This window comes from Carcharhinus amblyrhynchos, chromosome 14 (genome assembly GCF_965287045.1).
Source record: "Carcharhinus amblyrhynchos chromosome 14, sCarAmb.v2.hapA, whole genome shotgun sequence".
Lineage (NCBI taxonomy): Eukaryota > Metazoa > Chordata > Chondrichthyes > Carcharhiniformes > Carcharhinidae > Carcharhinus > Carcharhinus amblyrhynchos.
Genome location: NC_137337.1, coordinates 31,381,956 through 31,510,140, shown reverse-complemented (window position 1 = coordinate 31,510,140; position 128,185 = coordinate 31,381,956). Strand labels below are relative to the sequence as shown.

The 128,185-nt window shown below is 43.4% G+C and overlaps 2 protein-coding genes and 1 long non-coding RNA gene across 3 annotated transcripts; 2 read left to right on the top strand and 1 right to left on the bottom strand.

Moving 5' to 3' along the window:
* Positions 1-6,178: 6,178 nt before the first annotated feature.
* On the bottom strand, positions 6,179-16,741 carry eif5 (eukaryotic translation initiation factor 5). The gene is made up of 12 exons (XM_080202558.1): positions 16,642-16,741; positions 16,344-16,498; positions 15,039-15,318; positions 14,879-14,960; positions 13,489-13,661; positions 12,707-12,818; positions 12,498-12,628; positions 10,264-10,425; positions 9,186-9,347; positions 8,947-9,111; positions 8,273-8,416; positions 6,179-8,038 (listed from the first exon to the last, which is right to left on the bottom strand). Exons 3-12 carry the CDS (start codon positions 15,108-15,110, stop codon positions 7,943-7,945), a joined length of 1,299 nt encoding a protein of 432 aa, XP_080058684.1. The 5' UTR covers positions 15,111-15,318; positions 16,344-16,498; positions 16,642-16,741; the 3' UTR covers positions 6,179-7,942.
* Positions 16,742-40,078: 23,337 nt separating this feature from the next.
* LOC145352237 (uncharacterized) lies at positions 40,079-44,864 on the top strand. Its single transcript, XR_013888516.1, has 3 exons — positions 40,079-40,202; positions 41,494-41,640; positions 44,064-44,864. It is a non-coding gene; the product is annotated as an uncharacterized LOC145352237 (long non-coding RNA).
* A 30,443-nt stretch (positions 44,865-75,307) lies between these two features.
* LOC145352236 (tumor necrosis factor alpha-induced protein 2-like) lies at positions 75,308-106,023 on the top strand. Its single transcript, XM_080201977.1, has 11 exons — positions 75,308-75,364; positions 79,003-79,148; positions 81,663-82,215; positions 84,018-84,138; positions 86,222-86,302; positions 88,645-88,745; positions 94,521-94,725; positions 100,160-100,282; positions 100,381-100,533; positions 102,692-102,813; positions 104,687-106,023. Coding segments are annotated over exons 1-11 (1,809 nt in total). The 5' UTR covers positions 75,308-75,362; the 3' UTR covers positions 104,889-106,023.
* The last annotated feature ends 22,162 nt before the right edge of the window (positions 106,024-128,185 follow it).

The window sequence follows — 128,185 nt, the reverse complement described above, 5'->3', positions numbered from 1 at the left end:
GAACAAAGAATCTACTAATAACCATGAAACCATTGTCAATTGTTGGAAAAACCTATCTGGTTCACTGATGTCCTATAGGGAAAGGAACTTACCATCCTTACTTGGTCTGGCCTACGCGATTCCAGAGCCACCACAATGTGGTTGATTCTGAACCGCCCTTGGGCAACTAGGGAAGGGCAATAAATGCTGACCAGCCAGCAACGCCCATGTCCCACAAATGAATTTAAAAAAATGGAATGGTCAACTTACAAACACAGCTGTTAATGCTATACTGTTTTTTCCAGCTGTCATGATAAATTATGAGTGATACAAAAACAGACATCGGACAGTGTACATGAATACATCTTTGAGAGTATCAAGATATGTTAATAATGCAATTGATGAAGAATTTGGCATCCTAGGCTTTATAAATGAAGGCCTAAAAGCCAAAAGGTTATGCTTAACCTGTGTAGAATGTTAGTTCAGCCCCAACTGGAATATTGCACCCAATTCTGGCCACTGCCCTTCAGAAAGGATTTGAAGGTTTTGGAGGGGGTACCAATGACATTTACTAGAACATTTCTAGAAATAAGGGACAGGAGAAGTAGGGAATGTTCTCCTTAGATCAGATAGATACCTCTTGATAGAGGTAGAGCTGTTTAAAATCATGAAAAGTTTAAATAGAGTAAATAAATAGAATCTGTTTCTTATGGTGGAAGGATCAAAAACTCCCTATATTTAAGGACTTTAGCAAATGAAGCAGAGGCGACATGAAGAAAATCATTGTCAAAATGTTTCAAAATCTCACTCCACAGATGCTTTCAGACCTGCTGACATTTTCCAGCATTTGCTGTTTTTGTTGTTGAATCAGGAGAACTAGCTGGAAGTAAAGATAAAGATATTGGCAGAGGTGAATTAGAGGGGAAAGAAAATGCCCTTTGGAAATGCATAGACATTGGAATGATTCCATAAGAGCTACAAAATTGTCCCTCAAGAGGCTATTTAGCTAGATGGATTAAGGTAAACCAGAAGTCAAATTAATCTAATAAAATCAAATTATTGCAGATGCTGGAATCTGAAACCAAAAGAGAAAATGCTGGGAAATCTCAGCGGGTCTGTTAGCCTCTGTAAGGAGAGAAAAGGGCTGACATTGAGAGCGGATGACCCTTTCAAAGCTGATTTTGAGGTCAAATTGCTATGTAACAGTAGGGCTAGGTTAGATATTGGACAGTTCTTTCCCAGATTAGATTACTGATGTTGAATAGCTGGGTGGGTGTTCTGGTGGGTATATATATGACATTCCAGCCCTGGCTCAATGGACGAGCTGGTCTTTTCCTGGTAATTCATTTTATGTTGTATAAAATTTAGAGTCTCCATAATCATCATCACTTGCTGACACATCACACTGAAGAAAAACTTTCTGGTTCCTACAGCTAATGGGAGATGATGATTTGATTTGTCATATGTATTAGTATACAGTGAAAAGTATGGTCTCTTGCACACTATACAAAGCATACCGTTCGTAAAGAAGGAAACGAGAGAGTGCAGAATGTAGTGTTACAGCCATAGCTAGGTTATAAAGAAAGATAACTTAATGCAAGGTAGGTCCACACAAAAGGGTGAAGATGGAACAGGGCAAAGTGTGAGGCTTGCTCTCCCTCAGCCCAAGGGTTTACAGGAAGGGAATATAGATCAGGGCAGTCAGCTGCCAGAGAAAGCAATACACAACTTCTACAAATAAGCTGAGTTCTGGATGAAGGGTCGGCAGTCTGAAACATTCTCTTTCTCTACAGATGCTGCCAGACCTGCTGAGTATTTCCAGAGTTTTGTTGTGATTATACAAAAAGTTGACATGGTAAATAAAATCTCTTATCAGTCTGTCCTCACCCAAAGTCACTCCCTGTCCAACATTTCTGTCAATTTCTTCCAAGAGCTATATGTCTAAAGGTCCTCCATCATCATTCTACTTTTCAAAGTTGCAAGTACATATGGAAATAATCAAAGCCATATTAGACTATCAACATTCACTCAAAGATGCTAGAAAATCAATTCAGCTTACCTACAAGTACAGAATTAGAGCAAGCAAGAAAGTGCTTCAAAGAACTAGTAAAGGGATGCAACAGTGGTTCAGTTGGAAAGTTTCAATTAATAAGTTGTTCCAGAGGGATCACTTTTAAACAGCCTCTCAAGGTGACGAGGGGTTTCCTCATGCATTAAGTGGAGAAGTTGACATTAGTGTATTTAGAGAAATTGAGAGACCTGGAATCCCACCTTGCAGTTCAGTCATACTGGACATTCTCAAGATACCATAGATTGGTGTGATCACAGATGAAATAGTCCCTCTAGGGTGTGGAAGTGTCCTCTTCAAAACATATATTGCAGCACTGTTGGCTTCTGCTTGAGTCACAAAAATCTCCAGGACTATTAATTATGTGTAATTTCATGCAATGTTTATTCATCACCGCAACCATAAACCTGAAAACCACCTGTATGTGTCTCTACCTGAAATTATTGCTCTAACTAGCAATCATTTAAAGACTGGGGAGTTACTAGCTATCCAAGGCAAAGCAGTCAATTCTCATTTTACTAGTGACCATTAAGCACCTAGTGAAAAATAACTCCTTCCTCAAATGGATTTCTGTTGACTGGAACTCTTAATCATATTTGTGTGAGTGCTTGTTCGTCCATTGAGGAAAGATGACCAAAGTTTACTCATTGATTATTTACAGGTAGGCTTACATTAACACTGCAATGAAGTTAGAACATAGAAAAACTAAGCACAAACAGGCCCTTCCGCCTACAAGTTGCACCTATCATACCTCTACATACAAGGCTTACCTATAATCCTCAATCCTATACAGTCCCATGTACTCATCCAGAAGTATCTTAAAAGACCCTATCGAATTTGTCTCCACCACCACCGGTGGCAGCTGATTCCACTCACCCACTGAGTGAAAAACTTACCCCTGATGTTTCCTCTGTACCTACTCCCCAGCATCTTCAACCTGTGTCCTCTTGTGGCAGCTGTTTCAGCCCTGGGAAAAAGCCTCTGAGAATCCACCCAATCAATTCCTCTCAACATCTTATACACCTCTATCAGATCACCTCTCATCCTTCGTCTCTCCAAGGAGAAAAGACCGAGCTCTCTCAGCCTATCCTCATAACGCATGCCACCCAATCCAGGCAACATCTGTGTAAATCTCCTCTGCACCCTTTCAACGGCTTTCACATCCTTCCTGTGCTGAGGCAACCAGAACTGAGCACAGTACTCCAACTGGGGTCTGACCAGGATCTTATAAAGCTGCAACATTATCTCGACTCCTAAACTCAATTCCTCGATTGATGAAGGCCAGTACACCATACGGCTTAACCACATCCTCTACCTGCAAAGCCGATTTGAGAGTCCTATGGATCTGGACCCCAAGATCCTTCTGCTCTTCCACACTAAGAGTCTTACCCTTAATATAATATTCCTTCATCCCATCTGCCAAAATGTACCACTACACATTTATCTGTGTTGAAGTCTACCTGCCACTTCTCCACCCAGTCTTGCATCCCATGTCACGCTGCAACTTCTGACATCCCTCCAAAATATCCACAATGCCTCCAACTTTCATGTCATTGATAAACTTACCAACCCACTTTCTTATCCAGGTCATTTATAAGAATCACAAACAGCAAGGGTCCCAGAACAGCTCCCTAGGGGACTCCACTGGTGGCTGATCTCCATACAGAAAAAGACACATTTGCAACCACACTCTGCCTTCTGTAGGCAAGCCAGTTCTGGATCAAGGCAACATCCCCTTGGATCCCATTCCCCCTCACTTCCTCAATAAGTCTTGCATGGGGGAACCTTATCAAACACCTTGCTGAAGTCTATATAAACCACACCTACTGCTCTTCCTTTGTCAGTGTTTAGTCACAGCTTCGGAGACCGCAACCAGGCTCACAAGGCAATGATCTGCCTTTGAGAAAGCTGTGCTGACTACTTTTGATCATACTATACTGCTCTAAATGTTCATAAATCCTATCTCTCAGGATCTTCTCCATCAATTTATCAACCAGAGGTCAGACTCACTTTCTGGGCTTTTCTTTATTTCCTTAGTGTGGGAACCAGGGAATTTTCACCCTGAGGGGGAAATTTGGTGTGGCCAATATACTTAATCAGCATGTCTTTTGGACTGTGTGGAAAACCAGAGCACCCTGAGGAAGTCCACAGATAAAGGAGCAGACTCTGCAAAGTGACCCAAACCAGGAATTAAACCCAGGCCCCTGCTAACCACGTTTGGTAACATTCCAATAGATATAGGTAGCGGCTAAAGACTGATCTGCATATAGAATGTTTAACTGCAACTAGAAGATACTGTACACAATGATTTGTATGAATCAATTGGGATTTTCCCTCCAATTTTAGGCAGTTGCTTTTGAAAGAAGCTGTGTTAGTTTTTTTCCCCCCCAATATGGCAGTATAGTGGTTAGCACTTGCCTCAGTGCTAGGTACTCAGATCTGATACTGAGTTAGGTCAGTGTGTGGAGTCAGCACATTTCTTCCAGCCTGAAGTTAATACTCGTTAGATGCACCAACCATACTAACTTTTCCCCTCAGTGTACCCAAACAGGCACTGGAGTTTGGCAACCAGTGGATTTTGACAATAACTTCATTGCAGTGTTACTGTGCCTCCTTGTGACACCAATAAACTCAAAACATTAACTACCTCCACCACTCATGAACACTGGCAGCACAAGATGCATTGCAGCAATTCACCAAGGCTCCTTTGATAGCCAGTAGTGGTCACTATTTGGAATGTGCTAGGACTACCATCTGCAACTTGTGCTCAAAACACACTATCCTAACTTGGAACTATATTCTTGTTTCATGTTGCTAGGTCAAACCCACCCCCCCCCCCCCCCCGCCTATTATGTACCATAACTGCAGTGGTTCAAGACAAGACTCTAGGGCAATTAATGCTGCCAGGCAATAGTCAGAATAGACTGATTACAGATGCATATGGCAAAAGTGGTTGCAGCAGGAAGCTCCAAGAAAGACAGTAAAATTTCTTTAAAATATTCTGGAACAATGTTAAAACCAGCAAGGGACAAAGCCACACTAAAGTTAAACCAAAATTAGATGACAAATTTGTCAGCAAGGGAATAACTTGCAACATGAACATGACTGAATGAGAGCAGACCAGATGTTTGTCCAGAGCTCTGACAAGAGGGTCATCCAGACCCAAAATGCAGCTGGGTCTATTCTGTCTTCATAGATGCTGGTCAGATCTGCTGAGACTTTTTAGTATTGTTTTTGGGTTGGATGGTTAATGGGAAAGTCCACAGTGGAAAGTAAGCATAACCACAATTCAAAACCAGTGTATCACACTGTCTTTGCTGTATCTGCTTAAGCAATGTTTAACAAAATGGATAAAAGCAAAAAATTGTGAAAATGCTGGAAAATCTCAAACCTGACATCTGCTGGAAAAAAAATAGCCTACATTTCACATCCAGGGGAGTCTGTCAAGAGCTTAAATAGTTGCTATAGTACCATTCTCAGCTTTTACCATATACATCCCTGTCATTTTATCTATACCAGCTTGGTTAATTCTTCAAAGCCCACTGTGCACCCATCCAGTACAAAAAAAATCACATTGTATTTTCTTTGTCTCCACCTTGAAAGATCTTGTAATTCTCTAATTTAGAGTAGACATCTAATAAGAAGATCCAGGCTTGGGTAGCAAATTAACATTTTCCACACAAATCTTTAAAATCCACTGCAACAATCCAAGCTCCTTCCACAGGGTGGTCAACACAAGGGAACTTTCAACTACCCCTCCCAAACCAAACACCTTCCTCACTTGGCACTACTGTCTTAGTCACTAGGTCAAAATCCTGAAACTCCCTAGAAACAGCACTGTATTCCACCCATACACTGCCATGGCCCACCAACACTGTCTTGAGTAAATTAGGAATGGGCAAATCACAACATGCACAAAAGGTTTAAAATTTGAGTGGAGGCAACCAAAATGCCATGTACCTCAGCTATCATCTCCAAATCTGGGAGAGATACATTTGCTTAAGGGCATGACTTAATTGTTGGAAAGCACAACCACACAGGAGATCCCTTTTACCTTGTCACTAATTTGACAAAATACACTGGTGTCAAAAGTACAACCATGGAAGATTTCAAAATAAGCAAAAACATAAGTCACAAAACCAAAAGCTAACTTTATTTACATAATGTTTTTCTACATGAATATTAGAATACAAATTTCAGATTTTGGCTGGTTCAGCACTCAAATGCTCTATGATTCATCTGAATTCTGATGACAAAGTGAAGAATGGTCTGACATGTGTCAAGGCAGGCTGCAGATATTCAACAAGATGCATATCTTAATTTAAAGCCATTAGACCTTGGTTGTGTCAGGCCTCACTATAAAAAACATACTTCAATTTCCTTAACATGTCAAGATTAATTCAGTGTTATGGATAATTGTCTTAGCCAAGGATGTGACCTTGTTTTGGTGCATACATTGGCTGAAAATCAGATATTCATAAAGTCCTTATAGCTGAATTTCCAATTTAGCAAATATATTGGATGAGCAGGACAAGCAAAGAAATCAAATTATGGTAACTCATGGTACACAAGTTCTCAGTAACTGAAGACATTTTCCAGAGCCTGGATATCAGCTGCTTTTTCAAAAAAAGACTTTCAGATAGAGGATTTGGTACCTTTTGAAAAGGCAAAAAGGCAATTTAGACAACTACAGTATGATTTGCAGTTTAACTTGCTGCAAAAACTGACCTCTTAACTCAATAGGATAAAGTTCCTACTTGTATCAAAGATTTGACAGTGGTGACTGGAGAGATCAGTTGTGGCACCATGACTGGCAAATGACTGCCATGCCTCAAAAATCAAGTCAGGTTTCATTTCAAACAAAAAATTCAGATTAGTTCCTTGCATTATTTTAGTTATTGAAGGCTATGCAAGCAATGTGACAGCTCCATGAAGCGTTCCAAGATGTTCAGGGTTGAAACTGAGGACTTACTCCAAAATACAATTCTAATCCAAAATGCAAAAGTTTGTTGCACAGGGCATTGGAACAATAAGCTGATTTAACTATGTCCAACCTTAAAGGTCAAGAAAAAGCCAATTGGAAGTGAAAGGACCACAATACCAAGATGCATTTAGAATCAAAGTGCAAGGAAATGCCAGAAATTTATTTTCTCTGCCACAGAAGTATTCCCACCTAAAGTTTTAATCTTCCACCCACAAAAAATGAATTCTTACTGCATGTATTACATGAGCTACTCAATTCATTTTTAAAATTTTCAACTTGCTTGATGTTTGGGTGATCATGACTAGTTGCACAAGTGGCAATGGTCCAAACAGACTTTCATGCTGTAATAGACATATGGCCTGTTGTTAAACAGTTCACCCATCAGCCAAGGCTATCAATAATTAGTCCCCCTCCACCAGTCTTATTTTACTGCCTGATCTTTATCATTGGGCAATAGCTCAGTTGTGATGCCCATTAGAAGCAGACAGCTTTATCCAATACGAATCAGTTGTATTGCAGGTACAGAAGTTAAAAATCCTGAAGTTAATTGTTGGCAAGTTACAATTGTGCACTAAATGAAACCTCAGGTGCTAGAATACAGAACACAAACCCCTTTAATTTGTAATTTACATCCCTGTATAAGTGAGCAGTAAATGCAGAAATGTTACTCAGTAGCAATGAGAAAAGTGAAACAGACAACTGTCAGATTAGCAGGACCGTTCTACCACTTAGACTTGGGACATATTGTCTTAAGAGTTCATAATTGGTAGGTGGTGGCAAAGTGTCACTAGCAGAGACTGATTTCAGCAGTTGCAGTTTAAATACAGAAATATTTCTTCATTACTGACTTCTCCACTGCAAGATATTTAAAAAAAAGGAGAATATTCCCCACCCCCCCTGTAAGCAATACATCAAATAGCATCAATATCTATATCTTCTTCCTCTCTTGTCTTAATGGGTTTCACAGTTTCCACTTTCAGTTCCCTTGCAGAGCTGTCGTAGACCACCTGTAAGCAACATCATGATGATCAGTGAGTATATCAAATTCAATACATCCCGCACAGAAGTAATGGGACAGTTGCTAAAGTCAACTGGTGAAGTGGTTGCAAGTTATGGCAATCATTCACACTACTGATGCATGTACTGGGCTAGAAGGCTAGATTTGCCACACCACTCCCAACTTAATTAGCCTTTAATGTTCATTACTCTGCTTGATAACCAGTATGGTAAACAATAATTACCTCCACATCCTTATCTGCATCATCATCTTCATCTTCCTCCTCCTCTTCAGATTCCTCTTCAGCTTCTTTTAACCACTTGATAAATGGATCTGCTTTTGCATGTATTTCTTTGGCAAGTTCCTTTGGGACATACTTCTTAGATACCTGTACATGATCAATACAAATTAATTTCTGATCTGCACAGAATATACTGAAAAACAAATTTGTGAACAGCAAACTCAAAACATTTAGCACTTTAATGACACTGAATGTACTATTTTACAAAAGCAAGAACTTTTTTTTTGCACAACTCCTGCTTGCACAGAATGTTACTGTTCCCAATTGCTGATAATGCAAAAATCTGGAAGAACAAAGGAGCCATATTTCATATAATCTCCAGCATGCAGAAGGCCATTTAGTCCATCACGCCTACAACAAATCCCATTCAGGCTCTATTCCTGGAACTCTACATATTTACCTTGTTAATTCCCCTGACACCAGTTAATTTAGCATGGCCAATTAACCAAACCCACATATCTTGGTGGGGGAGGAAACTTGAGCATATCCATGCAGTCACCCAAGATTGATTAAACCCGAGTCCCTAGTGCTGTAAGTAGATTTGGAACTAGATTAGGCAGAAATTTAAAATTCCAAAAACAAGATACAAATTAAGATGGTCTCATTGTACAGCTCACCTTTTCAGCCCAAGCAAGGATGACCTCTTCTTCTAGGAGATCAGCATCATACAGCTCCTTCAGGACATGTGGAACTCTGGGAAGCAGTTGATCCCGATGTATTTTCACCAGGCATTCAAAGCCACCAAGTAAATACTTTTGGGCCTTTTTATTACCATGGCAGAACTATCAAAGAGAAAACAATTAGTCAAGCACTAAGCTTGAAAGCAACATTGTTCAGGTAGAGGAATAGTACTCACACGCAGAAAGTGTCGTTTATATTTCTTGATCTGCTCCCTTATGTTCTCATCAAAAAGCAGTTCACTTAATATGAGAGGGCCCATAGCTATTACATCTAGTCTTTCAGCTTCTGATCGAATGTCTTTATCAGCAGCATCAATAATGCCCTCTTCTTTCTTTTTCTGCAAAGACATGATTAGGTACAACACAAATCAGATGCATTTCCCAAACATTTGAGTTTGGCTGTTACACTTGAATTGTTCAACATTTCAAATGCTTTCCTTCTGCTTTGGTGTTAACATTTGTTAGTTATAGACAATGCACCACAGCAAGGTGACTTTCATCACTAGTTGAAACTGGGTAGGTGTAGAAGTACATCCCACAAATCCCTAACTATCCTACTAGTCCAGATAGTATAGTTGTGACAATTTCTGGAGTCTGTGCGTACACTAAGTGTGGAAACCAGCTAAGACCTTGTTTCTTCTAATTACCCACATGATGCACTGTGGGAAGCCCTAGACAAGAATGTCCACTTATGTGTCAGTTAAAATTCCCTCAAAACCACATTTTATCAAAAAAGGTCAGCAAGTTGTAACTACCACTGAAGAACCTTAATCTGGAAAGCCAAATTGAGAGTTTTCTCAATATGGTATTAATGCCATAGAATCTTCAATATCAAAAACTGTCTTTTTGTTCTAGAGTAATAGTTTCATTTTACTTCCTGTTTCAGTCTGATCATGCTTCAATGGAAATGGCCACTTGATACACAACTAGAAAGTGAAATCCATGCAACAGATTGCATACCAAAAGTGGCAAAGCCAGCACTTATTCTCCATCTACAAACTGTGCACAGTTGGTAGCATTTTGCATTGCTACTACAATCCATGTAGTTAACTTTGCTGGGGGCAGCGTTCCAGGAAGTTGACCTTGCATTGAAGGAACTGCAATAAAATCTTCAAATCAAATGGTGACTTGGAGGGAAACTTAGTGGTGCCCACATTCACTGCTGCTCCAGTCCTTCTAGATCATAGACACACTGCTAAAGGTAAGTGGCTAAGAAAACACAGCACCCAAATAAAAATATCCACGTCATAATACCTTGACAAAGTTGTAGAATAAGTTGACTCTTTCCTCCAAAGTTTTCCCCAGGTCATCACTGAGTGTCAAATTTTTGGCATGCTCGCTAATTTCACCCATTCGACGCCGCTGGGCTTCTTCTGTGGTTTCTTCACACCAGTCATCATCATCGTCTTCACCATCCTGGTGAGAAGGTTAACTGTAAATTCCCATTCTACAGCTTCACCCTAATTATCAAGCAGTCAGATATACTTAAAACTAGGTAGTTTAAATAGTAACTAGAATGAATGAAACAATTTGCTCAGGGAGCATGCCACAGGCATTGATTGCCATATTTTTTTCTCCCCCACCCTTCCCCAAAGTCCCAAAATTGAAAGAATAGTGAACTGTTATGGCAAATGCTGAGCTGCCCAAATCCCAAGTGAAACTATCTGCCAAAAGGCTTTTGCATTAGAATGAAGTATTAAAATCCAAAAATGTTGCCTGACACTTATGATTCTAAATAGAATCACACCCTTGAGAAAGGGGCTTTGCAGTATAAAACAGTCCCAAAGATCTCAACCATTATCCAAACATTTTTTGTTCAGCCAAACTTAAATTTTAAACTACCAACTGCCTTTGTCTCCTGGGATGGCCTGTGGCTGACAGCAGATTCTTTGTCAAGTCTGACTTTGTTCTCCCTGGGCTCCAGCAGTTCTAGCCAACTATTCTTGGTGTAGCCCCTCATGCTGGCTTCAGTCTTTATCAGACTGATGATCCAGATATCAATGCAATTCCTTGGGAATCTGGGTTCAAATCTCACGATGGCAGTTGGTGGAATTTGAATGCAATAAAAATTTGGAATGACCAAAATCTGTTACTGTAAAAATCCATCCGGTTCACTTTAATGTGGAGTTACTGGGGTAGGCAAAGTACTCTCATCAGATTAAAGTCCAACAGATTTATTTGGTAGCACAAGTTTGAGCATTGCTCCTTCATCAGTTGAGTGCAGGATTTGGTTCACAAACAGGACATAAAGACACTCAATTACAAGATAATGGTTGGAATGAGAGTCTTTACAGGTAAAGACAACGCAAGTGGAAAGCAGGTTAAGCACAGGTTAAAGAGATGTGCAATGTCTCCAGCCAAGTCAGAGATCTTGCAAGCCTAGGCAAGTCGTGGGGGATAGTGGCATGAGCCCAAGATCCCAGTTCAGGCTGTCCTCATGTGCACAGAATTTGGATATCAGTTTCTGCTCAGAGATTGTGTTGTGTAGGTCATCTTCCTGAAGGTCAGAGGCTGAATGTCCTTGTATGAAGTTAGTTCTGCATGAGGACTGCCTCAGAGACCTTGAGTTTGTCATATCTGCAACCCCAATGATTTGCAAAATCTCATTAACTGTCCTGGCTGGAGACAATTCACACCTCTTAAACCCAAGCTTAAATCTTCTCCACTCATTGTCTGCACCTGTAAAGGCTTGATTACCTGTCAAGTTATTCCAAACATTATCTTGTAATTAAGTTTGTCTTTATATCATTTGTGAACCTGAAAATTCATGCTACCAAATAAACCTGTTGGACTTTAACCTGGTGTTATGAGACTAGATATGGTTCACGTTAAGAAAATCTGTCATCTTTTCCTCGTCTGACCACATGACCTTAGACCCTTCAGAGTGGTTGCTTTAAATGCCCTCTGAAACTGTTCAAGGGGCAGTTAGGGATGGGCAAGTGTTGGTAATGTCCATATCTCATGGGAGAATGGAAAGTTTAGAAATGCTTTATTCCCAGAATTGATTATGTTTACTTTATTGTAGCCCTGCTTAAAATGCATTTAACCAAATTCTGATGCAAGGTCCTCATGATTATGATCAAAACCACTTCTTACTGTTGTTCAGATTCTCAGTCACCATCTTACTCAATTACCATACTTACAAACCCAATAGCTGGTCTCCTAGCACACAAGCAACTGCTAGCAGTATGGGAACATGCATAACAAATGAAATTTAATGCAGAGAACTGCACAACTCAAGGTGATGCAGGAACAAAGACCTTGGTGTGCACCTGCATAAATCTTCTGATGGTGACCTAGGATTTGTCTGGACTGAATTACTCAAGTGTGGGAGCCAGAGTCACAGCACAAACTGGAGAAGCATCTGGAAAGAAAGGGTTGCTGATCTGTAGGGAGGGGGCCACAGGGAGATTGAACATTAGTTTTGCAAAGCTAGCAGACTTGATAAGCAGGTGTTCCATAATTTACACTGAATAAAATCTAATTACCACTGCATCTGGAGCATCAAACTCATTGTGGGTGGATGATTCTGAATTAGATACTGATCCATTCTCCTTGTCTTTGCCCTTCTTGTTTCTCTTTTCCTTTTCTTTCTTGGCTGAACCACCATCTCCATTTTCTGAAAGGCAGAAATCCTTACATCAAATCATTTGAAATAAAAAAATCTGGATGTCTTGCAGAATTCAAACTTACTTACCTGGTGGATTTTTAAGAATGAATGTGCAGAGCTTGTGACGTGTGTCAAGCATGCCTCGGTATCCACAGGCTTTACAGGAAATACCAATGGTTTGTTTCTTTGGATTGACATGCTAAAAATGAGAATAATCTTGTTACAATTTATTCAAAAAAACTGACACCCAAGCCTACAGATTAAATACAAAATAGATGCAGCAGGTATCAATTTCTCCAACTGAGGAAAATGGCTCAAGCACAGAGTGCTGCTTACAATACTGGAAATCTAAATTAATGTTAAAGATATTAGGTCAATGTCTTCTTTAGAGAGAGTTTAAGCCACTAGATGTGGGTTGAACAGGAACAAGTCCCTATGGTGGACAAAATTTATGCTGACAAAAGGAATGGCAATGGATGAAGGAAGATGGACATTGTCCAGATGAGGTGTGAATGGCTATAGAATGAAGAATAGAGTAAAAAAGAATGATCTAATGGCTGTCAAATTCTGAGACAAGAGGTGATATAGCTAGAGTCAAGCTTCATGGGATACTAGGTGACTGGACAGAAAAAAGTCAAAGCAAGAATGACAAGCAACAGGAAGCTTTTTATGAAGAGGGGCAAGATAAAAGTGGAACAAAACAAAAGTGAATTAGTGTTAACCACACTGGGTGGGAATCCTCAGCTGAAGACCGAGTACTGGCTTGGAAGGTTGCACCAACAGAAGAATGATCTAACAATGAATCAGCATACCTAGGTTTTAAGAAACCTTGTTCTGTACTAACAGTATTTCATTTTTACTACACTCACCAGGTCAGTTTCAGGATTTTCACACTCATGACAAAGGACAAATTTCTTAATGAATCCATCAAGCATGTCTTGCAGCTTATTCGCCTCATGAGATCCATTCACAATATAACGGTCATTCTTTGAATCAAACTGAGTCTGAGCTCCCAGCTCACAACCAAAAAACTTGGTAGGATCTAAGGTTTGAATAGAGATTAAAAAGCCTTGAACAAACCAGCACAACAATTAGTAACAAAATTTAAGTTTTTAATCCTTAACAATCCAAGTGGACTCAACTCTCCAACTGAGCCATGGGAAACATGGCATACTCAACTCTTCCACCTCACCAGGTATCATAAAATTTAATGATCATTTGCAGGATCATAAGAGGTCTGATGAATTGGAAACAATTCGTTTTAATGTGTAGTTTCTTACCATTTGTGAAACCCAATGCAATCAACTGGACATACACCCTTATTCCTCAGCAACACAAGCTGTTTCATAGCTGCAGGTTTATTTGGTTTGATTTGTGGGCTGCAGATATACTAGAATAATGGGTTTTTGAAAAGCTTTAAAGCTAATGCTCCATACAGGTGAAGAACCTGGAAAAGTTTAAATGTATATAGCGGAGAGTCAAATATGATACAGCAAATGCATCACAAATAGAACTACCAAATGTCCAAATTTAAATTTTAGAGCTGGTGCAAAGAATAAAAAGCTGGTTTCACTAATAATGGTCACAAAAACTAATGTGGCTTACTAATGCCCCATCTGGTCTACATGATTCCAGATCCCAAAACATGGTCATTCAATTGCCCCTTGAAATGGCCTAGAAGGCTAGAAACCAAAAGAAACAGGTGGCTCAACACCAAGTACAGGAGCTACAGGCCTTGCCAGCAAGCCCCACAAAAATCAAGGAAAATCATGGTTTCACAGAGAAAAGCCTCCAAAAATACAATTTTTATCCAAGGACAAGTCAATGGTAAGCACTAGGAAAAAAAGGGCAAACTCCGTAACAGTTGTGTCGCAGTTTAACTGTTGCTATGCACAGGATAACCTTGACAATTTATGTCTGTTTATGCTCTGGCAAATTGCAGTCCTGCATTCCAGTTTCTGATTTCATTACTTAGAGTGACCAATAGATGGCATCCAAATAGACAAAAAGGGGAAAGCAGTGCACAATACACTTCTGATTTGAGATTACATTTGTAATGGCAATAATCTTAAATGAACTAGGTAACCAATGAAAAAAGCAACTAATGAGAAATCAAGATTTGAAATCCAAGGATTTAATGCAACTCTACATTATAGTCAATTTTCTATATCTGCAAAATCTCAGTTTAGAGAGTTACATAACTTTAGAACAGCAAGGTGGCATTCTAGATCAGATTGTTAAACTTCAAATGGTACTTACACGTTGGAGGCCGATTAAGCGCCTTGGCAACATCAACCATGTTGACTATTACTGTCTTTATTCCATTCCCTTTGCCCTCGACCTGAGGGAAAAAATATCACATTAGTTCACAATATAGTTCCAAGTTAAAACTAATTCAAACACTTCCAATTGCTCTTACCTTAGCAATCAGACGGGGCATTTTGTACCGATAGAATTGGTCAGAAACACTGCGGTTGACGTTGACAGCCATTCTGGTTTACTATTAGATTTATGAGTAAAGTGAAAAGATCTTTGAATGGAATTTTTTGGTATCTTCTGTCTGAAGAAGAATGGATGACATAAACAATTGCAAGTGTACTCGGTCTCTGACATGAAAAAGTTTGCGCCACTTAGGCTGCAAGTTCCCCGCTTGTTGGTTAGGTTTCCCCGACACAGGTACCAACGGCTGCGCAACAGCTCTGTAATGAGAAGGAAAAATAAAAAAGGATTAGGTAGACAGTAAAGTTACTTCCTCAAACACATTTGCCAAAGTTTGAATACACAAAAGATATGGCATGCAGAGACCAAATAACTCCAGCCATTTTCTAAATCTTGGTATTAAACTGAATTGATACCCCTAACCAACATGGTTCAGGTGTGATTTGGGGGGGAAGAAAGAAGAAAGAATGAGATATTGAGGGGGGGGGGGGGTGCGTGGAAGGAAGAGGGGGAAAAAGTGAGGAGATAAATTGTCCCTCACCACGCACTGCAAACCTGGATTTTTCAGAGTAATTCTAGTCAGGCAAAGCATCAACTAGGATTCAAACGGAGGAAAAAAATCGAATTGCCCCGCGCAAAAGCACAGGGTGTTAATTTCACGGTCAGATTCTAAACTTACAAAAACCCTTTAACACTTATAATTGACTGCGGATAAAGAATAACCCTTTAAACGCAGGCTTTAAAAAAAGGAACAGGAGAGCCGACGGCAGGAGCAGGCATTCAGCAGAATAAAACGTGGTCAGGTGGCATTTGCAGCTTGAGGGGAAGGAGGGGGTTAAAAAGGGAGGTGGCTGGCTGTTCAGTGAGCGCTGAGTCATTGCCTGCTGCAGTAACACGGCCTCCGCAACACGTGAGTCACCCATCCACCACCCGAGCGCCGCCATGCGCAACTCCTCACACTGCAGGGTAAAAAAAAACGTTCCGCTCTTCCCCTCCCCAACCACCCAAAGGCTGGCGTTTGCGTTGGGTAACTGAGGCTCGATTCAGAGCTAGAAATAAGGGAGGAGATGGCGCCGCGTCAGTAGTCATCCGCCGCCTTAGCCCCAGGAATGAGTCGGAGCTGGTCGTGGCCGAGTGGCGCAGAGTGCGTCACACAAACACAGGCAGGGAGCCGCCGCTCTGTCCCAGCCGGGCCGCCATTTTGAGAACATCGCGTTCCTAACCCGCATCTTGCGGCCGCTTCTAACCGTCTTCATTCCCCTCCCCCCCTATCACATATCCTTACCGTTTTCACAAAACAAAGACATAAACACAAGCCTAATCGCTCTCGGATATGGTGAACTACTGGACGGCACGTCACGGTGCCGAGACGCCCAACACCTTGTGCGCAACAAATAAAAAAGCCCGTCGGTGGAGCGAGCCGCCCTCGTTTGCGGGAATCTGCGGACGAAAGAGGAGAGAAAACAAAAATCACAAAGTCAACGTGAATCTCTTAATTGCCGCGTTAACTCTCAGTCATTTGGCCCGGGTAAATCGCTTAATGAGCCCAGCCCGGCCGCTCCGCTCCCATCCCCGCGCCTCACCTCCACGACGTTTAGCCCCACAAACCAAAAAAAACGCCTTTCTCTCCCGACGCCAGTCAAGCGGCGGCGCAGCCTAACCTGCTGGGACAGCAGAGGGGGGACCCCGCCCCGCCCCTGGGACACGCCGCGATTGGCCGTTGCGCGGCCACCGGCTTTCTCATTGGAGAAGCGCCGTTGGGGCCTTTGTTCTACGTGAGGGGCGGGGCTAGTCACTCACGATGACGTCACCACGCCGGGTTCTCAAGTTAGGTTGAGAGGACGCTGCTGGAGAAGGGGAGGGGGGCACCGGTGACGCTGAGCTGGGCCTGAGGGCCTGAATGGTGATTGCATCATATTTGTGTGGGAGAGGTTGCACAATTGAGGGTTAGCTATTTTGTCTTGTTAACGTTGGCTGAAATAGGTCATCTGAAGTTTTCAGAAGAATTGGCTGCAGTATGGAACGAGTTTCCAGCGCAGTCATATAAAATGTGTGAAATATATGTACATAGAATTCATAGAAACCTTACAGTGCAAAAAAAAAGACCATGTGGCCCATCAAGTCTGCACTAGTCACAATCCCACCCAGACCCTACCCTATATCCCTACCTATTCACCCACTAATCCCTCAAACCTACACATCTCAGGACTCTAAGCATAACCGATCAACATAACTTGCACATTTTTGACTGTGGGAGCATCCAGAGGAAACCCATGCAGACACAAGGAGAATGTGCCAACTTCACACAGACAGTGACCCAAACTGGGAATCAAATCCTGGGTCCCCTGGAGCTATGAAGCAGCAGCGCTGACCACTGCACTATCGTGCTGCCCACATCACATAGATCACGTTAATTTCTACTTCGTCATTTTGAGATTCCATATGGCGACGAATTGCATAAACTAAGGAAGGAAGATACTGACTGAACATCAAAGATAGAACTTGTATTTGCATAGCGCCTTTCACACTTTGAAGAACGTCATAAAACACTTCACAGCCTATCAAATCCTTCTGAAACAAATCCTTCTGCTGTTATGCAGGGCAACATAGCAGCCACTGCTTGTGTGCAGCAACATTGTGAGCAATGGTCTCTGTTAAATAATTAGCCAGGAGGTCGAAAGAACTCTGGTTGTCCAAACAGTATCATGTGATCTTTTGGAACCTTATGGTCTTACTTTAATATCTAATCAAAATTCCTGAACAGACAGTGTATCAATGTGGTCAGGTTTTTTTTTGATTATCTGAGTGAGGTTTTAAATCCAGCATGCCAACCTTATGTCATGATGGCCTAGGGATGCATTTTCAGAATATGGTCTGAGCAGAGCACTATAGAATTTAATCATAGATTCCACTGACTGATGTACTGTTCTGATATACATTTATAAATGATAGAATCCCTACTGTGCAGAAGGACGCCATTTGGCCCATTGAGTCTGCACCACAACAATCCCACTCAGGCCCTATCCCCTTAACTGCATGTATTTACCCTGCTAATCCCCTCTGACACTAAGGGGCAATTTACCATAGCCAATCCACCTAACCTGCACATCTTTGGGAATCTGGGAGAAACCTGGAGGAATATGCAAACTCCACACAGTTGCCCAAGATCGGAATTGAACCCGGGTCACTGATGCTGGGAGGCAGCAGTGCTAACTGCTGTGCCACGATATTTATGACTGATAAATGTTTTGCTGTATGGAGCATAACATTCCATTGGCTTTGTTGAATACTGCTCCATATTGTTTGCAGGGGTACGGGAGGTCTATTTTTAGGTCAAACCAAGTAAACAAACTCAAATTACGTTACAAGGACAAAGTAAAAGGGGCAGCTCCCCAAAAGGAAGGGGAACAGCCCAAACAAAAACAAAAAGTACAAAGGAAACTTAAAACACATCAAATCAAAGTGTGATTGTCAGGGTCTATAACGCACCTCAGCCCCTGCAGTGCCCAGCGGGCACGGAAGGCCAGGGGTACGGGGAGCATCTTTTGTTTATAGGGGTATGGGGATAGGCAGGGGAATTGCACTAAGCCATAATGCTTATTTGGAGTGTCAATGCAGAAACGCTGGGCCAAATGGTCTCTTTCTGCATGGAAATTAATTCTTTGAATCTGTGACCAGATAATCTACTAAGACAGTATTTGAAGAATATATTATGCATTATTGACAACAGATTTTGTTTATTATTTCAAGTCATAAAATATAAATGTCATCATGTGAAGAAAGGGCAATGCTTAGCAGTAATATTCTACACAGTCAAATAGCCTAGGGATAATCATTACCCAGGATCATGCGTGAAGAATGATCATAGTTGAGATACCAGAGGTCGATGAAGTATCGCTTCTGTAACAGTCACTCCATTTAGGAGCAAGATTTTTTAAAAACCAAATTAGAAGGAAAAGGTCATAGAATCCCTACTGTACAGAAGGAGACAATTTAGCTCATCAAACCTGCACCAACAATCTCTCTCAGGCCCTATCCTCATAACTCCATGTATTTGCCTTTCTAATCCCCCTGACACTAAGGGGTAGTTTCATATGGCCAATCAACCTAGCCTGCACATCTTTCGAGTGTGGGAGGAAACCAGAGCACCTGGAGGAAATCCACACAGACACGGGGAGAACATGCAAACTCCACAAAGACAGTCACCCAAGGCCAGAATTAAAACTGGGTTCCTGTGCCACCCATGTATGAATTAAAGCAATAGAACACATCATGAAAGTTGTGTAGGCAGATATTTTTCCTTTTTTATTGGAGCTAGTATTATAATTATTTGGTATAAAACAAACTAACAACATGGATGAATGTCTCACAATGTCAATGCGGGATATTGTTTATTCTTTTGTAGTGCGAAAGGAACAAAGGTCATGAAAAAGTTTCTGGAGCAATTATTGCACTAAATAGGTCAAAGCTAGATTCCAAATCAGTAAATTATTAATATCGATGCACATTGGCAGAATTGAAAGAATCTGCAGATCAAAATGAGAAACTTGAATGATTTATCTATTTCTAACAGAAAATGATCAGCTCTCACATCCACCATCCTTGATGTTTCAATACTCTTATAAAAGCTAGAATGTGGAATTGAAATAGACCATTCACATGGTCTAAGAGGATTTACAAGTCCATTTTTTTGTGAAAATAATGCAGTAATATTGTAGCCCCTTGTAGCAAGTAAACAAAATTATAGGTTATATCTGAATGAAAGAAATACCCATATTTATTTGTCACAAAAATATCCTCAAATATTTAACATATAATACATTACACTAATGCAATGACTTGAGTCGGCAGATTTGGTGGACATTATCATTCGGTAAACATAAGAAAAAGCAGGAGTAGGCCACATAGCCCTTTGGTGCTTCCTCCACCACTTGGTAAGATGAAGGCTAATGTGATCTTGGCTTCAAGTTCGCTTTCCTGCCTTATCCTATTAGTCTTGATGTCCCTATAGTTCAAAAATTTCTCTATCTCAGCTTTGAATGATTCAATGATTCAGCCTCCAAAGCTCTATGGGTTAGAGAATTCCAAAGATTAACAAGCTTCTGAGAAGAAAATTTTTGTCATCTCTTTCTTAAATGGGAAACCATTTATTTTGAACGGAGACTCTTTATTATGTGACTCTACCCTAGTTTTAGATAGCATCACAAGAGGAAGTATTCTCTCAGCATTTATTCAGTCAAGCTGCCTCAGCATCTTATATGTTTCAATAATATTACCTCTTATTTGTCTCAACTGTAATGCCCCCCCCACCTCCTCCCCCCGCCCCCCCCCCCCCCCCCCCCCCCACCCACTCCTCAGAGGTAATAGTCACTCAATGGGATTTTCATGCAGGTGCTTTTTACCTTTGAATTGGCATGAACAAAGCTTCAAGTTGAAGGGCCCATCACAGATCTTGCAGTCTGAAAGGTGCAACAGGCTCTGAAGGCAAGTAAGTAACAGAAAGAGTGCCCTCATCAACTTTAACTAAAGGATACTTCTTGCAGCCAGGCCACCTCTGGGGGCAGGGGGCACCTAAATTGTCCCCACCACTGATGGAAAATGCAGGCTAACTGGAACTTTCCAAGGGGCCCTCTTTAATAAAGCTTTTTGATTCTCCCATTTCACTTATGTTTGCCATGGTGCTGCTTGATTACCATTCTCCATCTTATCCTGTCAGTCACCCATCCATCTTCCAGTCCGGCTGCACTAAGTCTCTCGCAACTGCACCTTTTCATGTGGTCTTAGACCTCCCTCTTTTTGGCAGTCCCATCTCCATTACTCAACACATTTACTCTCTTGCAACAGATTTTTAAAGAAAAACCATTTAAGAGATCTGGGTGTTGCTGGCTAGACCAGCATTTATTGTCCATCCCTAGTTGGCATTGAGAAGGTGGTGGTGAACTGCCTACTTCAACCATGCTAGTCGCTGAGGTGTCTGTGGGGAGGAAGTTCCAAGATTTTGACCCAGTGACAGTGAAGGAATGGTGATAAATTTCCAAGTCAGGATGGTGAATGACTTGGAGGGGAACTTGCAGGTAGTGACGTTCCCAGCTTCAAGATGGTAGTGGGCATGGGTTTGGAAAGTGCTGCCTAAGGAGCCTTGGTGAGATCCCGCAGTGCTTATTGTAGATAGTACACACTGCTGCCACTGTTCACCGGTGGTGAAGGGAGTGAATATTTGTGGAAGGGATACCAATCAAACGGGCTGTTTTGCCCTGGATGGAGCCGAAATTCTTGAGTGTTGTTGGAACTGCAGTCATTCATGCAAGTGTAGAATATTCCATTATGCTCCTGACTTATGCCTTTGTTGATGGTGGACAGGCTTTGGGGAGTCAGGAGGTGAGTTACTTGCCGCAGGACTCCACACCTCTGACCTACTCTTGTAGCCAGATTTAAATGGCTAGTGCAGTTCAGTTTTTGATCAGTAGTAACTGCCAGGATGTTTATAATGGGGAATTTAGTGATGGTAATGCCCTTGAATGTCAAGGGACGATGGTTAGATTCTTTCATGTGGGAGATGGCTGTTGCTTGGCACTTTGATGGCCTGAATGATATTTGCCACTTGTCAGCCCAAATATGTCCATATTCTTGCTGAATATGGACATCGACTGAGGAGTCATGAATAGTACTGAACATTGTGCAATCATCAGCGAACATCTCCACTTCTGACCTTATGATAGAAGGAAGATCATTGATAAAGCAGCTGAAGATGTTTGGGCCTAGGACCCGACCCTGAGTAACTCCTGCAGTGATGTCCTGGAGCTGAGATGATTGACTTCCAACCACCACAACCACCTTCCTTTGTGCCAGGTTTGATTCCAATCAGTGAAGAGTTTTCCCTTTGACTCCTACTGACTTCAATTTTTCAAGGGCTCCTTGATGCCACACTCAATAAAATGCTTCCTTAATGTCAAGAACAGTCACTCTCACTTCAGGCATTCAGCTCTTTTGTCCATGTTTGACTCTAGGCTATAATGAGGTCAAGAGCTGAGTGAACCTGGCATAATCCAAACGGAGAGTCGGTGATCAGGTTATTGCTAAACAAATGCTGCTTGATAGCTCTGGATGACTCCTTCCATTACAGTATCTAGTGCCTTTAGCCATCTCTTGATACCATCTCTTGAAGATTGACATCTGTGATGCTGGGGACCTCCAGAGGAGGTTGAAATGGATCACCCACTTGGTAGGTTGTTGCAAATGCTTCAGCCTTATGCACTGATGTGCTCGACTCTTTCATCATTAAGGATGGGGATATTTGTGGAGCTGCCTCTTCCAGTGAGTTATTTAATTGTCCACGACCATTTGGCAGGACGAAAGAGCTTAGATCTGATATGTTGGTTGTGGAATTGCTTATCTCCATGTATATGACTTGCTGCTTATGCTGTTTGGCACTGGAATAGCCCTGTATGGTATCTTCACCAGGTTGACATCTGATTTTTAGTTATGCCTGGTGATGCTCCTGGCATGCCCTTTGACACAATTTATTGAACCAGGGTTGATTTCCTGCCTTGCTGGTAGAGTGGGGGGATATGCTAGGCTACAGGTTGTGGTTGAATAAAATTCTTGCTGCTGATGACCCACAACACCTCATGGATGCCACAGTGGAAATGTTAAGGCAAACCTTCGCTACCCATGGTTTGCCGTAGGTGTTGGTTTCGAACAATGGGACAGCATTTATCCACAAGTAGTTCCAACATTTTGTGTCATCAAACGGCATTAAACATAAATGTACAGCACCATACCACCCCTCCTCAAATGGATTGGCTGATGGATTTTAAAGCAGCCATATAAAAGCAACACCAGCACCCCACATGATCACCAGAGTAACTCCTGCCAAGTTGCTGATGGGTAGGCATATACGAACCAAGTTGGACCTGGTGTTTCCAAACTTGGCAGGCAAGGTGGAGGCAAACCAGAGTGTGCAAAGGAAACATCATGATTCAACAAAGCCTGAGAGAACATTGGAAGTGGATGCTAAAAGTTTGGGACTGGTGAGAGTTGGGTCCCAGGTATTGTTGTGGCCAGGATGGGCCTGGTATCGTATGAAGTAGAAGTTCAAGGTAAAATACTGAAGAAGGATCTAGATAGGTGTTTCTCAAAGTGGGGACCACAACCCGCAAGTGGGTTTCAGGATGTTGAAAAATGGTCGCAATAAAGGATTCCCAACGATCTTTTCTGTTTTCCCTCTGGGTAAATTCTCATTGTAGTACAGTATATGACCACATGAGGCAAGAATAAACAGATCCCGTGTGTGCATTTGACACCAATTCACTGGGCACCAATTTTCTTTTCCTTTCTAGTAGGCCAACATGGGTCATTTTGTTACACAAATGAAAATGCTAGAAACAAGTGGTAAGTAAATGTGACAAGGGTAACAAAGGACGGTCTATGGTAAAAGTGGGTCCCCGGAAACAAAATGTTCAAACAACACTGATCTAGATCACTTGAGAAGAAGGAAGTCGTATAGCGAACAAGTGGGAAAGTCCACTCCAAGTATGCCCACGAGTGATGTTGTTGTGGTTGAAAGCAATGTGGAAATAAGTCAGCCAGAGGAAGAGTCGAGTAGTGTTCCAGTAGTGAACTGGAGAAGTAATCTTCATTGATGCACTATTACAAGTTGGAAATCTGATTTCTGAAAATCAAACTGAATCTACCCCTGCTGTTGAGCACTTCCAGTTGAGCTGCATCATTCCCAGAGCAAGCGGAAATCCCTGACAGATTGAATTTATAATGGACTGTGTTAAATAATTCATTTATGGCATTATATTGTAAATAGCTTAACTTTTGTTGGTATGTGTAAATAAGGGATTTAAAGAGGGAGGGTTGTCTTACAGAGCTCCTTCAAGTAGTGAGGTTTTGGAAGGTCATGTGACCCATTCAGCCAATCAGGCTAAAGCATGGAAAAAGGGGAATGAGTGCGGGCTCTTCCATGCAGTCTGGAGACTGGAGTCAAAGTAATTGGTAGCATCTTTCTTACTCTCTGTATGTGGTTATTCCTGTTAATAAATAGTTCTTCAGTAACTCCATTTGGTGGCCACCACTCTTTCCAAGATATTACAATCTTGATCCCTGTGGGACCCCATTACTTACAGTTTATCAACCAGAAAAAGTCCAATTTATCCAGACCCTCTCCTTTCTGTTAGTTAGCTAAACCTCTATACATACTGATGTATTACGTCCAACACCATGAGCTTACATTTTGCAATAATCTTTTATGTGGCACGTTATCAGATGCCTTTTGGAAATGTAAATATGACATCTATGGTTCCTCTATCCACCTTCAAAAACTCCAATAAATTTGTTGCGTTAAACCACTCAACTTTGCTTGATTGTATTATGATTTTCTAAATGCTCTACGACTTCATCTTTAGAAATGTATTCCAGAAATTGATTCCAGTGTGAAGCTAACTGGCCTATTATTTCCTACATTATGTTTTCCCCTTTACTTTAATTGGGACATTATATTTACAGTTAAGCTCTTCAAAGACAGTAAAAAGAAAAATAAGGCTATGGTGTTTGGCCTCTAAGTTCAGTAAAAAGGAATCAGTTCAGTAAAAAGAAATACTACAGGGCTGAGAACACCAGAAAGGTGTTTCTGCAGTAGATTTTAGCTCTTCCTACCCCTAATCAAAGGCTCGTGTAGAGACAATGGGCAGGATTTTCTGGCCCTGCTCTTCCCAAAACCAGAAAACCCGCCCTAGGTCAATGATCCTTTGCATGATCCACTCCCTGCCTGCTAAGATTCCAGTGGTAGGCAGGATGAGAAAATTCTCCCCATATAACCTTACAATAAAGTTAAACTTCCTTCTTGGATTTTACACACAATCACAAGATGTCTAATTGAGACAATGCAACAAAACAAAATACTGTTCCATGTTAAAAATTCCACCAACAGGACAAAAATGGGAAATACATAAGGAAAATGTAGGGTGGGTTGATTTCAGATATGTAAAATGATTTATAAAATTCTGGAATTGACAATATATATGTGTATTGAAGACATAAATTGAAGAAATTTGCTACAACCTATTGCTAAATAAAAATGATGTACTGCTACAATGACCTTAATTTGGTTTTTACTGAGTTAACATATTCAACAATTTCTGAAGGGAGGAGGCTGGGAATCTAAGATTGAGGTTATTGAATATTACATCCTGGAATAATAATTAATGAAACTTCAGGGGAGGGGGAAATCATTTGACCTTGTTCTGATCTATTTTCTTGCAATCTCATGAACTATTTGAGAGTTAGCGAGATTGAGAGAGCATAAATCAGGATGTTTGACCCTGTTCTTGGGAGAAATAATTAGGAAATGCAAGGGTGGCTTTTATACTTTGGTATTTCTGGCAGCTGAGACAAGTATTTAAAGGTTTTTAAAGCTCAAGTTAAAGTTCTTTCATGTTTAGAGTTCAATGATAAAGCAGTTCTCTAGATATGGAACAGGATATGTTTCCAACAGAGTAACTAGTTTTTGAATTGCACTGAAGTCTATACACGAGGATCCGGTGGATAACTGCACGTTAAAGTCCATGTTTTGAAACATTTTATGCACTATATGTACTACAATGTCAAGAGCTGGAAATGTAACAAAGTTATCAGTTGTATATTCACAACTATAGTTTTCTCAAGGAGACTCATAATCCTGGAATTAGTATACCAGATTAGTAAACAATAAGTGGATAGTGACATTATTGGTGCCTTATCAACATCAAGAAATTATTGATTTTGTGATTTTTTTGAAAAAAATGTTCATTTAAAAAATGGCTTTCAATGCAAACACCATCACTATTTCTTGCTGCATTGGTTGTTTAATGGTATAACAGGATGCAGTTTGAAACAACAATAGAATCTTATTGAATACTGACTCTCATAAAAAACTTTCCTGATGGCCAATATAGCAACTATTGAAACAATTTTGGAACTGAGCCTGCACAAGCAGTTCCTGAAACAATGACAATACTCTCTTAACAATATTCTAATGCTACATGAAACTATTAATATTCCCTTTTTTTAAAAAAATGGGTCGCATAGCAACTGGATTATTAAGACCCTAAACAGGCCACTAAAATCATTTAACACCAGTAAAAATGTGAAATACAAGAAACTACAAAAGATCATGAATGTAGCCCAATCCGTCACGCAAAGCAGCCTCCCATCCATTGACTTCATCTATACTTCCTGCTGCCTTGGCAAAGCAGCCAGCATAATTAAGGACCCCATGCACCCCGGACATTCTCTCTTCCACCTTCTTCTGTTGAGAAAAAGATACAGAAGTCTGTGGTCACATAGTCAAGATCAGCTTCTTCCCTGCTGCTATCAGACTTTTAAATGGACCTACCTTGCATTGAGTTGATCTTTCTCTACACCCTAGCTATGACTGTAACACTACATTCTGCACTTTCTTGTTTCCTTCTCTGTGAATGGTATGCTTTGTCTGGATAGCGCACAAAAAACAATACTTTTTGCTGTATACTAATACATGTGACAATAATAAATCAAATCAAAGTGGGATCTTCAGGAGAAAATTAGGTCAGTGAAGGTGGGTTCTTGGACAAATAGCATCTAGTACAGCATACAAGTTGAAGCCATATATGCTGAAATGTCTGAAAGTGGAGAATAGAACCTGCCATTGGTATAGTTGAGTCTGGAGATAATAAAGGTTTTTATGAAGGTTTTACTGCTGGATAGGTTGGGGTAAAGGTAGACATTACTAATGTTTTTATTTTGTGGTAGTGGATGGCATGGTGGCACAGTGGCTAACGCTGCTGCCTTACAGTGCCAGGGACCTGGCTTTGGGTGACTGTGTGGAGTTTGCACGTTCTCCCCGTGTCTGCGTGTGTTTCCTTCCGGTGCTCTGGGTTCCTTCCACAGTCCAAAGATATGCAGGTTAGGTTGACTGGTCATGCTAAACTGCCCTTTAGTGTTCCTATATATATAGATTAGGGGGATTAGCGAGGTAAATATGTGGGGTTATGGGGTACACCAGAGTATGAGTCAGTGCAGACTTGATGGGCTGAATGACCTCCTTTTGCACTGCAGCAATTCTATGATTCTCAGTGGGTTGTCTTTGCAATTGAGATGATATGGGCTCAGAAACGCTGTTCAGGGTCTAACAGAACACTGAAATTTGAATCAGTGACTCAGCCTGAGACAGTCTCCAGGAATATGGATAGTGTCAGGGGTAAGGGAGAAAAGATAAAAAGAAGAAATGCTGCAGGAAGTCAGGCAGTAACTGTGAAGAGAGAAAAAGAGTTAACGTTTCACATCAGTGGCTTTTTATCAGAGCTGGTCAGAATTTGTGGCACAGGCTGAAGATGAAATTAAGATTTATCAAAAAAGATTAGCTTTGAAAATGGATTGCTTTGTTATGTGTGTAGCTACCAGTTTTCTTAACAATTCTTTAACTTCATTAACATTCATCAAGCTTCCAAAAATGCAGAAGTAGAGTTCTATATTTTACACTGAACTGATACAAAGTCTGCAATGAAAATTAACTCAAGAAAGCCAGTTCCTTTTAAATATAAATATATTGGGACCGGGAAAAGGTATCCACAAGAGAAGGGATCCTTTTTGAAGTAATCTTGTTGTGACACCAACCAAGGAGCTTGAATAAAGAAAGGGAGACAGTTCACCCTGTCTCGCCTTGGAGCATAAACAATTTGGGGATATCACATCTGGAATTTAACAAATTGGAGGCAGGATAGCAAATTTAGCGGGGAGGAGGCTCACCTGGGATTAGCTGTGACAATGGTGATGGTGGTGGCTGGGGGCCTTTTCTGTAAGGCATCATTCTGTGAGTATGATTATGTCAGGTTATTGCTTAACTAGCCTGTGAGACAGCACTCCCAATTTTGACACACGTCCCCTGACGTCAGTAAAGAAGACTTTGCAGGCCTGACAGGATTGGATTTATCGTTTTCCCTGCCTATAGGTCAATACCAGGTGGCCTGTTTGGTTTCATTCCATATTGACTTTTCAGCAGTTTGATACAATTGAGTGGCTCGCCAGGCCATTTCAGAGGGCATTTAAGAGTTTATTGCATTTCTGTGGATCTGGAGTCACATGTTGATCAGAAAAGGTAAGGAAGGCAGATTTCCTTCCCCACAGGGCATTATTAACCATACTCTGTGCATTTACTCACTTGCAGTTCAATCTTAACAATAGACCTTTTTGTATTTTTATGATCCCACCTCATTCTGCATTATTGCCTTCTGCCCACGGACAGCATGGTGGCACGGTGGTTAGCACTGCTGCCTCACAATGCCAAGGTTTGATCCCTGGCTTGAGTTACTATCTGTGTGGAGTTTGCACATTCTCCCTGTGACTGCATGCATTTCCTCTGGGTGCTCTGATTTCCTCCCACACTCCAAAGATGTGTGGGTTAGGTTGATTGGCCACGCTAAAATGCCCCTTAGTGTCAGAGGAATTAGTGGGTAAAATACTTGGGGTTATGGGGATAGGACCTGGGTGGGATTGTTGTTGGTGCAAGCACTGTCAGGATTCTATTCTATGATTTCTATCTCTCAATCCTCTATGTATCTTTTTTCTAGTTTTTAATATAAATCTTGGTACCCAACCTCCCTGTAGAATTAGTTTAAACCCTCTCAAGTTAGCCTGTCCAGAAGGCTATCAACTAATAAATAAAATGAGATTCTGAAATTTTTGCAGCAAGCAAAAATTTAACACGCCGCTGTCGCAACTGCTTACTTGATAAGTACACAGTTTGGTGTGAATTTGAGTCATACAAATTAAGAAGGTCTCAAGATCAATCTGTCATGTTGAGCTAGCTTATTTTAGCTGGGGCTATGATAGACATACAACATTACATTGGGTCTGAGAGGACAAACATCAATCAAGCTTTCCTTTCTTGATTATAGTTCATTGATTCTTGCTAGGAAATGAATGTGTACATTTTGAGTGAGAATAGAATCCAGTTTAAGCCAGTGTTTTCAGAAGTAGCAAAAATATATAAATATTAATATCCCGGGGATTATAATTCAAAGACTTTTCACTTCACATATCTGAAAGCTGAAATATTTCTATATGGATATTATTGTTATTCAGCTTCTTAACTGAGCTAATTATGAAATAATTCTGAACTGTGAACAGATGTAAATATATTTTGGACCATTGTGAATACCTACTTCAGTATTTCTCAATGTAATAATATACAGTTAAACTTACAACAGCTCTGTGTGGTTTTATTGTTTTTGCTTTGAAAATAATTACTGTTATTGAACTTCATGGATCTCTTGGTAACAGTTGTATTAAAATAAGATGCAGCAATGGGATTCCCCTGTTGTGCACTGACTAAGCAGGGTCACTTTCTCTATCTCTGAGTCACAGATGGTGTCAGCATGTGTTGATCAAAGGAATAAGGGTAGAAAACAACTTACAGAAAGAGGAGATCGTAGAATGTTGTAAAGTCCTTCCTTTTTTGATGTTGCAACTACCATTAACATTTATGTTGATTAAAATAAAATCTTTCGTTAGTGAATTTGATTGGAACAGCACCCTTGAATATTTGTTAGCACAAAGATCTTCAAAGTGGATGAATCAAACAGACTAGAGCCACCTACATCCTGACCCTATTTCACAGCCAGCCTGTGACACAATGATAGAAGCAGTAATTCCATTATAGTGTTTTTGTGCCTATATTGTCTCCTTCTTTGCCCCATCAAAGATAATTAACACTTGCTGAGAAACTGTTACATGACCGAGACATATTCCAATACCGTGCACCCATGCTGTTAGGCTGTTATTCTGATGATAGGTTACAGAGCTGGAATGTTAACTCTGTTTCCCTTTCCACAGATGCTACCAGACCTGCTGAGTGTTTCCAACATCTGCAATATTTTGCTTTTTGATGCTCTTATTCACATGTGAATCGTGTATGACAGATGGTACTATCATAATTGAACCCAGCGTTCCTCACTCAACATCTACACTTGTTTACTTCAAGCAGGCATTGCTTTATATATCAGGAGCAAGAACACAAACCAATTATATGGGGTCAACTATAGTGACCTTACCAATGCCTAAGTGGAGATTAGGGGTGAGATTTTCTATCCTTCCTGTTGTGTGTTTCCCATTGAAACCACTCCATGCTGCAAGGAAACCCACGATAGGGGTGTGCATCAGCAGGTCCAAAGATCCCGCTGGCGTGAAAGGTCAGAAAATTCCAGCCTAGGTCACCCCCAGGATGCCCCATTCGCTGGCGGTGAGATCTTCTCCTCACATCACTGTCAATGGGATTTCCCATTGGATCCACCCTACACCACCAGGAAGCTTGCAGCAGGGGTGTGCCATCAGGAGGATTGGAATATCCCACGGACATTAACAGCCCAAAGATTTTGGCCTTGGAAACTGAATGCCGACCAGAATTTGAAGTTGGAATTCTCCTAATGTGCTTAGCTCAAACTCACCAAATAAATGACCATACTGGGCTTTCATAAAAATAGTTATAATGTAAAAATGCTCAGTTTTTCCATAAACCAGTCAAAAAATTGTTTAGAAAATATAAATTTCAACTTGTTTCCAATGTCTCAGATATCCTACACTGCATTTTTTCAGACTTACGAAGAATCTTTTGTTTACTTTCATTTAACATGGTTATCATTCAAGGTTGTCTTATATGCTGTGGTTGCAAAGTATTTAAGAACATAAGAACATAAGAACATAAGAAATAGGAGCAGGAGTAGGCCATCTGGCCCTTCGAGCCTGCCCCGCCATTCAATAAGATCATGGCTGATCTGTCGTGGCTCAGTTCCACTTTCCCGCCCTCTCCCCATAACCCTTAATCCCCTCTCTTATCAAAAACCCATCAACCCGCTTCTTAAAAATATTTAGCGAGGCAGCCTCCACCACTTCAACGGGCAGAGAATTCCAGAGATTCACCACCCTTTGAGTGAAGAAGTTCCTCCTCAACTCCGTTCTGAACTGCCCCCCCTTTATCTTGAGGCTGTGCCCCCTAGTCCTACTGTCTTTTTTGAGCGGGAAGAGTCTTTCCACCTCTATCCTATCCATCCCATTCATCATCTTATACGTCTCAATGAGATCTCCCCTCATTCTTCTAAACTCCAACGAGTACAAGCCTAGTTTATTCAGCCTCTCCTCATAGCTCAACCCCCTGTGAACGGTTTCTTGTACCAGGGACACAACCTCAGAATAACTTTGCGAGGAGTGAATTGAGGAGTAATTTCTTCATTCAGAAGGTGGTAAATCTTTGACATTTTCTACCACACTCAGCTGTGGAGGCTCAGTAATTGAATATGTTCAGGACAGAGACACCATTTAACTCCCCCAAAGTATGTAATGTAGTTTTTCGTAGGTCAAATTCAGCTAAGTTGTGATTTTCTTGGTATTGATTCCAGTCACATGAAGCAATGGCATTTCTAGTACTGCAGCAATTTTTATTACTTTTTTTTGCTGACCATCACAAAAGAATGTGTTGCTGAAGGGATACAGTGATGCAAGACTGTGCTCTTCATGAATAAACTGCTGATTCCTGTTACTCTGCCTTCAATAGTGGAAAGAAGGAAACAGCGTTGGTACCGAAAAGTTTTACTGTTCAGATTGAACATTTTCATTTTAATACCGGCAGATATTGACTTCCAAATAAGATTCTATTTTTAAAATTTCACTTCACAGTGAAGAGAACAAGAATGAAAAATACCTTCTACCCACTATGCAACATCATCTAGTGACAACAAGCTGCCCTCTGAGAGCCACAAATGCCCTTTCCTATATTATCAATACCACTACTGTGGTCACTTGTCATGCAGAATAATGTTTAATGATTTTTGTGAGAAATCAGGTAGCTCTGACTTAAGTGTCCGTCTTCCAATGTAGTTCTTAAGCAGCCAAACTCCATATTTGCTTCAACTGTGGAATAAATTTTTGGAATGCTAATGTAAAACTAACATAATTAATGTGGAGACAGCAGAACTACTAACATTTCTGAACGTGACTGGCACTTCTAAAGTGTCTGTTTTTAAGGCTTTTAAATCTTGTTCAAATACCAAGTCCTAATATAAATCTCCAACAGTACACCGTTGAAATTAATACTTGTATTCAGTCCGATACAGAGGTGGTTTGTCCTGATTCTGCACACTAAACTAGTGACCATTGTTCATAATCCCACAGCGCATCCAAAGTGATATAGGGTAGCAGCTTTTGTATGACCACAGCATAATTCTCATGCCAGGCTGGAATTCAGGAATGTTATTTGACAAGGCTTTTTAGTAATGTGGACTGAAATTGAATATTCAGGCAGCAATTGACAAAACAACCTTTCTGCTGTTGTTACCTTCTTTGTAAAGTAATAGTGGAGTGGATCAAAAATACTGAAGAAAGATCCTATTGTAAATTAATGTTTCAAGTGTTTGGTAATGCTCAGATATTTCATTAGATGATTGACCCTGCCTGATATACATTGTTAAACAGAAAACTCTGAAATTACGTTATGCTACGTTAGTGTGTGAATATCTTTGTCTGAAATTACTCTCTCCAGTCTTTCACTGTCAGCCGTAACCCATTATTTTTTAAATAGGTTAACTCCCAAGCTAAAACAGCAGAAAGGAATTTGAAATTCATGCAGCATACTGGCACAGTGGTTAACACTGCTGCTTAACAGTGCCAGGAAACCAGGTTCAATTCCAGCCTTGGGTGACTGTCTGTGTGGAACTTACACGTTCTCCCAGCGTCTTTGTGGGTTTCCTCCAAGTGTTCCGGTTTCCTCCCACTGTCCAATGATGTGCAGGTTAGGTGGACTGGCCATGCTAAAGTTATCTCTTACTGTCCAAACATGTATATGTTAGATGGATTAGCCATGGTAAATATGTGATGCCTATGGAGATAGAGCAGAAGAGTGGGGGGGATGTTCTTTAAGAGAATCGGTGCAGACTCGACCGGCTGGATGACCTCTTTCTGTACTGTCGAGGTTCTATGGTTCTATTTCATGAGCTAGTAAGTGATTTCAGGGCCACTTTTTCCTTAAGATTTGACGGCATTACCAATAGAATCTGAATAACTGTGCAAATAAAATGTACTTTCTGCATTTGAGTTCAAGAAATAAGAGGAGGTATAAAACACACGGAGAACTAAAAGCTTATTTCTGTTTAAAGATTACATCCTGAAGCTGTGATCAACTGAGCAGCTTCTATCTAAACTCATATCCACGCCAATGCAATATCTTTGCACTTTCTGTAATCTTGAGTTTTTAAAATTAAAATGATGATACATACCTTATTATTCATGACAGGAACACAGGAAAATAGAATTAAATATGCTATTTTTATCAAATAATTATTTTTAACACTGTTTTTGTACTTATATCATTGGGGAATAGAATGTTTCCCATTCAACACATCTAGTGCTATGTAAAGCATCTCCACATTAGGTGTAACATATTTAAATACAGCATACAGCCCCCTGTTTGCTACTCCAATTATATGCCTAGGCATAAACTTGAAAGAACATCATTTCTATTATCAGCCGGCTGATGGAAGAAATGGTGAGGGGGAGGGGGCGCAATGTAGAGGGTACAGCTCACTCCCTTAAGTGTAAGGGATGTAGATTTGAATGGCTTCGATGGACAACTGATTAAGCCAGTCTCTGCCAAGCCTGATTAAAGACATGAAGCAATATCAGATCATGACTTCATCTGTGAAAATTCCCTCCTGTTCCAGCATCATCCTGGAATGCCAAGGGAAACTTCAATTTATTTTGGCTACTTGAAACCATCTTCTTAAAATCTTTCCCTTGTGTCCTGCACCCTGACTTTCAACAAAAAGTGTGAGAAGCTCATGAATTCCTTTGTTACCAAGACTGAGATTATCCACTCCACTGTCTCTGTAATTCTCTCCTCTATCAAAGCCTCCTGGGCCAAACCTCACATAAGGCACCCTGCTTTGCCCTAGCCTTGATTTTGCATCTTTCTTTAGTGTCTCTTCTATCTCGCCTCATATCCACTCTGAGCTCATTTGTTCATGACACCCATCTCCTGCTCTAAATCCTATTTTCATTAACTCACTCATCAGCCAACTTCTTTCCTTTCCTGGCTGTCATGTTAATTGACATTGTTGTGCTTTCTTCAGCTGTTTTCCTCAGGCGTTTTCCCTCTGTCCTTCTAGTCTGCTGTCATCACCCCATAGCTTTTCAAAACAACCTTTGCATTTTGGATCTTGCAAACTACCACCCCTAGTCCAACCTCCTTTCAAAGTCTTTGAGTGTGTTGTCACTTCTCAAAATATGCCCTTCTTTCCCAGAACTCCCTCCAATCTGTCCAAGTAAGAATACCAAAATACATTTATTTAAATTTGATTTGATTTATTATTGTCACCTGTATTAACATACAGTGAAAAGTATTGTTTCTTGCGCACTATACAGACAAGGCATACTGTTCATAGAGAAGGAAATGAGAGAGTGCAGAATATAGTGTTACAGTTATTGCTATGATGTAGAGAAAGATCAACCTTATGCAAGGAAAGTCCATTCAAAAGTCTGACAGCAGCAAGGAAGAAGCTGTTCTTCAGTGGTTGGTACGTGACCTCAGACTTTTGTATCATTTTCTCGAAGGAAGAAGATGGAAGAGAAAATGTCCGGAGTGCGTGGAGTCCTTAATTATGCTGGCTGCTTTGCCGAGGCAGCAGGAAGTATAGACAGAGTCAATGGATGGGAGGCTGGTCTCTGTGATGGATTGGGCTACATTTACAACCTTTTGAAGTTCCTTGCGGTCTTGGGCAGAGCAGGAGCTATACCATCAGAAAGAATGGTTTCTATTTTGCATCTTTAAAAATTGGTGACAGTCATAGCTGACATGCCAAATTTCCTTATTCTTCTGAGAAAGTAGAGGCATTGATGGGCTTTCTTAACTATAGTGTCGGCATGGGGGGGATCAGGATAGGTTGTTGGTGATCTGGACACCTGGACCTCAAGCTCTCGACTTTTTCTACTTTGTCCCCGTTGATGTAGATAGGTGCATGTTCTCCTTTACGCTTCCTAAAGTCGATGACAATCTTCTTTGTTTTGTTGACATTGACGGAGAGATTATTGTTGCCGCACCAGTTCACCAGATTCTCTGTCTCATTCCTGTACTCTGTCTCGACATTGTTTGAGATTCGACCCACTACAATGTTGTTGTCAGCAAACTTGAAAATCAAATTGGAGGGGAATTTGACGACACAGTCATAGGTGTATAAAGACTATAGTAGAGGGCTGAGAACACAGCCTTGCGGAGCACCAGTGTTGAGAATAATCGTGGAGGAGATGTTGTTGCCTATCCTTACTGATTGTGGTCTGTGAGTTAGGAAATTCAGGATCCAGTCGCAGAGGGAGATGCCGAGGCCCAGGCCATTGGATTTGGAGATGGGTTTTGTGGGAATAATAATTTTGAAGGCTGACCTGTAGTCAATAGATAGGAGCCTGACATAGGTGTCCTTGTTATCTAGCTTTCCAGGGTTGAATGCAAATGAAAATCACAAATAACAAGCTATGCGACTGACAAAGGTAAACTATATCTCTTCTTCATTCTTGACCCGTCAGCAGTCTTTGACACAGTTAATCCCATCATCCTCCTTCAACACCTCACCACTATCATTCTGCTGGGAGGAACTGCCCCACCTGGTTTTATTCATAGCTGGAGGATCACCATCTAGTACTTTTATCTCCCAGAGATCTATTGTTGGCCCCCTCCTATTTCTCATCTACAAACTGTCCCTCAGCGACATCATAAGATAACGTTAGTTTCTAGTATGCCGATGCTGCCCAGTTCTATCTCACTACCACCTCTCTAGACTCCTTTACTGTCTCTTCGAGATCCGACTGATTGTCTGACATCCTATACTAAACAACCAGAACTTTCTTCCAGTTAAATATTGCAAAGACTAAAGCTATTGTCCATGGGCCCTTCAAACTTTGCTCCTTAGATATCAACTCTATTCCTCTCTCTGGCAACCATAAGAGCAGAATTAGGCCACAGAGGTCCATCGAGTCTGCTCTGCCATTCAATCATGGATGATATTTTTCTCATCCCCATTCTCCTGCCTTTTCCCCATAACCCCTGATCCCCTTATTAATCAAGAAATTATCTATCTCTGTCTTAAAGACACTCAATGACCTGACCTCCACAGCCTTCTGCAGCAAAGAGTTCCACAGATTCATCACTCTCTGGCTGAAGAAACTCCTCCTCATGTCTGTTTTAAAGGATCATCTCTATAGCCTGAAGTTGTGCCCTCTGGTTCTAATTTTTCCTCCTAGTGGAAATATCCTCTCCATGTCAACTCTCTCCAGGCCTCGCAGTATCCTGTAAGTTTCAATAAGATCCCTCCTCATTCTTCAAAATTCCAATGAATACAGACCCAGAGTCCTCAACTATTCCTCAATAAGCCCTTTTGCTCAGTGATCTACAGTGGCTCCCACTTAAGCAACAATTCAATTTTAGAACAAATCATCTCTGACACAAAACTCTCCAAGATATCTGTGCACCTCTGACGCTGGCCCTTTTAGCATCCTGGATTTTATTTGCTTCATCCTTGGTGGCCCACACACCTAGCCTGTGAGCTTTTGAATTCCCTCCATAAGCTCCTTCACCTCTCTATCTCACTTTCCCCCTTAAAAAACTCTGCTGTGTTTTATTATGTTAAAGTGCTAATTGCTGTTGCTGTTGAGGAAGGAGTAGGTCATCCTCCGCAGTAGTGCTGTAAGGAAAGTAAACTGCTTCAACAAGCAGAGAGTAGCAAAAAAGAATAGGGTTGATCTGAACTAACTCAGTAGAACAGTGACACTGCCACTTATCTCAATATGAAGACAGGAGAGAGAATTGGTTGGAAAACTGACTTGTTATATTAAAAAAAACTGGGGATGTTAAAAGAAAACTGTTTTAGCTGCAGGGTATGCTGCAAATGGGTAGACTTTATTATAATGTAATCTACGAGTCTCATCATTTTTGGTTCTGTGCCTGAAAACAGGTCAGACCCATAGCACTGCAATCTCTGCCAATGCTAGGGCAAGGAAGTCAGTCCCAAATCCACTCCAGCCAGAACAGGGGTCAAACTGCATTCTGTTGGTACCATTCTGATCCACATTAGCCAACTGAGCCATGAATTAAAATTAATTAATGACATTAAAACGGTGGTCATGTTTGGTAATGAGTTTGGACATTTAATCCAATGTGCGTGTGTGAATATATTAAGGCAATAGTAGAAGTAATAAAATAGGCTTTCCTGGAAAACTATTAAGGTAACTGAACATGATTAGAATACAAGGAATAGATATAACATGATTGAAGCAAAATGTGTTAATGAACCAGAAGATGTGGATATTATTAGATTGAATAAGAAACTGGTGGGAGTGAACCAGGAATTGCATGTAACAAATATGAAGATGGGGATGAAACAAATGATGAGAGGGGGAAAATCAGTTTATGCTTTGGTGGAGAATGAGAGCTGAGAATTGGGGCTATTTTATTCCAGCGCAGAGCGCCACATGATTTTGCACAGCAGGATGGGCACCAGAGCAAAGAACTGGGTCTGAGGCCTAGGGATGTGCTGGGAATATATTTACTTTTCTGAAAAACTATAGGCGGGATTATAGCCAGGTAACTATTCTCATTCTTACCAAGGGGTATGGTGAGGTGAGAGCATTGATTTGAGTGGGCTGGCCCAGAATAAGGTGTTTATTTAGGGAACATGGTTCTCCAAGGACCAGCTGCATCAGCGGAATTCAAACACTGCAGCTTTCCACCTGATGTTTTATTAAATCTTTAAAAATGCATTTCTGCCCCTTGACTGAATAAAACTGTTGTGAACTACAATAATCGTACTAGAATAAAATTTAATATTCTCCAAAATTATGAGTTTCATCATTGAGTGTAGTTGAAACACTTCTGTTTTAAGTTTTCTGTCTAGCTCCTATCACTTTTGTTTGCTTATTTGCTACTCCCTTATTCTTCTGATTTCTCTGAGGCTCCAGAGCCTGCTGAGCCCGTCCTGCTGTGTTTTTAGCTCTCACCCATCCTCCTCCCCACATGCTGACAGTTCAAATCTGCAATATCCGCCTCCGCTCGCTTCACTCAGTGAAACCTGCCACCCCCATTGCTTCCTTTCTTTTCAAATCACAGTTGATTCTTTTTTGCCAACCAACATTTTCTTCAAACCCACCCAGGATCCTCAATCCTATCCTTCTGTTCATATTCTCCAAGAGTAGCCTGTGCTCGCCAATGTGCAAGCGCGTTCCTCCACACACCCCCCCTATCCCCCGCATGTACAAGTGTGTTTCTCCCCAGTGTACAAATGTGGCCCCATCCCATATGCAGATGTGTTACTCCCCCCATGTACAAGTGTGTTCTTGCCCCATGTATAAATGTGTTCCTCCCCACCCCACGTACAAGTGTATTCCTCCCCACCCCATGTGCTAGTATGTTCTTTCCCCATGTTCAAGTGTGTTCCTCCTCCCCCACCATGTACTCTGTGGACTCCCCATGTACAAGTGTGTTCCTTGACCCCTCTCCCCCGCCCCCCCCCCCCTCCTCCCCGAACTTGCTGACATTCCCCATCATCTCCCACCCCAGTCCCCAGCCTAATCGCTGGCCAGTTTGTAACATGCTCCTTACCTATTCGCTGCGGCGAGTGCACGCTCCGATAACACAGTTTGCTGCATTGAACCCCGGCTGCGGAGCGCCGGCTACTGCGATAGGAAGGGCGGATTAAACCCGCGGAGAAGGGGAGGCTGTGGAGGGAGGGAAAAGGGGCTGCGGGCAGCAGCAGGTTAAAGAAGCGGGAGTGGGACAATGGGATAAAACAGATCGGGGGAGAGGGGAAAGGGGCGGATTTGTGTTTAGATGGTGAAACCTCTGTTGAAATACCAATGCCAGAACGGGGGGGGGGGGGGGGGAAGTGAAACAGAAAGCGAGGTAGCAGCAGAGCTGGGAGCTGGGGTGGATTTCTGATCCCGGAGGGGGCCACCCCACAGAGCCAACAGCCCGTTCAAGAATCACCATCTTCTCAAGGGCAATTAGGGATATCTTTCAAGACCAACCAAATAAAGAACTCAAATTAACGCAGGGATAAAACAAAAGGGACAGCTCCCCAAAACGATGGGGAACAGCCCGAACTAAAAACAAGGTCGAAAGAAAACTTAAAACATTAACTCATAATGTGACTTCTCGGGGTTTATAATACACCCCAGCCCCTGCGGTGCTCAGCGGGCGCAGAAGGTGTCAGTTGTGCCCATGGACACCACATGTTCCCTCTCCAGGGACACCTGCCCACGAATATAGCCGCGGTAAGAGGGGCAGACAGTCAGGATGGACGATCCCGTTGATCGCCTGCTGCCTGGATCTGTTGATAGCGAAGGGCAATTAGGGATGAGCAATGAATATCAGCCACACCCATGTCCCTAAATCAATAAAAGAAGATTGTGGATCTGTCCAACCAACATAGAACCACAGGCTTATTTTCTGATAAAGGGGGCTTAGACATGAAACATTAACTCTTTCCCCTCTTCCAAGATGCTGCCTGACCTGCTGAATGTTTCCAGCATTTCCTGAGTTTATTTCAGATTTCTAGTATCTGCATTATTTTTCCCTTATCATGAGTTTATTTGACTGAAGAAGATGATAATGGGATTTTAAAAATTCATACTTGGGGTGTGAGTGTTGCCAGAAAGGCCAATGCTTATTACCTACTCCTAATTGTCTATGAGAAGGTGAGCCACCTTCCTGAACCACAGCTGTTTTGTTTAGGTACACCCACTGTGCTTTAAGGGAGGGTGTTTCAAGATTTTCACCCAATGACAGTGAAGGGATTGGGATATATTTCTAAGTCAGAATGGTGAATGACTTGGAATGGAATTTGCAGGTGGTGGTGTTCCCATCAGTTGTCCTTGCCCTTCTAAGTGGTAGAAATTGCACAATTACTAGGAGTTATCAAAGGAACCTTGGTAAGTTGCTGTAATGCATCCTGCAGTTGTAAACACAGTTGACACTGTTTGCCATTGGTGGAGGGAATGAATGCTGAAGTTGGTGGAAGGATGGCTGATTAAGTTAATGCTTTGTCCTGGATTGTTTTGAGATTCTTTGAGTATTGTTGGTGTTCCACTCATTCAGGTAATTGGAGAGAATTCCATCACATTCCTGAATTTTGTCTTGCAGATGATGGACAGGTGTTGGGTGGTGGGGACGGGAGGGGCTCAGGAGGTGAGTTACCTGCTGCATGGTTCCCAGCCTTTGAGCTGTTCATATAGCATAAGTATTTATCTCAGGAAGAGGCTGAGAGGTCTCTCAGTGGAAGTGATGGGTTTTTTTGAATAGGAAACCCTTATTAGAGTGGTGTCCATTTGCATTACTAGTGCAAGGCATGCAATGAGCACATAGATACAATTTATAAATTTGAAGGCTGCTGGCAGGTGACAACACTAACTGATTTCAGTGTTTTACCAGTCAGTCTCCCATGGCCTCACTCACAAGGAGACTGGAGGCAGGTTGACCAGTAGTTTCTCACTACCATTAATGAGCTATTTTGCCAGCATTTTCTTGCTTGAGTCCAGGCTGCTTTGGGAGTGGGACGGGGAAGGTAGGGGGTCAAGTCATGGATGGGGAAAGTGATGATTGCTACTCGCTCACAACCTGTGGGTAACCATGTAGGCCACAGTGACCAGAATTTTCCAGCTGGTATGTGGGCCGCAGAGAGGCCCACGAGTGGATGATGAATGGGGATGGCATCCAGGCAACAGGCTAGGTGGTGGTGGGGTGGGAGTCACAGGGTTCAGTGCTTCATCAACAAAGTTAATCCCCTTCTTACACTGATGCTTTGGCAGCTGTTGCCACTTTTTGTTTTAATGTTTTTGAAGATTCTTCACAGGAAATCTTCTAGAAATGTTCACTTACTTGGCTGATCCCTCAAATTGATTTCTGTTCCTACCATTTGTGGATTCTCACTCCTGCATTTCCTCCCAATTACAGGATTGGGAGCCAAGAACAAAATCTGAGTCTGCTGAGTCCCTCACTGACCCAATGTTTTTCTCATCCTTTTTATCTTATTTTCAGTTCTGTGTCTTTAGGAAAATATGTGTTCTGTTTAAATGATTTTCCCTGATATGTGTGTGTTCCTTAACACTTATATCTTGCTCTCTATTAGTGGGCCCAATTTTAACTCTGCAAGTGAATGGATTTTTCCTAAGTTAAAATGAGACCCTTTGTCTCACTTTATGTTTTCTCTTGTGGCTGGGTCTTTTCTGGGTCCCTGTAGATTTTCTTGTCATTATGCTTCATATCTCTGCATATTGTTATCCTGATGTATCTCTAGCCATATTTTGGCATGCGCATTTAATTTGATTTGATTTATTATTGTCATATGTATTAGCATACAATGAAAAGTATTATTTCTTGTGCTATGTAGACAACTGTTCATGGAGAAGGAAATGAGAGAGTGCAGAATGTAGTGTTACAGTCATAGCCAGGGTGAAGAGAAAGATCAACTTAATGCAAGGTGGGTCCATTCAAAAGTCTGACGGCAGCAGGGAAGAAGATGTTCTTGAGTCGGTTGGTATGTGATTTCAGACTTTTGTATTTTTTTCCTGACAGAAGAAGGTGGAAGAGTGAATGTCTGGGGTGTGTGGGTCCTTAATTATGCTATAATTTATGTATTCTCTGATTTTATCTTCTGTGCCTTGATTGTGGTATCTTGCTGGACTATTTTGTGTGTGTTTCCCCTGAAACCTTTATGTCTGTACGTTGACCTGCGACGGTTGATTTGTTTGCTTTTTGCTACAGCTCCTTTCTGTTTGTTTCATGAATACCTTTTTCCATCTTTTTGGGACTTTGCTGTTTGCAATATATGTAAATGATTTGGAGGAAAATGTAACTAGATTGATTAGTAAGTTTGCGGATGACACAAAGGTTGGTGGATTTGCAGATAGCGATGAGGACAATCAGAGGATACAGCAGGATATAGATCAGTTGGAGACTTGGGGTGGAGAGATGGCAGACGGAGTTTAATCCAGACAAATGTGAGGTAATGCATTTTGGAAGGTCGAATACAGATAGGAAATATTCAGAAAATAGCAGAATCCTTAAGAGTATTGATAGGCAGATGGATCTGGGTGTACAGGTACACAGGTCATTGAAAGTGGCAATGCAAGTGGAGAATGTAGTCAAGAAGACATATGGCATGCTTGTCTTCATCAGCTGGAGTATTGAGCTTAAAAATTGGCAAATCATGTTGCAGCTTTATAGAACCTTAGTTAGGCCGCACTTGGAATATAGTGTTCATTCCTGGTTGCCACACTATCAGGAGGATGTGGAAGCTTTGGCGGGGGTACAGAAAAGATTTACCAGGATGTTGCCTGGTATGGAGGGCATTAGCTATGAGGAGGGGTTGGAGAAACTTGGTTTGTTCTCTCTGGAGTGACGGAGGTTGAGGGGAGACCTTATAGAAGTCTACAAGACTATGAGAGGCATGGATAGCGTGGATAGTCAGAAGCTTTTTCCCAGATGGAAGAGTCAATTACTAGGGGGCACAGGTTTAAGGTGCGAGGGGCAAGGTTTAAAGGAGATGTATGAGGCAGATTTTTTATACAGAGGGTAGTGGGTGCCTGGAATTCATTGCCGGGGGAGGTAGTGGAAGTGGATATGATAGTGACTTTTAAGGGGCATCTTGACAAGTACATGAATAGGATAGGAACAGAGGGATATGGTCCGCAGAAGGGTAGGGGGTTTTAATTCAGTCAGGCAGCATGGTCAGTGCAGGCTTGGAGGGCCAAAGGGTCTGTTCCTGTGCTGTAATTTTCTTTGTTCTTTGTTCTAAGCAGTAATCTCTTTTTCTGCTTGGCTGTATGTGTCTCTGTTCACTGGGATTGCCAACACCTTCGTTGTTGTTACTTTTCTTGTTTTTAATTCAGTGCCTATGTGCTTTGCACCATATAAATAAATAAATATGGTACAACCTGCTTGCACTGTGTGCAGTGGTGGAAGAAGTGTACCTTTACTGTGGTGGATAAGGTGCTGGTCATCTGTGTTGCTTTGTCTTGGAAGGTGTCAAGCTACACTCACCCAGCAGAGTGGAGAGTGGTCCCCAAAATATTGCAAAATTCTCTAAAAAGATACAAGAAACTGAAACAGATTTGTAAAAGATCTTTTACAGCTTTTGCAAATGGAGGGCAGAATTTTCCATTCTGGAGATGAAGGCCTTGATTTTACCAGCATGCCCCCACTGAGACAAGGCTCGCAGAATGGCATTCTCTGTTGGCTTCGGGTACAATCTTACGCGCCTCAGGCGGGTGTGGCAGTAGAATTCAGGCCGAAGTCCAGTGACTGGTGGTAAAGTTGGCATTGCTCCTGCTAGGCGACACGTTAGGTGAGCATGCTCAATCTTCCGCTTTTCAGCATTAATTATGCAACACCGAGGAGCTCAGCCAATCTCATGGTGGAGTGGGCACCAAGGCTCCCACAGTTACCTTATGAGTTGAAGCTCCTGGCATCACATTTAAAAAGCACTGCTCAGAAATGCACTCATTGCAGGCCTGGAGCTACACACTACTCCTGCTGGCCACAGCTCGTATAGGAGAAGCTCACAGATCTGAGCAACCACGTCTCAGGATGTATAATGGTGCCTCCTCCAGTATTGCCTTTCATTCATCTCTAGATAAGAGCAATGCACCCCTGGCTGGGCCATTGCTCGCAGTTGCAGTGGTCCATGCTCACCAACCTCTTGACCTTATTGAAGCCCCAGAGCCTCTTGCTGCTCAGGCCCTTGTTCCTCATACTCTGTGTCAATCAACAATGGGCCAGCCTTCTCCTCATCTAGATTAGAACCATGACCAGGCTTGCCTGCAGGCTGCATTATCAACGCCTCAGTGAATGTGTACATTAATTTTAGTGATAGAGCAAGTGAGCTTCTCCTTTACAGGTTTCCCTCAATCTCAGAGCCAATGGGGCTAAGCTTTGCATCTGTTCTATGTCCCCTTCTAGATAAAGGACATCATGGACAACATATGAAGACTGCTCTTTGACCATGATGATGAGAGCCACCTGCAAGGAACCTTATGCAGACACTTTTCCATATGTCGACACTACCCTTGAGACTCCAGGGAGAGCGTTACCATGGCATCATAGAAAAACAAATGACATGACCCATGACTGTTCAGCCAGGAGGATGGCTTTAACCCTCTCAGAGCCAACACTCATTATGATCCCTATGCTCACCCTGAAATTACCCCCTCCCATTATCGAAGCCACCTTCAGATGAGACCTTCACCTGTCAGGTTCTTTCCCTGCACCTGCCACATTACTGAACTCCACTTTCTCCTCCAACTGTGAATGTTTCCTCCTATAAACAGTACCCTGAGTTCTACCCTCAGGACAACATGGTGGAGTAATGGTATTATCACTAGACCAGTAATCCAATAACCCAGGGGATCCAGGTTCAAATTTCTCCAGGGCAGGTGGTGAAATTTAAATCCAACAAAAATCTGGAATTGAGGGCGGGATTTTCCAGCTGCGCTCGCCCTAGAACGGGAAAATCCTACCCGAGGTTCATCCCCCGCCCGCTATGATTCCTGTGGCAGGTGGGACAGGAAAACTCCCTCCTGAAAGTCTAATGATGACCATGAAACCATTGTCAATTATTGTAAAAATTCATGTGGTTCACTAATGTTCTTTAGGGTAGGAAATCTGCTGTCATTACCTGGTCTGGCCTCCATGTGACTCCACAGCCACAGCAATGTGGATGCTTCAAAAAGGTCTAGCAAGCCACTCAGTTCAAGGAGGGATTAGGGATGGGCAATAAACGCATTGATGCCCACATTCCATAAATGAAAAAAAAGAAAAACACTCTTTCCTCTACATTCCCCGGGACACACTTCATCCTTCCCAGACATTCCCTGTCCTTTCCCCTGGACATTCCACCCCCCTCTTTCTCTCCACCCATTCCGCATAAGCCTGCCTCCCCTGTCCAGCCTTGGCACAATGCTTGCTAATGACATTCAAGGTCCCTAAGAAAGACAAACATCTACAAATGTCAGAATTTGTGGAGGAAGCTTGCCAGGTGCATGCCACTACTATATAGCTGTAAAACTGACCATTCCAAATTCTCACTGGCAGGGAGCTTTGTTTGGAGGGTAAACTTAATTCTGGCAAGGTAGCCTTTTAACAAGCATGCGTTTGATGATAATAAGCGCAAATGGATTCCCTACATTGTTTGTCATAAAGTTCAACCCACCTTCAACCTGTCTTAAAAGCTGGGAGAGAAAAATTCCAGTATTTTCTCCTGCATTTGGGAAATTTTCCTCTCGCCAAAGTGTCAGGAGGACGTGTCCCCACCCGTCACGATTCCCGCTGCTGATGTAACTGAAAAATTTCACCTGTAGTTTTTGTAAAGAACAAAGACCTGTTAGAAAGTAAATAAGCACCAATGAAGTTTGTAAACCAACTTTCAATTCTTATTAGTTTGTTGGAACAATGTGGTTACTCATGATTTTTACAGGTTTCTTGATTTATGAGGCAATGGAGTTGACATGTCTTTATCTGTAGGACTGCTACAGCTTCTTGTGCTGAAATCAGTTCATTCAGCACAAACTATAGGACTTTCTGGTTGCTATGACTCAATTACATTCTAACTTTACCAACTGAATTATTTGGGGCTAACATACAAAATGAGCCACATTAATATCTCTCTCTCTGTGTCACAGCACACTACAGTAAATTAATGTTACTATAAATACCCATTTATTGCTATTTTTATTAGTGCAGCTGAAAGTTACACATTGATCAAGGGCACAGCGTTTACCATCAGTGGCTAGTTGTTTTTTGAGAAAAACAATCAGACCAGAAAATGAAATTTTTTTTCCAGTTTGAACCTCACAAGTAATGGGCTCTGATTCGCTGGAAAACAGTTACTTAATGATGTTGAAGAAGTTCTCTTTGGTAGCTCTGACGATGGGTCATCCAGACTTGAAACGCTGGCTCTATTCTCTCTCTACAGATGCTGTCAGACCTGCCGAGATTTTCCAGCATTTTTCTGTTTTTGTTCCAGGTTCACTTCATCTGGAGCTTGCAGAAGACATTGGCAAACAGTGGCAATGACCAAAAGAGGGTATCAGGGAACCAAAAGCTGGGCAGTTAAGCGCTCCTAAGTGGTACAGAGGCACAGTGGTTAGCATTGCTGCTTCACAACACCAGGACCCAGGTTTGATCTTAGCCTTGGTTAACTGTCTGTGTAGAGTTAGCATGTTCTCCAGTTGTCTGCGTAGCTGTCCTCCCGGTGTTCCAGTTTCATAGAATCAGAGCATACCTACAGTGCAAGAGGAGGCCATTCAGCCCATCAAATCTGCACCCACTCTCTGACATAACATCTCACTCAGACTATATTCTCATAATCCCACTAATCCCCCTAACCTACATATCCTGGGACACTTAAGGGGAATTTAGCATGCCCAACCCACCTAACTGGCAAATCTTTGGCTTGTGGGACGAAAGCAGAGCACCTGAAGGGAACCCACACAGACACAGGGAAAATGTGCAAACTCCACATGAACAGTCACCAAAGGCTGGAATTGGACTTGGGTCCCTGAGGCAGCAGTGCTAACCACTGCGCCACCGTGCTGATCACAAGTCCAAAGACGTGCAAGTTTGGTGGACTGGTTGTGCCAAATTATCCCTTAGTGTCCAAAGATGTGCAGGTTAGGTGAATTGGCCATGTAAATTACCCCTTAGTGCCCAAGTGTGTGTGGGTTAGGGGATTAGTCATGGCAAATACATAGAGTTATGGGGTTAGGGCAAAGAGGAGAGGAGGAAAGCCTGGATGGGATACTCTTTCACAGAGTTGGTACAGACTCGATGGGATGAATAGCCTCTTTTTGCATTGTTGGGATCGTATGAGGATGTTAAGTAGCTTTTTTTCTGGAAATTACCCAAGGAAAATACTTTGCTATAAAATTTGAAGTGGAATTTCCACCACAACTTTGTCAGGATAATATAAAATGCAGAAGAGGAAACTCCAGTATTTATGCTGAGGGAAAACCCTGCATCTCATTCTGTAACTATTGTGTTCTACTCAAACTGGCTGCATGCCAGAGCAGTTTTGGTTGGCATGATGCAAGCGTCAATAGCAGAGTATTGAGCAACATCTAAAAAGCTTCACCTGTTGCTCCAGGGGTAATAACTCACTTTTATTTCAGAGAGTCGGTAGTCTTGGGCTCTTATTTTTCAATGATTTATAGTTGTTATTGTTCACAATTGTGGAAATTCAGGGACACAGACATATGGGAGATTTTTAAACCTGGCGAGGTAGGTGGGTTTGTGAGTCAATGACGGGTTAAAAAAGCTCAAATTTCCTGACCTTCACCTTTAATTGTTTATAATTCACTCAGGAGGTGTTGGCTTGCTGCTAGGCTAATATTTATTCCTCTCCCTATTTGTCCTTGAGAAGGTGATGGTAAGCTGCCTTCTTGAACTGCTGCAGACCAGGTGGTGTAGGTACACCCACAGTGCTGTAAGGGAGGGAGTTCCGTGATTCCCACTGCGAAGGAATGGCAATATATTTCCCAGTCAGGATAATGAGTGGTTTGGAACGGAATTTCCAGGTGGTGGTATTCCCATGTATCTGCTGCCTTTGTTCTTCGAGATGGTAGTGGTCGTGGGTATGCTAAGTGCTGTCTAAGGAGCCTTGGTGAGTTCCTGCAGTGCACCTTGTCGATGGTACACACTGCAGCTAATGTTGAGCAGTGGTGGAAGAGTCAATGTTTATGGATGTGGTGTCGATCAAGTGGGCTGCTTTGTCCTGGATGGTGTCGGGTTTCTTGAGTGTTGTTGGAGCTGAACCTATCCAGGCAAGTGGAGAGTATTCCATCAAACCCCTGACTGCGCCTCGTGGATTGTACACAGGCTTCGGGGAGTCAGGAGGTGAGTTATTTGCCACTGGATTCCTAGCCTTTGACCTGCTCTTGTAACCACAGTATTTATGGGCTAGTCCAGTTCAGTTTCTATGATAATTCCTGAACTTTGATGGTGGGGGATGCAGCGATGGTAATGCCATTGAATGTCAAGGATGGTGATTGCCTGGCACTTGTATGGTATGAATGTTACAGGCCACTCTTTAGCCCAAGCCTGGATAATGTCCATGTCTTGCTGCATTTAGACATGGACTGCTTCAGTATCTGAGGAGTCACAAATGGTGCTCAACATTATACTGTCATTACTGAATATACCAGTTTCTAATGATGGAAGGCAGCTCATTGATGAAGTGGCTGAAGATAATTGGGCCAAGGCCTTCTCCACCAGCTCACTGTTCCCTGGGCCTGTTCCTCCAGCACACTGCTCCCCTGGGCCTGTTCCTCCAGCACACTGCTCCCCTGGGCCTGTTCCTCCAGCACACTGCTCCCCTGGCCTACTCCTCCAGCTCACTGTTCCCTGGGCCTGTTCCTCCAGCACACTGCTCCCCTGGCCTACTCCTCCAGCTAACTGTTCCCCGGGCCTACTCCTCCAGCACACTGTTCCCTGGGCCTGCTTCTCCAGCACACTGCTCCCCGGGCCTACTCTTCCAGCTCACTGTTCCCTGGGCCTGCTTCTCCAGCACACTGCTCCCCTGGCCTACTCCTCCAGCACACTGCTCCCCTGGGCCTACTCCTCCAGCTCACTGCTCCCCGGGCCTGTTCCTCCAGCTCACTGCTCCCCGGGCCTGTTCCTCCAGCTCACTGCTCCCCTGGCCTGTTCCTCCAGCACACTGCTCCCCTGGCCTACTCCTCCAGCTCACTGCTCCCCTGGCCTGTTCCTCCAGCACACTGCTCCCCTGGCCTACTCCTCCAGCTCACTGCTCTCCTGGCGTACTCCTCCAGCTCACTGCTCTCCTGGCGTATTCCTCCAGCTCACTGCTCTCCTGGCGTACTCCTCCAGCTCACTGCTCCCCTGGCCTACTCCTCCAGCTCACTGCTCTCCTGGCGTACTCCTCCAGCTCACTGCTCCCCTGGCCTACTCCTCCAGCTCACTGCTCTCCTGGCCTACTCCTCCAGCTCACTGCTCTCCTGGCGTACTCCTCCAGCTCACTGCTCTCCTGGCGTATTCCTCCAGCTCACTGCTCTCCTGGCGTACTCCTCCAGCTCACTGCTCCCCTGGCCTACTCCTCCAGCTCACTGCTCTCCTGGCGTACTCCTCCAGCTCACTGCTCCCCTGGCCTACTCCTCCAGCTCACTGTTCCCTGGGCCTGTTCCTCCAGCACACTGCTCCCCTGGCCTACTCCTCCAGCTCACTGTTCCCTGGGCCTGTTCCTCCAGCACACTGCTCTCCTGGCCTACTCCTCCAGCTCACTGCTCTCCTGGCCTACTCCTCCAGCTCACTGCTCCCCTGGCCTACTCCTCCAGCACACTGCTCCCCTGGCCTGTTCCTCCAGCACACTGCTCCCCTGGCCTACTCCTCCAGCACACTGCTCCCCTGGCCTACTCTTCCAGCTCACTGTTCCCTGGGCCTGTTCCTCCAGCACACTGCTCCCCTGGCCTACTCCTCCAGCACACTGCTCTCCTGGCCTACTCTTCCAGCTCACTGTTCCCTGGGCTTGCTTCTCCAGCACACTGCTCCCCTGGCCTACTCTTCCAGCACACTGCTCTCCTGGCCTACTCTTCCAGCTCACTGTTCCCTGGGCCTGCTTCTCCAGCTCACTGTTCCCTGGGCCTGTTCCTCCAGCTCACTGTTCCCTGGGCCTACTCCTCCAGCACACTGCTCCCCTGGCCTACTCTTCCAGCTCACTGTTCCCTGGGCCTGCTTCTCCAGCTCACTGTTCCCTGGGCCTGTTCCTCCAGCTCACTGTCCCCTGGGCCTGTTCCTCCAGCACACTGCTCCCCTGGCCTACTCTTCCAGCTCACTGTTCCCTGGGCTTGCTTCTCCAGCACACTGCTCCCCTGGCCTACTCCTCCAGCTCACTGCTCTCCTGGCCTACTCCTCCAGCTCACTGTTCCCTGGGCTTGCTTCTCCAGCACACTGCTCCCCTGGCCTACTCCTCCAGCACACTGCTCCCCTGGCCTACTCTTCCAGCTCACTGTTCCCTGGGCCTGCTTCTCCAGCACACTGCTCCCCTGGCCTACTCCTCCAGCACACTGCTCTCCTGGCCTACTCTTCCAGCTCACTGTTCCCTGGGCTTGCTTCTCCAGCACACTGCTCCCCTGGCCTACTCTTCCAGCTCACTGTTCCCTGGGCCTGCTTCTCCAGCACACTGCTCCCCTGGCCTACTCTTCCAGCTCACTGTTCCCTGGGCCTATTCCTCCAGCACACTGCTCCCCTGGCCTACTCTTCCAGCTCACTGTTCCCTGGGCCTGCTTCTCCAGCACACTGCTCCCCTGGCCTACTCCTCCAGCCCACTGTTCCCCCGGGCCTACTCTTCCAGCTCACTGTTCCCTGGGCTTGCTTCTCCAGCACACTGCTCCCCTGGCCTACTCCTCCAGCTCACTGTTCCCTGGGCCTGCTTCTCCAGCACACTGCTCCCCTGGCCTACTCCTCCAGCACACTGCTCTCCTGGCCTACTCTTCCAGCTCACTGTTCCCTGGGCTTGCTTCTCCAGCACACTGCTCTCCTGGCCTACTCTTCCAGCTCACTGTTCCCTGGGCCTGCTTCTCCAGCACACTGCTCCCCTGGCCTACTCCTCCAGCACACTGCTCTCCTGGCCTACTCTTCCAGCTCACTGTTCCCTGGGCTTGCTTCTCCAGCACACTGCTCTCCTGGCCTACTCTTCCAGCTCACTGCTCCCCTGGCCTACTCCTCCAGCTCACTGTTCCATGGGCCTGTTCCTCCAGCACACTGCTCTCCTGGCCTACTCTTCCAGCTCACTGCTCCCCTGGCCTACTCCTCCAGCTCACTGTTCCCTGGGCCTGCTTCTCCAGCACACTGCTCCCCTGGCCTACTCTTCCAGCTCACTGTTCCCTGGGCCTGCTTCTCCAGCACACTGCTCTCCTAGCCTACTCCTCCAGCTCACTGTTCCCCGGGCCTGTTCCTCCAGCTCACTGTTCCCCGGGCCTGCCTCTCCAGCACACTGCTCCCCCCCCAGGCTACTCCTCCAGCACACTGCTCCCCTGGCCTACTCTTCCAGCTCACTGTTCCCTGGGCCTGCTTCTCCAGCTCACTGTTCCCCTGGCCTACTCTTCCAGCTCACTGTTCCCTGGGCCTGCTCCTCCAGCTCACTGTTCCCTGGGCCTGTTCCTCCAGCACACTGCTCTCCTGGCCTACTCCTCCAGCTCACTGTTCCCTGGGCCTGCTTCTCCAGCACACTGCTCCCCTGGCCTACTCCTCCAGCTCACTGTTCCCTGGGCCTGTTCCTCCAGCTCACTGTTCCCTGGGCCTGTTCCTCCAGCTCACTGTTCCCCGGGCCTGCTTCTCCAGCACACTGCTCTCCTGGCCTACTCTTCCAGCTCACTGTTCCCTGGGCCTGCTTCTCCAGCACACTGCTCCCCTGGCCTACTCCTCCAGCTCACTGTTCCCTGGGCCTGTTCCTCCAGCACACTGCTCTCCTGGCCTACTCCTCCAGCTCACTGTTCCCTGGGCCAGCTTCTCCAGCACACTGCTCCCCTGGCCTACTCCTCCAGCTCACTGTTCCCTGGGCCAGCTTCTCCAGCACACTGCTCCCCGGGCCTACTCTTCCAGCTCACTGTTCCCTGGGCCTGCTTCTCCAGCTCACTGTTCCCCTGGCCTACTCTTCCAGCACACTGCTCCCCTGGCCTACTCTTCCAGCTCACTGTTCCCCGGGCCTACTCTTCCAGCTCACTGCTCCCCGGGCCTGCTTCTCCAGCACACTGCTCCCCTGGCCTACTCTTCCAGCTCACTGCTCCCCGGGCCTGCTTCTCCAGCACACTGCTCCCCTGGCCTACTCCTCCAGCTCACTGTTCCCTGGGCCTGTTCCTCCAGCACACTGCTCCCCTGGCCTACTCCTCCAGCACACTGCTCCCCTGGCCTACTCCTCCAGCTCACTGTTTCCTGGGCCTGTTCCTCCAGCACACTGCTCCCCTGGCCTACTCCTCCAGCACACTGCTCCCCTGGCCTACTCCTCCAGCTCACTGTTTCCTGGGCCTACTCCTCCAGCACACTGCTCGCCTGGCCTACTCCTCCAGCTCACTGTTCCCTGGGCCTACTCCTCCAGCACACTGCTCCCCTGGCCTACTCCTCCAGCTCACTGTTCCCTGGGCCTGCTTCTCCAGCACACTGCTCCCCTGGCCTACTCTTCCAGCTCACTGTTCCCTGGGCCTGCTCCTCCAGCACACTGCTCTCCGGGCCTACTCCTCCAGCTCACTGTTCCCTGGGCCTGTTCCTCCAGCCCACTGTTCCCCCGGGCCTGCTCCTCCAGCACACTGTTCCCCCGGGCCTGCTCCTCCAGCCCACTGTTCCCCTGGGCCTGCTCCTCCAGCCCACTGTTCCCCCGGGCCTGCTCCTCCAGCATACTGTTCCCCCAAGCCTGCTCCTCCAGCCCACTGTTCCCCCGAGCCTGCTCCTCCAGCCCACTGTTCCCCCGGGCCTGCTCCTCCAGCCCACTGTTCCCCCGGGCCTGCTCCTCCAGCCCACTGTTCCCCCGGGCCTGCTCCTCCAGCCCACTGTTCCCCCGGGCCTGCTCCTCCAGCATACTGTTAGCCCTCCCCCCCCCACCCCCGGCCTACTCCTCCAGCTCTCTGTCCCCCCGGGCCTGCTCCTCCAGCACACTGTAACCAACCGCCAGCTCCCCCCCCCCAACCCCTGGCCTTCTCCTCCAGCACTCTGTCCCCCCCGGGCCTGCTCCTCCAACACACTGTTCCCCTGGGCCTGCTCCTCCAACACACTGTTCCCCCGGGCCTGCTCCTCCAGCTCACTGTTCCCCCGGGCCTACTCCTCCAGCACACTGTTCCCCTGGGCCTGCTCCTCCAGCCCACTGTTCCCCGGGCCTACTCCTCCAGCCCACTGTTCCCCGGGCCTACTCCTCCAGCACACTGTTCCCCTGGCCTTCTCCTCCAGCCCACTGTTCCCCCGGGCCTGCTCCTCCAGCATACTGTTCCCCCGGGCCTGCTCCTCCAGCATACTGTTCCCCCGGGCCTGCTCCTCCAGCCCACTGTTCCCCCGGGCCTGCTCCTCCAGCATACTGTTCCCCCGGGCCTGCTCCTCCAGCCCACTGTTCCCCCGAGCCTGCTCCTCCAGCCCACTGTTCCCCCGGGCCTGCTCCTCCAGCCCACTGTTCCCCCGGGCCTGCTCCTCCAGCCCACTGTTCCCCCGGGCCTGCTCCTCCAGCATACTGTTCCCCCGGGCCTACTCCTCCAGCTCACTGTTCCCCCGGGCCTGCTCCTCCAGCCCACTGTTCCCCCGGGCCTGCTCCTCCAGCCCACTGTTCCCCCGGGCCTGCTCCTCCAGCATACTGTTCCCCCGGGCCTGCTCCTCCAGCCCACTGTTCCCCCGGGCCTACTCCTCCAGCCCACTGTTCCCCCGGGCCTGCTCCTCCAGCCCACTGTTCCCCCGGGCCTGCTCCTCCAGCCCACTGTTCCCCCGGGCCTGCTCCTCCAGCATACTGTTCCCCCGGGCCTGCTCCTCCAGCATACTGTTCCCCCGGGCCTGCTCCTCCAGCCCACTGTTCCCCCGGGCCTGCTCCTCCAGCATACTGTTCCCCCGGGCCTGCTCCTCCAGCACACTGTTCCCCCGAGCCTGCTCCTCCAGCCCACTGTTCCCCCGGGCCTGCTCCTCCAGCCCACTGTTCCCCCGGGCCTGCTCCTCCAGCCCACTGTTCCCCCGGGCCTGCTCCTCCAGCATACTGTTCCCCCGGGCCTGCTCCTCCAGCCCACTGTTCCCCCGGGCCTGCTCCTCCAGCATACTGTTCCCCCGGGCCTGCTCCTCCAGCACACTGTTCCCCCGGGCCTGCTCCTCCAGCCCACTGTTCCCCCGGGCCTGCTCCTCCAGCATACTGTTCCCCCGGGCCTGCTCCTCCAGCCCACTGTTCCCCCGGGCCTACTCCTCCAGCCCACTGTTCCCCTGGCCTTCTCCTCCAGCATACTGTTCCCCTGGCCTTCTCCTCCAGCACTCTGTCCCCCCCGGGCCTGCTCCTCCAGCACACTGTTCCCCCGGGTCAGCTCCTCCAGCACACTTCCCCTGGCTCATCTGTTGGCACTCTGTTCGTTGGGTCCGGTCCACTTCTCAGCAAGTTTACCCTGGCATACTGTTTCCTGGGCCCTGAACTCACCACTGCTGGTGTTTGCTTATCTTCAAATCACAGTTTGTTTCTCTCCCATGTTTCTGTTAATAGGTTCACTAGCACAAGAGAGATACAGCGTGTGATTGGAGGCACTGCTCCATGCAGAATCTTCCATTCCAACTTGCCTGTTTGACTGGCATTTTGAAAACTTCCACCACATAGAAGGGCTTTGCGGGCCTGTAGGCTGTATGAGCCTGAGATAAACAAAATGTGACTGGGGTGTACATTAGCTAACAAACTTTATTTAATATATAAATTATAATGAACTGCAAATAGGAAGGAAAAACGGGCAACGTGTATCTTTCATGAATAGTGTTGGAAGAACCGGGGAACGAGTTGAAAAGGCATTTGGAGATCTTAATCAACTCAATGTAAAATATGTTAAACCAATACAGATCAGCAATCAGTGCCAATAAAATGTTGAATTACACAAGCAAAAGAACAGAAGCTGTGCCATACCCTAGCTAATCTGACACAACCTTGACTACTCTTTCCAGTTCTGGTTGCCAAGAAACAAGTTCAAGCACTGGAAGGAATGCAGAGAAAAGTCACAAGGCTGATTCTTGGTTATGGGGGCCTGGGTTAGGAGGAGAGGTTGGAAAGGAGAGGTGATAAAATAATAAATTGTGCAGAAAAATCTATTAAATACTCCGTTAAATTAAACATTGGGAGTAAGACCTCAGTGGGAAAGAAAACTGTGTTTCATATAGAATAAAGAACCAGTCTGCAGTGAGCACTTTGAACACAAATGGCAAAGAGCAATTACACCCCTCCCCCATACTCTCAGATTATTCTTCAGACACGGCATTCAAAATGTTATATTTAGACATGTCCCACAGCGGTGGTTCAGAGGAGGTGCCATGGTACTGAGCTGTACATTTACAAAGGGCTCAAGAATATTCGCTGCTTCACGGAGAATATTATAGGACATGATGCTGTTTACAATGTCATCACACCAGTTTCCAATAATATGGTACATGGATTGGGCAAAAGGTCAGGAACCCACCCCCTTTATTTAAACTGCAACTCACAAGCCAACTAAGGTCATTAATGACTCAGCTCATTGCTATAATATGTTCAGAATGCATTAATATGCATTCAGGGCGAGATTCATGACAGTTTCCTTTAAGGGCAAGATGGTTTGGGTGGGTTTTAAACCTGCAACTGAGACCAGAGTCTCAATTTTGCATTCAAACTCCATTGACTGCAAGGACTGCTGATGTGAATGAGCAGCAGAGCCTGGAGATATGTTTTCAAGAGGAAGGCTCTCCTCTGATTCAGAGGGCTTTGTTTTGATCGAACATTCTCCTGTCCATTATTTGAGGGTGAGCAGTGAAAGGTATCTGAGATTGATTGGGATTGTGATTTCATTTGGAAACTCCAGCCAGAAAGAGAGAAGGATGGGGTGGAGGAGGATGAGGGATGGGTGAGGGGGACACTCAGAATGCTGTGTTCCTTTAGGGAGGGGGCAGTGCAGCACCACATCCTGAGGATCGGGAGGAACCCAGAAATCCTTAGCACGTGATCTAATGCCTCCCAGAGTTATGCAGGCAGAGATCTAGCTACCTGCAAATGAGTGAGACTCAAAGCAAAAGAAGATCTGGGCTTTCAAGAGCCAGAGTGAAATCATTATGTGAGATTCTTGCAGGGGAAATAACACTGAACTTCCTTGGGGTCCAGCTGATGTCTCTGGTATTGCAAAAGGTTCATTCCAGGCAGATCTTAGTGAGATAATACAGCTTGCAGAACACCATTGCATCAAGGCATTCACAGATGCAACGTTCCAAAGCACTGGAAATTATATCTTCACGTAGGATGTTCAAAGCCAAATGGAAAGAATCTGAGGATTTGCAGCAATTGCAGGTTTCCCCTAAGAATAGAGAACTATTGACTGCACAGATATAGCCATTAAGATTTCTTTTGGACAGTCCTGTACCATCATAAACAGAAAAGGCTCCCATAAGGCGAGGTTTGTGTGTTGTTGTATTGTCACTGGACCATTAGTCCAGAGGGCCAGATCTGTGGACCTGAGTTCAAGTCCCGTCATTGCATATGGTGAAGTTTGAATTCGATAAAAATCTGGAATTGAAAAGTCTAATGATGACCCTGAAACCATTGTCGGTTGTCAGAAAAACCCATCTGGTTCACTAATGACCTTTAGGGAAGGAAATCTGCTGTCCTTACCTGGCCTGGCCTACATGTAACTCCAGACCCACAGCAATGTGGTTGGCTCTCAAATGCCTTCTGAAATGGAGGGCAGTTAGGAATGGGCAGTATATGCTGCCCAGGTCAGGGACATTTACATCCCGTAAATGAATTAAAAACTCGATCAATGTGCAGCTAGTGTGTGACCATAATCAGCAGGTGTTACAGATGTGTGCCAGGTATCCGGACGGCCCTCATGACACATACATTCAGAAAAACTCACAGAGTCCAGAACTTACCACTGGCCTGGATTCTTTGGAGGGACATGAGTAGATGATAAGGCCTATCAACTGAGGGCTAATAATGCCAAGAGAGGAGGGACAATGAGAATCATGCCGGCATTAGGGTCATGATGGAGCAGACCATCGGTCTCCTTTAGATCAGACTCCACTGCCTGGACAGATCTTGAGGTGCTTTGCAGTTCTCCCATCCCCCCACCCCACAGGTGTCCCTTATGTCATAGTTTGCAGTGCACTGCATAATCTTGTCACTCCCTCTGAGGATGATGATGATGATGATGATTTGAGGGACTATGATGAAGTGACCAAGTGAATGGCCCTGATATCAGGGATGGCCTAATGCAGCAAACAGTGTGTCATGCCATTACTATGGAAGGGGTTTGCTGAAATCTTTCCCAGTTTCAATCACACAGTTACCACTGTCAATAAGAAGATCAGCACGAGATAAGGTGAGTTTTGTGTTTATTCACAAGCTTTAAAAGTTTAACACCATCAATAAATAACCTCCCCCACATGCCCTTCCTTGTGAGTATTGTGGATATTTAGTAACAGGCTTACGAGTACTCTGACACCGCACTCCTCCTTTGCTTGTGGGTGATCCGGAGAGAGGCGCCTGAGACATCTCCCTTGCACTGGATGACTTCAGCGGCACCCTCTGTGCAGCTGCAGCCTCGAGCAGTCAACCACTCCAGGAGATTCTTTCTAGGACACATGTGGGTCTTCAATCACCATGGCAATGGTTGAGGCCTGTGTCAATGGCTGATCGATGGAGGTGTTGCTGCCTTGAGAGGAGTTTCCAGATGAAGGCAGCTGCTGCTCATTCCCTCATCACTAGGAGCGGTTCTCCATACCAAACGTTGAAGTCCCAGGAACTGGGTGGAAAACCAGGCACCCCGACCTCTGTCCTGCTGGGTGTGTGCCCTGAACTTAGAGCCAGGACAATGGTGTACAAGTCAGAGTGCATCGCAATAACTGCATTTGCAATGTGTGTAGATTGTTCTCCATGGCAGTCACCAGCCAGCCTACAGAGAATACTTAGTGCTTTGAAGAGTGGATGTTTGCAGAATTCATAGCCTAGGTGCAGGCCTCCACAGTCTGGGCCAGAGCACACAACCCCTCTAGTACACCCATCAGACCTTCATAGATCTTGAGCTGAACATTCAAGATCTGCCATCTTACAGGTGACTCCAGAGGCTCATCATCCAACTCAGAATCAGTCTCTCAATCATTTCAGACATGCCTCTGACTGCCCAGGCCTGTTCCACCACACTCTCCGGGAACTGCGTATGTGAACGTGCCCTCACCAATGGGTGCATGACTCCTGTCCGATGCACTAAATCTTGTTAAAATGCCAGCAGCTGTGATGATGCTGGGTTCAGAGAGAGGATGTGATGCCAAATGCTGCAAGGGTTCCTCCCCTTCCTCTGCGGAGGGAGGTTGCTGGATGGTTGCTGGTTTCTTGTGTTTAAGAGGTTCCTCCTGTAAAAGACAGAAATCAGTCAGGGTATAGAAATCAATTGACACATTAGCCCTAAGACATGCTGCACACCAGCTATTTCATGGTCTGAAGTAATTGAAAGAACTCCACAGACACAATGAAACCTTGGATGATGATCTGGTGCATTGGATCATGAAGCTTATCGGGGTTCCAGTATGTGAACTCCAATCACCACATTCCTAACCTCCATTCAACCACAACTAGCCATCTCCTCTTATCAGCTAATCTGAAACTTCTGCAATCTTCCCAAAACCAGGCTTTCCTTCACTCTTGCCACTTCTGGGTGAGTCGGGCTCCAGCAGGTCTAGCTTCTCAGAAGGAGTCAGGACTTCCAGCTTGGACATGTCCCAGCCTGCCTCATGGACATTATGGACCTACTTCTCCTGAAAAGGCTTGATGCAGAAATTTCATCACAAATTTCCAACTATCATGTGTAATGCCTCAAACCGTTCATCAGATCAGTGTGAGCCAGCCTGAAGCCTATACTCATGCATCATGAGGCGACCCTGCCAACCACTTGCCATATAACTAGACCATTGCTTGAAATGCAGGATGGCATGGTCTAGGATAGCTGTGTCCTGATGGAATCATACAACTTCTGATGAGCAGCTTACCTCAATTATCTCCTGCATTCACTAGAAACAGCTATAGTACACTGGACCCAGGTTGTTCATACTGATGCCACACTCATCCTGGCCAACCTCATGAGGACATTGATTTGATTTGATTTATTATTGTCACATGTATTAGCATACAGTGAAAAGTATTCTTTCATGTGCACTATACAGACAAAGCATACCGTTCATGAGAAGGGAATGAGAGAGTGGAGAATGTAGTGTTACAGTCATAGTTAGGGTGTAGAGACAGGTCAACTTAATGCAAGGTAAGTCCATTCAAAAGTCCGACAGCAGCAGGGAAGAAGCTTGGTGCGTGACCTCAGAATTTTGCATTTTTTTCCAATGGAAGAAGGTGGAAGAGAAAATGTCCAGGGTGTGTGGGGTCCTTATTTAACCTGGCTGCTTTGCTGAGGCAGCAGGAAGTGTACACAGAGTCAATGGATAGGAGGCTGGTTTGTGTGATGGATTAGGCTACATTCACAACATTTTGTAGTTTCTTGCAGATTTGAGCAGACCAGGAGTCATACCAAGCTGTGGTACAACCAGAAAAAATGCTTTGTATGGTGCATCTATAAAAGCTGGTGAGAGTCGTAGCTGACATACCAAATGTCCTTAGTCTTGTGAGAAAGTAGGGGTATTGGTGGGCTTAACTATAGTGTCAGCATGGAGAGACCAGGACAGATTGCTGGTGATCTGGACACCTAAAAACTTGAAGCTCTCGACCCTTTCTACTTCATTCCCGTTGACGTAAACAGGAGCATGTTCGCCTTTATGCTTCCTGAAGTCGAGGACAACTTTCTTCACTTTATTGTCATTGAGGGAGAGGTTATTGTTGCCACACCAGTTTCTCTATCTCATTCCTATACTCTGTCTCATCATTGTTTGAGATCTGACCCACTTTAGTGGTGATGTCAGCAAACTTGAAAATCAAATTGCAGGGGAATTTGGCCACACAGTCATCGATGTATAAGGAGCATAGTAGGGGGCTGAGAACACAGCCTTGTGGGGCACCAGTGTTGAGGACGATCGTGGAGGAGGTGTTGTTGCCTATTCTTATTGATTGTGGCCTGAGAGTTAGGAAGTTCAGGAGCCAGTCACAGAGGGAGTTGCCAAGGCCCAGGCCACAGAGTTTGGAGATGAGTTTTTTGGGAAGAATGGTATTAATTTTGTGGTGCTGGAACCAAATCCTCCATAGCATGCCAACACTGCTGATCTCTCCTCCCATGCAACACGCGTCTATTTAGACTTCCTCCAATTCCCAGTGCTTAGCATGAGCTGACCACATCAATCATGTATTACATGAAGTAGGGCACCAACAGCGGCCTCAGTTAATCTGGGGGCAGCTTTGCCTCTTCTAGAATGCCCCTTCACTCGGTCTGATGGTACAGACTCCTATGCATTGGAAATAACTCCTCAATGCCAAAGGTGGGAGACTTGCTGAATTTTAAAAATTGTGCCACCCATCAGGACTGCTTGTCAGAGATTAGCGAAGATTTAAATAGACATAAACGGCTGGACTGGAAAATTCACAAATCTTCGCCATGTATACATAGCATATGCACTCGACTGATCACCTGATGGGTCACCTGACACCATCCCATGTCAGGGGGCACATCAAAGAGCGTGGACTTTCTGTTCTCCAGCACTCTGGAGGATGAGGATCTGTAACCCACCCTTGCTGCTAATTGACTGCAATTATCATATTATCAGACACACACTGACAGTGTGCCTGGGGCGTCACGGTAGCACAATGGTTAGCATTGCTGCCTCACAGCGCCAGGGACCCAGGATCGATTCCCTGCTTGGGTCACTGTGAGGAGTCTGCATGTTCCCTCTGGGTTTCCTCCAGGTGCTCTGGTTCCCTTCCACAGTCCGAAAGACGTGCTGGTTAGGTGGATTGGCCATGCTAAACTCTGCCTCATTGTCCCCGAACAGGTGCCGGAGTGTGGTTTCTGGGGGATTTTCACAGTGACTTCATTGCAGTGTTAGTGTAAGCCTACTTGTGACACTAATAAATAAAGTAAATAGTTGGAACGTCACAGACTTCAGGGTGTGGAACCTGCTTTCAGAAAGGAAATGTATTATTCAGCCTAATATTTCCGATTACACAAATTATTATGGCCTTAAAACTCATAGAAGGGGCAAAAATAATATCAAATTGGTTAGATGACTCATAGAGGCTTTTTTATAACAAGTGCGATATCCAAAATGGGGAGCTCCTGTATGAACCCGCAGGAGAATATATTATCAAACATTGTATAACAGCAGAATGAAAGTTTAATTGTGATCTGCATTAAGGTATTTCAATGATGTCACATTTCAATTTGGTTAAGGTGTGTTAGCAAGCAGTAGGGAAATCCCAGGCAGGTTTCAAGAGTTCATGTGACCTAACTGAAAGTACTCTAATCCACCACCGCTTTAAGGTAGGTTGCAGGAAATACCCTGGTGAAGTTTAAAAGCTCTCACTTCTTCTGCTCACCATCAGAAAAGGAACTGAGAAGCAGTAGGCAACATTCGGCAAGGCAAGTGAAAAGGTTTAACAGTAATATTTAGTAACTATATATAAATATATTAGATGAGGTATTAAATATAGAGTGAACTTGTGAGGGTTTGGATAAAGAGCCAGAGGGAGTAGTGTCTAAATTTGCAGACAATGGAAGAATAAATGATTGTGAGATATTGGTAAAATAGCAATGTGGTTAAAAATAATGGCAGATGGAATTCAGTGCGATGGGTACATTTTGGTTAAATATATTGTACTTTGGGGAAAAGCTGGCTGAAGTGGAATAACAAAAGAATTTGACAGTTCAATTTCACATGGAAAACAGAACCTCAAAAGTATAAAACCATACAAAATAACTGGGTTTTAGAGCATGATGTATGGATTTAAAGTTGAAATGTGCTGGTGAACCTGTATAAACTCTTAGTAAGGTTAGAATTGGAGTACAGTAGTGGCTTTGATGTTTGTAATGCCAGGCAACAGGCAGGGGTACAGATTCAGAGCATTGTATCTGTATTGCCTCGTATGAGCAAAAATAAGTACAAAGAAAGTCATGCAGAATTGGAACTGTTTTCATGTGAACTGAGGAAATTAAATTCTTAAGAGTGGTTTAAGATCATGAAGAGTTTCGACAGAATAAAGAAAGGGAAACTATTTGGAATAGCTAAGTGTTAATAATGAGAGAGCTTTTAGAATGATGAGGAAAAGAATCAAGAGGAGACACAATGAAAATACTTTGGGGAATGAGACTAGGGTTTGAAATGTACTGTCTGATAGGGTGGTGGATACAAATTCAATAGTAGCCTTCAAAAGAGGAATTAGATAAATATATGAAGGAGAAACAAAAGCTTCAGGGATATGGGAAAAAACTAGGAGTGGGACTAACCGGATCGCTCTTTGAATGAGTTAGCGTGGATTCATGAGATGAACAATTTACTTCTCTAAGGTACAAGATGTAAGGGACAGCAAGCATGAGAAACACTTTTGCATAAGAAGTTGTAAGATAGCACTACTAGTTTCAGTAATGGAACCAGAAACTATGCCAACATTTAGAAATGGATTAGATTAGAATAGATTAGATTGTTGATTGAGGGAAAGGGCGAATGAAGGTATAGGGGAAAATGTTGAGCAGGGTGGGGTTGGGACATGGAGGATAAGCATCAACTTGGATTGATTGGACTAAGCAGGCTGTTTTCATGTTGTAATTTGATTGTAAGTATGTATTCTTATAATTAATTCAAAATGTATAGGTTGCATCAGAATCTTTGATTATCTGAAAAACAGAAAACGCGGGGAAACAGCCTCTGAGCATTAACCTTGTCAAGCCCTCTAATAATTTTATACATTTCAATGAGATCACTTCTCACTCTTCTAAACTCGATGGAATATTGGCCTATTCTACTTAACCTCTCCTTATAGGAATGTCCTCTCATCTCACGAATCAGTTCAATGAACTGTCTCCAAGGCAAATATATCCTTCCTAGTGTAAGAACAAAATAGTACACTGTATGCTATTTGTAGCCTCATCAAAGTTCTATATAAATGCAGCAAGACTTCCTTATTCTTATACTGCAACCTCCTTGCCGCAAAGCAAAGTTGGAAATTGGCAGGATAACTCGGGCAGCCAGGCATCCCACCCTCCCATTTCTCTGATGATTGTTGCTCTCAGAGTCTAATTACTTCCTTAAGAAGATCCACAGTCCTTTTTTTTCATTAAACGCATCTTTTTTTTTCATATACTGGACACAGCACTGACAGGCTACAACTTGCACTGATAAAGTGTAACCAAAGCAACAGCTATAAAATATCTTGAATGCCACTGACAACACGGACTGAATTTTCACTTGCTGGAAGAGAAACAGGAGTTGGCAGTGCTTGGGTGTCCTAGTACCACCCCTTCCTTTTTGGGCAAATTGTCATTCTTTGGTACTTTTATGGGGATTTCTCTTAATTGGGCTGAAGTTTGAGTTCAGTGGAAGAAAACAGAAATTGGTGCTGCTTGCAGAACAATCACCAGCTCCTCCTCAGGGACACTGTCATCCTTTGGAATTTTTATGGAGGTTTCCCCTTAATTGGCAAAGAGACAGGTTCCCAATCAGAGGCCTTGAGAGGAGTATAGAGTAAGTAACTGGGAGGGGAGCACAATATGATACTGATACTTTTTAAACAGTTGGTGATAAAGCTTTGTGAGGAGAGGCTGCATCTCGCTATCTGGCAACCATTGGGTGTGCCTGTGCCCAGACAGGCAGGGAGGCCTCGGTGCCAACATGCAGCACTGGTCTGCTGTAGGGTACAAGCCTGCAAGCAGTTAAAATGCCCCCCTGCCATGTTAGGAAATGGGGAGACCCCTAGAAAGTCTGAGTCAGCTTCCTTTTAATGCCTTTATTAAGGCCTGTACTAAGCCTAATGGATGCCTGCTTTGTGGGGGCTGCTCCCAATGAATGGATGGCAATGGGGACAGGCCGGCACTGGTATTTTCAGGTCCCTTTCATCACAGCTCCCAACCTTGGCAGGGCCCAAAAATTCAGGCCTACAAATGTAAAAAGTGCTCTTGCGTGACTATATCTCAGTTTGTTGTCCATAGTAGTAGTTGGTTTATCTCAGCTGGCTGGACAGTTGGTAAAGGATCCAAGAGCAATGCCAACAGCATGGGTTTGATTTCTGTACCAGCAGAGGTTATTCATGAAGGCCCTGACTTCTCAACCTTGCCCCTTGTCTGAAGTGTAGTGATCCTCAGGTTAAAGTTACTGCCTGTGATCATCTGCGACTATGGTGACTTTACCTAGCTGGGCTTTATTCAGGTGTTGAACAATTTTGATCTGCGAACTGTTAAACCTCCTCATTTCTTTGCATGAATACCTTTTCCTGTGAGGGGAAATCTCGAGAGCAGTAATGGGTAACCTGTGGCCCAGGGGCCAACGGTGGCCCATGAAGCACTTTGTAGACAGTTGCCCAAGTGCAGGGTTCCCAGAATCTACTGGTTTCCATCCGCATAGTTTTTTCCCCAGCCGGTATGACTAAAGTGATATGCACATAAAACTAAGGGCATGTGAATTGAAGTGCATACTGATTGCACACAACATTGGCTGTGAGAGCTGTGTGCTTCCTCTGCATCCAGTCAAAGCGTAGATATTTCACTTGTATTTGCCATTTGAAGCTGATTGCACTTCTATACATATATGAATGATTAAACAGTTTCTATAACTCCTTATAAAGTACTCAGTGTGTATTAAATGTATTCCATTTTACTTGTGGGGTCATGGTTAGTGAACAAGTCTGATTTCAATCTTGCAGCCCACTGAGATGAAGGCGGGCCAGTCAGGTGGCCCACTCACTAGCCTAGGTTGCTCTAGACGCACTATCTAGGGTTTGAAAGCTTGGATACTCCCTAGATAATTTCCCAGTGTCAATTAATCTTGGGCCATAAGTTTGTAGTCCTTGATTCCCTATTCATTTCGTGCCAGGAATTTCTGCTTTCCCTTTGAGGGGGAAAAAACAGAAGGGTAAATCATCCAAGGCTGCTCTAGAACATCTCCTAGGGGCTGATTCAAATACATCATTGGCTGAGACTTGGATTTGCAGGCACTCTCACTGTTGCAAGATATTTTTTGATAGATTTTTGTGAAACAAAGCTATTAAGCAATACAGAATGAAAGCAGGTAGATGGAGTCAAGCTACAAGTTAGCAATGATCTTATCGAATGGAAACAAGTTCAAGGGTTTTAAATCATCTATTTCTCTTACAACATAAGGAATAAGAGCCTGAGGGTACGACCTGTCAAGTCATCCAGTAAGATCACACGTGATCTTGGGCCTCAACTCCACTCTCCCGTCCACCTCTCATATCCCTCGATTCTCTTAGAGACCAAAAATTTGTCTATCTTGGTCTTAAATATAGCCAATGATTGTGCATCCACGAACTCTGGGCAGCACAATGGTTAGCACTGCTGCCTCATAGTGCTAGGGACATAGGTTTGATTCCTGTCCTGGGTCACCCTGTGGAGTTTACATGTTCTGCCTGTGGTCTGCGAGGGTTTGCTCTGGTTTCCTCCCATAATCCAACAATGTGCAGATTAGACAGATTGATCAAATTAAATTGCCCCTTATTCAATGGGATTAGCAGGATAAGTATGTGGGGATAGGGCTTGGGTGGGATTGTTGTTGGTGCAAGCTTGAAGAGCCAAATGGCCTCCTTTTGCACTGTAGGAATTCTATGACTCGATGATCCAGAGAATTCCAAACCTTTGAGTGTAGATTTTTCTCTTCATCATAAACCTAAATGATCAGTCCGTGATCTCTTGTTCTAGATTCTTCAAAGGACACAACTTCTCAGTATGCCAAGCCCCTTCATGATCCTGAATCAATGTTATCACATCTCATTCTTCTAAACTTCAGACAATATGGACGAATCTATATGCTTTGGGCAGTGTGTTAGAGTGCATTTTACTGACATGTCTTTTCCTATTCTGATTTTTGCAATTATTTTTGTGGATTCACTTCGGCCAAACATTATGCTTTGCACCCTTTCAAACTTGAGATTGTAGTTGAAAGGAAGGTTCAGTGATTCTGTGCAATAGAATAGTTAGTTTCATCTTCCTTAATAAAGCTCATGACATGCATATCACTGAAGTATTTTTCATTGAAAACTTGGGCAATGACATTAATATATGGTCACACATTGTCTTAAAGCCATATGCCAGCCAAACATGACCAATAAGACTTAAATGCATCAAAACATTGAACTCTATTTGTTGATGCAGATTTGATGGGCTGAATGGCCTCTTCTGAACTGTAGGGATTCTATAATTTGCACCATATTCTCTTGTAAATCAGTAATAAAGACATTATATAGGTGTCCAAAACATAGTTCCAGACACAGCAATGAAAGGAATTTAGAATTGATAATTTTATCATCATTTCTGATTTCTAAAGCTTTAATTGCTAAAACGAGACTACTAAAACCAAGAGTTTGGTTATTTTCAGACTCTTTTGTCCAGAATGTATAAAATTACATTTCATTCTCATTCAGTATATAGCTGTTTCAATGTTTTCGCACACTTTCCTTTATTTTTGAATATTTGTTTGGAATTAGTATTATATTTTCATATTTCATTTTTCACAGTTCCTGTTCCACTTATTTTCATCCCTTCCCTTTAAGCGCACCTTGCTATTTTTCTTAAACGAGAATATGGAACAGTCCACCTTGGTACTTCCTCGCCTTCTGTTAATTCGTTTGTTGATGAGGTAGAACAAAATAATGCAAAAAGGAACATGATAACTTCACATTTTCTCTTCGCTCTCCAAATGAACTGTTCAGTCCTGATAAAGTGCTCCTGTGGAGGATGTTGCTGATCCTTATTGATTGAACTCAGTTGAGTAACATGTAGAGGACTGTACCTAGCAATTCATCCAAGGCCCCTCTTTCAAGATAAAAATCTTCTCAGATGTGTTTAACAAACCTTTTTCTTTGTACCATATCAATAACACAGGGGTTTGAATTTGAGACTCCTTTGCTGAGTTCCCAAGCCCAGCTAAATGTCAAACAGAAGTGCAGAACTCCCTGCTGGGGCATGTTTGTATGCTCCCTAGCAACAGGATTGCAAGTGGCAATAGCTGGAGGCATAAGAAAATATTTTGTGCCATGGGGAATGGGGATTTCCCTCATGGCAACACAAAGGGAAGGAAGAAAATAATGTTAATATTGGGAGAAAAATAAATTATTTAGAAATCACATTCACATGTCCATGTGGGATGGAATAAACACTGTAAAAAATCTTCCTTTCTGTCTCCCTCACTCCAGCCCATTCACTGCCGAGCTCGTCCCTACTCCTTCGAGTGGAATATGCCATTTCCTCAAGTTGTTTTTATGACTCTCACCGTGACTATCTTATTCGATAGACATAAGTCTCCATAACACATTCGGTGGCTGACTAGCTGAAAAATAAACCTTCTACGACTGAAACGTGTCAGGCTGCCCCTATAATGTCCTTACAATGTAAAGGATTGAATAACCCTGCAAAAAAAAAGTGTCAACTTGCTGACAGAATTCACAATTGTTGTTCGTGCTTAATTTGAAATATTTTGCTGCAGAGAAATATACAGATTGTTGGGCATTCAGTGTGAAAGGATGAGCAAAGCTTTCAATAAACTGAATCCCATTTCTGGAACGTACTGTGCTGACAAAGAGCTGATGTTGCAGATTATTTGAGCAGCCCTTTCCAAACCAAATATTTGGAGAATGTGTTTTGCAAGCAGCAAAACCAACAGCACTGATGGGGGAGCTTGTAACAAATCCTGCTTAGAAAGGAATAAAAATATAAATCACCATAGTACTTAAGCTTTTTTTTAAAAACCAATCTCACAGCATGTCTCAAATAGCCTCAATATTGTCGAGCTGCTTATATAAAGGGATGTGATGACAGATATCTGAACGGGTGATTTTTTTAAAAACAAATTGAACAGATGAAATTATGATTTGTTTTAGCATAAGGAGTGTTTTGGCACTTAGGATGCATCATGAAGCCAAGAGCAAGATCACATTTTTTCCATAATATGTTTAAGATTCCAATCCGTATACTGTACACGTATACTTCTTTTTCTATCTGACAGATCTAATTTTGTTTGTAATAAGAATCTGATGCTTGGGAAGCATAGTGACGCAGTGCGCTGTTAAATCCAGTGATATGATGTCAGTTCATGTCTGTGTTTCCCTATGCAGTAGGCTCCTAATTACAGTTAATGGAGGGGTTGGAAGTAAGATGCTCCCTCTGTCGGAGAAAGAAAAAACTGAAGTCACAGTGGGTCTATTTCATGCCCAGTCTGATGACTGATTACTGAGAATAATTGATGGGGATCTATTCTGGTTTGCTTGCAAGCTTTTATTGTTTTCTCCCATTAAAATGCAAATAACCCTTTTTTTTGAAACAGTCTTTACGTTCTTTTTAGAACCATGCAGAAGGTCACAGTTCAGGAGAGAACCACCTGGTCAATGACTTATGCATGGCACTTTGCTAATAAAACAATTCTAAGTGAATCCCAGTCTCCTAGACTCTCTTCATGGCCATTGTACTTTCCTCTGTACAAATATTTATCTGTTTTTCCCTAAATTGAAAGAAAGTAATGATCTCTACTTAACTGCTATTTGTGAGGGTGTATTGTGATGACTTCAGCCAGGTTAATGAGATTGGCTTGCCAGAGTATGAACTATCTGATGAGTCTTAATTGATGGTTAAGTCAAAGAGCCTCACGCTCCCAATTTAAAGCAGGTGTGTCAGACTCCCAGCCTGTAATCAGCAGGGAGCAACTGGAGGCCTGGCTGGTACAGATGTTTGGTGTAAATAAAGTAACTTGGTGACAGGGCTTCTGCCTCCGTGGAGTTGTTACAGTGGCGACGAGGAAAAATGAGTGACCTGAAGGAACTTGCTGAATCACTGCACATATTGAGGGTAAGCCATTGTTGAGAAAACATACTGCTGTTGGGAAGTTGGACTCTTTTGATTCCACAGTAGAGGATTGGGCCCAATGTGTGGAAGGGATGATGTATTTCTTCAGGGCAAATGACATAACATCAGGTGAGAGGCAAAGGGTCATCCTGCTGACTGTGTGGGCCAGCAGCTTTTGCGATTGTATACAGTTTAACTCATGTGCAGTTTAACAAAGTCCTTCCAAGAGTTGTCAAACTTAGTTCAAGAATATTATGACCCTAAGCCGCCCTGACCCTGCGGAGGTACTGTTTTTATTCCACATTTAGAGAAGCGGGGGTATCAATCAGCAGTTTCTTAACAAGGCTAAGATATCTGGTGGAGTATTGCGAATGCGGCTGGACACTAAATGAGATGCTCCGAGGTCAATTGGTGTGCAGAACTAATGATATGACTATACAGAAACACCTGTTGGCAGAGGCCCAGCTGGACTGTAAACAAGCATTACAACTGGCCTTGTTGGTAGAAAAAGCAGCAAGCGGAGCACATGGGCTCCAAGGTATCTCGATGGAGGTAGAGGCCAACACCAGGGAGACTGGGTTAGGGAACTATCACAATGGGGCAGGTCACTGCATAGTGGCCCTCCAGAAGGATTCGGATACAAGGGATCCCAAATCTGACTACAGAACCACACCTAGACAAGGTCAGGTTAAGCCTAGAGTGACACCAGTTCCTGTAGAGCCCTGCTCGACACCACATTGTTATGGTTGGCAGTGTCAGGATGTATAGAGGAAAAGCAAGTCTCCTAAACTAACGTGGCCGAAAAGAACACGTAGGGTGAGGGACAGGAGAATGCACAACCTGGAAGCTCCCCCACCTCTGATGAGGAACAGCTACTGTGCATAGTGATGACAAAATCAGAACCCATCAAATTGTCAGTGAGACTGAATGGACGTCCAATTTTAATGGAGGTCGACACAGTCATAGCGGAGACAATGTTTAACAAGATATGCATTGGACTCCAACACTTAGCCCTGACCAAAACTTAGGCAAGGCTGAGGACCTATATGTGGGAACCACTGAAAGTGATGGGTACAACCCATGTGCCAGTTGCTAACGGGAAACAATTACTTAGGCTCCCATTAATGGTAGTGGAACGTTCAGGACCGAGTCTATTAGGGCAAAATTGGCTAAAAAGAGATCCAGCTAGATTGGACAAATATCTTCCCGCTGGAAAACGGTCACCTGAGTGAGGCCCTGAGCACATATCCACAGGTTTTTTGGGAAGGCCTAGGGACAATCAAAGGAATCACGACAAAATTGTGCATTGACCGGAGGCTGTCCCAAAGTGTTGCAAAGCCTGACCGGTACCATTTGCACTAAGGGAAAAGGATGATGCGGAAGTCAAAAGATTACAGTATGAAGGAATAATACAACTGGTCCAGTTCACAAAGTGGGCGGCACCAGTTGTTCCTATCTTAAAGCCAGATGGCTCGGTGCGCTTTTGCAGTGATTTCAAATGGACTATAAATTGTTACACTCAGCTAGACAAATACCCAGTTCCCAGGATTGAGGACCTGTACACAAAGTTGGCAGGAGGACTCCTAATTACAAAACTGGACATGAGCCACACGTACCTGCAACTACAGCTGGATGAGGATTCGCAAAAATTCTCCACAATAAATACACTGAAAGGCCTCTTCCAGTGTAAAAGATTGCCCTTCGGGGTTTTGTCAGCTTGTGCCATATTCCAAAGGACCATGGAGAGCATTCTACAGGGCTTATCACAGATTGTCATTTATCTAGACGATTTTCTCATTACGGGTAAAACAAGGACAGAACATCTGCAGAACCTGGTGGAAGTTCTCAGGAGATTTGCATCAGTGGGAGTGCGTCTGAAAAGGGAGAAATGTATCTTTTTAGCACCGCAAATAATCTACCTCCGGGTACAAAGTGGATAAGTCGGGCCTACATCCTCTGGAGGATCGGGTGTAAGCAATAAAAGATGCCCTGGCTCCCACAACCATCCAGGAGCTGCAGTCGTTTTTAAGACTGGTAACAGACTACAGGAGATTCATACAGAATAGGGCCTCCATTCTGGGTCCCATGCATCAGTTGTTTAAAAAAGGGACAAACTTGGGAATAGTCAGCCCACTAGGACAGGGCCTTCAAGAAAATTAAATAGCAACTCTCATCTGAAAAATGCATTGGTACATTATGACCCTAAGAAGGAATTGGTACTCACCTGTGATGCGTTTCCATATGGAGTGGGCGCAGTCCTGGCACAGGTGGCAGAATGGACAAGAGTGGCCAATAGCATATGCCTCCAGGACCCTGGCAATGGCAGAGCAAAGATATGCCCAGATTGAGAAGGAAGGACTGGCGGTAATCTTCGCAGTCAAAAAATTTCACAGTATTTATATGGGTGAAAATTTATGATAATAACAGATCATAAACCCTTGCTGGGCCTACTGAAGGAAGACAAAGCAGTGCCGCTGATAGCATCAGCCCAGATCCAATGTTGGGCATTATTGCTGGCGGCATATCAGTATCAATTGGAGCATTGACCAAGGACAAGAGTGGCAAATGCTGATGCCTTAAGCCGACTATCGTTACCGGGCACCCCACCATTGGTATCCAGAATGGAGGAGACCGTGATGATGTTAAACTTTATGGATACCCTCTCGGTGGATGCACAACATATACACCAGTGGACGCAGAAAGACCCTATATGGCGAAGATAAAGGACCTGGTGCTAACAGGTCAGCTGGAAAGACTGGACCATCCACATATTGGAGCAGGAGGGAGCAGATCATGGTGGAAGATGGGATACTGCTGTGGGGAGCACAAGTCATTGTCCCAAGGCAGGGCTATCAGGCCATAGTGGTCAAACTACACCATGGGCACCCTGGAGTATCAAAAATGATGATGCTGGCCAGGACCTAACCTGCATCTGGTGGTCAGGTCTGGACGCAGACATCATGAAACTGGTAGGACAGTGCCAGAAGTGCCGTCGGGGCAGAAGGACCACTGGCAGCCCCGCTGCACCCGTGGGAATGGCCAGGTAGACCATGGTCGTGACTCCATGTCACTTTTGCAGGTCCGTTTATGGGATCCATGTTTCTGGTGATAATAGATGCCCATTCCAAGTGGTTAGACGTATATAAACTAAACTTGGCAAACGTGATGGAAACTGTGCACCTCGTTCACAATGCAAAGGATCCCATTTGTATTAGTTTCTGATAATGGTTCAGTGTTCACCAGCCTAGAGTTCACAAAATTTATGAAATCAAATGGGATTTGACACATCAAGACAGTGCCTTATCCCCCGGTGTCAAATGGGCTGGTGGAAAGAGCAGTCCAGACATTTAAAAGCCGGGTTGAAAAACAGCCAGTGGCCTCATTAGATACAAAATTCTCAAGGTGGTTATTTGACGATAAGACCGCTCTGCACGCCACCACGGGAACTATGCCAGCAGAGTTACTGATGTGCAGACGGCCCCGCACCAGACTGAACCTGTTGCCAAATCTGGGAGGAAAGGGAGAAAGACACCAGGAAGCCCAATGCAGAGGCCATAACAACACTCGCCGAGAGAGGAACTTTGAAGTGGGGGAGGGAGTCTGGGACAGAAAATATGCAAATAGACCCACCTGGGTAAGCGGAACAGTCAAGTCCACGACTAGATTGGTATCCTACAGAGTACGTGTAGATAGTGATAAGAGAGCACTTGGACCAGGTCCGGGCCTCAAACTCTCCACCCGTTCTGGAGCTGAGTCTGCCCTGCAGTCCTAGGGATGAGCAGAGTCCCCCTCGACAAGCCAGTATTGCCTCCCCTGCACCCTCGATGGGGGCCATAGGATCCGAAATGGAAACAGAATGAAGCTGCATCCACCCGAAGTGGATGAGGAACCAGACCTCCGGCATTTGCAGCAGAAGAGACAGACGCCCAATCGTTACATACCACCGATTATCAGAGGCCAAGTTGGAGTATCCTGACCCAGTGCTCACGTGGAGGAAAAGACCCTTGAGGGAAGCAAACCGAGGGGATTCCTTGAACTTTGGGGGAGGAGGAGTGACTTCAGCTAGGCTAATGAGGTTGGCTTGCTAGAGTATGAACTACCTGATGAATCCTATCTTAGGTTGCACACCCTATTCAATTTAATAAAATACCTTTTTATTAATGTTTTCTTTGCACTTCAGTCCCACGCTCCTGACCTATAGGCACCTGATGCGGAGAGGGGTGGATCGAGAGGGCGACCTTCTTGTGAACCTGCTCCTGGGCCTGGTGGGGCATGCCATCAACAGGTCCAGGCAGTGGGCAATCAATGGGGTCGTCCATCCTGATTGTCTGCTCTTCTACCACGGTTATATTCGCGGCCAGGTGTCTGTGGAGAGGGCGCAGTTTACGCCTTCTGCACCCACTGGGCACCGCAGGGGCTGGGGTGTAGTTTCAACCCCAATAATCACATTTTGATTTGATGTTTTCAGTTTCCTTTGTACTTTGCTTTTTGGTTCAGGCTATTTCCCCCTCCTTTTTTTGGGGTGCTGCCCCTTTTTTAATTTATCCCGAAGTTAATTTGAGTTTGCTAACTTGATTCATATTGAAAAGATATACCTGAGTCCTGGCTGGGTGTATTTATAGACCCTGACAATCACCTTTTTGATTTAATGTTTTAAGTTTCTTTTGGACTTTGGTTTCTGTTTGGGCTGTTTTTCCACCCACCCCCGCTACCTATTCGGGGGGCTGGCCCTTTTAATTTGTCCCTAAGTTAATTTGAGTTGGTTTTACTCGTTTGGCCTGTGAAAAGAACTACCTGATGAGTCCTAATTGATGGTTAAATCAGGGAGCCTCATACTCCCAATTTAAAGCAGGTGTGTCAGACTCCCAGCCTGCATTCAGCAGGGAGCAACTGGAGGCCTGGCTGTGTATGGTGTAAATAAAGTAACTTAGTGACTGGACTTCTGCCTCCATCGATTTTACTACATGTATCAAATGCTCTCAGCTGCTTTGTGTAAAGACACTTTTTCCTCGCATTCTCTTCATGGCATTTTAAATTGAGTCAGTTTCACTTCTCAATTTAAAAAAAGTAGCTTTCTTATTCAACCTATCAAAACATTTCACGCTTTTCTAAATCTCTTATTAACCTTTACTGCTCCAATGGGAATAGTATCTTGTAACTATAGGTTCTCACATCACATTTTAATTGCTATTTTGAGTCATTGATTAGAATTTGCTCCATAGGTGATCAGTCCCACCGTTGCGTCTTAAAGCAGGATCAGGACCCAAACAGACAGACCCTGGGCTCCATTTTACCGGCACAGTCAATTTAAGAGGCCATTGCTGGAAAGCCATCCAACTGAGGATAGTGGCATGCTTCCCAGAGTTGTTGTCCCTATCAAAGGATGCTTTGGCATTCTCAAAACAAAGTACAGTTCTTTTTATTTGTCGTGCCAGTGCTGAGCAGGCAGGGCCCAATGATTGGGGTGGGTACATATTCCAGCGGAACCGTACACATAGAACGGAGTTGAGGAGGAACTTCTTCACTCAGAGTGGTGAATCTCTGGAATTCTCTGCCCATTGAAGTGGTGGAGGCTGCCTCGTTGAATATGTTTAAGTCACGGGTAGATAAATTTCTGATAGACAAGGGAATTAAGGGTTATGGGGAGAAAGCAGGAGAGTGGAACTGATCCACTTCAGATCAGCCATGATCTTATTGAATGGTGGGGCAGGCTCGAAGGGCTAGATGGCCAACTCCTGCTCCTATTTCTTATGCTCTTACATGGAGGTGACCATTGGAAATGGGTGTTGCTGTGTGGACATTCGAGCAGTCATAATAGAGGCCCTCACCCAGAATCCACTGGGAGGACACCTGAGAAAGATGACTGATAATAGGTTATCCACAGGGAGATGCCCTCTTCTGCCATTTAATAAAGACCTCCCAGAGAGCTGGTAAAATCCAATTCATAGAGTTATAATGGCAGTGACAGAGACTATTCAACGTGTCAAGTCCATGTCTGCAATTCTCTTGTGACACTAGTGTATCTTGAAGAAAAGTATATATTTTTTTAAAATTGTATTCTCTGCAGTTGTAAGCAATTCTTTTGGTTTCATTGTTGAAGTGTTGTCTGATTAGAAGTCCTTTTATTGTAGCTGAAATGTTTTAAATGGGGTTTTGTTTATTTTTAATCTGGGCCTCGTGTACTTTCTGGGATTTATTTATGACGCTGCATTGTTGGGGGGAAAAAACTGAGTAGCAGGTCATGTGTTTTGGGCAGTTCTTTTTCTCTTCACAGTAAGTTCAAGATTTTACTTTCAGTTTGACTGAATGTTTTGCTGGCAGCTGTTTTGGTTTAGAAGGCTGCAGACATCAGACTGAAAAGCAGTATTTTTCTCTCTCGCTCCCAGATATTTTACATTCTGCTGGCTAGCTGGAGAGCAAGGTTTCCTGCATTCCTGGAATGAAAATTCTGCTGTTGGTGGTTTTGCTAGCTGGTACCTGGAGTCTCTTTTTTTTCTCTCTCTGGTGTTTTGGGAATCTATTCTGACTTCAAACTTGTGTGCACGTCTCAGGAGAACTGCAGCATTCAACGAAAGGACTAAATTCCAGCATCATGTGAGCATTCACATTTTTGGGCACGGGTTTTGTTTAGAGGTTTACAGCATGGAAACAGGCCCTTCAGCCCATACTACCCCTTTTTTTTTTTAAACACCTAAGCTGGTCCCAATTGCCCATATTTGGCCCCTATCCCTCTATACCCAACTTACCCATGTAACTGTCTAAACGCTTTTTAAAATAGAAAATTGTACCCGCCTCTACTACTACCACTGGCAGCTTGTTCCAGACATTCACCACCCTCCTATGTGAAAAAATTGCCCCTCTGGATACTTTTGTACGTCACTCCTCTCACCTTAAACCTATGCCCTCTAGTTTTAGATTCCCCTACCTTTGGGAAAAGATACTGACTATCTAGCTGATCTATGTCCCTCATTATTTTATAGACCTCTATAAGGTCACTCCTCAGCCTCCTATGCTCCAGAGCCTCTCCTTATAACTCAATCCATCAGGTCCCAGTAGCATCCTAGTAAACCTCTTCTGCACTTTTTCTACTTTAATAATATCCTTTCTATAATAGGGTGACTAGTATTCCAAGTGCAGCCTTACCAATGTCTTGTACAACTTCAACAAGACGTCCCAACTCCTGTATTCGGTGTTCTGACTGATGAAACCAAGCATGCCGAATGCCTTCTTCACCACTCTGTCCACCTGTGACTCCACTTTCAAGGAGTTATGAATCCGTACCACTAGATCTCTTTGTTCTGTAACTCTCCCCAATGCCCTAACATTAACTAAGTAAGTTTATCGGATTTGTTTGGTTGGAACAATATTTAGCTGTTAAAGTTTATACAATATCATGGTTATTTTTATTTCTTGTTTGTAATTGGTAAAGGTTATTGCTAATTTTCTTTCTATACATGTTAATTGTATTCTTAAATAAATGCTGTTTGATAGAAGCTCCCTAATAGGTCAGTTGAATCATACCTGAAGCGAAACATCTCATGGTCACCCCAGCCAAATTCAAATCGCAAAATGTATGAACCAGATGGACCTCATAAAACACTTCGGAGTGTCTCACCTGAATTGTAATAACCTGCAGAGTAATCCAGTCAGTTCCATTGCTCCATTCTATCCTTGTAATCCTATAAATTTATTTCCCTGAAGTTCCCATCCAATTACCTTTCAAAATCATTCATGTGCTTCCATTATCCTTGTGGACAGATGTTGTGGACAACATCTGCAATATTTTGCTTTTATTCTTTATTGGCACCTTGTCAAATGCTTTCTTAAAATCTACACCATCATCATCCAAAGCATTCCTTTCGTCAATAATTTCTGTTACTTCATCAAAAAGTCAATTAAATTAGTCAAGCACGATCTGTGTCTTACAAATCTGGGAATATTCTTATGCCCTTTATGGAATAAGGGAATCACAACTGTGACTTTCCAATCCTCTGGCACCACCCTGTATCGAAGGAAGATTGGAAGATTCTGCTTTTCCCACTCCAACTTCCTTTAGCAATCTGAAATACAAACCATTTGTACCAGGCAAATTATCCACTCTAAGCATAGCCAACCTTTCCAGTTCGTCCTGCCTACTAATTTTGATCTCATCCATCACTGAAGGATGTGCTGGTTAGGTGCACTGGCCATGCTAAATTCTCCCTCAGTGTACCCGAACAGACATTGGAGTGTGGCGACTAGGGCATTTTCATAGTAACTTCATTGCAGTCTTAATGTAAGCCTACTTGTGACACTAATAAATAAGCTTTAACTTACCTCTACCATCTCCATACTAATATTTTGTCAGCATCTTTTGTAAACACTGATGCAAAATATTATTAAGTATTCAAGCCTTGCCCTGAGCTTCCAAGTACATATCATTGTTCCCTTTGCCCCACCCCACCTCTTACTACCCACTTACTATTTAGGTGCCAATGGAAGATTTTTGGATTCCCTTTTATGCCAACTTCGATTCTATCATCATATTCTCTCTTTGTCGGTCTTACTTTCTTCTTCACCTCCCCTCTCAACTTGTTGTACTTGGCATAGTTCTCACTAGAAGAATTCATATGACATGCATCACATGCCCTCCTTTTTGTTACATCTTGGCCAAATGTTCTAGTTGTTCATTCCCCATCACCAGTGCAAGCGAGGACAGAGAATGTGACATTCAGCCACATCCCCATTCACTGCAGCAGGACCAGAGAATCCTGCTGATGTGAACAGCCGCAAAATTCTGGCCCATATCTCTATTTTCATCATCATCCAAAAAGTTCTGCTTTTGGTTCCCCTACCTTTCACCCTGGTTGGAATTTACCTAATCTGTATCTGTTTGGCCAGGGAGGTCAGTGATCACAGGGGTTGGGGCAAGCGCACTATCCAGGAGATAGATGTGACTGACAGATCTCTGAGAGATCTGTGCATTAGCGGTTGCTCTCTCTACTGTCAGCTGCCAGCTTTCTAGCAAGCTTAAGCCCCATCCTCTCCCCCTACTAGTGAGAAACAGATTTAGCACTTTATCTGAACTTAGTGGCGTAAGAGTGGATTTGTGGCTTCACTGAATAAACAGATCTGAAACTTTCCCATTTTCAAGCTTGTTCAGGATGTGGAATTCTTTTGATAAGATCATTCCCATGGAGTTTATGGATTGATAGTTGGGTAAGTGGCCAAAAATCTGGTAGATGGAGAATAACTTTGGTAGGAAGAATGGAAAAAAAAACAGCCACAGAATGCCAAGGTGCAGAGGAATTTAGGTTTTCTAATGCATGAGTCACAGAAAAGTTAGTATGCAGGTGCAGCATGTAATCAAGAAGGTGAATGGGATGCTGTCCTTTATTATGAGATGAATTGAATCTATAAGTAAGGAAGTTATGCTTCAGTTATACTGGGCATTGGTAAAATCACATCTTGAATATTGTGAGCAGTTTTGGTCTCCTCATTTAAGGAAGGCTGTAAATGTGTTGGAGGTGGTTCAGAGAAGGTTTTACTAGATTAACACCTGGAATAAATGAGTTGTCTTTTGAGAAAGGGTTGGAAAGGCAGGTGTTGCTTCCATCAGAGTTTAGAAGAGGGAGAGGGGGACTTGTTTGAAGCATGTAAGATCCTGAAACGTCTCCACAAGTTGGATGTGGAAATGATGTTTCCTATAGTGGGTGAGTCCAGAACAAGGGGATAACTGTTTTAAAATTAGAAGTTGCCCATTTGGGTCAGAGACAGGAAGAAAGCTTTTCGCTCCGAAAAGTAGTTGTACCTATGTGTCGTTCATCCCCTCCCCCCACCTCCACCACAGAAACTTGGCCTACGTGGCTCAGTTGGCTACCTCATTTCTGCAGCAACGGGTCCAACAAGGCCTCCAACCTCAATGCAATATACAGTTACTTTCTTTGCAATACAGAGAAAATCACATCGATCAAAATATAATGTGCTTTTAACGTGAATTACAGACATATATGGGATTCTACATTGACTTGAAGTCTGTGTTCTCACAGCATTATTGCTGGACAATTTACTGGATCGTAGATTATAATTGTTGTTTACCCTAGCCATCTTTTAATACTTTAAACTTGAGGATGAAATTGTAAATCATGTAAGGGATACTGAGAATGACTTGTCCTATCAACGTATCAGATGATTACAATAAAGATGTGTATATATAGATTAACAATGATTACAATGAACTCTTCATAATTCAGGAAGAAAATAGTCAGAAACTGGAAGCGGAGAATGGGCAACAAGATAAGTTGTTCTGAAGAAGAGTGTTTACTCCCTAGGGAAAGCAATGATGAATGTAAATCAAAAAAATTCAGGAAATTTCTAAAGTATTCATCGGAAAAGAAAGGTAAGCACCTTGTGTGTGTACAGGTAAAAACATTTGGTATTGCTGTATTCCAAAATTTTGAAAGGATGGTTTTGTAATTTTTCTAGTTTGAGTTAGGTTTCAGTGGAAGTATTTCTTTAAATTTTTATTTCAGATCATTTACCAACAATCTTAATATCATGAAGCCCTATAGACAGGAATAGCATACGTAATGAAAACAAACTCCATGGAAGCAATCACTATTATCCTGAATTCAATCCAACAGAAAAAAGATTTATTCTTCTCCAAGTACACGTTCTGTCATAAAATTCACACTGAGTTATATATTCTTCAACACTGGCAGCTGTCCTTGGGTGTTTGACTGTTCTTCCTGTGTAAAACAATACCATCAACAGTAGGCTGTTCTTTAATAACATACGTCATCACAACTTTTATTAACTCATGCAAGTACATTGACTGGGAGGTTACTTAATAGCTAACTGGAATTAGAATGCTGATTAATTTATTCACTCCTTATCCAGGAGCCCCTGAAGTCACTCGTAGTGCAATGTTGCTATAATTGACTGAGATCTAGCAAATCAATGCAGACTAAATATCAAATGTTTCATTTTCCTGGTTTGTATGACTCAATTCTACATGATACCACGATTCTTTAGAGGAGCTGCGTTTATATCTTTCCAGTTATAGCTCAACCTTCCTGAAGGTTTGAACATGTTATAAGTATTGTTCCATTGGCACAGAAAGCCCTTTGATGCTTCAAGGAACATTCTTCATTTTGAGTTTTGATACTCCTTGCTGGCAGTGTGTTTGACTGTGGAAGGCATTCCAGCTAAGACCAATCCATTGTGCTCTCTGTTTGATTAGGAAATGGGTTAGGGTTGCCCAATCACATTCCTTGCAAGTCTCTTCCAACTAGTTGAGAAATTAGACTCTCGATATTGAATGTTTGGGCTCTAATGGGGATGGGCATGAAGGTGGAGGGATGTGTTGGTTCCTTGATTCCGTCCTGCCATTTTCTTGGAGGTGGGATGGGGAGTAGTAGGGCTACCGGCCCACAAGCAATAGGTGGCAAATTCAACTATTTAAAGGCCAATTCAAATTTATTGTTGGAGGCCAACTGGAACTTAAAAGTAGGCCTCTAGGTGCCATGGGCATGTTGGGGAACAGGCCAGTTGCCTGGGAGTTGCCTTTTAGTGGCAGACTGGGGGTGTGTGTAGTGGGAGGCGCTTCATACAGGCTCAAGTGAACCCTCCCACCACTTACCCACCACCTGCCGTGCATCAGCTATAGCCAAAGGCTGCCCTGTGGAGGGCATTTTTAAAAATTTAACAGTTGCTGCAGAATGGATGCCTCCATCTTGGTGCAACCCTCTTTCCCACTTCTGCTTCTTCTGACCTGACCCTTCTTGACCCTCCAGTTTTGACATACCACCCAGTGTCCTTAATTGGATGGACAGCTTTCACTCTGGCCGCTAATTAGTCATTTCTGACCCTCATTCAAGCCTGATGGTGAGTTCCTGAAGCCAACAGGGAGAAAAAAAACCTAAAGTCAGATTTTGATCGACTTTAATGCTAGCTAAAGAGATGACTAATCAAGGAGATCTGTAATAGTCACTTACAGTAGAAAACCTGTAAATCTTTGGCCCTGATGTAAGTGCTGGAATTCAACTGGGTACTTCTGGTGTTGGTTTGACCAATCACATCCATTAAAAAAACAATGGTCATCCACGCTGCCAGGCACATCCTGGGTACCTGCCCACACTTGAACACTAGGATCCCTAAAGGGTAGGTTTGTGCATGGAGGAGTGCCAACATGCTCTCTGAAGGATACCATAGATATCTTATTGCTTTCTTGGGTCAGATGGTTTAACAAATGGCTTTCATTTTTCAGTGGTCCTTACCCAGATATAATGGAAGGGCTTCACTTAACCTGTGATTAGGCTCAGATCAGCAGAGCAAACAGCAATATTCTGCCTGACCTGTGAGCACATGCCCCTGACCAGGCCCCTCCAATGTTGGCCTTCTGCAGGGCAGGTGGAGTTACAATCCCATTTGTGGCCCTGTGTAAATTTTCAGCAACGGCCTGCATGTTGCTGGCACCCAAGTTCAGTAGGGTCAACAGCAGCTGCTCCTGTGACTCTGGTTGCTACCAAATAATGCTTGGTGAAAAGTGTTTGTGTAAATGGGAATGGTGGGATTTAATTCAGCTGTGCTGGTCTGACAGTCAAATAGCATGCCAACACTCAGGTCCATGTGATAGTAATGGCTGCTTCAGTGAGGTTGAGTATAGCGATGGGTACCTTTTGGGATCTTTTACAGCAGAAGCAAATAACATCAGAAGTAGAGGAAATAATATTGACAACAGTGTTTTTAATTCTATCTTTAATTTTATCTTTTATGAAATCTACTTTTCAAATTAAATTAGTGAAAGCAAAAATGTTAAACCCCTGAATGCTTACAATTAGATTGAAGATTGTACTTATTACATTTAAAAATAAATCTGATTTGATTTAACCTTTTTTTTCCTAAATTGCAGACAGTCAAAACTTAAAAATACTCAGAAAAATCAAAGACAAGCACACTCCACTAAATGGCACAGAAATAAATGGAAACCAGAAAGACGTGTTGGATATAGGCAACCTTTTGGAAGAAATGAAAAGCAAGATGTTGTCACTGTCATTTCATGACCATGAGGATTTTTTTTTATTCGTTTATAATAAAGCTAAACAGGAAGATGAAAGCGATTTGATTCAATGGGAGCAGAAACTTGTAACAGGGAACTTGGAAACTGGAAGACCAAGAACATGGGAACAACAGTTTACTGAAATAGTGCAACAATTCGTGCAAAGACAAATCCCATTATTCAAGGAAAATGATATTAAAAACAAAGTAATGGAACTTATAACAAACCTGCAGCAGACAGTGTTAAATGGTTTATTGTCTTTCTTAAAACAAAATGAAATCTTTGAAATATTTGCAAAAACATACCATGCTTGTATTTTCCAACACCTTGAAAAAATATTCCAAACAAAGCTGGACTTTGAAGATTTATTCCATGTTTTCTTCTGGGTCACTCATGTATATAAAAGGTAAGCCTGTCTTTTTGTGAGTCCTACTCAACATAAAATTTCACTGATTTAAGCAGTGCAGAAAATGAAAATAAATAGCCAAACACAGTTATAACATAACATTTCTTTTCCATATGTGTTCTACACTTGGCAGTGTTAGCAGCAGTGCTAGTCCAAGCATGTTAAATTGGCAACAAAACATAAAAGTCCATCTTTCTCTATTGGTACATAGCTAACCACATCTAAGTTAAATAATACCTGACAGTGCACCCTTTTGACCTCTTGGGCGGAGATCATCAACATATACACAAGGTAATTGAATGATACTGTGCTCCCAAGATGAAGATTGCACGCGTTTGCAGTGAATACCTGGCCAAAGATTCAGGATAATAATACTGTAGCCCATTTCTGGCCCCTCAGGTGGCATGGCAGCACAGTGATTAGCACTGCTGCCTCACAGAGCCAGGGGCCCAGGTTTGACTCCTGGCTTGGGTCACTGTTTGTGTGAAGTCTGTAAGTTCTTCCTATGTCTGTGTGGGTTTTCTCCCTGTGGTCTGATCTCCTCCCATAGTCAGCTCCCCTCTGAGTGCTAGTTAAGTGCATGGGCCATACTAAATTCTGCCTCAGAGTACACACAGGAACCAGAATGTGGCGACTAGGGGATTTTCACAATTACTTCATTGCAGTATTAATGTAAGCCTAATTGCGACATTAATAAATAAGTAAATGCTTCTTACCAGTGCCGTTTCTTGCTGGGTCACAACATTATCCCTCTGATTTGTACTTACATGTACATTTTTTATACATCAGGATTCAACAGCGTGGTATTACTGAAGTTGGGTATTAATGGGAGCAAATGCTTCAGCTATTTGATCCTGAGGTTACTCAGGCCACAGTAAATTAAATTTCTCTTTTGCAACCGAGGTAAAAGAAAATGATTTTTTTTTCTGGTGAGAATCTGCAATGGATCTGCCAATACACTCATGGCAATGATTATGCATGTCTGATCTTGGTCAGCTTTGTGGATTTGAATCTCTTACCGCTGCAATCTGAAACATATTGATCTGGTTTCTTGCACCACTTCGCATTCTACACAAATGCATCACTTTCCATTCTAGAATTTCCATTCCATTTAAAGAACCTATGCTTAATCTCATCAGGCTTATGAACCCGATGAGAAATATAGTTAATGAATTTCATGCATTGTTTCTCCTGTGAATATATGTATTATAAAGTTGATGACTGGGATTCTCCCATCTCGTTTGCCCCGCTGCCAATAAGAACAGAGGATTTGCCGCTCAGCCAAATCTCCATTCACTCTAGTGGTTCTGGGGAATCGCAGCTGCGGGCGAGACCGGTGAACTCCAACCAATGTCTTTCTGATCTCCCTATAGTCTCTTCCTCCTCTCGAATCGATCACACCATCAAGGATTTGCATATATAGCAGCTTTAACACTGTAAAGGATTATTGCATGAGCATTATCAAACAAAATGTCACACAGGTCTAGGACGAGAATTATAGGGAAACAATTCTAGACATAAAGCACATGACTATCATTTGGCATGCTGTTGCTGTATTTCACACTGTGACACGTAAGTATCCTACACCATTATTGAACTTCCGAGTAAAATGTTAACTCAGTCCTTGGAGCAACTTGCCTACTCCCCATCCCAGCTTGGAAACAATGAATGGACCCAGAAGGACTTCATTGACAAAACCTCCAAAATAACAATTGGAAATGTTTCTAAATAGTTTTCTCCAGGACATGGAGTGAAGACACACCCTTATGCAAATACCGTCTGTTTATTTTTTTGTCTTTCAGTGAGAAATTCATGGGCCATCCTAACATTCGAGATATAACTCTGAAAGCATCGGTTTTAGATCCCATGATAGAAGTCGATTGTATAAACAATGCTTCAGAGAAGTTGATCAACACAGTGCAGGTAACATCAAAAGGAAGAAATGTTGGAGTTTTGACTGTGAAATGATAATTATTTTTCTCTCCCCTTCAGAGTGTATTATCGTTGTGTTCGCTGTTATGTAGAATCGCTAGTTTTTTTTCTGGGGGGACGGGGGAGGGGAATTTTGCCATTTTTGGAAAAGTGAGAACTTGGGTGGGAAAAGCAAGGATGCCACGGAAGTACCCCCCACCCATCTCAGCACCATGGAATCCATTCCCCACCCCAATAACCACACACCAGTTCCCCATTTTACAAAACCTGTTGTAAACTCTGCCAAAGTGAGGTCACACTGGTGGGGAGGGGATAATTCCTACTATGAGGTGGCCTGCTAAGTATATGGTAATATTTTGTAACGGTGTTCCCGTCATTGCATGGCGGGAACCCTGTTATGTCACTGGTGGGACCATCAAGGAGATAAATTCTGCCGGTGTGAAAGCTGTTTTAATATTCTCCGTCGATTCTCCGCCCCCGTTGACAACCCTGCCTGTCAAAACGAGTGGAAAATAAACCCCACCCATATTTTAATGAGTGTTTCCCACTCTTCATGAGCCAAGTATGATTTCATCATTCAGGGTTTAGAAATATTATACTGCATCCATTTGTATTTTCCCAATGTTACTTGATCATTGTTAATGTTGCATACATTTACAGTCTTAAAATGAAGTGATGTCAGTCTTAAGAACACAAAGTTCCTTCATTTATTTGTTCATCATTTAAAAATGAGTCATACCATTCTTATGAAGTTCTGATTAAGGGCCTCGAATAAGCTAATATTCTCTGAAATCAACAATGAACTAAATCTTTACATTTAAATATCTTGAACTTGTTGAACTTTATGTACTTGTCAAATTGCTGCCTTAGCAAGCTTTTCCTTGTAAAAAAAAAATCAATAAAAGGCCATGGTTAACAATTGTGCAATGCACTGCACTTTAACTAGAGGCTGTGTGAGGTGGAAAAGTTCCACTGCTGAATAGCTTGATCATTTTTTGACCCTCAAGCAAGCACAGAAAAGGAATTTCCAACTAACTAGGAAACAATCTCAAGGGAAGAAATTAGTTTGGTTTCCATTTCCTGTATTTCCTGTGGCATTGGTCCAATAAATTGAAAGATTTATAAATACAAGGGTTGGATGTCATGTTATGATAATATATTCTGCTTTTTGAGAGGAAGATCTGCTACTTAAGGCTTTTTGTTGGTTTGTTTTTACCCAATTAAATAGTAGTTAAGGCAGCAATTGAGCACAAGAGGGGGGAATTTCTGTTTTTGTGAAGATACTTGGGTGGATCTTGAATCTACGCCCATTTTAGGCCAACATATTTCTGGATGAAAAATTAGGTCATTATGGAAGAGTAGAGTAATGGGTGACAGTATCATCATTATCGCTCCAACAATGTTGAAGAAGGCTGTGCTGAACAGGCACCTGGCATGATTAGGTAACAGGTATGGGAAATAAGGAGTTTTGTAACACAATGGTCATTTTACTGATGGAAAGAGAATTGACGGAAACATTCCAAAGGGAGTCTTTGGCTACTTGGGCCAATAAGGAGCTATGGACATCTCACTCCTGCTGCAACATTTCATTCCCTTTGGAGTTTCTTGAAAAGCAGTGATTGTTTCCATGCATAAGTAGAAGCATAATTGGGAACCCACTGAGAAAACTTAATCTGGGACACTTCACCGTGATCTGTGGTTGGTGGTGGGTCAGTTAGGACACACAGAAACTGTTCCAATGCTGCAGGTTGGGCTGCGATGGAAATCCTGGCTTAGGGCTCATAACTGCAAATAATCACCTCCGCTACAGTCTCTTTGCTCTTGGTACATTTGTGTTCAATGTAAGTGCACTTTCTGTATCTGGAGCAGTTTTCCTATTACAGAATGAGTGAGCAGTTACAGAATGAGTGATTTTCTTTACCTCTTTTGCTACTATTACTTGTCAGTTTGGTTTGAAAATGATGTAAAGTATGATTGAGGTTTGGTGAATATATTTGAAAGCCTAAGTGTATAGATTACTGTTTAAAATTCAGAACTTTACATTTTAGCTGATGTAAACAATTACTTATTTCAGTCAGAACTCAATGTAAGGCTAACAAGAAAACTTAAGATGGAAAATCTGCCATTGTCACAACTGCCAGTGGATATCAAAGAGGTAAATATTCATTCAATTACACATAATAAGTCTGTCCGATAAGAATGTTATTGAATATTTTGTATCTTTTTTGCAGCTATTTAAGTAGTATTGTGTTGCTAATTCAATGAAATGGATACTTGGGGCTGGATTTTCATCCTTGAGGCAGGTTGCGAGAGCTGGGAAAATTCCAGGCCTCAGGAGCAAATGTCCACAAGGACAAGATTTCTCAGTGGGGAAGGGTGAGAGGCAGTGGGTAGCAATTTACAGTTGGGCTAGCTGACCTGGGAAACTACAAGCATTTGAAACCTCTTTCTCTTGTGTAAATAAACATAGTGAAATTGATTTTGATTTGATTTATTATTGTCACATGTATTAGTATACAATGAAAAGTATTGTTTCTTGCACATTACCCAGACAAAGCATACCGTTCATAGAGAAGGAAACGAGAGATTGCAGAATGTAGTGTTACAGTCATAATTAGGGTGTAGAGAAAGATCGACTTAATGCAAGGTAGATCCATTCAAAAGTCTGATGGCAATAGGGAAGAAGTTGTTCTTGAGTCAGTTGTTACGTGATCTCAGACATTTCTATTTTTTTCCTGACGGAAGAAGGTGGAAGAGAAAATGGCTGGGGTGCCGTGGGGTCCTTAATTATGGTGGCTGCTTTGCCAAGGCAGCGGGAGGGGGTTTAGGTGTTCCAACAAATTAATGGATTTCTCGGCTCTGATTCTAGCCTTATTGTATGTTATTGGCTTTGAACCCAGATATCCATTACAGTGCAGTTTCTGCGATTTGATATATTAAATAAAGAATTGGGAGGATTGATGCTTTTTATGGGCTGTTGTAAAGAGGAGTTTTTTGTTAAACATAGTGGAAAGTTAACAACAAATGATTATTTTGTAATCAGTAGTATTCCTTAGTTCTATACAGTGTATGAATGGGCATAGAGATACCATGGCTTGGCATGAGCAGCTGTAGGGATTGTCTGGAGGTAGCCTATCTTGCCAAGGGGAGCATGAGGACAACTTTTTGAATCTGCCTTTCAGAAGTTTCCCTCAAGCAGACTATGATTAAAGACACCTCTGAGGTGCAGTGAAACATGACTCTTTGAAAAGCTGGCCTGAGTCCATGAAAATTGCAGAGGCCTACGACATGCCTTTCCCTGCAATGGGTTTGGCCAGGCTCGTTAACTGAACCAGGTCAGGTACTTAATAGGCATTCCTGAAAATTGGAATCCCCGGGGAATAGGGTCAGAAATCGTGGAGTTGGGTCCTAGCTGCCATTTTTATAGGACTCCCAAGTCATTCCAGTCTGGCAAAAATCCAGCCCCTAATGTAAACAGCATTCTGATTGAAGCATGAAGTCTCAATGTTCCACATCCATTTCCACTGATTTACACCATACAGATTTCCTATACATTAAATGTAGCCCTACAGTGTGAAAACACTCAACCTCTTCTCAAACATGCGTAGTTCCGTACAGGCTAAGAATTATAGGATAGTATTTGTGACAATTCATTACATCACCAGCCATCTTGTGAAGTGCCACTCCTGCCTATTGCTCTGATCGCTCCCATGACTTCATTCAAATTCCTAAGGATATGGATCATTAACATTTGATGGCACGCACAGACACTAGAAGTGGTATTATTAATGAAATGTCAGAACTATCAAATGTAATATCCGAGCAGCAAGAGGACAATTGGACTGGAAATCGAAGATACTTTTTGTTCCTGATTGGTAGGCTCTGAGTCACATGAAAATCAAATCTTCTGGGATTGACTGTCATCCAATTCTTTCATCGTGGGGCCTAAAAGTTTGACTTCCACGTATACTTCCTGCAGCTATAAATAACACGGACTATATCAAAGGTGTATGTGACAGGATTCCTAGATGAGAGCCACTCCACAAACGCCCCAAACTGTTGTCAGAATGTTGTGGGTGTGAGTAGAAGAAGGGTTTTTCCCCAGTGAATGGAATTTTCTGTTGCCTAACCAATAGAGTGTGAATGGGATAGATCCAGTTTCCATGTATCTGCTGACTCTGCATCTGAATTCTATCCCTTTGTTTCTCATGAACTTGAATTAGTACTGTGTCCTTTTGGATGAGTAACCTTTCAGTGAACACCTTGCAATGCCTACTTCACAGCTGTATTGAATATGCAGGACAAGCAAAGCATTTAAAAAGAAATGACCGAATCATGAATACATTTTTTGTTCTCAAAACATCCATTCAAGTTAATTTACTTCTTGTCTGTTTTAAATTGCTGCATTTATTAATATACCAGATTAAACCATTGTAAAAATGTTTGTTGAAATATACTTTTGTTCTTACAAACCCATTTTTTTTGTTGCATATACAGATAATGTTGCAGTTCATAGAGCTTGGTCAACTGATCAGTGAAACAATAGGACTACGCATTCAAAACTACTGTGCTGCTCAGCTCATTGACATCTTACAGAGGTGAGACCATTGTTGTACCCAAAATCAGTTACAGATGGCTTTTATCATTCTTTAAGACTATAATGACTTACCAAAGTGTGAAGAATATAAATACATTTCTGACTAAGAAGGCAGCTCACCACCACTATTCTGAAGGCAGTTGGAATGGGCAATAAGTGATAATGTTTACGTCCTATGAATGACAAAAAAAAGTTACATTCTTTCTTGCTAACAGAATTGAAAATGTTTGAATTAAGGACACAACTTAAGTACAAGACTGGAATCTGCTTTTTGGCACAGTGCTGAAGTTATCAAGCAAAAATAAATTAGTCACAGCCTGCATTACTATTGACTCAAAGTCACCCAGGAGCAGTGCCTTGTCAGATAGAGCAGAATAATGCAGAATTCTGAGTCATACAGACGATATTTCAGTAATCCCCTCCCTAAACATATAAAAATCTATTTTAAATGATTCAGAATGTGCAGTGGTGATGTACACAATTGAGTCATATCACACAAAATTGATTCTTTTAAATTGGATTTTTTCACAGATAATTCACAAAATAACAAATGTTAAAGACATTGAGTAGAGCACGTATCTCCTCCACTCTCTGTGAACTCAACATTGTTACAGTTACACAGGTCTCCCTTAAGGCTCCATAACTACAGTGCTGGAAAAAAAAACTTGGAGCTTCCTTCTCAGTGAGGGCACTTCAGCCCAACCCATATCCAAAAACCTGCTGTGAAAATTCTGCTCGTATTTTGACAGTAGGGACAAATTCCACCACAGCAGCCGAGCTAATCAACAATGTTCTAAATAAAACAACCACAGCAATTTAAATGAGAGATTAATCCACCCTATCTCCCAGTGTTAATGAGTCCTTTAAAATAGTCCAGGATCTGGATCTGGATCTTTGCCAAAAAACTAAACTATGTACCAAGTTTCACTGAAATCTTTCCATCAATTTTTGAGATACAGATAATTAACAGCCTAATAACATTACCACCGCTCAGTTTTAGTGGCTGAGGTAATTAATTTGGAAAAATATAATGTTTTAAAAAAAAACTAACACTCAGGAAGGGGAATTTAAGGTTCTCAACTGCTGTGCCATGAAATAAGATTCAAAATGGTTTAATATAAATAAATTAAATCTAGGCTTTGTTTTTAGCTCCAGGGTTCTGAGAAACATTGGGCCTCCCATGTATGCACTGGCTGGGATTGGGGTGCACATGTATGATTTGGATTTTGCACATAAGCATGCACCCTTCCCCAGCTGGCACATGCGCGGTTTGGATTACCAACATAAAACAATCCGAACCGTACAGGTGAAGTCCTTTCCTGGCCAGCGTGCACCCTGTAGATGTCAGGTTCATCAAGACTTGGAGACCTTGAACACAGAGCTGAAAATAAAGTTTGCGTTAGTTTATTCACACTGATTCTATATCACATTGAAGCACAAACACAAAAAGGGCACAAAGATCCTGAAAGAAGCGAGGGAGACTAGGAGAGGTCAAAGAAAAGACGGAGAAGTGAAAAAACAAAGTTCCCAGTAAGGGAAGAAGATAGAGGTAAGAAACAGGAACCAATAAAGTGAAGAAAAGGAGAAATAGACTCCAATTAGAGACATGGCTGCGAGGAACAAACCTGAAGTTAGGTGGACTCAGAAGAAGCCCAACTAACCAAAGGGACCCCAAAGCAAGAAAGCAACTCAGTGACTCTGTGCTGTGTGGTGTTGGGAATAGTTTTTGACTTGGTGTGGCTGCAGAGCTGAAATTGTGTTTGATGCTTGAGGGTATTTATTGTGTAGTATGGTTGTATTTGACTTTAGTTTGCCATGGATTAGTTCCTGAAGAAAAAAAAAGAATCTTGCTCTGAATCTGGTGTGACAAAAAGAACAGAATCTCAGGAGTAAAAGGCAAAGTTTGTACACAGACAGTAGAGTGACAGCTGTGTGACCTTTGGATTTTTAGGGACCGATAATGCTTCTTGCCCTTTCCCAGAATATCTGATTTGCAGGAGAAGCTCTCAAAGGTTGCATTGGTACCAAGTCAGTTGAGGTGCCATTTCAATATAAAACACCATTCACTCTCCAGCAAGGGAATGCGGTGCTTTAAACACGAGGAAGAACAAGTGGCAGGGACCCGGTTCAATTCTGGCCTTGTGTCACTCTCTGTGTGGAGTTTGCACATTTCCCCCTGTATCTGTGTGTGTTTCCTCCGGATGGTCTGGTTTCTTCCCAAAGTCCAAAGATATGCGGGTAAGGTTGATAGGCCATGCTAAATTGACCCAAGTGTCAGAGGAATTGCAGGGTAAATACTTAGGGTTACAGGAAAAGGGCCTAGTTGGGATCGTGGTTGGTGCAGACTTGATGGGCTGACTGGCCTCCTTCTGCACTGTAGGGATTCTATGAAAATCAACATATGATGGAATATGAATGGGTTTCAGATTCATAATAAGAACATAAGAACATAAGAAATAGGAGCAGGAGTAGGCCATCTGGCCCTTCGAGCCTGCCCCGCCATTCAATAAGATCATGGCTGATCTGTCGTGGCTCAGTTCCACATTCCCGCCCTCTCCCCATAACCCTTAATCCCCTCTCTTATCAGAAACCCATCAACCCGCGTCTTAAAAATATTTAGCGGGAAAGCCTCCACCACTTCAACGGGCAGAGAATTCCAGAGGTTCACCACCCTTTGAGTGAAGAAGTTCTTCCTCAACTCCGTTCTAAACTGCCCCCCCCTTTATCTTGAGGCTGTGCCCCCTAGTCCTACTGTCCTTTCTGAGCAGGAAGAGTCTTTCCACCTCTATCCTATCCATCCCATTCATCATCTTATACATCTCAATGAGATCTCCCCTCATTCTTCTAAACTCTAACGAGTACAAGCCTAGTTTATTCAGCCTCTCCTCATAGCTCAACCCCCTCAACTCCGGCATCAGCCTAGTAAACCTCCTCTGCACTCCCTCCAAGGCCAAAATATCCTTGCGTAAGTACGGTGCCCAAAACTGCACACAGTACTCCAGCTGCGGCCTCACCAATGCCCTATACAGCCGCAGCAAGACCTCCCTACTTTTATATTCAATCCCCCTCGCTATGAAGGCCAGCATCCCATTAGCCTTCCTGACCACCTGCTGCACCTGCAAGCTGGGTTTTTGCGACTCATGCACAAGGACCCCGAGGTCCCTCTGCACCGTCGCCTGCTGCAGTTTTTCTCCACGTAAGTAATAATCCTTCCTACCATTATTCCTACCAAAGTGGACCACCTCGCACTTGCCAACATTAAATTCCATTTGCCATTTCCTGGCCCATTCGCCCAGCCTATCTAGATCCTTCTGCAGACTCTCCACACCCTCCGCACAATTTGCCGTTCCTCCAATTTTGGTGTCATCAGCAAATTTCGACACCATACACTCGGTTCCCTCCTCCAGATCATCTATATAAATGGTAAATAGCTGAGGCCCCAACACTGACCCCTGAGGCACTCCACTAGTCACCAATCGCCAATCCGAATAGCACCCATTGACCCCCACTCTCTGCCTCCTATTTGACAACCAATCCTCTATCCACGCTGTTACCAGGTGGCTGAGCTCATTGCGAAATTGGAGAAGTCACACATCATTGCTAAAAGCCTATTGAGAGTAATGTTAAGCTGATTCTGCCAAAGAAATTGACGAAGTTGCTCTTTCTTATAATGCAATCAAACAGCATATTGTCAAAATATCAGTAGATATCAACCACTACTTTGGGAGAAATTATGACTCCACAGGTATTAGTGGGCACTGCCAGCTCTCAGCCAATGTCAGGTACGTTGATGGGGATTCTATCAAAGAGGATATCTCCTTTTGCAAAGAATTGCTGGTCACGTGACTCTAAATGTTTTGTGTCACAACTGCTTATCGGGAGGGAAACAATCTCAACTGGACCAAGTGCAGAAGCATTTGCAGCTTCCCCTAAGGAAGGATTCATGAGCAAGGTGAAAGGACAGAATACTGACATCCAGGTCAGCCACTGTATCCTGTACAATGAAGCCCTTTTTGCCAAAACAGTGCCATCTCAGTTAACTGCAGTTTTACATGAAACATGGAAGGGATGGGAGTTGAGTACCAGGATTCATTCATGCACACACAAGTATGTTGACTGTCTTGACAAGAGGTTCCCTCTCATGTCTCTGCTCTTCATAACGCACTAAAAAATTTTTTGGCTCTGCATGGATTGCCACACAAAAATTTAACATGCAAGAATATTTGATTAAGCTTATCTAGCTTTCAGATATATTCAGTATCTGAATGAGCTGAAAGTTAAAATACAAGGGAGGGTACGAACATTCTGATTGCTACAGATAAACTTCAAAGTTTCAGATCAAAACTGGCCCTTAAGAAGGAAAAAATGGCAATTGAGATGTTCAATCTGGCATCAGTAAATCCTGCTGGCAAAAGCACATTCCATTTCATCTCCACACATCTTAAAACTCTTCAAGAGAAGTTTGAATGCTACTTCTGCTCCAAGAGCATGGAAGACTTCGACTTGCATGTTATCCATTTAGTTCACTTTCTCTTGAACCATCAAATAAATTGTCATTAAAAGAACAAGAGGAATTCACAGAGCTCAGGATGAATCGTACATTGAAACTGACGTTTGCAGAGGTGTCTCTGAATACACTTTATTGGTTATGGGACTAGGATATCCACCTATTTCATATGTACTATAGCAGTACTCACCATTTCTCACATCCTGCCTGTGTGATTTGGCACTCTTAACACTGGCCTATTTAAAACTAAAGAGTGGAGCAAGACTTGTGAGCTGCCCTGTTGTCAGTTCCTTCCCGGATCAAGAGGCTTTCCTCACAGAGGGAGGCCCAGATGTCACAGTAATGTTGTCAGTAAGATGCTGCTCACAGTATTTTCTTCAATTATGAACTTTCACATTGAGAAATGCGGACTTTAAAAAACTGAAAGCAATTGCAATCTTTAATGGGAAACACAATCTGTATACATTTTCAATTCAAATATTGTATTTGATGTGCAACTGGTAATCAGGCTTTCATTGTAAGCTACTTAAACTAATAAAAATTTGTGGTAACTGGCAGCTTGACATGTTTTTAGGAGGCTTTAGAGATAAAAGGCTTTTGCTAGAGGGTGGTTTAGTTGGGGAAATTAGGAGGTGTGCCTCAAAATCTTTTACAGTATAAAGGTGTACCATGATGTAAAAAAAGGTTGGGAACCATTGGTCTATGATGCCAGCTGTGCCCTTTCCATCGGGTAATGGTCAACTGGAATTGATGTCTGAAAGACGTGCTGATTAGATGCATTGGCAAGGCTAAATTCTCCCTCAGTGTACCTGAACAAGCGCTGGAGTGTGGCGACTAGGTCACTATAACTTCATTGAAGTGTTAATGCAAGCCTATTTGTGACACTAATGAATAAATAAAACTTAATGCACATATGGGTATGATTCTTCCACTATAGTGGAAAATCCTGGAATGTATTTATCATTGGAGCAATAAAAAAGTCTTGTGGACAGTGGTAGCCTTCCTACCTCTGGACCAGAAGCTCCGGGTTCAAGGCCAAAGCCAAGACTTGTTAGTCATGGAAGGAGCGTTCATAACGCGGTACAGCAGCACAATCAGCTTGGTAATCCTTCCACCACTTCCCCACTATTCCCCAAAGCTGAAAATGGTATGGGTATGTAGATATGCTTAAAAAAGCTGAATAAATATTTTCTGTGTAATGAAGTTTGAGATATGTAAGAAACTCCTAAAATTAAAAATATATATTTTTCTTACTTTTTGCCTTTGAAGTTACCTGGAATATATTGAGAAGTCCAAGGATATGTCTGGCTGCAAAGGCCTGGAGATTATAACAGGTTGTGTTCGCTTCAGAGGTCTTGTGACAATAATAGCTCACAACAATCCTGAAGATATTAGAAAATGTTTGGCTGTACTTACAGAAGTAGAAACAAAGAAATGTGACCAATTATTAAAAAAACTTCTTTGTGATGTCAAGGTACAGTATAAACTTTCACCAATTACATAGGCACTCTCTTGTAATATTGTATCTTTTCAGAAAATAACTTTGCTATGAAGACAATGGCTACATTAAGTTATCAAATACAGGTTCTAATAGATCTGAATACCTTCATTGTATTGTTGGCTAGAGTATTGATGTCAGACAATTTTTCATTAAACCACTAGGAGGAAACCTTGGACAGTTTAACACACAATTCAGCAAAAGTCTGTGACTTAAATTCTTTGGCAGGAGGAAATAAGTTGGAATATACACCAATACAATACCTTCCTCCCTCAACACCACTTGCCAAATTGTAATTATTCATTTCAATCCGTAAAGCAGCGATTCAGTCACCTCACTCAACTCCTTCACACACAATACAGTGAAAGTCCTTTGTGCCCCAAACCCAAGTTTTTTTAATCTGCCACTTAATTCATTAATAATACAAAATTAAAATATTATATAAAAAAACAGCCAGAATATAGGTTTTTAAAATGACTATTGAATTACAATTCCCTATTGCCACCCTCACCCCATTCTCAAATAGTAATCCCCCCAAAGACTATATTGAGTCTTCACTCTCCTGTGCAAAGACAGGTCGAATTGATTAGTTATGGAAAAATTGTTCCACATTTCCTTTGCTAACATATACATTGGGATTCTCCAGCTGTTCACGCTGGCAGGATTCTCTGGTTCCGCTGCAGTGATCAGAGATTTGGCTGAGCACCATCCTCGCATGCAGTGGCAGCAGGGCAGAACGGCCAGGGAATTATATTTAGAGTGCTGTACAAGTACAGTTGACCGTGCAATTAATATAACCCACAAGAATTACTTTTACAATCTGTTCCCTTATTGTATATATTACTATATGGAACTGGATGATTGATTAGTACCCTTTTATTTCACAGTGCTAGAAGAATGAAATGTTTTGAAAGTTAGGTTAATGACATGGACTTAGTTTGCAGTGAATTTTGCATGCGTTTTCTCCCGTAGTCCAAAGATGTGCGGGTTAGGTTGATTGGCCAAGCTAATTTACCCCCTAGTGTCAGGGGATCAGCAGGGTAAATACATGGGGTTATGGAGATAGGACCTGGGTCAGATTGGTATTGGTGCCAGCTCAATGGGCTGAATAGCCTCCTTCTGTACTGTAGGGATTCTATGATTCTATTCTATGATTGACAAGTCACCAATTTGTTGACGCTGTGTTTTTTATAACCATCAGTACTTCTACAGGGTCTTGCCAATCATTGGCATGATGCTTTAAAGTGAATGAGCCTCTGACACATCAAGATGTGGTTTCTATCTCTGCACTGTTTTCCCCAGATGGATGGACTTTGTGCTCAGCCTTTAGTAATGGCCAGTAAAGTCATTTTCTGATTTGACTTTTTCCAACTAGAAACAAAACTTACAACTTGAACCTGTTTTTGGCTGTTGTCACCAGTTTTGTGGAATCTGCCATGATAGTAGATGAATGACATTTACAGCTGCATGGTTCAGTAATATAAAGGGGATATGACAGCTAATCATTTCTAAATTCAAATGAGTCTAATCTGGATTTGAAAGTCTTTATGCAACCAAGGCACCACGCGTGGTTACTTATGTCAGCTTCAACATTTGTTTTATTTATTTGTTTGCGGGATCTGGGTATCACTGGCTGGACCAGCATTTATTACCCATCACTCATTGCCCTTGAGAAGATGAGGCGCCTTCTTGAACTGCTATAGTCCATGTGCTGCAGGTACGCCCAAAATGTTGTTTATGTGGTGTTCCAGGATTTTGACCCATAGTCAATGAAGGGACAACAATATAATTCCAAAACAGGATGGTGTGTGTCTTGGATGGGTAACTTGTAGGTGGTGGTGTTTCCATGCTTCAGTTGCCTTTTTCCGTCTAGGTGATAGAGGTCATTGACTTAGAAGGTGCTGTCAAAGGAGTCTTGGAGAGTTGCTGCAGTGCATCTTGTAGAATATAAATGATATAAAATGCTGTCATTGTCCATTGGGGATAGAATGAGTGAATGCTGAAGCTGATGGATGGATCTAGCAGGCTGCTTTTTTCTGGATGGTGTTGAGCTTCTTGAGTGTTCTTGAAAGAGCTGCACTCATTCAGGCAATCACATCCCTGACTTGAGCCTTGTATATTGGGGAATCAAGGGCTGTGTTACTAGAATTCCCAGCCTTTGACATGGTCTTTTAACCACAGTGTTTATGTGGCCAGTCCTGTTAAATTTAGCAACCCTACAATGTTGATGGAGAGGATTAAGCAATGGTAATGCTATTGAATTTTAAGGATGGATAAATTATCTCTTGGAGATGGTCATGGCTTGGTACTTGTGTGGTGTGGCTGTTACTTACTGCTTATCAGCCCAAATCTGAATATTATCCAAGTCTTGCTGCAGTGGACATGTACTGCTTCAGTATCTGAGGAGGTGGGAATGGTGCTGAACATTGTGGAATGATCAGCGAACATCCTCGAGTATGACCTTATGATGGAAGGAAAGTCATTGTTGAAGCAGCTCAATGTGGTTGGGCCTAGGACACTACCCTGAGGAACATCTGCAGCGTTGTCCCGGGTTAAACTGTGACAATAAATAACAGATTTGTAAGGAAAAGGCTTCACATTTAAACTTTGAGTTGTTTGTCAAATTGTGGGTATGGCTGAGTGACCCAAATATGACAGTGTCCAGGTGTGGGCGCTCTCTATATGACTGCAGTGTGGTTTGTTGTGGTACGATACAAAGCTACAATTCTTTGTCAATGCCCATTTATGGCATAATGATGGAATGAGACTGCACTCTTATGTCAGAACAACAAATCAACAGGCACGTTTGCACCCTGGCATTGTTAATTAGGTTATTGTGCCATTATTTATTGGCTTTGGAATATTGACACCAGTCAGAAAGAGGTTGTGAAAAAATTGCACGTCTCCTTGTCCATCTGCCTTAAAAATCTGCCAATTTCAAGTTGTAGTGACTATCAGAGGATCACACATTAGGAACCCTGAGGCAAAAAACGCAATGTAGGTCTTTATTCAGATTTTCAGTCATTGAAATCAGAGGACAAAACACTGCAGTGTTTGATTCAGATAAAAATGGTTCACGTGCCCAATGCAAGGTGAGCTCATTTCCTTTAACAGATAGTGAGTCACGCTTTCCTCACCACAATCACACAAACAGCTGCATTTATAGACAGTAATTTGGAAACATCAGAACTCACAGCCAGCTTTGTGAAACTGAAAGCGCATTTTCGCATTACAATTGGAGTGTTTTTGTATTGGCTGTGCATTTCTCTAACACCTTCAGGAAAACATCATGGAATTACTCGTGAGGCTTTTGGTTAAAGACTAGAGGGCCAATTTTCCAGTCTCTCGTTCTACATAGAAACAGGAGCAAGCCATTCAGTCCCTCAAACCTGTTCTGGCAATCACTGAGATCCATATTTTAACTCCAACCTCTTGTCTGGGCTCCATGTTCTTTTTATATCTTTGCAAGCAAAATCTATTATTCTCAAACTAAAAGTGATTTATTGAGCTGGAATCTGCTGCGCTTTACACAAGAACATGTTTTGTCAAGAAATTTTTCCAAACTTCTCTTCCGAGTGGCCCATTGCCTGGGACTTTCTCACCAGCATAAATCTACCTTGTTGATTCTTTTCAAAATCCTTAAAAGCTCAGTCAAATCTAGCCAGCATTACTTCCACCCACTCATAACAGATTTAACATCAGTGGTCAAAGGGGAATTCCAGTCCAGGAATTTTGTTTAAATTTTTACTCACATTCTGGTCAGAATACAGAAGAAATGTTTAGATTACTTCCCCAGCTGTTGAATTATTAGCTGGAATTTTCTGCCTGTTCCCTCTGGCGAGACCTTCCAGTCCCGCTGATGATGAATACCCGCCATAGGTTTCCCAGTGGTGGGTGTCCATACAAACCCCATTGACGATGGCAGGATGGGAAGGCTCCACCACCGGCCAACAGTGGGCCACCTCCGCTGTCACAGTGGGAGGCATAGAAAATCCCACCAATTGTTTGCAACATTCTTGAAGGCAACTAAAGATGGACAACAAATGCTGATGTTAACAGAGACACTCACATCCCATGAAAGAGTAAAACAAATGAGAGGTGTTGACAGTAAAGTATTTTCAAGCTTTCAGCAGGACAGAGAGATGTTGGAACAAATATTTTTTAAGTTGGACCCTACAATAATAACTTTCACTTTTCTATATGGGTTGCCAGATCAAGTGAGGTGTCCACAGCCATTCAGCAAGCCAATGTGGATGAATATTTAATTTTCAGGAGTGCCTTTAAAGTGTGTGGGCTTGTTTGTGTCAAAAGCTCACATATGGCACTGTCGACCTGGTCAGCTCCATTGTGGAGATAGGTATCACCTCCTCCTCTGCAATTCTCATGAGGTTGGGCCAAGTTTTTAGAGTCATGGCTCACAGTCCCTTAGAGGAATCATGAACCCTTTTAACCAGTAGGTTCAAATGGTCCCCCCCATGTTCCTGATGCAATGTCATGGCTTCCCCTCCAACTCCCTAATTCTCCTCATTATGTATGCTTGGCTGAGTGTCCTGACAGTTATTCGAGTATAAGAACAGCTGCTACATTGTTTAATTGACAGCTGAGGCTCTCTGCTTTCTGTGGCCAATTTCATAATGTTTGTTGGCACAAGTAAAGTGGTTTCAAGGATTTATGGTTTAGAAACTACAAAGGGCCTGGGCGATTAGCTTAGTAGCTTGCTCTGCAGTCTTTTTTCAAGCATAGGAGACAGTTATCAATGGGTTGTATTTATTCAAAGCTTTCTTTAAATGCCTCCCACTACATACAAATAGTGTTTGAGAGGCTAATGTTGGTCAATGTGCATGAAAGTGCCTAGGCTTTTCATGGGGGTGTGATAGATCATATGGAGTGGGTGGAAGGCAGACCTTGGCACAAGGGGCCTCAGAGCTTGAGGGGGTGGATGGAATGGCAGAACTTGGCATGGGGGCATGAGGGGTCTGAAAGGGTGGGAAGAAGAGGGAACTTGGAATGGGGGCATGAGGGGACATTGGGGTTGGTGGAGGGGCATATGATTGCATGGATGAGGAGTGTTTAGAGTGTGAAGGGATGTGAGGGGTGAGGGCTGGAAGGTCTTTTTTTTAACTAGAACACAGCCCCACAGCATGAAGGTGGGTCCTTGAAACAACCCACCTCCATAACTGTCAACCATCTTGGGTGACTTCACACTTCCTTGATCACTACCTCAACTTCATCCTCCAGCACTGAAGATCCCACCTCTGCGGGCACTTTCTCCTTAGGTGGGGGAGCTAAGCTAGGAATCTTCCCAACTCCCCCTACCTGCCTTGAGGATGAAATTCCAAGACAGTTTAGCAACAGGGAGATGGATTATCCGCTCCAACATAATTAAATTTCACATTATATTTGATTTTAGGTTTGTTTGAGAGCGAATCTGAGAGAATTTGGACTTCCCAGTTTTGAGAACATGGATAAAGTGAAGCTGTTAATCACATGTTATTTTAATCAATGTTCCAAGCTAAATGGAACAGCCCACAAGGTAATGTAAGCTTTGATCTCAATAAATATAACACATGTCATTAAAGTCCATCAATCTTGTGGAAAATAATGTTGAATTTAAAATGTTCTTTTTTGCAGGTTTTGGTAGAGAGGGCACACAGTAAAATTGCTCAGGAATACATAACAGTCCTTATTTGCAGTTCGTTGAGATGTACAGTAAAGAACAGGCCTCAAATAATTAATAAAATTATTCAAGACTCTAATGAGTTGCAACGTGTTTTTTCAGAACAGGTGAGTAGATTGAATTAACTACCTTGTTAATTTTTCTTCTATTTAAGAGCTAAGAAATAGGAGCAGGAGAGTAGATCATACTCCTCGAACCTGCATTGCGAATATTTATAGAATCATAAAAGTATTAATGCATAACATAAGAACATAAGAACATAAGAAATAGGAGCAGGAGTAGGCCATCTAGCCCTTCGAGCCTGCCCTGCCATTCAATAAGATCATGGCTGATCTGTCGCTGCTCAGTTCCACTTTCCCGCTTTCTCCCCATAACCCTTAATCCCCTCTCTTATCAAAAACCCATCAACCCGCGTCTTAAAAATATTTAGTGAGGCAGCCTCCACCACTTCAACGGGCAGAGAATTCCAGAGATTCACCACCCTTTGAGTGAAGAAGTTCCTCCTCAACTCCGTTCTAAACAGCCCCCCTTTTATCTTGAGGCTGTGCCCCCTAGTCCTACTGTCTTTTTTGAGTGGGAAGAGTCTCTCCACCTCTATCCTATCCATCCCATTCATCATCTTATACGTCTCAATGAGATCTCCCCTCATTCTTCTAAACTCTAACGAGTACAAGCCTAGTTTATTCAGCCTCTCCTCATAGCTCAACCCCCTCAACTCTGGTATCAGCCTAGTAAACCTCCTCTGCACTCCCTCCAAGGCCAAAATATCTTTGTGCAGGTGCGGCGCCCAAAACTGCACACAGTACTCCAGCTGCGGCCTCACCAATGCCCTATACAGCTGCAGCAAGACCTCCCTACTTTTATATTCAATCCCCCTCGCTATGAAGGCCAGCATCCCATTCGCCTTCCTGACCACCTGCTGCACCTGCAAGCTGGGTTTTTGCGACTCATGCACAAGGACCCCGAGGTCCCTCTGCACCGTCACCTGCTGCAGTTTTTCGCCCCGTAAGTAATTGTCCTTCCTACCATTCTTCCTACCAAAGTGGACCACCTCGCACTTGCCAACATTAAATTCCATTTGCCATTTCCTGGCCCATTCGCCCAGCCTATCTAGATCCTTCTGCAGACTCTCCACACCCTCCGCACAATTTGCTGTTCCCCCAATCTTGGTGTCATCAGCAAATTTCGACACCCTACACTCGGTTCCCTCCTCCAGATCATCTATATAAATGGTAAAAAGCTGAGGCCCCAGCACCGACCCCTGGGGCACTCCACTAGTCACCAACCGCCAATCCGAATAGCACCCGTTGACCCCCACTCTCTGCCTCCTATTTGACAACCAGTCCTCTATCCACGCTAACACCCTACCCCCAACTCCATGTCCCTCGCCCTTCTGCAATAACCTCTTGTGAGACCCTTTGGCCCATCGTGTCAGTCCTGGCCATCAAGCATCTATTCTAATCCCATTTCCAGCATTTGGTCTGATGCCTTGTATGCTGTGGGGTTTCAAGTGCTCATCTAAATGCTTCTTAAATGGTGTGAAGGATCCTGCCTCTACCACTTTCAGGCTGCAGGTTTCAGATTCCCAGCACCCTCTGGCCCTTTAACCTTAGAGGCTCACATACATGAAGGGCTGCTCAGGCCTGTGAGCCACACCATAGTCCAAGCTGCCGCTATTCAGCCCCCAAGTTGAAACTATCATCCTCTTTGTTTTCCCCCTCTGCGACTGGCACCCTGAGTGGTAATGGCGACCTGAGCGTTAACCTCTGATATCCCCTTCAGAGGTGAGGTCGCCAAATTCTTGTTTTCACAGAGTTGTTGTAAATTGCCCTGGTGTGATGTCATGCTGGTAACTGGTGAATATTCAATGAAGGGGGGAAGTCCCGGAGGGAGGCTTGTTAATGATATTATAAACTATTAAAATGATGTTCCTTGGCTTCTGCAGCAGACTTCTCGTTGTGCTGCCAGCAAGAGGCAGGGACAATTGAAAATCAGGATCTCACCAGAGAGAATTGTGTTTTCCTAATCTCGCCAAATTTTCTGTCCGCGTTGTCATCCCCTCTGACAAATAACATGGGCCCAAAATCGTTCCATCATTCCTTCAATGTTTGATTTTGTAAAACCTTATCCAGCCACATTCTCGTGTATACTGTAGTCAGCGGACTCGTTGGGCCGAAGGGCCTGTTTCCCGTGCTGTGTTGTTCTTTGTTTATTACAAATTTGCAGTGGCAGTCAAAAATATGTGTTTATTTTTCATAATTTCAGCTGTCTAGTGCCATTTGGCTAAACAACGCCATCAAAGATGTGGCAGAAATATTAAAAATCAATGATATGGAGGCATTAAAGATAGAGGTTGCTGCATTTGTTACAAGCTACCCCGATGTAAGGTAAGTAATCATATAGAACTCAGTGTTTTTTTATCATTCTTTTCCTGAGGACTTGAAAAAGCTGACAGTTTCAAGAAAGTTGACAACTTAAAAAGACATCACAATTGAAAAATTGCCATGATTAAAGACCTATGCTCAAAGCTACACCTTCAAGCTGCCAAATAAATCAAATTACTTTATATTACGGAATTTAAGATTTGTCTTAACGTCTTGTATCATCTTCCTAACTTTGAAAACAGAAACCCAATTCTCTTATCTATTGACACGGATGCAGTGGGATATGAAGTTGTCAGATGGTTGGCTGCAGCAATATGCAGTAAAATATTCCAATGAAAATGAAGGCATAGGCAAGGAGTGGGATATCCCATACAACCCGCCATGTGCTTTGTGGCAGTGGAGGTGGCCTACCATGGCTGGCAGTGGGAGCTCCTGATCCTGCCATTGTCAATGGGATTTCCCATTGAATGCACTCCTTGCTGCTGGGAAACCCACAGGGGATCAGAAGATCCCGCTGGCATGAATGGCCGGAAAGGTCTGGCCAAGGAGTCCATTTTGTTGGCCTGGTCTATACAATGTAACCTGACCAGCCACATTATTGTTTAAATTATTGATTTAGATGCTAACAGACCAAGGACCTGAGTCTTTAGGATGATTAGCCTTTGGCATTCCTCATCCAGAGAGTTAGTGGGGATGCCCACTGTCATTTCATGCCCAATTATGCATTGAATGGCAGGTTGGACTTTAGTCAAATACAATCCACTGCCTTAACCTCTCAGCCATTTCATCAGGTAGACAGCTATACATCCAAAAGGTTAGAAGTTGGGCACCAATCAATGGTACAGTCATGCATTGAGATTCTGGCATATTTGACTCATTAGGAAGGGTCAGGTAGCTATTAAGCAACTGGCTTCCCCTTGTGGCAGGCAAGGCACATCTGATTTGTGTGAAGACTACAATCAGCATGTCAACTTCAACCTTAGAGGGAACAAATAGGACTACTAAGAAATAAGAGGTGTTATTTCTAGGTTGAGCTTCTGAGAGATAAAGAGAAATGGCATGCCTTGAGAATTGAGAGAAGCACATTTACTTTGTCTTTTGAAAAACTTGGGAGGAGGTCAAGGTTCAGTGACTTAACCATCACACAAGATGGTTGGAAGTTTGTGTACTGGGACCAAGAACTCTCACTGAATGCTGAGTAGAATTGCTTTCAAAAGAGTACTATGAAAGGATAAGCCATTATTATGGGAAATACAAAGTAGTGGGGACAACAGAGTTCTTAGGAACTCATGAACTGATGAAAATTGAGTCAAAAATGAATCATTAACTGCAGCATAGAAAGAGCACTTCGAAAGTGAACAGGAGAGTCATCAATAAAGATTTGATGCAAGGCAAATAATGACAATATCTCTTTAGCCTTGCATGGTGTCAGACCCTGTCAAAGTATTTCTTTCATGAAAAATTCAAGGTGACAACACAAGAAATCTCCAAATGCTCCAAACGTGCATATTATTGTCACAAATATCGTCCATAGACTGACAAACCAAAATTATGATGGCAATTGATTGTTAGAACTCTCAGTGATAAGTTCAAGTTCAATGAAACTTGCATAACTTTAGTAATACTTTTATAAGGTTATAGGGACATAGTTGAAAGGGTCAAAGGGTCATCAGTATATGATGAATAAGAAATATTTCAATCAAAAGGCAAGGTGAATAGGCAATAAGGGAGACTGCAAAAATAACATAGGATAAACCTAGGTTTGGAGGTACTCAACTTTACCTTATTCCAGTTATTCTAATCAGGGTTAGCAATTTCACTTGAGTTCAGAAAATAAAGGATTGAAGTGTAAAATACTTTAATTTATATTTTACAGGAAGGAACACATCAGCGCTATTTTGGACATTAAAGGAAAGATTTCCAAAAGAGACAGGCGGAGCATCCTTAAACAATTGGATGACATGATGGAACTCAAGGATAATCTTGCATCGTGCAACAAGTTATTTCAAGGAATAAAAGTATCTAAATGCCGATGGAGGACGAATGTTTGTGATTTGTTGTGCTGCTGTTGTTGTTGAGAACGGGGGAAAAACAATCAATGAATAGCAGAAGCATTGTGTATGAAGGACAATTGGATTTAAGCAATGTACAAGATTGACTGAGCTGCAAACTCTGCCATTCGGATCAAAGTTTTAAAACTCATTTCAGTGATGGTGCTGACAGCAGAAAGTGCTCATATTTTGACTTGTTTCTTAGAGGCTATATCATCAATCTTTTTGTCTTTTTGAAAATCAGTAATGATGGAAGCAATTTTTGCTCTTGTATGAACTATCACCAGGCTGTTACTGTTAGGATATTCAGTCTTCATATCATAGGAATTTTATTTCTGGGAGTTTCTACCTAGGATCTAATTGCAAAAAGAAATAACGTAAATGTGCTAAAATATTTATGTTTGCCATCTTGTAGGTGACTATAAAATAACAAGTACAATTGCACATAATAGAAAGATGGAAGCACCCTAAAGAAATAACTCATAATGTGACAGAAATACTGCAGACATTTTGTTTTACTGACTCCATTCATTTGCCTGGTAAAAATCAGACATTAAGCTGGTCTGTTTGTAAAATTGGTGTCACATTGGATCCTGAGATGAGACTGTGGTATTATATTCATGTCATCAATAAGACCCCCACCTAATCTCCCTCCATAACATTGTCCAACTTTGACCCCCATCTCAGCCCACCTGCTGCTAAAACCATCATTCATGCTTTTGTTACCTCGAGACTCAACTATTTCTCAACTAGGCTGTGCTTCTGGCTGGTCTCCAATATTTTACCATTCCTAAACTTGAAGTCATTCAAAAGTCTGCTCATGTCTTAACTTGTAGCAAGTTCCATTCCTTTATAACCCCTGTGTTTGTTGACCCTACATAGGCTCCAAATTGAACAGCTTGACATTAAATTCTCATCTTTGTTATCAAATCCCTCTGTGGCCTTGCCCCTTCCAATCTTTGTAATCTCCTCCAATCCCTTTGCCTACTGAGGTATCTACGTTCCTCCAATTCTGACTTCCTGTGCAATCCCAATTCCACCACTGATGGCCGTGCCTTCACTGGCTGCGGCCCCCAGTTCCAGAATTCCCTGCTAACACACTTCCACTTCTTTAACTCAGTCTCCTCATTTTGGAGACACCGCAAAACCTATTTATTGGACCAAATATCTGCCTGTGTGGCTGGTTATCATATTTCATTCTATTATCCTCCTGTGAAACATCGTGAGAGATTTCATTATGTGAACGGTGCTTTATGAATGTGGGCTGTTGTTTGGGCCCTGCTATTTGGTGCTACTCTGTATTTGAGATTGTAATATATTTAAATTTTACTGTGTTGTAAACTACAAAGTGTTCACTTAAAGTTTGTACATGTGTATATATATAAATTAAAATATTAAACTGACAAGTGAGTAATTATTTATTCTGATTGAAGATAAAAGCATGACACTACATGGAAGTGTAATAAGTTGAGGTAGGAGCAGGGTTTGGTGCTGATAAATGTAGCTTTTTTGAGGGACATATTGTGATGCTCATACCCTTGTTGCCCAGCTTTCTACTGGAAGATGCACACCAGAAATTCCCCCCACCTCCACCACCGCCCCATTTTGATTGGCAGGAGGGAGGAACAACCAATTCAGTTACTACATTTCCTCCCCTTTGAGTTCCTAATATGTGTTCCACGACAACATGTCTGAAAACTAACAAAGCATTTATAATGTCTCTCATTTTTAACTTTTCTTGTAAACAAAAAAAGGAACATTCTTTCTTCTTGCAGATGACACTAAGATGGCTGGATTGGCGGGCAGTGAGGAGCAGTGTCTGGCAATACAACGGGATATAGATAGGCTGGTATATTGGGCAGATACATGGCAAATGGAGTTTAACCCTGATAAATGTGAGGTGATGCATTTTGGCCAGAATAATGTAGGGGGGAGTTATATGATAAAGGGTAGACCTATAAAGAGTATAGAAACGCAGCAGGACCTGGGCGTGCAAGTGCACAAGTCTTTGAAGGTGGCAGTGCAAGTGGAGAAGGTTGTGAAGAAAGCTTATGGTATGTTAGCCTTTATAGGAAGGGGTATAGAGTATAAGAGCTGGAGTCTAATGTTGCAGTTGTATAGAACGTTGGTTAGGCTGCATCTGGAGTACTGCATCCAGTTCTGGTCGCCTTACTACCGGGAGGACATAGAGACCCTGGAGACAGTGCAGAGGAGGTTTACCGGGATGTTGCCTGGTATGGAAGCACTGGGTTATGAGGAAAGATTGAGAAAATTGGGGCTGTTTTCCCTTGAAAGACAGCGACTGAGGGGGGATCTAATAGAGGTATATAAGATTATGAAGGGTATAGATAGAGTAAACAGTAGTAAGTTATTTCCTATGTTAGAAACGCACAGTATGAGGGGCCATGGGCTTAGGGTGAGGGGGGAGAGGTATAACACGGATATTAGAGGGAGGTTTTTCACACAGAGGGTAGTGGGGGTATGGAATGTTTTGCCAAGTAAGGTGGTGGAGGCAGGCACGCTGGAGTTGTTTAAGAGTTACTTAGGTGCATGAGTGGGTTAGAGATGGAAGGATATAGGAGATTGTTTTTAAATAAGGTTCATTAGCATTGGGACGTCCCTGGTAATGTATAAGGATGTGGAATGATACTAATGTTTTTCTCTTTTAATTCACAGGTTTTAAGTCAGTCCGCCTTGTTGTCCAACGAAGGGCACACACGCGATGGGTTGTATAAGGGCTGCTCTTGGATGTTCGAGAGTAGCCTAGTACTTCATGTCGTTAGTGTACGCTTAAACTGGACCAGATGCTGGGCAACACAACAGCTCAGTGACTATCACTGTTTGCTGTGCAGACACATGGATTTGGGCCAGTGTCTGTGGGAGTTTGCGCATTCTCCCCGTGCTTGCGTGGGTTTTCTCTGGGTGCTCCGGTTTCCTCCCACAGCCCAAAGATGTGCTATTAGGCTGATTGGTGTAATAAATTGTCCCTAAATTAGTTTTCCCTCAATGTGGAATGCCATAAACGATAGATAAGGGTTATGGGTGGAGGGGGGACTGGTAATGTTAAAATGGTGGCACGGGCTTGTTGGGCCGAAGGCCCTGTTTCCCGGGCTATTTTTGTTCTTTGTTCTTTGACAAACTAAGTCCCTGAGGTGCTCTGCAGGAAGAAGAATCATAATGACACAGTTCTCCTGAGGCAGTTTCTGGGACAGGAATAATGGGGTCTTGAGCTTCACTAAAAAGTATGTTACAGGAACTGGGTAGTTTTGTATTCAACGGTTCATTGGCTCTATCGAGAATAATTGCTGTAGGGTGACCCACATACTTCAGAGGTTGATAGCAAAACATGAATCACAGGTTAATCTTGCATTCATTGGGATGTTTCTCTTGCTGTATAAAACTAGACAATGTTGGATTCTAAGTAATGCCTTGCCAACGTGACTTACAGGTATAAGTATTGTGTGGTTCTTCAGCTGGGAAAAGGAGGTCCTTCTCTAAGGTTGTGCTCTCATAATGCATCAACTAATAAATGATTGTTCTGCACTGGGTCTCCTGAGATTATTTTGTATAATAATCTACTCCACTACACATAGTGTGGGCTTAGAATTTGTAAATCATAGGCACTGCCACTGGGATGGCAAGATGGCAGCTCACATCATCCTGCCTCGCTCCCACCTCGGGAACTGTGGTGCATGAAGGTTGTAATGAACTTAGTCAGAAAGAAAAGGAGATGTTAAGGATCTAGAGGAGTATACAGGTTGTAGGAAGGAGCTTAAAAAGGAAATTAGGAGAGCCAGAAGGGTCATGAGAAGGCCTTGGCAGGTAAGATTAAGAAGAACCCCAAGGCATTCTACAAATATGTGAAGAGTAAAAGGATGACATGTGAAGGAATAGGACCTATAAAAGGTGAAGGGGGAAATGTCTGTGCGGAACCGATAGAAATGGCAGAGGTGCTTAATGAGTACTTTGCCTCGGTTTTCTCAGTGGAAAATGATCTGGGTGGTTGTACTACAGGTTTGTGGAGGACTGAAAAGATTGAGTATGTGGACGTTAAGAAAGAGAATGTGTTGGAACTTTTAAATTGCATCAAGATAGATAAGTTGCCGGGACCGGATGGGATGTACCCCAGGTCACTGTGGGAGGTGAGGGAAGAGATTGCAGAGCCTCTGGCGGTGATCTTTTCATTGTCGATGGAGATGGGAGAGGTTCCGGAGGATTGGAGGATTGCGGATGTGGTTCCTATTTTCAAGACAGGGAACAGGGATAGCCCGGGAAATTACCAACCGATGAGTCTGACCTCAGTGGTTGGTAAGTTGATGAAGAGGATACTGAGGGGCAGGATTTACGAACATTTAGAGAAGTATAGTATGATCAAAAGTAGTCAGCACGGCTTTGTCAAAGGCAGGTTGTGCCTAATGAGCCTAGTTGAGTTATTTGAAAATGTGACTAAACACATTGACAAAGGAAGAGTGGTGGATGTGGTTTATGTGGACTTCAGCAAGGCGTTTGATAAGGTTCCCCCATGCAAGACTTCTTGAGAAAGTGAAAGGGCATGGGATCCAAGGGACTGTTGCTTTGTGGATCCAGAACTGGCTTGCCTGTTGAAGGCAGAGAGCTGTTATGGATGGGTCTTTTTCTGCGTGGAGGTCAGTCACCAGTGGAGTGCCTCAAGGATCTGTTCTGGGACCCTTACTGTTTATAATTTTCATAAATGACCTGGATGAGGAAGTGGAGGGATGGGTTGGTAAGTTTGCCGATGACACGAAGTTTGGTGGTGTTGTGGATAGTTTGGAGGGATGTCAGAAGTTGCAGCGAGACATAAATAGGATGCAAGACTGGGCGAAGAAGTGGCAGATGGACTTCAACATGGATAAATGTGTAGTGGTCCATTTTGGCAGGTCCAGTGGGATGAAAGAGTATAATATCAATGGTAAGACTCTTAGCAGCGAAGAGGATCAGAAGGACCTTGGAGTCTGGGTCCATAGGTCTCTTAAATCGGCCCTGCAGGTGGAGGATGTGGTCAAGAAGGCATATGGTGGAGTAGCCTTCATTAATCAAGGGATTGAGTTTAGGAGTCGGGAGATAATGCTGCAATTTTATAAGACGTTTGTCAGACCCCACTTGGAGTACTGTGTGCAGTTCTGGTTGCCTCACTACAAGAAGGATGTGGAAGCTATTGAAAGGGTGCAGAGGAGATTTACAAGGATGTTGCCTGAATTGGATGGCAAGCCTTATGAGGATAGGTTGAGGGAGCTCGGTCTTTTCTCCCTGGGGAGATGAAGGATGAGAGGTGACCTGATAGAGGTTTATAAGATGTTGAGAGGTATAGATAGGGTGGATTCTCAGAGGCTATTTCCTAGAGCTGAAATGGTCGCTACAAGAGGACACAGGTTTAAGGTGCTGGGGAGTAGGTACAGAGAAGATGTCAGGGGTACGTTTTTCACTCAGAGGGTGGTGGGTGGGTGGAATCAGCTGCCGTCAGTGGTGGTGGAGGCAAACTTGTTAGGGTCTTTTAAAAGACTTCTGGATGAATACATGGGATTTAATGGGATTGAGGGTTATAGATAGGCCTGGTAGGTAGGGATATGATCGGCGCAACTTGTGGGCTGAAGGGCCTGTTTGTGCTGTAGTATTGTATGTTCTATGTCCAATGTTTCAAAGCATCATTGTTGCACATGCCAGAGGTATTAAACTTTAGGAGGAGACATTGGATGGGGCAGAGTGAACAGTAAGCAGACGCAGCACGGTTTTGCTTGATAGAGCAGACGCAGCACGGTTTCATTAAAGGGAAGTCGTGTCTGACAAATTTACTGGAGTTCTATGAGGATGTGTCTAGGGCAGTGGATAGAGGAGAGCCGGTGGATGTGGTCTTTCTGGATTTTCAGAAGGCGTTTGACAAAGTACCTCACAAGAGGTTATTGCAGAAGGTCGAGGGACATGGAGTTGGGGGTAGGGTGTTAGCGTGGATAGAGGATTGGTTGTCAAATAGGAGGCAGAGAGTGGGGGTCAACGGGTGCTATTCGGATTGGCGGATGGTGACTAGTGGAGTGCCCCAGGGGTCGGTGCTGGGGCCTCAGCTTTTTACCATTTATATAGATGATCTGGAGGAGGGAACCGAGTGTAGGGTGTCAAAATTTGCTGATGACACCAAGATTAGGGGAAAGGCAAATTGTGCGGAGGGTGTGGAGAGTCTGCAGAAGGATCTAGATAGGCTGGGCGAATGGGCCAGGAAATGGCAAATGGAATTTAATGTTGGCAAGTGTGAGGTGGTCCACTTTGGTAGGAAGAATGGTAGGAAGGACTATTACTTACGGGGCGAAAAACTGCAGCAGGCGACGGTGCAGAGGGACCTCGGGGTCCTTGTGCATGAGTCGCAAAAACCCAGCTTGCAGGTGCAGCAGGTGGTCAGGAAGGCGAATGGGATGCTGGCCTTCATAGCGAGGGGGATTGAATATAAAAGTAGGGAGGTCTTGCTGCAGCTGTATAGGGCATTGGTGAGGCCGCAGCTGGAGTACTGTGTGCAGTTTTGGGCGCCGCACCTGCACAAAGATATTTTGGCCTTGGAGGGAGTGCAGAGGAGGTTTACTAAGCTGATACCGGAGTTGAGGGGGTTGAGCTATGAGGAGAGGCTGAATAAACTGGGCTTGTACTCGTTAGAGTTTAGAAGAATGAGGGGAGATCTCATTGAGACGTATAAGATGATGAATGGGATGGATAGGATAGAGGTGGAGAGACTCTTCCCGCTCAAAAAAGACAGTAGGACTAGGGGGCACAGCCTCAAGATAAAGGGGAGGCGGTTTAGAACGGAGTTGAGGAGGAACTTCTTCACTCAAAGGGTGGTGAATCTCTGGAATTCTCTGCCCGTTGAAGTGGTGGAGGCTGCCTCGCTAAATATTTTTAAGACGCGGGTTGATGGGTTTTTGATAAGAGAGGGGATTAAGGGTTATGGGGAGAAAGCGGGAAAGTGGAACTGAGCAGCGACAGATCAGCCATGATCTTACTGAATGGCGGGGCAGGCTCGAAGGGCTAGATGGCCTACTCCTGCTCCTATTTCTTATGTTCTTATGTTCTTAAATATTTATGAATATTGATAGCTTTGTGCATTACCATTTCTGAATCTGAACTTGCATAATTTTAAATAGGTGTAAAACAACAATAATATATTTGATTACTTTTTGGGTTTGTGGCAATTTCTGCATTCTGTTAATGCAAGAATTGCCCATCAGAAGCAGTATGTCTTGCCTGCATTAATGATAGAATTGCTGTTGCAATTTTCTCAGCAAATAAATATTTCTTTCCTGTTATCAGACGGTCAGCTCACACTGAACAAAGTAAGCCCTAATTGGAATAAGTTTAAAGTTTTCATCCCCAAGCCTACTGCATTTCAAGTCCAGTTATAGTTGACAATATTGGTTACATGTATAACTAGAAGTTTTATCATGCAACCTCCAAACAGCCCAGACATTCTTCACCAGTATTTCTATGACCACCAAACAAAGTAAAACATCTTTCTTACAAAAGGTTTGTATGGTTTTTCCACCAGTCACTTCCAGTAGTGTTAAAGGGTAGGATTTTCATCGCTTGGATGTTTGGCAGTAAACACAAAACCATTGATCATAGCACTGCCACATGTACTTAATGCTCTGAGGAACATTCATTGGTTGGAGATGGGACTATTGCTCTGGTAGAAAGAGAATGCTATCAGAGCACTGTCAGATACTGAATACTTCAGTTAACAGATTGTACATTCTTAAAGGGTGGTGACAATCGGGCTTGCTTTGTGGAAACAGTTGAATTGTAAAACCATTTTGAAGCTGTCCTCCTAACTCTGGTGGTGGGAGTATCAGTCTTGAACATGGTTGTAAAATGTGGTGATCTGACTGGCATAAGTATGGCAAGCATTGAAATCCTATTGGACAACACTGTTCTAGAAGTGAATTTGACCTGGCAAATCACAATGCACAAAGATCTAAACTCCAGAGGTGAGGTGAGAGTGACTACCCTTGACATGAAGGCTGCAGTTGACTGAGTGTGGCATCAAGAAGCCCAAGCAAAACTGGAGTAATTTGGGGGAGGTGGAATCTAAAATCCTCCCTAGCAAAAAAGTAGATTGTTGTTGTTGGTGGAGGATAGTCATCTCAGCTCCAGCACATCACCATGAGAGTCTCTCAGGGTAGTATCTTAGGCCCAACCAACTTCGGCTACTTAATCAATTCTCATCCTTCCATCGTAAGGTCAGCAGTGGTGATGTTTGGTGATGACTGCACAATGTTTGTCATCATCCATGACTCTTTGGATATGGAAACAGTCCAGGTCCAAATGGAGCAAAACCTGGACAACATCAAGGCTTTTGCTGACAAATAACAAATTACAAATGTGTCACACAAATGCCAGGCAATGACCACCTTCAACAAGAGAGAATCTAGCCATTGCTCTTTGACATCCAATGGCACTACCATCGTTGATCACCCACTATCAACATTCTGGGGGTTACCATTGACCAGAAACTCAACTTGACTAGCTAGATAAATACTGTGGCTGCAACAGCTGGCCAGAGGCTAGGACTTCTGCCATGAGTAACTAGCCTCCTGTCCATGATCTACAAGGCATAATCAGAAGTGCAATGGAATACTCTTGCTTGCATGGGTGCAGCTCCAACAAGACTCAAAATGCTTTACACCATCCAGGGCAAAGCTATCTGCTAGATTGATGCTGCACCAACAAACATTCTATCTCCCTACCACTGACACACAGTAGCAGGAATGTGTACCATCCATAGGAACGCATTGTCCTGGCTTGAGACAATTCATGCCTCTTTAACCTGTTATTATCCCTTTCTCCATGCAGACTGTTCGTACCTGTAAAGACTTGATAACCTATCAAGGCTCGCATTCCAATCATTCTTCACATTCCAATCTGTAATTATCTTGTAATTGTGTCTTTGCCTATATTTGCCGTGTTTATAAACCTAACTCCACTCACCTGATGAAGGAGCAGTGCTCTGAAAGCTTGTGATTCCAAATAAACCTGACTTTAATCTGATGTTGTGAGACTTCTTACTATGTTCTTTAATGCACGCCATTTGCATTCAGTATCAGTCATGCCTCCACTCAGAAGAGCTAACCAAGTGACCTGTTTCAAGTCTCTTTCTTAACCATTTCATACAATCATGGCTTTCAGAATTTGGCAATAGGTACCTACACAGGATCCCTCTGCCTTAATATCCCTGGTGCTAGATGGCTGGAGAGAGGGAGATCTGGCAATCTGCTTATACTCCAAAAGGCAATCAGAAGCAAGGATGGTGTCTGCTGGCAAAAAAAAAGTTTCCCACTTTCACAAGTCCCCAGTTAAAGATTTCTGGTCTCCTTTATTTGCGGAACACCTCACTTCTGTGTCTTAACAACAGATCCTGATAGCAGCTCCTTTTCATTGAAATGAGTGTGACCTGGTTCAAGTGCACGGGTTAAGTCCAGGCAATTTCCACCTACTGCACCATTGACACTTGGGCAACCGTATGTAAATGAGGTTTGTGGCGATTAGCAGGCTGAATGCAAAAACTTGGGAAAAACCCTACAAAGATTCATTAACGTCACAAATAACTGACCTGTGAGTTTCTTCCTGGAAAAATTACCAACACTGTTTCCATGCTCGCCAGCTCTGGAAACTAACTGTGAGATGATTAACCTACAAGGGCTACACTGAAGCTAACTCAGCAGTCTTAGGCTTAATTTCTCCCAGTGCAAAATATTGCATTAGTTTGAACTTTAGCAGCCTTGGCAACAGATAAGAAAGCAGCACAAGGATAGCTGCTACATTAGGGCTCTGCTTGCGTTAACTTCTTACATCTTATTGCTGGCAATCAGAAAAAAAGCAGTTCTAAGTCTGGGAACAGTTAGTAGCAGGAATCAGAAAAGCAATGATTTTCAAAGCTGACGCAAATTCAAGAGCTGGTTTTCAAAAAACAGTTTCAGCTGAACTAATAATTAAAATTCCTCTGAGTGATGGAGGATTAAATGAATAACAAGGATTGGAATGTTTTCTCGAAATGGAAAACAATCACATTTCAGCCGGCACTCCCAACTAAAAGAAACATGTAAATTCACCCTTGCGCTGCTTGGCAAGTGGCCTGCCAATCTCACTGCCCAGGCTTAAGGTGGCCAACGATACAGCTCATTCCAATTTTCATAACAGGGAAAGGAGGAGCAGGAATAGGCTATTCAGCACTTTGAGCTTGCTCCGCCATTTAACATGGTCATGAAGGATCCTCTATGTCAATGCCATAATCCCACGCACTCTCTTTCCCCTTGATAACTTTAGAGACTAGACCAGAATAGAATTGAATAGAATAGAATCCCTATATTGCAGAAGGAAACCATTCGGCCCATTGAGCCTGCATCAACAACAATCCCACCCAGGCCCTATCTCCATAACCCCGCCTATTTAATCTGGTAATCCTGCTGACACTAATGGGCAATTTAGCACAGCCTAACTCACATATCCCTGGAGTGTTGAAAGAAACCAGAGCACCCAGAAGAGACCGACGCAGAGACAGGGAGAACATACAAACTCCATACAGTTACCCAAGGCTGGAATTGAACCCGGGTCCTTGGTGTTGTGAGGCAGTAATGCTAGAACAATGCCTGCCTTTTTTTGGGAATACTAAGAACATTCTTTGATGGAGTCCTAAGTAGGCTGCCTCCCTCTCCTCTACATTGATGATTCTTTCAGTGCTCTTCTCATTCTCATGCCAATAGAGAACTTTGCTTCAAATTTCCACTGCTCCCTCACCTTCGTGTAGTATACCCTCAACCTCTCTATGTGCAATTCGGCAGCTAGGATGTCAACCAATATCTAATATACCCACTGGTGCCCCCAGTTATGTTAACGATGCTTCTTCTCACCTCGCTCCCTGTTAAGCACCATATTCCTTTCTCCCAGTTTTTCTGTTCTGATGGTGTCACCTTCCACAAGACACAGGAGCAGAATTAGGCCATTCGGCCCATCGAAACTATTCTGCCATTCAATCATGGCTGATATTTTTCTCATTCCCATTCTCCTTCCTGATCCCTTCATTAATCAAGAACCTATCTAGCTTTGTCTTAAAGACACTCTATGACCTGGTCTTCACAGTCTTCTGTGGCAAAGAGTTCCACTCTCTGGCTGAAGAAATTCCTCCTCATCTGTGGTTTAGTCTGAGATTGTGCCCTCTGGTTCTAGTTTTTCCTATTAGTGGAAACATCTGCTCCATGTCCACTCTATCCAGGCCTCACATTATCCTGTAAGTTTCAATAAGATCCCTCCAATACATCATGGCCAGTTCTTCATTAATCTACTTCCCCACAAGCTGTGCCTCTCAATGCAAGTGTAGGAGGTGCAGATAATATCTTTTCACCTGTTCCTTTTCCAGTGTCCAGGCCCCAAATTCTCCATCCCAGATGAAACAGTGGGTTATTTACACTTTGTTTTCAATTTAATTTTCACTGATTTTTTTGCAGTGTCCATTATACGCCGAACTTGTTTCTGTCAAGAAAACCAATATGTTTCTCTGAAGAGAAACTACTCGGTTTTCTCTCCCAATCTTATCACAATCTGCCAAAAAAAGGGGCATGTTTCACACGGTCATGCAGGGGAACAGGACCTCAAGACAGTAGCTAAACCCAGCTGCACTGAGAAAAAAATCCAAGTTTATTATTCATAGAATCCCTCCAGTATAGAAGGAGGCAATTTGGTCCAATGAGTCTTCACCAACCACAATCCCACCCAGGCCCTATACCCGTAACTCTTTCCTCTGTACTGTAGAGATTCTATAGTTCTGAAGCAAGTCCTATTTACCCTGCTAATCCCCCTGACACTAAGGGGCAATTTAGCATGGCCAGTCAACCCAGCCTGCGTATCTTTGGAGTATGGGAGGAAACTGGAGGACCTGGAGGAAACCCATGCATACACGGCGAGAATGTACAAACAGTGTCCCGAGGCCAGAATCGAATTTGGGTCCCAGGAGCTGTGAGGCAGCAGTGCTAACCGCCATGCCACCGTGAATGACCCATTGTCATTCTCCAAGTGCTGATTTGATTTACTTTTGTACACACGTTTGAAGTCTAGTCATAAAATAACAATTTTCCTCTGCAAGGCAGAGATGCCCACTGTGCAAATTGAAATGTGGTGAACTTCACATACTCTGGCATAATCAGTGCATTCCAGTGCATCACTACAATTCTACTTCAATGCCAGGCCTGTGGAGTTTTGGCCCCACAAGCTGACAGTTGCGAATTATACCAAATGTGCACATCAAGCAGCTACAGTTGTGCCATCACTGGTTGCACAAGACCTTTCTAAGTGGAAGGGTTTGCAAATTTTTCAAGTGGCTTATTGCAATGGGTGCTTTTTCTATGTCTATGCATAGTCACAGTCACAGATGAACGGCAGAGTGTATTTTTTCTTTATAGATTGTTTTGGGGTGTCCCATTGTAGGGGAGGGATGTGGTTAGCTGAGGTCAATGGGAAACCACGTGGTTTTGCATCATTTTCTGTGGTGGGGTGGGCTTGATGGTGCGTGTCCTGCTGTCATATCCAATGTATTTCTGTCCATATCAATATCTCCACTGCTGCAATCATGTTCTGAGATGTGTCATTCTAGCTTGGACTCCAGATGTGGCACTTGGCAAATAGACAGACTGTAGACATAATACGGTCTCTGCTTAACGCTTGCTTATTAGTATTACATCTAAACTGGTTACAGAGTCAGTACATTGAAAACATGCCTAAAGCAATCTCTTGTGTCAGGAAATAGGTAGTTGTAAGTAATGTACATTTGTACTTGTGGGTATTAATTAGAAATAAGATATAGCTTTAAATGAGTTTTTTTGTTTTTGTATAAAAAGTGGTCAAAACTTCAGTTAGCTCATGTTACGTAATGGTACTTGCATGTCTGTGGGTTTTGGTTTCATTTCAAATGGCGCCTGCATTGTAATTAAAAGGTTTAAAGGAAGATTAGATTGTTGCTCAGCAACCAGGGGTCGACACTGAAATGCATAAGCACTGGTACTCCAGTTGGAACCAGCTAACTGACAAGAAACCAACTCTTACAGAAATTTCCAGCAGATAGGCAGGACAATGGAGTAAGGGCAGAGGATCCAGCTCCAGCTTAGGGTAAGTATCTGTGTGGAGTTTGCATGCTCTCCCTGTGCCTACATGGGTTTCTTCTGGATGGTTTTCTCCCACAGTCTAAAGATGTGCAGGTTAGGTGGATTGGCCATGGTAAATTGCCCCTTAATGTCTCAAGATGTACAGGTTAATTGGATTAGTGGGATAAATGCATAGGTTGGGCCTGGGAAGATGCTCTTTCAGGGAGTTGGTGCAGACTCAATGGCCTTCTTCTGTACTGTAGAGATTCCATGGTTCTGAAGCAAGTCCCAGAAGCTAATGAACAGATAGCCCTAGAAACATATCCCATCTGTTAAGCTTTTATCTTACAAAGCTCAGTGCATTCATCATAGCCTTTGTAGTTGAAATCCCGAAAATGCCCCCAGTTTGTCATGACCCACGGAGTGACCTATAATGCTTAAAATAAATTTGAACTTGCAATTAATGACCAAAAAGAAAGATACAAGATTTCATGTTAACGAATTCTATTGGAACAAATGATTAAAAACACCATTAGCTAAACACTATAGGGTGAAGTTTCCTGTCACAGGAATCGTAGCGGGCGAGGGACACACCATGGAAAGATCTGTTGACTGTGGGTGGAATTTTCCGGTTTTGAGGCAAGCACAGTTGGAAAATCTATTTTTCTATTTTTTGCAGACAACTTATAATTATACTTATACTGTAAATGACAGAATAGGAACGTTCTCTTTAAAGCTTGCTACACATCACACTCTCTATGGAGTTACAGTCCTTATATTAAGCAGCCCAAGTCACATCCAGCTCACACCTTTCCATGTTGTTGTTCTGGACTTTTTCAGAGAGTTTCCTTAAATCACCACTAGGATTCAAGCTCGCTCTGATGATTCATCTCCCTTCCTGGCCATGTCAAAATGAGTCTTCTGGATTCCTCAGGCGGATGTAGATGGCATTTCTTTGACCAGAGACTGCATCTGCTTTGGTAGCTTGTAAATGACATACTGCAGTGTGGGCAACCTGCAGCCCAGGGGCCACATGTGACCTGTGTTCTGAATACAATCCATGAGACATTTTGTAAATCGTTGTACTCGCACAGAGTTGCCGTATTCTGCTGATTTCTATCATGTGGATTTTTTTCCTGCCGCTGTTACTAAAGAGGGATGTACTTAAAACATGGACAAGTGAATCGAGGTGTATGCTGATTGCACACAACATCGTTGTGAGCTAAATCCCTGCATAACATAAGAACATAAGAACATAAGAAATAGGAGCAGGAGTAGGCCATCTAGCCCTTCGAGCCTGCCCCGCCATTCAATAAGATCATGGCTGATCTGTTGTGGCTCAGTTCCACTTTCCCGCCCTCTCCCCATAACCCTTAATCCCCTCGCTTATCAAAAACCCATCAACCCGCGTCTTAAAAATATTTAGCGAGGTAGCCTCCACCACTTCAACGGGCAGAGAATTCCAGAGATTCACCACCCTTTGAGTGAAGAAGTTCCTCCTCAACTCCGTTCTAAACCGCCCCCCCTTTATCTTGAGGCTGTGCCCCCTAGTCCTACTGTCCTTTCTGAGCGGGAAGAGTCTCTCCACCTCTATCCTATCCATCCCATTCATCATCTTATATGTCTCAATGAGATCTCCCCTCATTCTTCTAAACTCTAATGAGTACAAGCCTAGTTTATTCAGCCTCTCCTCATAGCTCAACCCCCTCAACTCCGGCATCAGCCTAGTAAACCTCCTCTGCACTCCCTCCAAGGCCAAAATATCCTTGTGTAAGTACGGCGCCCAAAACTGCACACAGTACTCCAGCTGCGGCCTCACCAATGCCCTATACAGCCGCAGCAAGACCTCCCTACTTTTATATTCAATCCCCCTCACTATGAAGGCCAGCATCCCATTCGCCTTCCTGACCACCTGCTGCACCTGCAAGCTGGGTTTTTGCGACTCATGCACATCCACAATGTAAACATTTCTTTCGTTTTTTATTATATGAAGTTGATGAGAGTTCTATTAATATGATTTGATTTATTGTCATATGTATTACATACAGCGAAAAATATAGTTTCTTGCGCATTATAGAGACAAAGCATACCATTCATAGAGAAGGAAGTAACAGAGAGTGCAAAATGTAGTGTCACAGTCATAGCTACGGTGTAGAGAAAGACCAACTTAGTGCGAGGTAGTTCCATTCAAAACTCTGATGGCAGCAGGGAAGAAGCTGTTTGAATCAGTTAGTACATGACCTCAGACCTTTGTATCTTTTCCCGAAGAAAGAAGGTGAAAGAGTGAATATGTGGGGCATGTGGGGTTCTTACTATGCTGGCTGCTTTGCTGAGACAGAGGAAAGCGTAAGCAGAGTCAACGGATGGGAGGCTGGATTTGCGCAATGGATTGGGCTACATTCACAACCTTTTGTAGTTTCTTGCAGTCTTGGGCAGAGCAGGAGCCATACCAAGCTGTGATACAACCAGAAAGAATGCTTTCTGCGGTGCATCTATAAAGGTTGGTGAGAGTAATAGCTGAGATGCCAAATTTCCTTAGTCTTCTGAGAAAGTAGAGGCATTGGTGGGCTTTCTTAACTATAGTGTCAGCATGAGGGGAACCGGGGCAGGTTGTTAGTGATCCGGACACCTAAAAACTTGAAGCTTTCGACCCTTTCTACTTCGTCGCCGTTGAACTCTGCTTCCTGAAATCAATGACAATCTCCTTTGTTTTGTTGACATTCAGGGAGAGGTTGTTGCTGCACCAGTTCACCAGATTCTCTATCTCATTATTGTTTGAGATCTGACCCACTACTGTCGTCAGCAAACTTGAAAATCGAATTGGAAGGGAATTTGATCATACAGTCATAGGTGTATATGGATTATAGTAGGGAACTGAGAACACAGCCTTGTGGGGCACCATTGTTGAGGACGATCATGGAGGAGGTGTTGTTGCCGATCCTTATTGACTGTGGTCTGTGAGTTAGGAAGTTCAGGAGCCAGTCACAGAGGGAGGTGCTGAGGCACAGCCACAGGGTTTGGAGATGAGTTTCACAGGAATAATGTTATTGCAGGCTGATTGTATTTATTGTAGTCAATAAATAGGAGTCTGGCATAGGTGTCTTTGTTATCTCGTTATATAGCATTGAGTGCAGGACCACGGAGATAGCACCTGCTGCGGACCTGCTGTGGTGGTAGGCAAACTGTAGTGGATCCAGGCAGTCTGGGAGGCTGGAATTGATTTGTGCCATAACTAACCTTTCAAAGCACTTCATAATGATGGGTGTCAGAGCCACTGGACCGATAGTAATTAAGGCACTCTGCTTGGTTTTTCTTTGGCACTGGGATGATGATAGTCTTCTTAAAGCAGATAGGAACCTTGAAGTGTTGTAAAGAGAGGTTGAAGATATCTGTGAATACCCCCGCCAGCTGATCCACACAGGATCTGAATATTCGTCTGGGTATCCTGTCTGGGCCAGTCACTTTCTATGGGTTGACCTTTGAGAATGCTGCTCCGACATCTGCAATGGTGACCTCAAGTACAGGTGCATCCAGGACTTCCAGGGGTTGAGGCCATGCTCTCGCTGACCTCTTGCTCAAAGTGGTGGAGAATGCATTGAGCTCATCAGGGAGGGGTGTGTTGGAGCCGGCGATTTTACATGCCTTCATCTTGTAGTCTGTTATGTCTTGCAGGCTTTGCCATAGTCAACGTGGGGATCCAAGTGGCTAGCCTGGGACTCTAGCTTGGTCCGGGACTGTCTTTTGACATCTTTGATGGATCTCCTTAGGTCGTATCTGGCTTTCTTGTATAGGTCAGGGTTGCCTGACTTGAACCCCTCAGACCTGGACTTCAGCAAGCAATGTTCATCCATGGTTTCCAGTTGGGAAACACGGATTTGCTTCTTTGGCACACAGTCTTCTACACACTTGGTAATGAAGTTAGTTACTGCAGTGGTGTACTCGCTCAGGCTGGTCGCAGGGTTTTTAAATAAGAACATAAGAAATAGGAGCAGGAGTAGGCCATCTAGCCCTTTGAGCCTGCTCCGCCATTCAATAAGATCATGGCTGATCTGAAGTGGCTCAGTTCCACTTTCCTGCTTTCTCCCCATACCCCTTAATTCCCTTGTCTACCAAAAACCTATCTACCCGTGTCTTAAATATATTTAGCAAGGTAGCCTCCACCACTTCAACGGGCAGAGAACTCCAGAGATTCACCACCCTTTGAGTGAAGAAGTTCCTCCTCAACTCCGTTCTAAACTGCACCCCCCTTATCTTGAGGCTGTGCCCTGTAGTCCTGCTATCCTTTCTGAGTGGGAAGAATCTCTCTACCTCTACCCTATCCATCCCTTTCATTATCTTATATGCCTCTATAAGATCCCCCCTCATCCTTCTAAACTCCAATGAGTACAGACCCAGTCTATTTAGTCTCTCTTCATAGTCTAACCCCCTCATCTCCGGTATCAGCCTAGTAAACCTCCTCTGCACTCCCTCCAAGGCCAAAATATCCTTGCGCAACTGCGGTGACCAAAACTGCACACAGTACTCCAGCTGCGGCCTCAGCAATGCCCTGTACAGTTGCAACAAGACCTCCCTGCTTTTATATTCTATCCCCCTCACTATAAAGACCAGCATCCCATTCGCCTTCTTGATCACCTGCTGCACCTGCAGACTGGGTTTTTTGCGACTCATGCACAAGGACCCCCAGGTCCCTCTGCACTGCAGCATACTGCAGCTTTTCGCCCTTTAAACAGTAATCCCTCCTACTATTATTCCTGCCAAAGTGGATAACCTCACACTTGCTAACATTGTACTCCATCTGCCAGGTCCTCGCCCACTCGCTCAGCCTATCCAGATCCCTCTGCAGACTTCCCACACCCTCTGCACAATTTGCTTTTCCACTCATCTTCGTGTCATCAGCAAATTTCGTCACCCTACACTCAGCCCCCTCCTCCAGATCATCTATATAAATGGTAAATAGCTGAGGCCCCAGCACCGATCCCTGCGGCACTCCACTAGTAACCAACCGCCAATCAGAATAGCACCCATTGATACCAACTCTCTGCCTCCTATTCGACAACCAATCCTCTATCCACGCTAACACCTTACCCCCAACTCCATGCCCCCTAACCTCCTGAAGCAACCTTTTGTGGGGGACCTTATCAAACGCCTCTTGAAAATCGAGAAACACTACATCCACCGGTTCCCCTCTGTCTACCGCACTAGTCACATCCTCATAGAATTCCAATAAATTTGTCAAACACGACTTCCCCTTAACGAATCCGTGCTGCGTCTGCTCTATCAAACAATTCTTCTCTAGGTGCCTCGCTATTTCTTCTTTGATGACGGATTCAAGCATTTTTCCAACAACAGACGTTAAACTAACCGGCCTATAATTCCCTGCCTTTTGCCTGCTACCTTTTTTAAACAGCGGCGTAACATTAGCCATTTTCCAATCTTCCGGCACTTCCCCGGAATCCAGCGAAGTTTGGTAAATAATCACTAAGGCATCCCCTATCACCTCTGCCATTTCCTTCAGAACCCTGGGATGCATTCCATCTGGTCCTGGGGACTTGTCCACCATCAGTCCCTCTAGTCGATCAAGCACTACCTCTCTAGTGACAGTAAACGCATTCAGGCCCTCAACTCCTACCATCCTTCTATCTTTAATATCTGGCAAACTATTTGCGTCCTCCTCCATGAAGGCCGAGGCAAAAAACTTATTTAAGGCCTCAGCCATTTCCTCATCTCCCACCACTAAATCCCCCCTCTCATCCTCTAAGAGTCCAACATTCACTCTGGCCAGCCTCCTCCTCTTTATATATTTGTAAAAACTCTTACTGTCCTTTTTTATATTTAGTGCTAGTTTAGCTTCATAGTCTATCCTTCCTTTCTTTATCAACTTCTTAGTCAATCTTTGTTGATTTTTAAACCTCTCCCAGTCTTCTACTTGCCCACTACTTTTAGCCACTCTAAACGCATCAGCTTTTAATACTCTCCTTTATTTCCTTCATACTGACCAGTCTCCTGACTCCATTTCCTTCATTTCCTTGCTGACTTTATTTCCTTCAAATACTGACCAGTCTCCCGACTCCAAGTAGCCCCATAGGAGATCATCCAATTGCTCAGACCAACATTGCATGATTTTCTTCGATGGATTCTCCCACTTCAGTTTTTGCTTGTAAGCTGGGAGCAGGAGCACAGCCTTGTGGTCTGATTTACCAAAGTGTGGGCGGGTGATAGAGCAGTAACATTTTTGATATTTGTGTAGCAGTGGTCGAGGATGTTTGGACCTCTGCTGGAGCAGAAGACACGCTGGTAGGATGCTCGAGGTTGGCCTGATTGAAGTCCCCAGCCACGATGAACAAGGCCTCGGGATGTTTTGTCTCAAGGCTATTCATAGTGGAGTACAAAGAACAAAGAACAAAGAACAACACAGCACGGGAAACAGGCCCTTCGGCCCAACGAGCCCGTGCCGCCATCCCACTGTCTCAGTGACCTATTCATGATTTTAGTCTACACCTAACGTGCGAGGATCAGGGAGGTCCAATTTAGGGACAATTTAGTACCCGATCAATCAGCCTAAAAGCACATCTTTGGGGGATGTGGGAGGAAACCGGAGCACCCGGAGGAAACCCACGCAACCATGGGGAGAACGTGCAAACTCCCACAGACACAGGCCCAAATCCATGTGTCCGCACAGCAACAGAGATAGTCTCTGAGCTGTCATGTTGCCCTCGAGGTGGTCCAGTTTAAGCACACCAATGACATGAAGCAATAGGCAACTCCCGAAGCAACGTCCAAGAGCAGCCCACTACAACCTGCCGCATGCATGCCCCTTGCTGGACTTAAATGCCTGTGGAGACAAAAAAATTCATTATTAAACAGGCAAAGACTAACATCCCTGAGGCAAAACGTATTCCCAAGCCTACAATGTTTAGTAAGGCCTACTATATCCCCCTATATGTAGCCCGCTCATATGGCTGTCTAAGTGACTCTTAAACAACCCTAGCGTGCCTGCTTCCACCACCTTACTCGGCAGTGCATTCCACACCCCCACTACCCTTTGCGTGAAAAACTGCCCTCTAATATTTGTCTTATACCTAGCCCCCCTCACCCTAAGCCCGTGACCCCTCGTTCTATCCATTTCTAATAGCGGAAAAAGCTTACCACCATTTACTCTATCTATCCCCTTCATAATCTTATAAACCTCTATTAGATCCCCCCTCAGCCGACGTCTCTCAAGGGAAAACAGCCCAAGTTCATTCAATCTTTCCTCGTAAGACAGCCCTTCCATACCAGGCAACATCCTGGTAAATCTCCTCTGCACTCTCTCCAGGATCTCTACATCCTTCCGGTAGTACGGCGACCAGAACTGGACGCAGTACTCCAAGTGAGGCCTAACCAACGTTCTATACAACTGCAACATCAGACTCCTACTCTTATATTCTATACCTCTTCCTATGAAGGCTAACATACCATACGCTTTCCTCATCACATTCTGCACCTGCACCGACACCTTCAGGGACTTGTGCACTTGCACCCCCAGGTCTCTCTGCGTATCTATACTCCGGATAGTTCTACCTTTTATCGTATAACTCCCCTCCACATTATTCCGGCCAAAGTGCATCACCTCGCATTTCTCCGGATTAAATTCCATTTGCCATCTATCTGCCCAATCTACCAGCCTGTCTATGTCCTGTTGCATTGCCAGGCACTGCTCCTCAGTACCCGCCAATCCAACCATCTTAGTGTCATCAGCAAATTTGCTGATCACACCACCTACCCCCTCTTCCAAGTCATTAATATATACCACAAATAGAAGAGGTCCAAGTACCGAGCCCTGCGGTACTTTATATTTAATCCAGCGTAATTTTCACGTCCGCATGGGATGAGATGTAAACTGCCACCAGGATAACGGAGGTGAACTCTGCGGAAGGGAGTAGGGACAGCATTTTAGTGTTCTAGGTCTAGGCATTCTAGGTCTGGGGAGCAGGAAGATGCCAGTGTAATATATAAATTATTAAACATTTTCTATAATTCATTATGAAATATTCAGCATATATTAAATATATTTGATCTTATTGTTGGGGTCATGGTCAATGAGCAAGCCTGATTTCAATCTTGCGGCCCACTAGGATGAAGGAAGGCCACTCATGCAGCTCATTCATTAGCCTGGGTTGCCCACTACTGACCTACAACTTTTATGCTCTATTGACCAAACCGTTTGCTGTTCTTTTCTTCTCTTTCTGTTACTCCTGCCCCAAAAGCTTGAAGCCGGCTGGATTTTTTTTACTGTTAGCACAGCTGTCCTTGCCCATTGTTCCCAGGTGTGAGAAACCTGCACCTTCCTTAGCCAATCACTTAACTTAGTCAAGCTTGTTGTCAGGCAGAATTCAGAACAGTCACATGATCCCCTCATTTTAACCTAAGTTTAAAGACACAGTGCAAAATATAATAATCTTGTAAACCACAAAACTGTAACAGCACACAGTTACAGCATACAGTTAGGAAGTCAAGTTGGGTTTTTAAACCAGAGGATTGGAGACTACAAGAACAAAGACATTCTGCTACAATTGTATAGCACTTTGGTGAAACCACACCTGGAGTACTGTACGCAGTTTTGCTCTCCATATATTAAGGATACACTTGCCTTGGAGGTGGCGTGAAGAGTCAGTAGATTAGTTCCTGGAGTAATAGGATTGTTCTATGACAAGAGGCTGAATAAATTGGGCCTGTACTCTCTGGAGTTTAGAAGAATGAGGGGTGTCTCACTGAAGCGTTCCCAAGTCACTTGACAGGATAACACAGAGATTGCTTCTCTTTGATGGTAATCAAGAACGGAGGGACACAGCCTCATGGTAAGGAGCTGCTTAGTTAGGACTGAGGTGAGGAGAAATTTCTTCATTCAGAATGTTATGAATGTTTGACCTATGTGGGTTATGAATTCACCATCATTGAGCATAGTCAAAGTTGGGACAGATAGATTTTTGATTTCTCAGTGAATCAGACAATATGGCGAGTGGGGCAGCAGAACTGGAACTTAGGCAGAAGACCAGCCACGATCATATAATGATCGGGGGAAGCAATGGCCTTCTGGTATTATTGCTAGACTATTAATCCAGAAACTCAGCTAATGTTCTGAGACCCGGGTTCGAATCCTACCCTGGCAGATGGTGGCATTTGAATTCAATGAAAAATATCTGGACTTAAGAATCTACTGATGACCATGAAACCATTGTCGATTGTCAGAAAAACCCATCTGGATCACTAATGTCCTTCAGAGAAGGAAATCTGCCCTCCTTACCCAGTCTGGCCTACATGTGACTCTAAAGTCACAGCAGTGTGGTGACTCTTAACTGTCCTCCAAGGGCAACTGGGGATGGGCAATAAATGCTGGCCAGCCAGCGATGCCCATGTCCCTTGAATGAATTTAAAAAAAGGAATATTGAAAGGCAGAGCGTACTCAAGGAGCTGTATAGCCTACTGCCAATGTTTGGAGTCAAGAGAACCCTTCCTTGAGCTATGATGAAGGGTATTCCTGACTGGAAATTTTGACTCTCTTCTCTCTCCATAGATGCTGTTAGACCTGCTGAGATTTTCCAGCATTTTCTATTTTTATTTTAGACTCCGGCATCCACAGTAATTTGCTTTTGTGCAGTCTACTCTTGCTCCTATGAGCTTATGTTTTTATTCCCGATTCAGATTGCTCCACCACTGCCAGTCATGAACTCCTCATGTGATTCAGTATCAAATTGTTTGATAAGGCTCATCTGAAGCACAATGTTAAAGTCATTAGTTATTGATGCTGTTGTTGTAAATATCCTTGCAGCGTGGCTAATTCTGAGTTAAGAATCCGACTTGCTTGAATTATTAACGATATTTTGACGTCGCTAAGCACTGGGTTGCCTGCAGAGATAAACTTTGCACATTACCAAATACCCTCTCCAGACTCAGAGAAGCAGAAAGATTCTGCGTCTCTTCCCCGAAGCTTGCGTCGATTCCCGGAATCCTGTGTGAATTGTGGGCTGCGCGGTCTTCAAGAGATCAACTTAGTTTCTTTGGAATGTCCCTGCTGGATCTGGCTGTGAGCATTATACTAATGGGTCATGTCAAAGATAAAATGTGTTGCAGATTAAAATTAAAGCTTTTCAGTTCTGCCAGCAATGGCTGATGTCATTGAATTCACAGTGGGATTCTTTAGCAGAGTTGGATCTGTCTGAT

Coding starts and splice junctions, on each gene's coding strand:
- eif5 (XM_080202558.1), bottom strand. CDS start 15,110: ATGGCTGTCAACGTCAACCGCAGTGTTTCTGACCAATTCTATCGGTAC. Junction 13,662..14,878: donor GCTTAATCGGCCTCCAACGT/GTAAGTACCATT, acceptor TTCAAACCTTAG/ATCCTACCAAGTTTTTTGGT. Junction 9,348..10,263: donor TATTCTACAACTTTGTCAAG/GTATTATGACGT, acceptor ATGTCTTTGCAG/AAAAAGAAAGAAGAGGGCAT.
- LOC145352236 (XM_080201977.1), top strand. Junction 100,534..102,691: donor AACGTGTTTTTTCAGAACAG/GTGAGTAGATTG, acceptor TCATAATTTCAG/CTGTCTAGTGCCATTTGGCT. Junction 102,814..104,686: donor ACAAGCTACCCCGATGTAAG/GTAAGTAATCAT, acceptor TATATTTTACAG/GAAGGAACACATCAGCGCTA.